Consider the following 141,314-nt stretch of genomic DNA (forward strand, 5'->3'; position numbering starts at 1 on the left):
ACTGTAGCTTACTTTTCTCCCAAATGTATCTAGGGCAATTAGCCTGATCATAAAACCATGCAATACAATTGAACCATTTCAAACTGCTTAAGGAACTGCTTACTGCTTAAGGAACATACTGTACGTCCAACACTGGATCACGACAAAACTTATCATAGGCTCTCTACAAATAAGGGACTATCTTAAGGCTGCAGCTGTGAACGCAAAAAAAAGGGAGAGAGAGAAAGAAGCAGCAACAAGCGCTTTGCTTGGGTACATTTCCCCTTTCTTTTCTTTTTTTTTTTGAAACTCAAAATCTGCTCGAGCAGGAAGCTGATCTTCCGCCAGCCAAGGTTGTAACGTTGGGACGATATGCTTCAGAAGCAGGTGCACCGGCGCGGACAAAATAGAATTGCTTCCTCGACGTCATAGTTAGTAATATATATAATTTAACGGTGTACAGCGGGGCTTGCAGACGCCGCTTCCTCGCCCTGGTGCAAAGGCTCGTGCCGCTGGGCAAAAGGGCGCAAAAGGCGGAGATCCACTAAAGTCCCCGCGACACCGAGACGTGTAGCGAGGGGAGAAATTCGCTTTCGCTTTCGCTCCTCCGGCTCTGAGGGAGAAGAAGAGGCAGGGGCTGCGGCGGCGGCGGAGGCCTCTTCACGCTCCCTTCCTCCGAATAGGTACGGGGGCCGCGCCAGCGTGCGGGAGCCGGGAGAGTAGGTACCGCTCGCGGGATAAGGGAAGGGAGCGCAGGGGAGGCGGAGGCCTCTCCGCCGAAGGGGCCTAGCTTTGGCGCGCACCTCTTTTCGCAGTAGGAGCAAGAACGCTCCACTGCGCATGCTCACCCTCAGCAGGCCGCCGCCTCGCCCCCTTTTTTGAGGCGCAGCGCAGGAGGCCCAGGCCGGGTTTGGGGGCAAGGTGTCGGAGGGGCCTGGCCGCGTGCGTCGCCCCTACCCCACCCCTGTACCTTTCACCGTCATAGTCAGTCTAGAGATTCGCCCGCAGTCCGCCACACACGTTTTCTCCCCCACGGAATCATGGGAATTGTATTTTTTTTTTTTATTTTTTTTTTTTATAATAATTTTTATTGATTTTACAACATAAAGAAAAAACAAAACAAACATAATGCGACTTCCCCAAACCTCCCCTTCACTGCATCCAAATTTCAAAATTTTTAGCAATTCTTCATCCCATTTTTATATTTAATTCTCTTTAAAAAGAGTTTCTGCTTTATAAATTTCGATTTATAGCTGTAATTCTTAGTGTCCAATCCCCTGACATCTTAACATTCCGAAATTTTACAACAATTTTTAAGATAGATTTTAAATTTTTTCCAGTCCTCCTCCACTGTCTCTTTCTTCTGGTCACGGATTCTGCCGGTCATCTCTGCCAGTCCCATAAATTCAGTCACCTTGGTCTGCCATTCTTCCAGAGTAGGTAATTCTTTAGTCTTCCAATACTTCGCCAAAAGGATTCTTGCTGCTGTTGTTGCGTACATAAAAAAGGTCCTATCTTTCTTTGGTACCAATTGGCCGACCATGCCCAAGAGAAAAGCCTCCGGTTTCTTTACAAATGTCCACTTAAGGATTTTCTTAATTTCATTATAGATCATTTCCCAGTAGGCCTTAATCTTTGGGCAGGTCCACCAAAGGTGATAAAAAGTTCCTTCACATTCATTACACTTCCAGCAATTGTTATTGGGCAAATGATATATCTTTGCAAGCTTGACTGGGGTCATGTACCACCTATAGATCATTTTCATTATGTTCTCTTTCAGGGCACTACATGCCGTAAATTTAATACCTGTGGTCCATAACTGCTCCCAGTCAGCAAACATAATATCATGACCAATATCTTGTGCCCACTTAATCATGGCTGATTTAACCGTTTCATCTTGTGTGTTCCATTTTAGCAGCAGATTATACATTCTAGACAAATTCTTAGTATTGGGTTCTAGCAATTCTGTTTCTAACTTTGACCTCTCCTTCTGAAATCCTAGTTTTCTGTCCTGCTTAAAAGTTTCATTAATCTGGTAATAATGTAACCAATCTCGGACTTTAGGTTTCAATTTCTCAAAACTCTGTAGTTTCAACTTTTCACCATCATATTCTATAATTTCACAGTATTTTGGCCAGTCTGTATCCATGTTCAATCTTTTTACCGCCTTAGCTTCCATTGGTGACAGCCACCTGGGGGTTTTACTTTCAAACAAATCTTTATATCGATTCCATACATTATACAATGCTTTCCTAATAATATGATTTTTAAAATTTCTGTGTACCTTTACCTTGTCATACCATAAATATGCATGCCAACCAAAACTATTATCATAACCTTCCAAGTCCAGAATATCTGTATTCTCAAGAAGTAGCCATGGTTTCAGCCAGCAAAAAGCTGCTGCTTCATAGTAAAGTTTTAAGTCCGGCAGGGCAAAGCCCCCTCTATCCTTTGCATCAGTCAAAATCTTGAATTTAATTCTGGGTTTTTTGCCCTGCCAGACAAATTTAGATATATCTTTCTGCCACTTCTTGAAACAGTCCATCTTATCTAAAATTTGCAATGTCTGGAACAAAAACAACAATCTCGGCAATACATTCATCTTAATTACAGCAATTCGGCCTAACAAGGAAAGTCTCAATCTTGACCATATATCGAAATCTTTCTTCACTTCAGCCCAGCATTTCTCATAATTATCTTTAAATAGATTCACATTCTTAGATGTTAAGTTCACCCCCAGATATTTTACCTTTTTAGTAATTTCCAAACCCGTTTCTCTTTGAAAACTATCTTTTTCCCCCACCGTGAGATTTTTTTCCAACACCTTTGTCTTGTGTTTATTCAATTTAAAACCTGCTACCTGACCAAATATTTCAATAAGTTCCAAAACTCTTTTTGTGCTAGTTTCTGGCTGTTGTAGTGTCAAAACTAGGTCATCTGCAAATGCTCTTAGCTTATAATGTTTAGTTCCGACCTGTATACCTTTAACCAGCTGGTCTCTTCTAATCATGTTAAGGAAAACCTCCAGTACCGATATAAACAATAGAGGGGAAATTGGGCATCCCTGTCGTGTCCCTTTCTCTATTGGAATTTCATCCATAACCATACCATTTACAATAAGTTTGGCCTTTTGCTCAGAATAAATTGCACTTATACCATTTTCAAAGTTCTTGCCTACCCCCATTCCTTGGAGATTCCTCTTCATAAAACTCCAACAAATATTGTCAAAGGCTTTCTCTGCATCCACAAAAATCAAAACAGCTTTTCTATTTATGTCAGTTTCCAAAAGTTCTAGAATATCTATAATATTCCTCACATTGTCTGACAAATGCCTGCCTGGTAGAAAGCCTGTTTGGTCCCTGTGAATCTCCTCTAACAGCACTTTTTTGAATCTTTTTGCTAGAATGTCTGCAAAAATTTTATAATCCACGTTCAAAAGTGATATAGGGCGGTAATTCTTGACTTGATGTTTCTCAGTTTCTGTCTTTGGTATAAGTGAGATGAATGCTTCCTTCCACGATTCGGGAGCCTTTTTCCCCTCCAAAATTTGGTTGCAGACTTCTTTCAATGGTTGTATTAACCAATCCTTCAATACTTTATAATATCTCGCAGTTAATCCATCTGGCCCTGGTGATTTTCCCAGCTTCATATCCTGGATGGCACTCTCTATTTCTTGGTCTGTAATTTTCTCGTTTAAACTCCTTCTATTGTTTTCAGAGATTTTTGATAGTCCGTATTTTCCAATAAATTCTTCTATCTCCTGTTCATTTTTTGGCCCTTGTTTGTATAATTTCTTAAAGAAACTTTGAAAACAATTACTTATCTCATTTGGTTTATTAATAGACTTCCCATCTACTTCGAGTGATGTCACTGTGTTCAATTTTTGTCTCTTTTTCAGTTGCCAAGACAGTAGCTTCCCACATTTATCTGCAGATTCAAAAGTCTTTTGTCTCATTTGTTTAATTTTCCATTCTATTTCCTGGTTCGTCAATTCCATATATTGTGTTTGATAAAATTTTATTTCTCTTAATATCTCCTGGGATTTAGGCTTAGATCTCAATTTCTTCTCCCCTTCTTTTATTAGATTCCAAATTTTCTCTTTCTTCTCATTCTGCTTTTTCCTCTTTATTGAATTCTGTTGTATTAGGAAGCCACGCATCACGGCTTTACTTGCGTCCCAAATGATTCTTTTTTCTGTATCTGATCTCAAATTGATCTCGAAGTAGTCTTTAAGTGTTTCTTGGGCCTTTTTACAAATTTCCCCATCTCCAAAGAGAGTGTCATTCATTCTCCATCTGAAGGTTCCAGCTGTTGTCAGCTTCATTTCCATCTTGACAGCATTATGGTCAGAGCAGGTCTTTGGGCAGATTTCTGTTTTTTTAACCTTTGATGCCAGATTACTAGAAATCCATATTTGATCAATTCTAGTCCATGTCATTTTTGCTTCAGAGAAGAAAGTCCCCTCCCTTTCCAGAGGGTTCCTAGTTCTCCAAATATCGATCAGATCCATAGTGTCAGTCAGGTCAAAAAAAGTCTTTGGTAGTCTTCCGTCATTAGATATTGTTTGTCTTTGGGCCTTATCCATGTTTGTAGAGACGACTCCATTCATGTCACCCATCATTATAATTTTAAAGTCCAAAAAGTCCATTAAAGTCTCATGCAACTTCTTAAAGAGTTCAGCCTTCCCCTCATTTGGTGCATAAACTCCGACAATCAATATTTTTTCTCCATAAATTTGGATTTCCACTGCCAGGTATCTTCCTTGGTCATCCTTAAAGATCAATTTTGGTTCAAATTTTTCCTTGACATAAATCACAACTCCTCTTTTCTTGACTCTATCTGATGATATAAATTCTTGTCCTAATCTCTTGTTTGTTAAAAGTTTTCTATGTATCCTGGCAATGTGAGTTTCTTGTAAACAGATTACATCTAGTTGTTCCTTCTTTAATAAATGAAATACTTGGCCCCTTTTTCGAGGGTGGTTCAAACCATTGCAGTTCCAGCTGAAGAGTTGCAGAGACATTTTGGTTACTGGGTAGACCTTCCACCGACTGCACCAAGTTGTTGTTCCTCCTCGGTCGGTGCTCGGTTCAGTCCAAATGATAGATTTGAGATGTCCGGTACTTCCTCCTCGCTGACAGTTCCTTTCTGAAGATCCTCTTGATTTCTTTCCAAAAAGATCTCTTTATCCTGGTTTGTTTTTATTTTAATTTTCTTCCCTTTGTAGCTAAAGGACAGCCCTTGTGGAAATTCCCACCTAAATGGGATGTTATTCTTCTTAAGTAGATCAACTAGTTCTTTAAATTGAGATCTAACCTCCAAAAAGTATTTAGGAATATCCTTGAAGATTTGAATCTGAGAATTTTTAATGACCAAGGCCTTCTGGAAATGTAGGTTCAATATTTTGTCTCTTTGTTCCTTTGATCCTAAGGTAATTAAACAATCTCTTGGCTTCTTCCCTTGCTTCCTGCCAATCCGAAAGGCTGAGGTTATCATAAATTCATCTTCCTCTCCATCTAGCTCATCATTCCAGAAGTCTTGAAATTTGTCTGTAAGGAATTCCCCGAGCTTGTCCTCTTCCTCTTCTGGAACCAGTCTTAATTTCAGATTCTTACTTTTCCTTTCCAGTTCTAGTAGGGCTAATGCTGAATCATGTTCATGTACTTTTTTTACAATAGGCGCAAACTTTCCTTTGGTTTCTTCAGCAGTGGACCTAGCACTCTCAGCTATTTTCCTTGTTTCCGTAGATTCTTGAACCAAACGGTTTATGGAATCTGTATTAGATGAAATTGTTGTTGTATTCAGGTCTAGTCTTGTTGTCAACTCCGTCAATTTCTTTGAGTTCTCTGTAGACTGTTTAGTGAGTTCTGCAGATTGCTTAGTAAGTACTTCTAGTGACTGATTTATTTTAAGCAGGGCCTGTGTCATTGACTCCATTGATGCTGCTGTTATTTTTTCTTGTGCAGCTGCTGCTCCTGATAAGGAGCCTCTTTTTTGAGCTTGTTTTTGAGCCTGCTTTGTTTTACTTCTTGTTGAAATCTCTTCTGGCGGGTTGCTCATAACTCAAGGTCATTCACACAGGAAAGTTGCAAGTGGAAAATCCCACTGGATACTCCGTAATGTAGCTAAAGCCCTCTAGAGGAGGAAATTGTAACCATCCAAAGGCACCCAGAACAAAGAAACAGAAAGTCCAAAGGCAAAAGTCCCATTAAAAGTCTTTAGTTTGTAGCACTTTACTGTTAAAATTGTAATCCACCAAAGTCCCGAGTATGTTTCAAAATAAGTCTTATTTTGTAGCCGCTGTCCTTTGACAGCTCACTTGACAGTTCCTTTTTTCAGGCGATCGCTGCTCCGGCAGCCTGACCAGAAGTGTCAGCAGCAGAGGTTTTTTATTCCTTATCCCTTTCTTTTGCAGGTTAAATTAATTCTGTTTCCTCCCCCCCTTCTCCTGCACTACAGGGGGGAGATCCTTTCGATGTCTGGTTTAATAAGAATTAAGAGGAAAGTCCGTTTAATCACAGCTCAGTCTTTCATTGCTCCGTTAATCATGCAGATCCGGGAGGCTGACTTCCTTAATTTTTGCCTTCCCGTTTTCAGCCAAATCTTCTAAATTTTTAAGTCCCGTTTTTAATTTTGCGTTCTTACTCACGGGTATTGTTGTTGCCAATCTTTAGTTTCAGAAAGGAATCGGCGCTCTCCGTTAATGGCGACGCGGCTTCACTCCGTAAGCTGGGTAGCGATCCTCAGCACCGCGCTCACCCCGATGCCGCTCCGGAGCCTTTAAAAAGGCTCTTTCACGATGCCGGGGGGGCGCAAAGGTGCCCACCGAATCTCCTTGCTCACAGGCTTCAGCGCCTGTGATTTTAGGGGTCCCCCGCTTGCCGTAGCGGGTAAGACCCGAACTTACGGAGCAGTCCTGCCTCGGAGCTCGAGGCTAGGACCGCCATCAAACGCTGGCGCCGACCGGAAGTCGGAATCATGGGAATTGTAGTTTACCCCTTCACAAGGAGCCATGTTTTCCCAGCACATTGAAACTACAGTTCCCAGGAATCTTGAGGGGTTGGTGAGGGGGAAGCTCAGGTGCTTGAGCTGTGGAATAAGTAGGCAGCCGCAACGACAAAAATGGCCGAACATTAAAACTCTACCTGGAGTTGAGGAAAAGTTGCTTCTCCTCCACCCCACCCCCCATCGTGCTAAAAGTCCAGCTCGCTTTGGTGGAATTAGTTGGCAGTAAAATGAGGACAGACCAAGAACAACTGGCTTCTAGCCTGCCCCAAGGGGTGCCATGTGTATCCCTGGGACTGAGTGCTTGGCATATGGGGCTGTAGAAACAAGCCTTAGACTTGTGCACCTACCTGCTGTGCATATTTTATTTATTTTGAAAGTTTTACAGATTATCACAACGTTTTGTGTGGTCTATGTGAAAATCTGTAAAAACTTTTTTTTAACGAACATAAGATGACTTAGGCTGTGCACACACCAGACTTTGAAAGCAAATTCATAGCCCATGTCTTCCCCCAAAGAATCTTGGGAATTGTTTACCCCTCAAAGCTGCAGTTCCCAGCAGTTTAGCAAACTACAATTCTTAGAATTTGGGGTGCAGTGGTGCTTTCCATTATTGTTTCTTAAATGTACAGTATGGGGTATACACAGTGCTAGTTACATACAGTATCTGGGTAGGCTTGCTAAAATAAAAAGTTTTCCGTAGACATCTGAAATAATGTAGCAAAGGCACCTGCCTCTACTATCAATAGGCAGGGAGTATCAAAGTATAGGTGCCACCACACTAGAAGTTCAGTTCCTTGCACATGCAGAACAGACATCATCATGGCATTTGTAGAAGGGCAAGTTCTGCAGATCAGAGCAGTTGAATAAGACATGTATGATGCAATGGAAGTGCTCCTTCAGTCTCCACTTTATAAATCCAAAGTGCATGGAATTCTGCACTGTTGATGTTTTTCTGACACAAAAGATTGCATTGATAGCTAGACTGGTGACTGGGGGCGGCCACCGAGACCATATAACACCGGTCTTGAAAGACCTACATTGGCTCCCAGTACGTTTCCAAGCACAATTCAAAGTGTTGGTGCTGACCTTTAAAGCCCTAAACGGCCTTGGTCCAGTATACCTGAAGGAGCGTCTCCACCCCCATCATTCTGCCCGGACGCTGAGCTCCAGCGCCAAGGGCCTTCTGGCGGTTCCCTCATTGCAAGAAGCAAAGCTACAGGGAACCAGGCAGAGGGCCTTCTCGGTAGTGGCGCCCGCCCTGTGGAACGCCCTTCCAGCAGATGTCAAAGCGATAAACAATTACCTGACATTCAGAAGACATCTTCAGGCAGCCCTGTTCAGGGAAGTTTTTAACGTGTGATATTTTACTGTATTTTTGGTTTCTATGGAAGCCGCCCAGAGTGGCTGGGGAGGCCCAGCCAGATGGGTGGGGTATAAATAATACATTATTATTATTATTATTATTATTATTATTATTATTATGATGATGATAGGGAAAGCCATAGGTGGTAGTCAAAGAGGTTTTTAAAGGTTTTTCTATTAATTTAATAATGTTTCTTTATTAGATTTGTCACTGGATACAATAACAACCTGACACTGAGATTGCTGCTTCCAGATTATACAGTTGCCTTGAAGAAGCTGAAAATGTTTCTATTGCTAGTCATTTTAAGTCTTGTTCCATTCTTGAGCTGTAATCTCAATAGCCAAACAACAGATTCAAGCACTGGAGGTGGAAGTAATCAGTTTCCTTGGAATAAAAGTAGGCTTCCCAAGCATGTCGTCCCAGTTCATTATGATCTTCTTATTCATCCAAATCTCACCACTTTAACTTTTACTGGACTGGCCAAAATAGAGATTATGGTAATTGAACAAACTAGCTCGGTCATCCTGCACAGCAAATATCTCCAGATCACCAAAGCTACAATCCAAGGAGCAACAGGATCCCCTGATGCTGATAAAGAAGTGACTGTTTTAGAATACCCACCATATGAACAGATTGCACTCGTTGCTACTGAACCACTGCAAACTGAGCACAAGTACATTATTAGCATTGAGTATTCTGCTAATCTCTCAGACAGTTTTCATGGATTCTATAAAAGCTCATATAGAACTCCAGAAGGAGAAGTAAGGTAAGTCTATTTTCATTTAGATTTGTATGTATCTTTTTGACCTTCCTGTTTCCTATGATTCATTGCTTCTGTGTTTATAAAGTTCGTGTCATATAGAATTGCAAAACACACGCAAAAAACTTGCATATGTGAGGAGCTCCAATCCCACATTAAATACCTGTCTGAAAGCACCTTTAGGTTGCAGTCATATGCATATTTATATCAAAGTAAATTTCATTAGCATAATGGAATCTGCTTCTTAATACACTGTTAAAAGTTTTTTAAATATCTCTTTCTTCAATGAAGAAATGCAAGCTGATTTCTATTCATTAGGTGAAATGTTCATCTTTGAATATTTTTACTGTACTACTATGTACTGTACTACTAACAAAGCATATATGTCATGTATTCTTTTTCTTAATTCCAGGGTGCTTGCAGCAACACAGTTTGAACCAACAGCTGCACGTATGGCTTTCCCTTGCTTTGATGAGCCTGCATTCAAAGCTAAATTTTCTATTAAGATCATAAGAGAACCGAAACATCTTGCACTATCCAATATGCCCATTGTAGGTGTATACTTTGTATTCTTTGATCTGCCTAGTTGAGCAAGATAAAGCAAAGTAACGTAGAAAACATTACCGTTGTACACTATAAACCACATCTCATAGGAGTTTATGCTCATGTTGTGTTCACTTTTGGTGCTCACATAAGAAAGCAAAGCAGAATTTAAAAATGAATATATTCATGTGCTGGAAAAGTGTAAATCTGTTGAGTAGGGCTAGAAATAGGGGGCAATTCCCTCCTGCTAGGTTGCCCTTCTTAACGATCTGTTTCTAGCTTCTTCTTAGATGTAGGTTTGCAACTGTGAAATGGAGAAAGCATTTAAAAGAGCTATGAGGGAGATAATATATAGTGTATGTGTGTGTGCGCGCGCAAGACCAGAAGTAATGAATGTACTTCAGAGCTAGAGCTGAAATGTAATAGTTTTTACATTTTTTAGGTGGAATCCGTAAACATCGGAGGGCAGCTCATTGAAGACCGTTTTGATGTCAGTGTAAAGATGAGCACTTACCTAGTGGCCTTCATTGTTTCAGATTTCAAATCCGTTTCCAAGATGACTTCCCGTGGAATTAAGGTAAACTTTTCATATCAACTGAAGTGTTGCATATTGATATTTTAAAATTGTAGCAGTTTCAATTTTTAAAGTAATTAGAGCCTAGAAAGGTTTTAAAGAAATTATTATGGGTTAGAGCTAGACTTAGTCATACTTAGAGTAGATCCATTGAAATCAATGGTGCTTAAATTGGTTGTGACTAACTCTGGATCCAACCCTATAGAATTTGAAATATTTTTTTCAGTAGTTCTCAAAACATCAATTACAATGCTATAAGAAGCAAAAGTTTAGACTTGCAGTGGTCGTGCTCCATTTGTTAAGCATCAGTTATATGGATAGCAGCCATTGCACAGCTGTTTACATTTGTTGGTAGAAATGTGTACCAGTAATGCTTAATTTTCTAAACTGCTGGGATAAAAATTAAAAAGCTTGAGTACATGCAATTGCAAAAAAGACTGAGCATCTGGATAATGAGATAATGTGCCTTTAAATTAAAAAATAATAATAAAGGCAGTTCACAGGGCACTTTATCTTTCCTAGTTAGACTTTCAGTTTATCTGCGCTAAAACACCATGAGGTAGCTTAGTATGAGATACATACAGCCACTGCCCCAGGGTAATCCTGTGTACTTCATTTCTAAGCAAACATTTGAACTTGGTCCCTGTCCAAATTCAACTCTCTACCCACCACAGTGGCTCTTCCCTATAGAATCATGGAATTGTTAATTTGGAAAGTGCCCTGAGGGCATGGGCATAGACAAGAATTTTGTTAGGGAGTGGTACGACTTTGTTAGGGGGGCAGGACTTGAGGGGCAGGTTAGAACCAATATAATTGGTCAGTATTTCTATTGTTTTACTTGATCTAGGGGAGCCAACTGCTCCTCTGCCCCCACCTGGCCACGGCCATGCCTGAGAGTCATCTAGCTCAACTTTCTGCAGTTGATAGCCACCCAACCTATGCTTAAAAACCTCTAAGGAAGGAGAGAGCATCACCTCCCAAGGGAGACCATTCCACTGTTGAACAGCTCTTACCGTCAGAAAGTTCTGCCTGATCCTTAGTCAGAATCTCCACAAGCACCCTCCACAAAATAAAATTTTCTTGATTCCAGGGTTTGACAAGGTTAAAAAGGTTATATAAGATATAGATACTTTCACTGCCATTGTTAGTGTATTTTTTGCTAAATTAAGATCCACCTTCGGAGTCCTTTAATTTGAATGGATCAGGACTATGTCTTCCTAAGAAACATATCCTCTGCCATTGGTTTTTACAGGAGTTTACCTATGCACAGAAGGTAGGAAAAGCTAAATCAAATGTTGGATACCTTTCAACTTTACTCTCATTTTAAGGTGTTAACCAATTAATTAACTTTTATATTTTCTTAAGTTGGAGTTCAGAATTCATCAATGTTTGTGTTTTGTTGTTGGTGATGATTTTAGGTTTCAGTATATGCTGTACCACATGTGATCAACCAACTGGATTATGCCTTGGATGCAGCAGTAAAACTGTTAGACTTCTATGAGGGATATTTTAGCATTCCATATCCTCTGCCTAAGCAAGGTAAATTCGCTACTTTACTTTTGATAGAAATGTTGGTCTAAGTTACACATACATACAAATGAAACCTACCTATGTATATGTTTACTTTCAAAGTTGACTTGTGAATTTATAAATGGAGTGAGCAGGTATGAGGGACAACTTTTTCAAAATGTATTTGCAGACCTTGCAGCTATTCCCGATTTTCAGTCTGGTGCAATGGAAAATTGGGGATTGATTACATACAGGGAATCTGCTTTGTTATACGATCCTGAAAAATCCTCAGCGTCAAGTAGACTTGGAATTACCTTGGTTATAGCCCATGAACTTGCTCACCAGGTAAGTTATCACTAATTTTATACATGAAATTGATAGCTGCGCTAGTCAGTGGATTCTTCAGTGTAATGAAGGCACCAGAGGATTAATTTAAAACAGTTGAAAATCTCTGCTATCAGATGTTTTCTCTTGCAGTGGTTTGGAAATCTAGTCACCATGGAATGGTGGAATGATCTCTGGCTCAATGAAGGATTTGCAAATTTTATGGAATTTGTGTCTGTAAATGTTACCCACCCAGAACTGAAAGTTGTGAGTATTAACATTCCAGTTTTTATAATACTAAAATGTTTCTTAAAATCAATGTTGATTGCTCGCTGAAGATTATAGAACTATTATTATTATTGGAAATAAGTCAAACCAGCAACAATCACCTGAAAAGATTCTTGTCCATAACTCCAGACACCCTGGACCACAAGTCATATACTGCTATTCATGTATATGGGGTGGGGCATGGGGGCAGCATGAGTTTCAGGGCTGGGAGACTGATAAAGGACATGTCCCTCTTGGGCAAATAAGCATCCTGGCATTGGCAAGCTAATTTGAGATAAAAGCTGCTACCTTGTTTCAGGTGACAGGTGAAATAACATTCTTAATAGGGTAGCACTTCAGTCACCAGAATTGAGATAACATGTAATTATCCCACTACAAGTGACAATTAGCTTGCCAATGTCAGGATGTGTGTGCTGTCATCAACGCTGATGTGTGAACGGCCTATAATTGTTTAACAAAAATACATCACTGTAATGGTTTTACATCCACTTTAACATAATTGTCACTGTCAATATTTTCCACATTTCATTTCCCCCTGACTTCACTGCTTACATTTTTCCTCTCTCTCTCTATATATATTACACGTGTATGTGTATATTCCTGCCAATTTAGGATAACACTTCATGCACTTATAAAGCAGGGGTCCTCAAACTATGGTTCGCGGGCCAGATCTGGCTGCCAGGGTCCTGAACCCGGCCCAACCCGGCAGTTACAGAATCCACCGCTGTCTTAACGGGTCTATGGCCTCGGAGGGCAGCAGCAGCACCACCACCCCTAGCACAGAGGAGGCGGGGGAAAGGGTGTGAGGGTCTCCTCGGCCCTCCTCCCTGTTCAGCGCTCCCTTACTCGCTCTAGGCCAGGAGCTGACAAGGCTTACCTTGCCTGGGCTGGTTCACTGCCTCAGAGCCCCCTCCGTGGGTTGGATCATTTTCTGCGTCTGAGCAGACTCAATTTTCTGCATCTGTGTCGATGTGATATCCGGCGCTGCGCATTCCCTTATTTAGATATCCATCTAACAACCATCTCATTAGCCAAAAGCAGGCCCATACTCCCCATTGAAATACTTATAAGTTTATGTTTATTAAAATCATTCTTCATTTTAAATATTGTATTGTTTTTCCTGTTTTTTGTGCACCACAAATAAAATATGTGCATTGTGCATAGGAATTCATTCATATTTTTTTCAAACTATAGCCCTCCCCCCAACAGTGTCTGAGGGACCGTGAACTGGCCCCCTGTTTAAAAAGTTTGAGGACCCCGTTATAAAGGGAACTCTAGCACAAAAAAGCCTATGGTATAATAAGTATTAATCTTTAAGGTGCCACAAAACTCCTTCTTTTTTGTGAAACAGACTAACAAGTTTACCCCCTCTGAAAATCAGTCAGGTAATTTGGGGGGGGGGTTCAAAATTTATTTTTCTTTTAATTCACAAACTTGCATGCTTAGGTACATTGTATGTTTCAAAATCAAAAAGCAGTCGCCAAATGATGGAAAGGCAGGATATCAATCTGCTAATTAATTAATAAAGAGTACAAATATTTTTGTCATAGAAATTAAGTAAAAACACTGATAGCTTTTCAGCTATACTTTTAAATGACACACTAAAACAGCTAACACACAAGTTAAGACTTGCAAGAACAGTAAAACACAAGGACACTTGCTAGAGAGTGGTGGAACTTAATTGCCTTTACAAATTCACCAGAAAACAGAAGACCAGTTCCTAAGTCTTTCATGATACCCATTCTCCCTCTACCCCAAATTTATACAAATGACTACCATTATAATGTGTGAATTGTTATTATTGCAAAGGTGATTGTATCGCCTGAGTTGATAATTGTAGTTCTTTGGTTTTGTTAACTTTATGTAAAACCTCTGAAAAATGACAATAAGTAATTTTTAAAAGTGACCTTCAAACCCTATTAAACAAGTACTTTGTTTTTCTTTTATTAGGAAGATTATTTTTTAGACAATTATTTCTCTGCTATGGAGGTAGACGCCTTAAATTCTTCACATCCTATATCGACCCCTGTTGAAGATCCATCTCAGATTCTAGAAATGTTTGATAGTGTTTCCTATGAGAAGGTAAAATTTTTAAAATTTTCTGATTTATGTATTCTTTCCTTAGTTCTGATGAGATTCTTATAAGCTCTCAGGGGCTCCATGTGTCCTAATATTTTGAGGATATCGACCCACCTTTTTGCCCTTATGCACAGTTCATTACACTATTTATTTTATTCTGTGTAAATGCACTCCTTCCCTCAACCATCAAACACATAATGAATACGTTCTGTAGCATTTGTTTTAATTTATATAGACAAAAAACTAATGTAAAAGCCGGAACCCAAAGATGAGAACTTTATGAAAGATTAGGGCTTAGGAGTGTCCTAATCAGAGCACCTGAACATCTTTTTGCTCCAGACATAGATAAGCAGACATTGAAAAAGCAAGTGTAGAATTTATCGTTTCACTCCCCTCTTTTCAGGGTGCTTGTCTTCTAAATATGCTACTGCATTATATCAGCCCAGAAGTGTTTAGAGCTGGAATTACAAAATATCTGTCACAATTCAGCTATCAGAACACAGAAAACGAAGATTTGTGGAAAAGCTTGTCAGGTGTAAGTATTTCTTGCACGTTTTCTACCAGCATACCTAGTGAGCAATGTCATAATTATCAAAGCATTGCTAGCCAGAATTGCTCTTTGAGCGGTATTGTTGCATGTGTTTTGAAGCCTTAGGTACCTAATTTCTGAGTTTTGTTGCTAGGTTTGCCCTGCAGAAGCAGCAGGTCGAGGACAAAATGATGGGGTTTGTGGCAGAAGCCAGGAGACAGTCTCAACTTCCGTGAGTTTGTGTTTTATTGCGTGCTGTATTTCTGTTTAGAAATTTATAAATTTCTTACTAAAGAGGGAGTAGCCACCCTTTCCACGAGTGAGGGTGCATAACACTTAACTGATATTCAGAGACCAAGGCATCTGTTACTTAGGAGAAAGCATCAGCACCTCATGCTCTACATTAATGGTTTCCTTCTACATGAACAAGTTATGATGAGCCTCTGGTTCCCTTTCATGCCTATGAGGAAGAGATTTGAATCTCTTTCTGCTGATTTTAAGCAATCTGCAATTCTCAGTTAAATCCAGAGACAGTGAGCTGTAGTTTATTTAAACTATGGTTAGGAAGAAGTCATGGTTGAACACTGGTTTGAGATAGGTTGTTCTAAAACTATACTTTAAACCAGTGGTGGCCAAACTTGAACCTTGCAATCTTTCTGAATTGTTAGAAACCTGTACTTCAGTGGAAATCAGATCCCACCTCCAACCAGCTTTATTCTTTGTGTGGTTAGCATTGATGCAAAAATGGAACTGGTTTTTGTCACCATTTTAATGTTACAGGAAACCATATACTTTCATTCTTAAATGTTTCTCTGCCATACGTCAAAAATGTCACCCCGCACTATTGTTAACTATGGAAAGTCATACAGATAAGACAGATTTGTAATTTTTATCTCTTTGCTGCTACTGCCCAATGAGCAGCATCTCAGTTCATATTTTTGTCCCTGATTTATAGCACTGGACCCAAAATGGGCTTCATGATGTGAAGACCATGATGGACACTTGGACACTGCAGAAAGGATTCCCAGTGGTAACTGTGACGTTAGAAGGGAAGAAAGTACATGTAGACCAAGAGCACTATGTGAAGGCTTCTAGTTCTTCTGCACCAACCGGGTAATGGGAAAGGAGCAAGTGAAGCTCCACCACTGGCTAACATTTAATTATAAAAATAAATAAATAATGCAGATTGCACTGTGATTTCTTAACTAGTTAGTATTTAGGGAAGTTTTTAATGTCTGACATTTTAATGTATTTTTAAATCTTTGTTGGAAACCACCCTGAGTGGCTGGGGAAACCCAGCCAGATGGGCAGGGTATAAATTATTATTATTATTATTATTATTATTATTATTATTATTAGAAAAATCATATTGAATATTCTTTTACATCATACAAATAAATCAGCTGAGGGCATGCTAGACTTTCTAAATGAGAAAAAGTTACAATCTCTAAACTGGAGACTGGTTGAATTCTGTCCTGTAGGGAATTTCACTTGTTACATTTCTTTGAGAGCACATGTGACTGATGGCAAAGCCTTAAGGAAACAAAAGCATTTTCTTAAAGATAGGTACTCATAGTAGAGAGTTAATATGGCAGGAATCATTAACCATCTCTGGAAATGCAGGTTTGCCTTTAAGTGTGTGAAAACAGACCTTGCAGCCGTATAACTCTCAACAAGAAACCCCTCTTTACATACCCCCAGTCATGCAGCTCAGTGGTCAGCTTAGATATGTGTTCATACAGGCTGTTGAAACAATCAGCTAATCATCATTGATTTTACTGTAGGAATCTGTGGCATGTTCCATTAACGTATATTACCAGTAAATGTGCTGAAATTCAGAAGTTTTTGCTGACATCTAAAACAGGTATGTTTGACTGAATTCAAATGGGTAAGAAGTACAAATGGGTAAGAAGTACAGCCGAGATAGCCGAGATGACTGGCAGAATCCGAGACCTGGGAGAGGAGAGGGTTGAAGAAGATTGGAAGAAATTTAAGATTTATTTAAAAAAAACATTGTAATTTGGTTGAATGTTAAGAAAGGATGCTAGATCATAAATAATTGAGCACCACTAAATTAGATGGAATCAAGATGACAAGTAAGTTGAGGAAAAATTATATACCCTTTGGAGAATTAATAGACTATATTTAAATGAATGGGACACAAGAATGTAAACAAGATGATAAATTGCGGGCAAGAATTGACAATGATGCAAGTGGGAGTGGGAGATGTGAGGGAGTCCAAAGAAGTTAAGAAAATATGTTATGATATATGTTATATTGTTCTTTATCTTTGCACTTATGTTTAAAAATCTCAATAAATATATATTAAAAAAAACAAATGGGTAAGAAGTACAATTATGTTTTCAAGCTTAAATAATTTTATTATGGAAGATTATAAGAATTAAGAAGATACAGATGTTCGAAGCTATCCATTTCTTTAGTCCCTGTAAGACACACAGAAGTTTTTATCCACAAAGCAGCTGTGTAGTAGACATTAAGGCTAGGTTTTTAAGTAATTTTAACTATCACTAATCAGTTATTTATCTTCCAGTAACACCTTAAAGACCAACTAAGTTAGTTCTAGGTATGAGCTTTCGTGTGCATGCACACTTCTTCAGATACACGAAGTGTATCAGAAGTGTGCATGCACACGAAAGCTCATACCTAGAACTAACTTAGTTGGTCTTTAAGGTGCTACTGGAAGGAATTTTTTTATTTTGTTTTGACTATGGCAGACCAACACGGCTACCTATCTGTAACAGTTATTTATCTGTGGTTGATAACTGTAAATGAAATGAGTCATCCTGCTGGACAGAAAAATACAAGGTTGTGATATATTTTGTGTGTAGATGACATCATTCTCCCAGAAGAAGTGGAGTGGATAAAATTTAATGTTGGAATGAATGGTTATTATATTGTGCACTATGGAGATGATGGATGGGATGCCCTAATTCGTCTTTTGAAAGAAAACCATAAAGCAATTAGCAGCAATGATAGAGCAAGTCTCATCAATAGTGTATTCCAGATGGCGAGGTAAAGTATGATAGTATACACTAAATGTCTCTTTGGTAAGCAGTGTGCCATTTTTGTTCTATACAACAGTAATACAGATAACACTACTTCATCACATAATAAAATGAGAGAGACACTCCTGTATCATTTGCAAAATTAGAAATCCAGAACTTCCCCAGTGACGTTGCTTAGGCCATTCCTGCGTGAATAACGGGAGAATTGTGACACTACTAAAACAGTAAGAGTTAGAAAAGATAAGAGCTTGAGATCTCAGAACTAAATACTGCTTGCTGTTCCTATAAAATATAATAGCTCTCCTAGTTCTTGCCCATTGATACAAGGTCATCTTGAACCAATCCTTTGCAGACGTCACTACACTTTTGCTAGCATAAGGATTGAACACATATGTGTTTTATAGCCTTGTTAGACACAGGCTTTCCCCCTAGAAATTGGCCTCATGATACAGTGGTGCCTCGCAAGACGAAATTAATCCGTTCCGCGAGTCTCTTCATCTTGCGGTTTTTTCGTCTTGCGAAGCACCCCTATTAGCGGCTTAGCGGATTAGCGCTATTAGCGGCTTAGCGGCTTAGTAAAAGGGGGGGAAAAGGGGGGGAAACTTGCAAGAACTCGCAAGACGTTTTCATCTTGCGAAGCAAGCCCATAGGGAAATTCGTCTTGCGAAGCACCTCAAAAGACGGAAAACTCTTTCGTCTAGCGAGTTTTTCGTCTTGCGAGGCATTCGTCTTGCGGGGCACCACTGTATTTGGCACAGCCATTACAAGAGGTTTATAGAACGCTCCCATCCTACTTTATAACAAAAATATTTCTTCCGAGTAGAAACAATACCTGCAGCAAAGTATCTGTTTATACTTTCCCTTGATCCACATGGGGGGGGGGAGTATATTGCAGAAATACAGCAAGCCCACAACTTTTGTGGTTACATTCCTAAAGCCAAAATTGTGTATAGTCAAAATGCATTGGGTTCAATGGCAGGTGGCATTTCCAGAGTCATTTTCCCTGGAGCACCACCCCTTTTCTGCCCCCTTTCTATTTCTTTGCCTTGTGCGTAAAGCTTGAATGCACACAAGTTCAATGTGCACAAGTTGTGTATATATCTTGTAATGAATATGTTGTGTCAGCTAATGTACACAGCTGATGTACATTTCTGAGACAGCACATGATAATGAACGGCAGCAAGGACGGTGCCTATTTAGCAAAGTAATTTGGTCCCTATTCCGGCGGCAGCCCTTGGTTGAGGTCCCAGAGCTGAGGATATCTGATATAGCCAACTTGCTTTGCTAAGCAGGGCTGCGTCTAGTCAGTGTCTGGATGGGAGACTTTACTGAGAGCCTTATGTATACCAACTTCAGTTCCATGAAGGAAGAAAAGTGGGGTATAAATGTACTAAAAAAATACATAGCCAGAGACAGGAACTATTGTTGGTTAAGAAGGGGGCTGGCCTTCATGAGAGAGAGAGAGGGAGCGCGCATGCATGCAGATCAGTACTGTTCTGATGACCTGTGGGCAGGATTGCAAAGCTGTGTTAATTCAGGAAGACCACTAAACCTGGTAAAAAGCACGAATAAATATAGGACGTATAGGATAGAGTAGGAAGTATGCAAGACAGAGAAGCCTGGCAAGACAGATAATAAGCAACGTTGCTGCTGAAATCTCTTCATGATACACATAACAGTGGATCAGCTGCTGGCAGTTTTAATGTATTATCATATTGCTACACTTTCCTGAACTCAGTGTATATAACACAACATGCGGACAGCTGCAGAAGTTCAACACTCCAAACCATGTTTTGCTTTTGCACAATTTGCCATTGCGGGGTGCAAAAATTCAGGAAGGTTTCATTCATAACATTAGCTGTTAAAAAGGAAAACACTAAGATTAGTGTTGCTAATATGTATTAAAAATGAAAAAAACTCTATACTCTGAATGGTTCAGCCCCTTTAACAAATATTTTAATGTGTTATTACTGACACTTTGTTTCCCACAGTGCTGAAAAGCTGTCGATTACTAAAGCTCTTGATTTAACAATATACCTACAACATGAAACTGAAATTACTCCTGTGCTTGAAGGATTGGATGAGCTGATACCTTTGTACAAACTTACGGAGAAGAGGGACATGAGAGACATAGATAATCAATTAAAGGTAAGAAGGGGAAGACTGAAAAATAGCCGTCAACACTTGCAGGCTGTCAGCTCACATACTGAGGTTATTGGCAATAATTTTATGAATGTATATGTGTTGTACTGTAGAATAAAAGCAAGCTGCTTTATTGTTTTGATTCTCACGGGATGCGAGAGTCAGTAGGGGCAGCATCCATCACAATATAGAGTGTACGATAAGCATGTCATTAATGGAAAGAAGCCAAACAATAACTGTTAGTATTTAAAGAAACAGCAAACACTACCTGCTTAAAGCAATTGGAAATTAGATAAGGTTAATATGTTATGAGGGACGCGGGTGGTGCTGTGGGTAAAAGCCTAGGGCTTGCCGATCGAAAGGTCGGCGGTTCAAATCCCCGCGGCGGGGTGCGCTCCCGCTGCTCGGTCCCAGCGCCTGCCAACCTAGCAGTTCGAAAGCACCCCCCGGGTGCAAGTAGATAAATAGGGACCGCTTACTGGCGGGAAGGTAAACGGTGTTTCCGTGTGCTGCGCTGGCTCGCCAGATGCAGCTTTGTCACGCTGGCCACGTGACCCGGAAGTGTCTCCGGACAGCGCTGGCCCCCGGCCTCTTGAGTGAGATGGGCGCACCAACCCCAGAGTCTGTCAAGACTGGCCCGTACGGGCAGGGGTACCTTTACCTTTACCTTTAATATGTTATGATTTTATTTTAATATGATGCATGCTTCTTTTTTAAAAGAAAAAGTTCATCATGATGCATGGGAGCAGGGTTCCCATTTATGTAGGTTGTTGTTTTTCTGGAACATAGATATGAAGCTGCCTTGAAACCATTAGCTCCTGTGTGCATGTGTTTTATAATCAGAATTTCAGGTGGTTAATTATGATACCTACTTAAATCATTTATTGTTCCATTGTGTTTCAGTTTGGTTATTAAACAACTGCTTCCTTCAGCCATGGAAGTACATTTTGTGTGTGTGTGTGTGTAATTGTGTTTTGTGTGTAAAGTGTGTTTTGTGTGTATGTGTGTGTGTAATTGCCTTTCCCATTCTGCTTATATATACAGTTTTTAACAGATTTGGTTAAAAAAATGATTTCACGTGTATGTTTTTTTGTATGTTTGTGAAATCACTCTAGGGATACATAGTCAATCTAATGAAAAACATGATTGACAAACAGTCTTGGGACGATGCTGGGACAGTGTCTGAGCGAGTACTTCGGAGCAGTCTTCTGCGGTTTGCTTGCGTACGAAAGTACCAACCGTGTGTGGACAAAGCCAAAGAGTTGTATACAAAGTGGAAGGACTCCGATGGAAATTTCCAGTACGTGTTTCTCTTCTGTAAGCAGCATAGCATCTTCAGGCTTCACAGGGCAAAAACATGCATCGTGGCAACTTAAATGCTGTAACGCCACCCCAATTTAGCATACAAAACCAGGGAAATAAAAAAAAAATCCTTCCAGTAATTTTTTAAATTTTATTTTGACTACGGCAGACCAACACAGCTACCTACCTGTAAATAAAACCAGGGAAGTCGCTGTGTTGTGGCTGCTCAGTCCAGCTGGGTGGGAGAGCATGAAATCACTGGATAGAGGAAATTTGCTATTACCTGTGAATTTGCCTTTTCAATGATTCTTGAGATGAGGCAGTCTGACTTGAGTAGTAATTTGCAATTGAATCCAGACATGGAATAATAGAATCACAGAGTTGGAAGGGATCGCAAGGGTCTGTGGCAATCACAGGGTTCCCGGACGTTTCACCGTCTATTGATCCCTGTGCCACCACTTTATTTCTCACTGCCACCACCCAGGCCCTACCTGGTAAAATACTGAGTCCAGTCAGGGTTAAATTGGAACATAAACTTCTGTTTATTTATTGCAGTTTAACAAGCATGTGGTTTCATAAACGATCTCAGTCAATTACAATCATGGGGTGCCTAGCCAGACCTATATCTTCCGCTACTTGCTCTCACTCACTAAACCACCTCTCAGATATTTACTTGTCTTCCCAGGTCCTAACTGTTCCTGACTCAGCTTATTTCGCTACACTAACTCAACCTACCCACAGACTCTATCCTAATTCACTCCCACTCCAACCAACTCCCAACGAACTCCCCCTTTGCCCCTCCCAGAGCTGGTTTTATAGTCCCTCTGACTCCACCCCCCTGGGTTCTGATTGGTTAACCTGTTTAACTATTTCACCTCCAGCACTCTCATATGTTAATGTCACAGCGTCATCTAGTCCAACCCCGTGCAATGCAGGAATCTCAGCTAAAGCACCCAAAAGAGATGGTCCTCCAAGCTCTGCTTATAAGCCTCCATTGAAAGAGAGTCCACAACCTCCTGAGAGAGTCCATTCCACATAACAAACCAACACCAAGAAATGCATGTCAGAACTAACCTGAAGCCTCCATTTGTTGCAGTTTGCCCAATGACATCAAGTTTGCGGTATATGCTGTTGGAGCACAGACGGACGAAGGCTGGGACTTCCTTTTCAGCAAACACAAGCTGCCCAAATTTAATACTGAGAAAAGGATAATTGAATCTGTTCTTAGCCTAAGCCCAAATAAGGAGAAGCTTGAATGGTGAGTACAGTGGAACCTTGAGTTGCGGACATAATCTGTCCCGGAGGCACATCAAAGTGTTCGCATCCAGAAGTGCCGCGTCTGCGCGCAGCACAGTTTAGCGCTTCTGTGCCTGTGCGAGTGGCGAAACCCGGAAGTAACCATTTTGGTACTTCCGGGTTGCTGCGGGACGCAACTTAAAAAGACGTAACCTGAAGCAGACGCAACATGAGGTATGACTGTATTCTCTGGAAACATCAACGGCTTTAAATTAAAAGAGAGATGTTGTAAATGCAAGGCCACAGCCACCCGTATTTTCATCATCTCTCAACCATTGCAATGCAACAAGAAACAACAACACTGTAACATTGGATTGGAACGAAGTGTCTCACAGTTAAAAGGTCAGTGCACACACCAATTGCACATTTTGTTCATGTGCACTGGCTTGAAGCATATAAATGCTGTTTCACTTTGTGGCAGTTCCTATGGAATTAGAAGCTGGAACGGGGTAAGGCAGGGCAGATCAGATTTTTAGGTGAGGTGCAGGAGACAAAGGTGAACAAGTGGTGTCTGATCTTCAGCTGCAGGCCAGCTTTTTCATTCTTTTAGGTCTGGGTGCATTCTGTCTCCCACTGCTCGTCTTCGCCAAGGATTTCAAAGAGAAGGAACCCTTCCCCACAGCACAGATGAGATTAATCTGAATAGTTAATTTCCCCCTTTGATACAGATTTTCCCCATTTCAGCTTTTCAATCAAACTTCTCTATGGCCCATAGGCTCTTCCACATTTTGTAACTAGGGAAGAAACAGCCTCAGCCCAGTATACCCCCATCTTTCAGCCCGAAATCTAGCTTCAAAGGCCTTCTGGTGGTTCCCTCATTGCGAGAAGTGAGGTTACAGGGAACCAGGCAGAGAGCCTTCTCAGTAATCGTGCCTGCCTTGTCAGATGTCAAGGTAATAAACATCTGAAGCCCTGCATCTGGAGGTTTTTGATGTTTGATGTTTTATTGTGGTTTTGTAATTTGTTGGAAGCCACCCAGAGTGGCCGAGGCAACCCAGTAAGATCAGCGACATATATAATTTATTATTATTATTATTCCTGCGCGTGGCACAGTACCCCCTTTCAGCACCTTTTCTTCTTTCCATGCTGACTATATGAGAGGATGCTTGGGGGAAATGAAGAATAATCTCTCTGCAGCGAAAGCTAAGGGTATGAAATCAAATAGCCATTACACTGTGTACCATTTATTCGTACTCGAGTTTTCCTGTTCCTATTAAGGTAATAATATTATTTCCTCACACTGAGGTTTCTTTTCTTTGTTTAGGTTAATGGAGCAAGGTTTACAGGATAACTTAATAAAAATGCAGGATCTTCCGTATATTGTTCTCTCTGTTGGAAGGAACCCTGAGGGTTATCAGTTAGCCTGGAAGTTTCTAAAGCAGAATTGGCAGACATTTGTAAAAAAGTAAGTTTTAAATATTATCGCTCCTTGTACTCCTGTTTATTTTCTTTCTAATATAAAAATATTTACTTCATGCACTTCTTCTGTTTGCATAGGTTTGAACTTGGTTCGAATACCATTGCACACCTGGTTACTGGATTGACAAATAAATATTCCACAAAGGAACAACTTGAAGAAGTAAGCATATCTTGCAACCTGCATTATATGTCCGTGAGACTCCATGATTTCATTTTTTTTTAATTAATTGCTTTTCACACATGCATCTCAAGGCAAAGTGCAACAGCAGCAGTTGTTTAAAGCAAAATGGACATCCATGGGAAACTGACAAGTTGTATTATTATAGGTTCTTGGAACCCAACATATAAATGCATGAGACATTTATGATACTTAACTGCTCATATGCTGTTCTGCTTCCATTTATATTATCTCTTTGTAAATCTGAAGCAAAAGGCCTTTGAAAACACTTGTAATTCATGTACAATTTGGACGACAGGCACATTTCTTTTCTTTATGCCTCCATGACTGAGAATCTCTTATGACTAAATCCAGGCTGTACAGTTAGTGGCATTGGTACAGGAAGAATAGGATGCAGTCTCCTACAATGTTTTTTCTTTTTTCAAATCCCATTGAAGATAATGGGAATAGTACAAGAATTTATTGTGGTATTTATTTATTTTTACTCAACAGGTAAAAAGTTTCTTCAACTCCCAAGGCAAAAAAGTTTCAGAGCTCCGTGCTGTCTACCAAGCAATAGAAACCATTGAAGAAAATATTCAGTGGATGGATAAGAACCTTGAAAAAATCAAGGAATGGTTACACACCAATAGCAGAACATGAATCTAAGCATGAAGCACGATTTCAGAATGAAGACTGGTAAGTTCTTGAAAAGATATGAAAAATGCTACTTTCGTAAACGCAAGTTTTTATAAAATTCTAAAAACTGGAACGCTGATTAGTACATATATTTGAGCTTATTCTAATGACAGAGGTTGGAAAATATGAAATATACTTCCAAAGTGGAGCAAATAGCATTAAGGCCTTGCATGCATGTCAAGTTATGCATTTACAACAGGAGTGGTGAAAATTGGACCTCTCTTAGAGCAGGTCTTTATGCCTCTCTAACTAGAGTCTGGGACTCCTCCTAGGCCATTCCCTTCTCAAATGCTTGTGTGTGACTGAAACATGTCCTAGAACTGATTATGCCTCTTGCTTGCGTGGATGGAGGAAGGAGAGATATCTGTGTGTTGGGATGTAGAAAATCTGACTTTTCCATAGCTGGAATGTTGCCAACTATACTGTAGCAAGTAACATCCATTACTTCACCTACAGAGGATCAGGACCTTTTGATTCCATAGGTCCACTTTTGCATTACTTCTGAAGTCAGATAAGGTATGGTTAACTCTTAACTGCAGTTTATGCAGCTGTCCGTTTCAGACCACAGTCTCAGATAATACTGCACAGTATTTAACTGAAACAAGTACTTCTGATCTGATGACTGCCCCCAGAGGAGACAGTGGGTGGGAGTGGGAGTGGGAGCATGCAAGCCTAAGGCTTGCCCCCTTAATGAGAAGCCATTCTTCCAGCGCAGCCGTAAACTACAAGATCCAGTAAAATAAATTGCACTATGTTCGAGAGCCCATTCCCAGCTCTGCTGAACATACGTGAAATTTTAAAGCACCCAATAGTTCAGCGATCGAGAAAAGAGCATAAGACTCTTAATTCCAGTGTTGTGGGTTTGAGGCCCTGTTGGGTGCAGGAGGTTGAACCAGATGCCCCTTGTAGCCCCTTCCAACTCTACAATTCTGTATCGAGGGTCTGATCCAATAACTGAGTGTGCAGCACTGCTGCATTGGGATAGAAAAGGTCTTTTGGTTTGGTGGAAACCTGTAAAAGGTACCTTCTTCTAGCCACAGCCAGTGTTCTTGTCTCACAATGGCAATAATAAGGACACAGTTCACAAATACAATTTACAAGGTAATACATTCTAAAACTTTATTAGTGTGACAGGCAATCTTAATACAGACTTTCAAAAACAGTCCGGTATTAACATTAGATTGTCAAGGACAGTCAAAATTCTGATGTCCCCAGAGGAACATCTCCTGCGCTTGCTCCTTTTGAAGTAAGTAAGAGTGATGGCAGAAAGTGGCCACGCTCCTGTGTAACTCCCATGCAGTTCAAAGGGGCTTGCACAGTTGATATTCCTCGCAGGCTGCGGCTTATATATTTGACCATGGTAGTCTAGAGAACTAGCTACCTGGAAGCAGACTTGACCAAACCAGGAGTAGCACCTTACTCCAAAAGTCAATAAAAAAATTGCTACTCATAATGCAAAGCATATCAGAACCTGCTGTTGGAGCCATAGCTTTTCTCACTGCAAGGAATACCAAAAAGGGGGGTGGGGAATAAAACATGGAAGTTGAGCAAGCATTGCATCCAAATTAGTTCACAAAGCACCTCTGTATTCAGCTGTGATGTGAATTTATACATCAGAAACAAGCTGTGTAATCTGGATTCTGTGGGTGGGGTGGGGGGAGCTATACCAGTGTAACTTATAGGAACATATTGGAGTCCTATGTGCATCCTTTCTGGAGTACCCCTATGCAATAGCAATTCAGATGCAATATTATGCCCTTTCTGCAAGCCACTGACAGGCGGTCACAATCAGAACTCAAGGTTTCAAATGAAAATACTAGCGGCACTGTTCATATTGAATACTATGTTATTAGAAGCCAAAGACTGAGAAACAATCGCTTCTACTCTTCTCCCACGTTTAAATCTTAGCAACTGATTACCCACTTCTCACTAACTATTCTTCAAAAGGAATACCCGCAGGCAGATGATAGCCAAAACGCATTATATTCCAGAATATTTAGAGCATTCATTATACTAAAAAACCAAAAACCAAACCACAGCTTTTCTGAACGCTGCTGAGATTTGCAGGCACTATGTGTAGATTATGTGCAAAATTTGCAGACTTTTTTTTCTTTTTGCATTGCTATTAAATCCGTAGAAATACTTTTCTTACAAATATAAAGCGTCCGTTCCCTCTCATAACTGAAGAAAATTACAAAATAAGAGACAGTAAAATAAATGGAAAAAGGTCATCCTTGAAAATAGTAAGATTCATGCCTCCCATGCCATTATATCCAAATACCATGATACAAAAACCACCCGGGAGACTATCTTGCTTCTGCAAAATAGCTTCTTTTTTTTTTTTTTTGTTCAAGTGCAGCTATCCACCAGCAAAACGAAGACTTTTTTGCATTAGCGATGAAAAGCCTAGACAGAGAGGAAAAGAGAGCACATTATTTAGCCAGTAAGGGGAGGAAACGTTATCTCATAAAACAGAATTCAGCAGGTTCCCAACAAAAAATAAATATGCAAGTTGAAACCACCAGCATGGTCTATCTGTGGACTCATGCAAACTTCCTTGCAATTTGTTCTGATTCAGTGGTAATCGGCAGATTTTCCTGGGAAAGCAGGAGGACAAAAAAAAAAACCCCACTCAGGCGCAGACTTAGAAAGTGCAGACTTGTGCCTGGAAAGCACATTGCAAAAGGAAGTTTGGATGACCCCTGTGTGTTGGTATTTATGAGGCTGTACAAGTATCGGATCCCCTTGCCTGCCCTATGCAATGTAATTTGCTCACTCTGATGGTGGTTGCTTGCCTCAAGCGGAAAACAGGTGCTGCCAAAGCAAGAAACTTCTCTCTCTCTCAAAAAAGGAGAGGCACTAGAGGCTGCAACTGAAGCATACAGCAGCAATTCTGTATACAAGCATGAAATAGGTAAAGGATCTTCCAAGGACACATAGGATGTTCTCTGAGAGAGGTCTCAAAGCCCCTCAGAGCTGCCATGAAAGCCTCTGCAGCAGTAAGAGGAAAAGAGATGGATGTGCAGGATCCAAAGCCAACTTTGATCCAGATTCAACTCTCTTGACATGACCGTGAAATGCAAGAAAACTTAAATTTTTAGACCCTTGTTTTTTAGAGCAGGTATTTTAATTTTCAGAGCTCTTGGGAAAATTAATACCAATTGATAGAATTCCTGCTACTTAACAGTATGTGAAATCTCATGCATTTATTTTTCAAAAAGTATTTCAATAATAAATGCTGGTGTCCTTTTTCTGGAGCCATTCCAGCATTTTAAAGGTACTTTACAAACATGCTTTACCCATATATAATGCATATTTCACATTAAAGATGCATGTTTCTCACGTTTTGCTAAATGCAAAAGTAATTTTGAATATACTGTTTGAAGGACAATTTAGCATGCCAGGTGCAGTGTAAAACACAAGCATACTCAGAGCTTTTACGAATCTAAAGTGCAACCAACCAATAATCAGTCGGTTTCTTGGTTGAACTGCACTTAGAATATTCTATGTAGAAAACAGCTCTGCACATGCAGTATATAAATACTGTGAGTCAGTCCACACATTAGGAGTTTGGTAGATGTGAAGCCTCATAAACAAGCTATCTCGGCCTATACTGACTGCAGGAATAAGGGATGGGGTACCTTAGAGCTAAACAGGCAACTGTAACCTGAAACAGCTTCTAACCCTCTTACAGGGCAGTGTTGCCAGTGGGTCTGGGGGAGAACCCAAAGGTGGAGGAACCAAAATGCACAAATCTCTGCTGGGTGCACAATGGAAGGGAGTGGAAACACGTATTTTCAGAAAAATCAATTCATTCTTCATGCATAAACTGTGCACACAAATTTGCATGATTAAGTCTAACAGTTCTTACCTGGTAACATTTAACTCTTTTTCTGTTTCTCAGATTTTGCGCTGGAAGACTGCTCCTTTGCCTTAACGGGAAAAAGCAACAACATGTTATTGGCTGGAATGCTGAGGTCACGTAACAAACACTGTGAATAAACATTTGAAATAAAACACAGCCATTTAAGTAAAACAAAGCTTGAAATCAAAGTGTTTGTCATGAATAAGGAAGTGGAGAGACACACATTTGAGAGGGCTAAAAACTACACATGAATGGCTTTTCTGAAGTTTTGTTTTTATTTTCATGCATCCCTGGAGAGAGCCAGCATTTGATCATAACAGTGGCACAGGGGAGCTGGATGCTCCCTTCCTTCAATTGTTTCTGATTAAAGCACTACCTCCCTGTGAAAGATGCTGTCAGTTTGAGAGAGAGAGGGGAATACAGGTATAAGTTTTCTACACACAAATGCACGCCAACCACCACCAGGAGGCCCACAATTCTAGATTGGGGGAAATGCAGGGAGGGAGAAAGAGTTGCGCATCCCAATCTTCCTCTGTGCCACAAATGTTGGACACCCTATATAACACATAGTTTGACATTTAAAATGAATGGCTACATTCATGATCACTGTGCAGTGATTATAGTCATAAAATGACTTACATGATCTTTGATGGTTATTTGTGGCATATATCGTTCAATGTAGCCTCGAGTACAACTGCATGTGTAACTGGCCTTCAAATTGGGTGTTTATTTCCACTATTCAATCACAAATTTTTTTACACTTGAACACAGCTCTGATCATTAATCAGTTAGGATTAACAAAGGTGAAACAGGGTGCATAATCATGTTGTACATCACTGTACAAGAGCCTAACACAGGAACAGCAGGCAGTTTACATTTACAGTGAAATAACAGTGGATCTAAGGTCCTGCAAAACAGATGCTTTGTGGCTAAAATGCCACAGATTAGGGGGAAGTCATAGAAATCTTGGTCCTCAGTTTGGCACTCGCACAACATACAGTGAGAGAGTTGGAATATACCATGAGGATATGTGGTCTATACCTCTTAGGACAGAACATGCCTACCCAGAATTCTCCTACCGATGTTCCCACCTCTCTTCATTCCCTCCCCTGTTCTCAAATCCTTCCAAGAGTGCACAACAACAGCTTTGTGAAGATTTCTATTCCAGTGATGGTGGAAAAGGAGGACAAGCCTCCTGGCTTGCAGTAGATGCAGAAGACAAGTGTTGAGGAATTGTGCAGAGTGTCTCAGAAATGCCTGAAGTTTATAAAATGGGCCGTGGCTGGTCTAACTACACTCTGCAAAAATTATCTTTCTAATCAACAATTTCTTACCTTTCTGGATTTGGATTTCTTTTCATCTTTTCTAGCTGGTTTTGATGTGGCAGCATCTTTTGTTTTTTCATCCTATACCAGAGAGAAAAACCTCATGAATATTTGGATTAAAACACACCTGAGTCTGAAAGAGTTTGGTAAAAGATTTTTCGAGCAAAGTGTTACTTCTGCGAGAACCACACAAAGTGGATCAATTGGGATGACATGAATAATCTGGAAAAGCTGCACACCCAGGCAGCAGTAAGCATGGTGGGGTAACCACCCTAAAACTAGCCACTCTTTAAGGGCAAAACAAGGGATGCGGGTGGCGCTGTGGGTTAAACCACAGAGCCTAGGACTTGCTGATCAGAAGGTCGGCGGTTTGAATCCCCACGACGGGGTGAGCTCCCGTTGCTCGGTCCCTGCTCCTGCCAACCTAGCAGTTCGAAAGCATGTCAAAGTGCAAGTAGATAAATAGGTACCGCTCAGGCGGGAAGGTAAACGGTGTTTCCGTGCGCTGCTCTGGTTCGCCAGAAGTGGCTTAGTCATACTGGCCACATGACCCGGAAGCTGTACGCCGGCTCCCTCGGCCAATAAAGCAAGATGAGCGCCGCAACCCCAGAGTCGGTCACGACTGGACCTAATGGTCAGGGGTCCCTTTACCTTTACTTTTAAGGGCAAAACTGTGTGTTCCATATAGTTCCATGGTTCTTTTAAGGAGACACTATCTTTTATACAGCTACTGAGACTGTAATCACAACTGGAAAACAGTCTTAGGAGAAAGTAACTTATTCTCCACCCCCTTGTACCCTACACACTGTTTCCCAATTAAAATTGCCCATCACACCAAAGCTGGTTTTATTCCTGCCAAAAAAGATAATGAGACTTTCTGCCAGTTCAACATATAGAGTAGGTAGATGATACCATTTCATATATACTGTTCATGGGATAAACTCATCTTACACTCTGGAATAAGGTCTAGTCGTTTCAATGGATGGGCACAGAAAAAGACACCTGGAGGAATTATGCATATTCACCATTGTGTTGGAGACAAACAGGCTGCCTTTTACAAAAAAAACAACAACTGGGCCTTTGAGTGGTAAGAGGGGCAGCTCCATAAATATGTCCATGCTTGAGACAGCTTTATTGTGAGAAAAGGTCTTTAAATGTCACAAGAGTTTACAGTTTTAGCAAGCATAAGATATGTGCCAGAAAGGGTAGAGGGAAATGTGAAATAGAGCCAACCATTATTTTTTGGGGTCCAATGGAGAGATGGAAACTTCAACAGGAGGAGTTCTAGGATTCACATTCAAGTGGTTGATGAGTGCCAATAAAACTCAGGTTTAAACCCAAGACATAAAATAATTATCTGCATGGATAGGTCTAAACCCAAGACATAAAATAATTATCTGCATGGATGTAATTAAGGGGCATTTAACACTTTCATTATACTGGCCTTTAAGAAACTCTGGCTAATGCTCCAAGGAGGGTAACCTCCATGAAATGAATAAGCTGATTATTTCTGAAATCTTTGGATAAAAGCAGCATAAAGTCTCCCTTTTCTAGAGAAACTCTTTACATTACATTCAAAGCCTTATAAACCCAAGTGGAATCAACCTCAGAACAACCTCTTTGTGGCAGTCCTGTTAAGAGCAAGGGCAAGGCTGCCAACAGAAGTAGCAATGCTGAATGAGTCAAAAGAGTTTCTGCCTGTAGAAACACAGACCAGTTTTAAGATGTAATAAAGTCTTACTTCCTAAAGGAGGCCAAAGCCCAAACTCCTGAAACAACAAGGCAGTGGGAAAGTAAAATTCTGCAAGACAGAAAAGAAAATGCAAGAGCATCTACAGGTAGATGTCACTCTTGAGCAAAGTGATATGCAGAAAGTGGAAACGAGAAGGGGTGACTATATTTTTTAAAACAATGTATTAACCAGGCTAATCAATACTGTGCATCTTCAGAGCAGTGCCAGAACTATTTTGCTCAGAGCAATTGAACTGCAAATAAAAAAGCAGGAATCTCATTTGTCAGTTGCCTATTTACAACCAGTTGGGGTTTTAGTAGCATGCATAAAAGCCTGTTGGTTGTTGTTGCAATCTTTGCCTTCACTTATGCTTACTTGGTGATTTAAGGAGCATCTTAAAAATGAGAAACACTAGTTTTAGCAAAATGGGCCTCCTCACCTTTGTTGAAGGCTGAGAAACAGGAGGTTTCCCACAATGATCAAAGTCCCCTGAAAGGGCATCAATAGCTGCCGAGTCATCAGCTGGCTTCTGCAATAAAAAATAATAGTTTAAAAATGTGAGTATTTAGTGATATGGAAAATAAGTGCCTTACTTAAACATAGCCTTAGTTTTCATTCAAGTTGCCATTATAAGAAATTTGTAACTAAAAATTAGGGCTCAAGTTTTCTTTCCTCTCCTCTCCCAGTCTTCTTTCCTTTTGTGTTTTGCCTTTTAGTTGGTAATCCTGCTCGTGGGGATTATCTTGTTTGATACTCATTTTATGTAAGCCACTCTGGGAGCCTTTATAGCAGAGCAGCCCTCTTCCAAATAGCTACGTAAATGCAACCCACAGGCAAGTAATAGCATTTAGCTAAGAGCAGGTCCTTCTTACCTTTTGTTCTTTGGGTTTCTCAGCATCCTTGCCTGTTGGCTTCCCCTTCAACGACAAAAAGCAGCATTCATTTATTTATTTATTTATTTATTTATTTATTTATTTAAGGATTTGCATCCTACAAAATTTAAAATTACCTATAAAATGAGATAAACATCTTACGTTAAACCAGATAGCCTAAACCTTTTCAAAATAAAGCCAGTTTTTAAAATGTGCATTATAAAATGTATCATAGTTGATTTTACTGACTTTATTTTATAAGGCACATTAAAAGAACATGGGGACTTGACTACATAAGATCCATTGGTTCCTCACTTCTGTTATGGTAAAATGTGGCCCTCAACATATATTTTATATTGTAAACCACCCTGGGTTCTTTGAATGAAGAGCATAGATGAACTATCATATGATATATGACATGACATGATAAATATATATGTGCAAAATCTATCAATATAGATTAGGGGTGGGGAACCGCTGACTCTCCAGATGTTGTTGGACTCCATCTCCCATCACCCCGAACAAGAATGGCCAAAGGCCAGGGCTGGTGGGAGATAAGACTCAAAACCGTCAGGAGGACCACAGGTCCCCCACCCTGGTATAGATGAATTTGGATTCAGAAAGGATTAGCTTACCTTCTCATCCGAGTCAAGAAGATGCCTATAATCAGGAGGGATTGTTTCATCTTTCTCTCCAAGTTTGTCTCTATGCTCAGATTTAGCCTTTTCCTGTAAAAGCAACAACAGGAGGTCATGTTCTTAATTTTTCTGGAAAGCTCAACCCAAAGAAGACACTATCTAAACTTGTCCTCAAATTGTAGAAAATACAAAAAAAAGTTGCCATAAATTTTGAAAAAACAACAACCATGAAACAAACCCCCAAATGAACGCAATTATCACACCAAATATTGTAAAAAGTAACATAGTCCATTAGAGCTTCCCTATGAGAACTAAACACAAAATAGCAATTTGTGTAGTAACAACTTATTTTTAACATTTTATCATTGCAATGTTTGCTGCCCTGGGCTACCTCAGAAGGAAGGGCTGATATAAATTGAATACATAATAATGATTCCCCCGCCTCCCTGCTTATTTGTGAACAGGCTGCACTTTATGAAAAACAATCCAAAGACAGAAAGAACGCTGCAAAAATAGAGGTTTATTATATTTACACACGTCCTTTGGCAATTAAAAAAATACTTGTCACACTAACAGAAAGCAAATTCAGTTCAACTGAAGCCACGAAACACTTTCCATGAAAGGGGACCTCCTGAAATGCAAAAAATACCCTGCATAGACCCCTGCTTTCATAGCTAAATATACCTTGTACAATATGCAGAAATCAGAAGACCCTCACTCTGCCCTCAAGTGTTGCAAAAGACAAAGGAGGTAGTATGGTGGGCTAGCAATGGTGAGGGGGTGACCTTGAAAGCCATAGACTGAACCCCCAGCCCCCAAAGCAAACAAACCAAAACCACCACCACCACCACCCGGCTCAGTTCTTTCAGCTTCCTATGCAGATTTGGGAGATGAATATGGTACCCACAACCATGTCAAGGCAGCTGTACTGCGGGCGGGGGGGGGGGGGGGACAAACACTTTTCTCACCTTTATTTTATCAACAAGTGGTTTGTTTTCATCTGGGTCAGGTTCTCTTTGCCCCAATGAATCTGCGAGAAGATCTGCAGCATCATCGAGTTCTTTCCTACCCTAACAGATTTGAGAAGAGCAAAAACAAAATATGCCACACGCAATCTCAGAAATAAAAAACACCGAAGGTATCAGAGTTGCTTTAGTCAGCATGATAGAAAGTTAACTTCAGAGCACTCAAAAAACTTTGGAAAGTTACAAAATATGCATAGCCAGGCAAAAAAACGAAACCATTCAGCTGCAAGCAAGCAACTTTGGCTTCCAGTGTACCTCAACCCATAACTGTTTTATAACTCTCTGTAAAACAAATTTGATTAGCCTCAAACTATGATTCAACATTACTAAAAGCAGTTAAGAGGCTAGCCACTCTACCTTAAAATGGAAAAATAGCATCCCATATAAAAATGACAATTTTTGTTCCAAAGATGGTTATATGCACAGATCTTTCCAAAGACATTTTGAACTCCAAAATACAATTGAGGGACATGGCTGCACCTTTACATGCACAAGGTCTCAGATTCAATCCTTGAAATCTCCAGGTAGGGTTGGAAAGACTGTCTGAATCCCTGGAGAGTTTTTGTCTGTCACTGAAGACTAGTCTCCATCAACCTGGTGCTTTCCAGCGACTTTGGACCACAACTCCCATGACTGTAGTCCACAAACATCTTAAAGGTACCAAGTTGGTTAAGGCTGCTGTAGACCACACTGAACTTGCTGGACCAATGATCTGACTTGGAATAAGGCAGCTCCTACGTTCCTATAATCAACAAGCCCCTTTAAGCGATAAGGAGGCTAAACATTTTTAAAGGGAAAATAAACTGTGGCTTTGGTCACAGAAACTAATGCAGGTAGGAAATATTATTCTGCTTACTGGGGTAGCTGCTGGTGGCGGAGGAGCCGATGAATGGACTGCAGAAGCAGAAGCAGAAGAGATCACTTCTTCAGTAGGTGCAACAGCAGGTTTGCCAGCACCTGTAGGTTTCTACAATAAAAACAATGGGTTCATAAATGCGTGCCAGAAGACAGTGAAGGATAATCAGATGGCAGGAACCAGGTATCTGTTTCACACTGTGTCCACATCATTTTGGGCTACAGTCAGCTCACTGCCATGTGCCCTGCATCCCATACAGTTTGCTCAGATCAGTATTCTGAAACCACTCTGTACTGCGTCTACAGCACACCTTCATAGAAGCATGCCATGTGTCAGGTGTGTTTCTTCTCCTTACAGGCATCACCAACCTCCTAAGTATTGGGTGCAAAGAGAAGAGACCTTCCAGGATAGTCAAAGTCATTTTGTGAGAATATCTACCACTGGTGGTTTTGACACGCGTAATTAAATAACAGCAAAGCAAGAATGTGTGTGCATTGCTTACAATGAGTGTATCAGGAAGAACTTTCTGACAGTAAACCCTGTTTGGATGGCACTCAGAAGGTGGTGGAGGTTTTTAAACATAGGGTGGATCGCCATCTGTCATGGATGGTTTAGTTCAGATTCCTGTATTGCAGGGGGCTGGACTAGATGTCTCAACAATTCTATGATTCTTTGTATGTAACTGTCTCTCACTATGTCTAAAAGTTAAATAAAGTCTTTTTTACACAGAGACACATGACTTACCTGAGGTGCAGCAGTTGGGGCAGCCTTTGACGTTGGTGCTGAAGAACTAGAAAACCCTTCTGACAGAGCATCAATAAGTTCGCTTTCACTCAAGGGCTAGAAATAAGTATATATATTAGAACAAATGTTTCATTTTATTCTTGAAAACTAACTGGAAACCAAACACTTTATTACTTTTTCTCAGTTTTTTGTTGGAAACGTAGAAGGAATATGCCAACTATTTGTCCAGTCGCTGGTTGTAATAAATTTTGTGCTTTGTAAACTTTATTTTTAAAAAATGTAAAATAGCCTGTTAGAAGCATTTTTTTTACCAACCTGAGGTTTTTCTTGAGGTTTTGGTAAAAGTGGCTTCCCATCTTTATCCTGCAGAGAAAATATGACACTGGTTAACTACTACAAATGAGCTATGACAGGTGACTGAATTTGACGCAGTACCATTATGTATAAAATGCAACACTAACCAATCGGAACAGTAGAAATCCTGAAAGTGTTTTTGGACTCTTATGTTTTTTGATAAGTATGTTCCTGCACTTTTAACCAACTGCCTGTCCTAGATAGGACCCACTCATCATGACTAGAGGGGTTCTTGCTACACTGCTCCATTCTTTTGTAACCTCCAAGCAGCTTTGTAACGCTCATATGGTGTGTGATTTACGCAGTGCTGCTTCTGAAGTTGATGGCGGAGCTTCAGTTACAGTAAAATGCAGCTGTCTGCCTACTTATGAATATTAGATGGATCAACTGCACTGCCCCCAATCATGGGTGTGCCCTCCATGGCCTAGGGCTGTATATTTAATTCCTGCTTCATCCAAGCATGACAATCTCTGTTGCTAAGAGAATAGACTAGAGTAGGGCTGGGACTTTGCTGATTATTCTATGAACAATTTCCTGAAAAACTGAACACCACGCTTGCCCCCCCCTCACTCATTGACACAAAATGCTTTGTATCTTGTACCTAAGGTGTACAATTACATGCAATTATTGGGATGCTGCTCATCCAATTAATTTGACTTAAAAGATCATGCAACAAGTGAAAAATCAATCACCTTTGCTTCAGTTAATCTATAATCAGGAGGAATGGTTTCTTCATCTTCTCCAAGTTTCTCACGTTCCTCTTGTTTTGCTTTCTCCTGGATGAGCAGGGGGAAATGAAAGCTCTCAACATGTATAAAGAGAGACTGTCCCCAGTCATTTGGTTTCATAATAGTACATGTAGCATAGAAGCATATGAAAGTGTATACGCCAGTTTATTTATTTATGTATAATTAAAGTTTCAATCAACTAAAACACAGTTTATTGGAACTGCCCACTTACTGGTATTCCAAAAAATTAGTTGTAAGTCCAGTTTGCATTCTGTGGACTTCCTATTTCCTGCCATGAGAAATGACTGCCTCTTATGAGATCAGACCCCCAGGAGTGCCAGAAATTCAGGGTTCTTTAACAATTTGGTACCCTCCCCCAAGAGAAAGTAAGAGAGACCCAATAGTTACACACAGATAGACAGATGTTTGATACGCCCCTGGACTCTGATCATTTTATTACCTTCACTTTATCCACGGCAGGCTTCTTTTCTTCTGGTTGAGGCTCCACTTTTCCTAGACTGCCAGATAAGGCTTCCAGGGCTTCATCAGGTACCTGTGAAGTCTAGAAATAATATTATTTTAAATCAGCTTAGTGCTTTGGAAAACAATGTTTGAAGCAATATTCTTAAGAGTGCAAATGATGGAGTGGCTGACAAATACATTTATTAAAACTTAACCACCCAAGTATTAGTTTCAGGGAAGTTTTTAACGTGTGATTTTACTGTATTTTTGGTTTCTATGGAAGCCGCCCAGAGTGGGGTATGGAAGCCGCCCAGATGGGCGGGGTATAAATAATAAATTATTATTATTATTATTATTATTATTATTATTATTATTATTATTATTATTATTTTATAGGAGGTGATTCACTTATTTGTTTGTTTGTTGTTGTTTTGTATACCATCCTATGCCCATAGATCTCAGGACAGTTCACAACATAAAATTACAATATAAAAACCACAAAATACATAATACAAACAAGAACAAACCAATAATCCCCCCCTTGCACAACACATTTTAAGGGGCATTGGATATCAATCAGCCAAAGGTCTGGTTAAAGAGGAATGTCTTCACCTGACAGAGCTCTACCCTTGTCATCATATTCCCCCTGTCCCAGCACCATCCAAGTCAACAGGGTGGCTTTGCCTGACAGCACGGACTGCTATTGAGTACCTGTCTGCTTAGGATAGCCTAAGTACCTTAGTGCAGAACTTTTTCATATTTATAAATTAGTTTTCTGTTATGTGCACTGGCAAAATCCACATGGAATCTTTGCTAGCTTGGCCCACTTAAAATGAAGATCTACTTTCACACAAGGTTCTTTTAAGTTCAATGGGACTTTAAGAGTTCCCACTAGCAGGCTGCAATGTGCAGTGCATATGTGTTAAGAAATCCCTGCAAAATCAGCCATTCTAATTTTTATGTAAGTGGCACTTGAACCTTTGTTGACCTTCACAAATGGTTACTCACTGGAGAAGTTACTGAGGGAGCGGAAGATGCCACAGAAGGAGCAGCAGCAGCGGACACCACTTCTTCTGTAGAAATCTTTTTGGATTCAGCTGCTGAGGGCTTCTGAAATAAGATAGCAGGAACAAGATGAGTCTAAAAAGCCCAGGACACATTTTTGCACAGCCCTGTAGCGGCTATGGTAGCTCATTTACCAGAAGTGATGTATTTAGCGTTAACCAAACTAAGCCTCCTAGAGCAAAATATACATCAGAATCAAGTACTGTATACAGTGGTACCTCGGGTTAAGAATTCATTCTGCAGGTCTGCTCTTAACCTGAAACTGTTCTTAACCTGAGGTACCACTTTAGCTAATGGGGCCTCCTGCCGCTGCCGCACGATTTATGTTCTCATCCTGAAGCCAAGTTCTTAACCTGAGGTACTATTTTTGGGTTAGTGGAGTCTGTAACCTGAAGCATCTGTAACCTGAGGTACCACTGTATACTGGTCATATTGGTCAGAATCAAGTATATACTGCCAGAGTTAATGCTAAATACGTTACATCTGGTACATGAGCCACCATAGCTGCTAGAGGGCCGCACAAATTTGATAAACATCCCCTCAATTCCTTCATCCAAGTTGTTTATAAAGATGTTGAACAACAGGGCCAGGACAGAACCCTGTGCCATCCCACTAGTCACATTTTTCCAGGATGATGAGGAACCCCATTAATGAGTATGCTATGGGTTCGGACAGTCAACCAGCTACAAATCCACCGAACAGTTACTTCGTTCAACCCACATTTTACCAGCTACCTCACTAAGTATCCCTAGATCAGGGTTTCCCAAAATTGGGTCACTAGCTGGTTTTGGACTACAATTCCCATCATCCCTGACTATTGGGTCCTGCTAGCTAGGGATGAGGGGAGTTGTAGTCCAAAAACAGCTAGTGACCCAAGTTTGGGAAACCCTGCCCTAGACTATGAACTTCCTCCTTCAAAGGAAGTGTGACTTCAGAACAGGCAAGTGGTCAGTTTCCTGGACCTGAAAGCCACCCATCCACAGGGCATCTGTCTTGGTAGGATTCAGTTCCAGTTTAGTGGCCCCCGGCTAGTCCAAAACTGCATCCAGATGATAGCTCAGGACTTGCACATCCATGCCTGTTACATGGAAATCAAGCCAGGCGTCATCAATATACTGTAGATCTCATGCTTCAAATCTCCCAACAGATTCATTTAGCTGTTAAAAAGCATTGGGGACCAAACAGTGCTCTGTAGCACCTCAAAACATAACTTCCACAAGGCAGACACAGAGTCATTCAGTGCTACAGAGTGACATATGCAGGCATGGTTGGTGCCCCCAAAATATGGGCTTGGCTTTGGATCCAGAAGAAGCTACTCACTGTAGAAACTCCTGATGGAGCTGAAGGTTGCACTGAAGGAACTGCAGGGGGTGTGGCCACATTTTCTTTGGGAGTTTTGGGGGGCTCAGCAGCTTCTGGCTTCTGAAAGAAAACAGCAACTAATGCATTTTGAAAACTGGTATCTATTATTAGCTTGAGAACAGCGGAAATTGTAGCACCTAAACCTCCGTTCCCAATGAGTAGGTGGGCTTCACAGGAGACCACAGCATGGATGGCCCACCCACCTGCCATCTTTGTGCAAACCTCTCATGGCCTTATATTAAGCAGCTGATATAACTCTCAACCCCTTGTGTGGCTTTGCACACCACCAGCCCTGGCCCCTGGTATGTTCCCAACCCACAGCTTCACCTTGCCCTCACGCTAAGTACACAAGTGACACATGGGGAGGAATATAAGGGAGGAAAGGAAGAACGGAAATGCTATACCTGAATTAAGCTTACTTCACCTTTAATTCTCTGCATCCAATGCAATGAAAGATTCTGAATTTTAAGGCAGGTTTCCTAGGCAAAGTAAACTCACCTTAGGCACATCAGCAGGTGTAGATGGTTTGGGTATTTCTGCGGGAGGAGTGGGACAGGCAAAATCTTTTGAAAATTCATCAACTAGGTCAGAATCGCTAAGAGGCTGTAAAAACAAAAACAAAAAATGAGAGGAAGACCGGAACTGTGCTGCTGATAAAATAAAGAACAGACATAAGAAGTGGCATTTATCAGAGTGCCTTCTTGGTAGTGGCACCCACTCTGTGAAATGCCCTCCCATCAGATGTCAAGGAAATAAACAACTATCTGACTTTTAGAAGACATATGGAGACAGCCCTGTTTAGGGAAGTTTTTAATGTTTGATGTTTTATCGTGTTTTTACTATTCTGTTGGGAGCCACCCAGGGTGGCTTGGAAACCCAATCAGATGGGCAGGGTATAAATAATAAATTATTTGTTGTTGTTAGAATGCAATAGAGGAAACTTGAGGAAACTTGAAAACGGTGGTTGAGCAGCTGGAACTCAGCTTCCGGGGGCTCTATGGCATGCTTGCCCTTCATTTACAATGGATTTAAATCTGCATACACAGCAGAAATAGCAGGAGGTCAGTGTGGTACTGACCACCTGTAACTGTAGGGAGAAAGAGGGAATCTTGGCTCCCCTCCATCTGGGGATTCAGTCCACCCCCTAAACAGGTTAGCTAACACTGCACAAGCTGGCAGAAAAGATCACCTGATAAAGTTAGGAGCATAAAGGCTGCAGCAGCATGTGTGCATGTATATAATGTTTGCAGAAAAGGCACCCAACCTTTGATTTGACTCATCTGTATTAGAACTATTTTATATCTATGAAACACAAAACAGGAGTATGCCTGCATAATTATACCACAAAACAGGAGTCACCAACATGGCACCCTTCAGATGTTGTTGGGACTCAAATTCCGATCAGCTGCAGCCAACATAGCCAATGGCAAAGGATGATGGGAGTTGTAGTCTAACAACATCTTAAGGACACTGCATTGGATACTCTCACCATAAAGCAAAGTACAGTGGTGCCCCACAAGACGAATGCCTCGCAAGACAGAAAACTTTTGCTAGACGAAAGAGTTTTCCGTTTTGGAGGTGCTTTGCAAAACGAATTTCCTATGGGCTTGCTTCGCAAGACGAAAATGTCTTGCGAGTTCCTGCGGGTTTTTTCCCCTTTCCCCCCCTTTTTCTAAGCCGCTAAGCCGCTTATCCGCTTAGCCGATAAGCCGCTAAAAGCCACTAAAAGCCGCTAAACCGCTAATAGCGCTAATCCACTAAGCCGTCAATGGGCTTGCTTCGCAAGACGAAAAAACCGCTAGACGAAGAGACTCGTGGAACGGATTCTTTTCATCTTGCGAGGCACCACTGTAAGTGTTTAAACACTGAGACAAAGATAAATGGCTGAATTGTCTTCAGTAATTGAGCAATAGGCATTTGTGCCACAATGCTAAAATAGCAAAAGAGGAATCAATTTAAACCAACACAAAATGTGCCTCTGAATTCAAATACTCATTTTGCACTGATCCCAAATATTAAGTAAACCATCTGTGTTAGAAACTGCCTTTTGAAGTTTACTATGCTTCCTTCTAAAACATCTCAGGCATTACGAAATCACAGAAAAATAGTATGTAAAAGTTCAGCTTCATCATTTGTTTACAATACAGATGAAGGAAAGTAAAACTAATAGAAACACTTAAGAACCTTTGGTTTTTCTTCAGGCTTTGGCAACAAGGGCTTCCCATCTTTATCCTAAAAATAAACAGGCAGAATTATCGTTAACTTTGCCATTTACACTGCACCAAATTTAAGATACTCTACATTGTTGTTGTTGTTTTATTTAAATTCTCAATATATAGATTTACTCCAGAGGGATCCAAATAATCCCCGCAATGGGGGGGAAATATCCACAGAGTTTCTCCACTGAACATATTTCATTTTGGAATTCCACTTATAAGACTAGCTAAGAATGCTGAGCCAAAAGAATAATTCAGGCTGAAGGAAGAGAAGAAACTACGTACACTAGTGATTATTTCTGGTTTCACATTTCCTTGGCTACCTTTTGAAAATAACTGTAAGGAGTAGCTAAGAAATTATCACTCTTCTGATGTGAAAATGATCACATGCTTCTATCCTCACCTCCCCCAGACACACACAATTGCAGGGTCCAGGTAGGTTCATATGGGGGAACGCACTCTCTAAGGCAGTGGTTTTCAACCAGTGTCCCATGGCATCCTTGGATGATGGTCATGGAGGCCCACTGGCAACCGTGGCCTCTGTCCTTCTTTCCTTCCCTCCCTCCTCTGATGCCCTCTCGCATCTCTACCTCCCAAAGTCTCGCACAGCTGTTTGTTGCAGCAGCCGTGGCTACAAGCTACCCAGGCAAAATGGTGCCTCTGGGGCTGGTCAAGGGGTGCTGGTTGCCAGGAGCTGAGGCAACCTCGGAGTAAACAACCAAGTGGGTAAGCCCTTGCTGTTGGAAATAGACTGATAGTACCAGGCTCTTATGGGGCAGTGTGAGGAGGCACTTCTCTTTGGGGCAGAGGGGCAGCTCAGAGACCAGGGGTAGCAGCAATGGCTGCCCAGAGGGCTCCCAAGGAGAGGGGAGAGGAGGCGGTGGCTGAGGGAACACTCCACAAGGGAGGGTGTTTGAAAAAGGGTGAGAGGCTGCCAGCTCTGCAGGCAAGGGGTGACGTAACTGGGCTCCTGAGCCCCACAGGGGTGCTGCAGAAAGAATATAGTTTGTCAAGGGAGCTGTGGACTTAAAAAGGTTGAAAATCTCTGCCCTAAGGTATTAGGGTCCTAAGCTGTAGAAGGCTGTAGAAATCATAACTGTGAATTGATAGCAGAAACTGATAGCTGAATTAGCTAGGATAGAATCAGTTTTATGCATTCAGACTATCTAGTCCCAGTCAACCATCTGCACATGGGATTCTGCATTAGTTGCAGTTTCTAAACTGCCTTCAAAAGCATTTGCTTGCAATACTCTGATCTGCAGGTGGACAACAGAATATACATTTAAATAATTGGAGGAGGGGGCTTTCTAGCTCTAGCTTGCTGCTGTTGGATCATAGCCAGCAGGGAGTTCAGAGTACTGAAAGAGCTGTTGTTTTTCTATTTTTCTTAACATGGGTTCAGTATGGTAAAATCTGGGATTTTATAGCACATGCAATGAAAAGTAGAGAAGAGAACTTTACCAATTCTGGTTTTAATCTGTACTCAGGAGGGATTGTGTCGTCGCGTTCACCAGGTTTCTTCTCCTTCCTTTCTTTGGCCTTTGGCTGAATAGAAAGAATCACAACATGTCAACACTTGAATTGCATTGCTGGATCTTTTGCAGGCAAGTTGGAAGTCAGGGAGATTGTGCCATAGAAACGTGTTAAATTTTAAACATATTTCTATGCATACACACACCTCCACCTCATATTTGGCATATTTCTGCTTCCTCCAATCTCCATTTCTCCTGCAGGGAACTCATAATTTTTGAATTTTCCTTTTTCCTAAACTAAATAAAATAGCATGCATACATATTACAGATGCAAAAGAACTGTTATAGGTACTGTATTTGTAACATTTATTCGGGGGCAGAGGTGGAGGATCCTGAAAGTACTATTAAAAAACACATTTTATCTGAAGTGGCCCAATACATTTCTAGCCTTGTCAGCTCTGTTTCTCAAGATTAACTAAGAAAGAACTCTTATTTCTTTTATAGGAACTATAAAAGCTTGAAGAAATAACTAGACAAAACTTAAAATGCATTGGGTAATTTCTGTGAATTAAAGTATTTCTTTATAGCACTTTTTGCATATTTCCTGTTGCTTTTGCTACACATCTGAAAAGCGTAATCCAGCCAAAATTAAGCATTTTTCAGCTGAATTACTATCACCAGCAACATTTTCATCATGCATTTAACACATTGAAGTCAATGGGGCACAGAATCCTACAATTGTAGCGTTGGAAGGGACCCCAAGGGTCATCCACAATTTATGCATGTCTACATAGTTTCAAGGGACGCGGGTGGTGCTGTGGGTAAAACCTCAGCGCCTAGGACTTGCTGATCGTATGGTTGGTGGTTCGAATCCCCGTGGCGGGGTGCACTCCCGTCTTTCGGTCCCAGCTCCTGCCCACCTAGCAGTTCGAAAGCACCCCTAAGTGCAAGTAGATAAATAGGTACCGCTTTATAGTGGGAAGGTAAACGGCGTTTCCATGTGCTGCGGTGGTGCTGGCTCGCCAGAGCAGCTTCGTCATGCTGGCCACGTGACCCAGAAGTGTCTCCGGACAGCGCTGGCCCCCGGCCTCTTAAGTGAGATGGGCGCACAACCCTAGAGTCGGACACGACTGGCCCGTACGGGCAGGGGTACCTTTACCTTTTACCTTACATAGTTTCAAGACTTTAAGTGGTATCAATCATGTACTAATTATTTATACAGCAATTGATTCACTTGCAACTCAATCCTATTATATTTACTCAGGAGCAAGTCTTGCCTTGCCCAGCTGGGCTCATTCCCAATTAGATGTGTGCAAGATTGCAGTCTTGGGAGTGTTTTGTTTTTTTAAAAGGTCATACAGTACTGCAAAACTGCTTCTTAACAGAAGTCTTCCCAGTCATTCTCACACATTCCCACATTGATGAAGCTACATTGTAGTTCAGCAGAGAAGCAGGCCACTAGCTACTACTACCATAGAATTCAAAGCGCTTTCAAACGTTTCTGCTAGCAGCAGACAAAGCAGCATTTTTTTCTGGCTTGTTTTGCAAGATTTTGCAGTGTAAACAATACCTCTTCCACTTCCACAATGGAGCTAAGGTCTACTTCCGGTTCCGGTTCTGGCATGCCAAGCGTATCCACAAGAGCATCCAAGGCACTGTCACTAAGGGCTACCTGCATCGCAAAGTGATAAAAATGACCATGGGCTATAAAAACAGCATATGTCTCACAATAGATGCAATATATACTGAGATTATTAGGACTCCAGTTACGGCAGTACACTGATGAATCTGGCATCCTTAAACAGCAGGATACTGTAATCTAGACACTTTGTCTAAAACATTGCAGTGTAGGAGGGTAAACTGTGTATTCTTCAGCTATTGGGCAACATGTCAGGCCACTTCAAGCACGATATCTGTAGGAATCTAGCTTTTCTGTAGCAGAAGCTAAATTGTAAGTGAACCAGAATGGCTGAGACTTGTGCATTTTGCCACTACTAAATCCATCTCTGGGTCCTGAAACTTGATCCAAGTATTTTATTTGTGGTCCAAGAACAGTGAACTCAGACAAAGAAAATGACACTATATGGAGAAAGCCCACTAATATAAATTCCCATTTACCTAAATCACTTATAGGTTGTTGGACTGCTGTCTAACTTCAGGTAAATAAAATGACTGGGTGTTATTTCCAGCTACTTAATGCTTAATATTCTCCAATATCTGGAGGCAGCAGGTGAATGTGGCTTTTTAAAATGCATATATGAGAAATAAAATGTATTTTGTTTGTTTGGCTTCTGCAAACCACCTCAAGGAAGTTTTACAATTTGAAGGCAGGATAACAGTATTTCAAAAAAATAATATAGTGTTAAGCTCATCCAATATCCTTAATATTAGAAGGCAATGGAAAGGCTATATACAGTGATACCTTACTCAAGCAGAAAGTAAAAACAGAAGCCAAGCCAGCACCCAGGAGAAGCAAGGGAGCATTCATTTGTCAGAAAGGAAAAACCACCTCTTAGAGCAGGCATCCCCAACCTGCAGCCCTGTTTTGGCCTACAACTCCCATGATCCCTAGCTAACAGGACCAGTGGTCAGGGATGATGGGAATTGTAGTCCAAAACATCTGGAGGGCGAAAGTTGTGGATGCCTGTCTTAGAGCAACAAAGGAAGTTAAATCACATCCTGACTCAAACAGCCAATACAGTATAGGTAACATTTTGAATCCCTAGCTATCACATCAGTTCAAAAGGCTACTTATGGCCACAATGAGGGTTATATTTCGTGTTTGCAGTATATTTTAGTTTGAAACCTTTTTACTACAGATTCAGGCTGCGTACCCAAAGGTTCAAAAGCTTCTAACCTGCACTGTTCCAAGTGATTTCACAATAGCAGCCAAACAGAAGTTATTTCAGAATGAGTAATTGATTCGTAAAAAGGTGAAATTTTTAAATCCACAACTGTTTGCAATCTACAAGTGTGTGCACACCTGGAATCTTATGCACAAACGCACCATCATCATCCCCCAGATTTTAAAGGCATCTTGGCCATTGGACAAAGGGGGATGCTGAAGTAAAGAAGGGGGATGCATGCAGGCAGGTAGTTTCTTAATAGAAATGTACCTTCCTCCAATAGGTTGCAGCCTAGTCTTCAAAAGCTTAAATACCTTTTGACTAAACAACAAGATTTAGCACTGACTCTTATATTACAGTTTGAGCATATATAATTTATGTGGAGCCCAGGGAGTCTTTCTCTCTCTATAACTTTGTAAAACTATTTTAGGATATCAGGTTCTCTGTGGTTATTTCAGTGGGGTAGGGGACCAGAGTACTTAATTTATACCTCTTCCATTTTGGCTTTCTTTTCTTTCGGAGGAGCTGAACTGCTGATCAAACTTGCAGACTCTGCTTGTAGGACTTCACCTTCTTCTGCAGGCTTCTTTTAAAACATGAAACAATTTAAATGTGTTGAGTTTTTCACAGGATTCAGATTGTAAGTCTAATAAAGAGGCCCTTTCAAAAAGATAGCAAAAGCAGTACCTCTTTTGGCGTGTCTTTCTTCTCTCCAGCAGATGTTACAGCACTGCAAGTAAAATCAGATGACAGAGCATCTGCAAGGTCATCATCTGTCATTGTTGGCTAAATGAAAACACAAACTGGGTTACGCTTTTCACCAGTTGCCCAACAGCAGCTTACAGTTTGCGGGCACTTGCACATTTATGGATGCAGAGCTGTGCTGTAGGGTTGTCAAATCCTGAGCTAAAGACACCATCTCTTACTCTAGCAACTCTGTCGAAGTTACAGTGGCTTATTTTCCCAGTCCTGAAGTAGCAGCAGAAAGGGAAATGGGGCAGAAGAACAGACACTGGAGTGAGAATCACTCTACTCACATATATATTTATGCCCTGGAGTTTTTAGAAAAACAGGTTGTCATCTCAGGTCAAGAGCTGACAATCTACCTCTTGACGGGGAGACTGCTTATAGAAATAGAAGGATTTTGCAGATGATTTGTGTCTGCAACCCACAATCTGCTAAGGGAACTACAGAATTACAAACTATTCTGAGTTACTCCTTCTGTCAGTTGTTTGCAATTCTGCCCTGTGGCACTCTGCATCAGCAATGGACAAATAGCAGATTATGGTCTGGATCCAGATATTGATCCCTTGATTAAGGGACCACTACATGTTGTGGTGAATCAACTAGCATAAATATCTGTTGCACGCAACATCTATCAATTTCTAGGGTCTAGTTACTGACTTCAACATAAATCAAATGAAGAGATTTTAGCATTGGCCATACATGAACCACAGCTGTATACTAGAAGCTGGCACAGTTGTAGTTTAACCATTTAAACCTTTTTATATCAACAATACCAAGACTACTCAAGTGCAACAGCACAGCACACAATGTGTTGGAGAAATTACTAACTGATTTCAATGGGACTAAAGCATAAGAAATTTAGGGTGATATTCAGCGAGGTTTTTCTCAGAATTGACGCAATGAAATTAATTAACATGGCTAAGTTTAGTCTGTTAACAGGTCTACTCTGAGTAAAACCACCATCCATCCCATTGATTACAATGCAAAGTTTATAAAGAACTAGGCATATCTTCAAAAACCAGTAATATATTTTCCATTTTCACACTTTGTGCCAAATAAATAAACCATACCTGAGATTCTCCAACCGCCACTGGCGGGGGAACTACTTTGCCATCTCCTTTACCCTGAAAAACAAAGTTTTGTGAATGAGTACTGCAACTAATGTGCAGTAGAGAAAGCATCCAAGGCATAGTTTTGGTTTTACTACTTACCTCTAGGAGTTTTCTGTACTCTGGAGGAATTGTGCTCTCCCGTTTACCCAGCTCTTCTATATATAAGGAAGACATTGGGTCCTGCATCATGTAAAAATTATTGTTGACTCATTAAATCAATGACTAATACATAAATATATACAAATCATTCATATAAGATTATGATTTACTATGAAAAGAGAGCAATAACATTCAAATATTTGTTAACCACCTAAACTTACTAGTTGCTGTGAAAAACAAAAACAATTCATTCAAAAACATGGTTAAAAATGTAAATCATGCAGGTTCACAAGCAGTGAACCATAGTTTAGATCAGCTTTCCCCAAGCTGGTGCCCTCTAGAAGTTTTGGATTACCACTCCCAGTCATGCCATGCTGGTTGAGGATGATGGCAATTATAATCCAAAACATCTGGAAAGCACAAGGATGGGGATGACTGGTTTAGATTACCACGAACAAGACTGCAGGTGTCTTAAGCTCACACATTCCCTCTTCCATGGGAATACCCAATCTGGAAAATTATCAGGTCCCAAGCCAGCTATTGCTAGATGTATTTTAAAAAAACAACAACTGCATGTTAAATCCAAATACGTATTTTCAAGTTTGGCCCTAACTGGGTTCCCTCGATTCAGATGCTTTTTAAAAAATTGCTGAAAGGACTTCTACAAAGTCTTGCTGCTTTTGCAAACACATTACGTATTTTCCTAAATTTAGAAGTTGGGAAATGGAGAGATCCGGTGACAATCTAGGCTTCGAGCCCAGTTTATGGTGAGGATGAAGATAACATAATTCTCAACAACAGGAAAAGAAAGGGAGAGGTCCAGTCCAGGCAACCATCCATCCATCCATCCATCCATTCTAAACTGCGTTTTAGATGTTTTCGAATAAGACGGCATGAGACTCAGGCTTGTATGCGCCTCCTTCACCACTTTTCCATGTGTGTGAGAAGGAGAGGAAGGGAGCTTCTGCTTTCACTTTAGAACAAACTGCAGTTCCCTGCTAAGGATAAGCTCAGAGCTGTTGTTCATTCATAGGCATCCCCTGCCTTTCAACAGTGGAGGTTGAACATAAGACATCATGGCTAGCAGCGGGGCTTCTTTTCTAGCCAGAGCTCATCGTAGCTCAATTCCAGCACCTCTCAGGTGGGTGCCATTACCATTCTAAGAGAAGTTTATGGTGAGCTCCAGCACCTCTTTTTCTACAAAAATAGCAGCGGCTAATAGCCACTTGTAGCCTTGTCCTCCGTGAATCTGTCTAATCCTATAATGTGCAATTCAGATCAAGTTCACTAATGATTTGAAGTACAAATTCATATACAAAAAAGGCTACTGCTACCAAAACAAATAAGCTCACAAACACAGGCCTAATAAATAAGACTGTTTAAATACAGGAGATCTTATACCGAAACTGTTGGTCCAGTATATTCAGGAGTAGGTGGCTCGTTTTCTTCAGGACCTCCAAGGGTATCAATTAGATCATCTAAGGCAGCATCTATGTCAGACTAGAAAAAAAGATTTTTATGAAGTACATGGCACTTCAGATAACTTATAGATTTCCCTCACAAATTCAGCAAAAAATATTCCTGCATTGCAAGGGTTACAGGACACTCATGGTCCCTCCCAACTCTATGATTCTGTGAAATGATCTAACTCAGTGAAGGCCAAACTTGGCCCTCCAGCTGTTTTGGGACTACAACTCCCATCACCCTACCTAACAGGACCAGTGGTCAGGGATGATGGGAATTGTAGTCCCAAAACAGCTGGAGGACCAAGTTTGGCCATCACTGATCTAACTAGACAGCCAATGAACTGTGGCTTACCTTTTCAGCTGGTTTACTTTCTGCAGCAGCTGGGGCTGGGGCTGGCAATTTGCCTTCTTTAGTCTGCAGATAAGAATGCATTTCTGAGAACTAAGCATAGGATTACATTTGCATCTGATTAATGCCAAACACTAAACTTACCTCTGCAGCTGCAATAGTCAAGCCTGCAGCTGCTACTGCTCCAGCTGTGCCAGCAGATGCAACAGCTGCCTTGGTGGGCAATGACTTGTCATCAGGTTTAGCCTTAAGTGGAGAAAAGTCAGAGAGGTCCAGGTGAAACTTTGCCATTAATATTTTAAGGCAGCCCAACTATAACCTACACAAAACTGTGTTGCAGCATGGACATAATGTTTTCCCTTCCTGGAGTTTTAATTGCATGACAGCTGGGAAGCTGAACATGGGAAAGCACACATATAGCCAGACATTACGAAGTCAGCCTTGAAGAAAAAAATTATCTATAAGAAATCACATTTTATTCAACACTTACAGGGAACTATATTAATGTTCTGTAATTATTTTACTGCAAAGAAAAACAAAAACATCCAGGTGTATTTACAGTATATTAATTTATAACTAGAAAAAAGCAGGAAAAATGCAAATAATTTATTCAACTTATTTATGTTGATAAAATGGTATTAAGCCTTGCATTGGTCCAGTTAAAGTTGGGTTTTAGTCAATTTTGTCCCATCCTTTGGGGCAAACACTTTAGATACCTAACCTTGGGAGTGCCACTCAAAAGCTTTCTGAAGAAGGTTTTTCTGCTTATATTTTACCTTCGGTTCTTCTTTGGATGTCAGCTGTGTTGATGTCTTGTCAATCTGACCAGAGGGTACTTTTCCAGTACTTGGTTGCTTAGGTTCCACTACAGGTTTGCTTTGGCTTTTTGCCTACATGTACACACATAAAAAGATGAATGCCCTTACATAAATTTGCATTGTAAAGAATTATATTTCCTAGTAAGTAAAATAAAAATTACCCCTCCAGGTTCTTTTTGCTTCTCTTCTGATGATCGTTTAGACTGAGAATCATCTGGCTGTGTGAAGAGAGATAGCAATATAATTGATCAAATTTAAATGTAAACAAACAGTTACAGATAAAATGTAAACAAACTAGTCTGCACAACGAAGAAAGTAATAGTCAAAAGTATTTTCGCTGTGACGGAACAATACAAGCCTGAACGTTGTCCAAAAATCGTATTTGTATCACATGTCTATGAGCACAACTGCATGAAAATTAGGGGTCCTTGGTGAAGTAAACACCCCATCTGAATGTCAGAATCTGAATGAATCTGGGATGGGCACAGCCCCTGCAAGCAAGCCTTCAGCTGAATCTGCACTGACTTGCAGTCCACCTCTCCTTCATCTGACAAGTCTTCCTGAAGGATCAAAATACACTCACGGGAATCATAGGATGGGCTGCCTCTGTCTCATTATTTCTAGGCAGAAGTGATATGTGCAGGTTTCATCAAGGTTTTAAGTGCAACTCATTTTATGCCCAGTAACTATGAAATTTGTATTCTAACTCTTCATTCCCCGAGTGCGGGGAGGGTCTTTGCATCATTTGCTCTCCTGGTGCTGCTGTCTTCCCGACATCTTTGTGAACATGCATTTACACAGGCAATGTTCCTAAAAACTAACAGCAACTGTGCTAATGCAAGCTCATTTACTGATACATAGTTTACAAACCATATTTGTTTATACCAGATTAAGTGCATAATGGAAGCTATTTATTCCTCTTGTTTTGCATCCTGCTTTTCCCTAAGAGCTCATTTACTCTTATTAAAATGCATCTAGGAACTAAGTGTAATCGCCACTGATTTCAGTGCAACTTAATTTCAGGCTGCTTTCCTTTGACACTGTGCGGAAATGGGAAATGGGAAATGGGAAATGGGAAATGGGAAATGGGAAATGGGCAGGGATAGTCAACTGTGCAAGCTGCTACTGTCAGAAAGCCACTATTCTCTTTTTCAGAGTTATTGCAGAATAGACATTACAACACCCCATTGGAAGAAACCTAATAGACTGATAAAACATTCAGAAGGCCCTGAATTAAACCTTATAGATTATGAAACCCAGAACTTTTGTTTAAAACAAATAATGATTAGTCAAACAAGCGAGCTTCATCACATATGTAAATGCTTATGAAATATTAGTTCAGGGCAGAGCAATTCAAAACATAAATGTATGTTACCTTACCTTAGCTAACTGTGCTGCTTTTTCAGCTTCTGCTTTGGCTTTTTGGGCTGCCTACAATATGAACAATGTCAAACGAAAAAGCCAATTATTACATTAAAAATAAATTGATATTCCTTAGAATGCAACAATATTTACAAGCAGAAATAGCATGAACAGAAGTTGATGAAATGGACTTTCCTCCTCTGGAACATTCATTGGCTACAGCAGTACAAACCCCTGAGAGCTGTTACTGATAGGGATTGAAATATTTTGAACCGATAGCTAAGGAGTAAAAAACAAACCAACCTATGACTCCCATGAGGCTTTTTTGAAAGCCATATTTTAATTGACCAATGAATTCTTAACTCTTGTGTGGCACAAGATTGCTTATTAACCGTGAAGCTAGCAGAATGAAATGAAGTAGAGCATAAAGACAGGCAGACAGTTAAGGAATTATAAAATCCAAGTGTTGAGGAATTATGTGGGGAGAGCAATTTAAGTGGTGGATTAGAATGGAAAGAGAGGGGAGAGAATTCCCAGTCAGGAGAGAGAATTTATAGCAAGTGATACCTCGGGAGCAGCTTTACTATCATTGAACCAACAAGCGCTTTTTAAGCTCTCAAAGAACACAAGCAACACAGCTGTAAATTGCTCACTTCAACTCAAGTGTTACATGTTGTACTCTGGACTAGCCATCATTCTAAAATTTGACTTGAAGCATTTCTCTAGTGCCTATATATATATATATATACACACAAGCCACACAGGCACACATTTTATAAGTACGAAAGTCCATTATAAACACATAGAGCAGGAAATCCTAGGTTTTCTGTTTGTCTTGTAGCCCAAACAAGTCTGCTATAGCTGTATCCATATAGTTCTCCAATAGTGAAGTTTGACCACTACATAGATATTAGCCACCACGCGTCTCTAGCTAGTAGTTGGCATACTGTCATGCCACAAGAACAAGGACACAAATGAAATCACATTTGGTGGTTTATTTCCATGGCGGACTGTATGCTTTGGAAAAGATTGCAGCGTGACTATATGCAACTAAAGACAGACACAAAATGAAGTTTATTAGTTCAAGACTGATGAATGTGCACATGCTGCTGGTATAGCTGGTGTTATTTTCAAACACACACACAAAAACCAATCTCTTTTCACCTGCTTCTTGTTTCGTTTTCTTTTGTGGGATTCCACTCCACTGGCCTTTTGCTGGCTTGAAGAAGCCTAATATTGAGAGCACAAACTCAGGATGCTTACAGAAATTGTGTAAGGCATGCCAAGGAAATGTGTTTCAAAAACAGGGGGAGGCCGTTTTAGAGCATAAAGCACTGAAAAGAAATTTCCCTTTCCTTTTTAAAGGCTTTCTGAGGAAGCGTTTTATTTTACGAAAGGTTGAATTTTTAAACACGACATTTTCAGTAATAAGAGCTTCCGTGCCAACATGTGTTCCACCCTCGTTTCCAGCACAGGTGCACGTTACAGGAATTAGCAGGTGCATGTCTGAACACCATATGTACCCATGCATTCCTTGTAATGGTGAAAACTTTCCCCTTTGGTGAAAGGCTTATTGGTAGGACACAGCCTTGCCATACAAAAATTCCCAGGTTCAGTTCCTGGCATCTGCAGAGAGGGTTGGGAGAGACTCCTGCCTAAAATCCTGGAGAGCTACTGCCAATCTGTGTTGACAATACTGAGCTAGATGGACTAATTGTCTGAGTCAGCTTCCTACGCAGCTTTAGTCATATTCTTTAAAAGTCACACTGACCTAGAGAGACTTGTCTTGGAAAGGTATGAAAACACATGGCAGGGCTATGCCTCTGTTCACCTCTCCCCAACTCTCTTTCCCCCCAGAACATACAGGTAACCAGCATCCAAAAAATTAACTACTGCCAACAGTTGTGAAGGTCAAGTAAGTGTTGCGCTTGCGTTAAAAGTAACACTGAACTTAGGTACCAATCAGAACAATGTCTTTTCTAGCTTCCTGTTCTGCACAGGTTTACAGCCATAAAACACATCAAAGAAAGAGAGGAAAACAATGGAACTGAATTGAGCATAGCCTTTACTGCAGCATTTATGCTGCATCACTGGCTTGAGTTATTAGGTTGCAATGCTCTGCACACTTACTAGAAAGAGACTATGTTCCAGGAAACTAAACAGGACTTCTGGGTAAACAGGATAATACTGTTAGAGAACAGGGCATATGCTGACTGATTGTTTTATGCAATATTATGCATTGCAAGAGCTGAGCTGTGAAAAGATAATAATAATAATAATAATAATAATAATAATAATAATAATAATAATAATTTATTTATACCCTGACCATCTGGCTGAGTTTCCCCAGCCACTCTGGGCAGCTCCCAATCAAGTGTTAAAAACAATACAGCATTAAATATTTAAAACTTCCCTAAACAGGGCTGCCTTCAGATGTCTTTTAAAGATAGGATAGCTGCTTATTTCCTTCAAATCTGAAGGGAGGGTGTTCCACAGGGTGGGCGCCACTACTGAGAAGGCCTTCTGTCTGGTTCCCTGTAACCTCACTGCTCACAATGAGAGAACTGCCAGAAGCCCCTCGGCGCTCGTTCTCGGTGTCTGGGCTGAATCATGGGGGGTGGAGACGCTCCTTCAGGTATACAGGACTGAAGCCAAGATATTCAACAGATTATCCTTCAGCTGGATTTGCAGCTTCTTTTTGTCGCTTCCCATCCTCATTCTCTTTTCTATTCTATTCAGCTGCCTCTTTCTGAACTCAGTTGCACTAATGCCCTTCACTTCTTAGCCAACCAAATCCCACCTTAAAGCTACAGGAGCAGAGGGAGTGGGGTAAAGTGGGGGTACCCTTTTTTCACTGCCAGAGGCCGTGTGGCCATTGCTCCAAAGTGCGGCACCCATCTGAAGAGGATGGGAGAGATTCCCTTGCTTTATCCAATGTAGCTGTCCTGGAAACCCTGTCTATTCTTTTTCCAGCCCTTGTTGTGTTGTGTAAGTAATGCTAAGAGATTGTCAATATAATTGTGAATGGAAGCCAAGTTTAAAAGGATCCACCTCATGGAGAAAAGAAATGGGTTGAGTGGGAAAGACAGAAGAAGAATAGGACTGGGAATAGGCCAGTGGTACTTGCAGTCTGAGGACAGAAAGGGTCCCATTTTAACACAAAATCTGCTCACAATTTTATGTGCTTCTGTACCTGAGCCATGAGGATAAAAATGGAAAATATACCTGAAAATTATATATATATATAGTGGCTCAGATTAAGAGATCTCTTTTAAGTACACCCAAGGGGCTAGAAGATTTCCAGTGGGATCAATGACTTTTTTTTCCTTTTGAAAAGGAGACCACTGTGCCATATCAATAAGTTTCCCTTCAGTTTTCAAAGTGGTTTTATGGCATGGGAAGCTGCTGTTTGATAATAGCAAATGGCAGCTTCCTATACATTTTCTTCATGCCATTCATGTACCACTTCACTGTAAAAGAGATCCACTTCTGGGTTAGGCAGAAAAGCAATTCCTGAAACATATAGCAGCAGGGAAGCAAAAGGATTAATGCTCTCTCTTCCTGCAATCAAGGAAGCTAGAGCAGTTAAGAATGATTTTCAACCACTTCTTCTCCAACAAGCATTGATAACCTCCTAATCTAAAGTCCTGCTCTTTAGTAAGGCAACTCCCCTTCAGGTAGATCAAGGCAAAAGGAATATGAGGAAAAGGCACACCCCTTTTTTGTTTCAACAAGTTTCGGAGGTATGAAAGACAGAGATCTAAGTAGTAAGCAGATATCCCTCATTCCAAATTGCAACATTACCCTAAGCAGAATGTAGAGAACTTTAGTTTACCATGTAATTTCAAAGGTGACTGGGTGATTTAAATTTTGCAGAAATTATTATTAATAGGCGCTTTGAAGGCCTGACTCAACCACCTCAATATTCCTCTGTGACTCCTCTTCTTGCTACATTAAGCAACTTCTACAAATCAAAGGTATCACACAGGTACAATTCACACATAGGAAACAGGAAGAGTGATCCTTTATTTTGTTCACAAGAGAAGAGCAGAACATTTCTAGTCTGATCTAAATTGTGTGCAAAAACAGGCTCTGCATTTCTAGAGCTGGGTTTTTGGCGCCCTCTCTAACAAGGTAAGGAACGTGCCAAGTGCTTCTAGTAGTCATTTGAATCTATAAATAGGATGCCCACTTTGCCTATTTATATGAGCACTTGAGTGCCAGTCCCATGAAGGTGAACACCAGAGCGCAAGAACAGATCTCTCAGAGTTTGGCTTACACTGACAAGTCATGACACACCTGCCTTAACAGAAACATGATTTACAACTGCCAAGTAAGCAAGTTAATAGAAGCTAAATACTCTAGACCAGGAGTAGGGGACCTTTTTCAGCTGGAGGGCTGCATCCCCTTGTACAGAAGCTTTTAGGAGCCACATGCTGGTGGAGGGTGCAATCAAAGGCAAAACCAGATAGATCAAGTAAGCTCTCCGTCTTGCTGTGCTGGCTTCAGCGATAGCTGCGCAGCCTGCATTCGCTCCATAAGACACACACACATTCCCCTTACTTTTTAGGAGGAAAAAAGTGTGTCTTATGGAGCGAAAAATACGGTAGTTTACTGCACCAACAATGGGACTGATTACATAACAGGCAGAATGAGATAGACTTGTTTTTATGAGGTTAGCCTGCTGTAGGATTTGATGAAGTCAGAAAATGAGAAATTTAGGAATCAAGGTTCTGGGGATGAGGAAATAAAATAGAACATGCAATTTTACATGGTCAATAACTGACCTACCTGGGAAAGTTTTTCCCCTCTTAAGCAATGACAATTTCAGCTCACTACTATCCTCTCTCAAAAGAAGGAATGTTGTCTAGGGAGTTGCATATATGACTAAACACTATTAGTTGCAAAGGAATAAAGATTGCCTATCAGTTATGCACATATGAGCAAATTGAAACATATAATTTCACCTGACACATAAAACAAAGATTAGCATCACCTATATGCTGCTGTTGTTTTAGAGAAACTGATTGTGGACATTCCATTCAAATCCTAGCACTGAAACCATATCAGTAGGAATTGGTTGAATAAGTGGTACAATTTCCATACAATTTCCATGTGATCACAACAGAATTGCTCTCCACAACAGTTCTTAAGCACTGTTAACATTTATTACTTGCTCATATAAACCATTTTGATGGAGATTAACACTGATAGTACACCAGTAGTGTTAAACTCTTGTGTTAAACCCTACTTCTTGGGTCAGTCAGCAACTTGCACTCACTTATAAGTGCTCAGAGATGGAAAAAGATCACATAGCAATTTCTTATAATAGCTGCTGTAAAAGTAGCACAGAATCAGACTGGTATAAATGGACACTTGCTTATCCTTTTTCAGAAGACATACCTTTGTTTCAGAAGGCTTCATAGTGGGTGCCTTTGAGGAAACAGTGGAAGAAGACTGAGCCTACAATGTGCAAAAAAAAAAAAAAGATGTGAATTAATTGCCCACCAATGGGAGTTAACTATTTTTATATATTTTAGAATTCCATCCCAATACAGCAAGTTGCAAATCTGTATGCCAAAGCTCTCATTGATCTTGGATGTTCACTGACATCTTGGATGTTGCACTGACCCTTTCCCCCACAAATTGCACAGAGCATATAATGAATGGGGAGTTGCATTTAAATACACAAATAACCAAAATTCCATAGACTCGTTACAAGATTAAACAAGATATAACATACTCATTCATTAGTGGTAGGACTGAACTAAAGTGCAAAGGTGGTTTTTTTTGGGGGGGGGGGAATGTGCTATAAACAAGTAGAAGCTTGAATAGTCAGAATAACCTGGAGTGCTTATATCAGGCACAGATTTTTTTTATTAGCCATGTTTGGTTTCCTTCTGGAATGCAAAGTGGGTTACAGATAACCAATAGAATGAAATGAAATTGATAATACTAAGCGAGTTGTTCAAGGGTGGATTACGTTTTGATAATCTCTTAATAGGGGCAAACTAACATTGCTAGACTTAAGAAAAATGAAAGGACACAGGAGAAATGAAAGGGCACAGAACAGCAATTATTACAGGCTGCTTACAAAACCAATTAATGTTAAGATATTAACCTTCCCTCCCACCTTCCTTCAATATGAAGGTTAATGATGTACTGAAACCAAAGATGTCATTATACTGTCAAAATTATTTATTGAAAAAAACCAGGCTAACAATCCCATCTTAATCCAAGCTTTCCAGAGCTGGCCCGAAGAAAACATTAAAACTCAGAATTACAGAACTGTAGAGTTGGAAGGAACCACGAGGATCATCTAGTCCAAACCCCGGCAGTGCCAGAATCTTTTACCTAACATGGGGCTCATGCTCTACCAACTGAGCTATCATTTGAAATACAGTAAGTGGTTGTAGGCTCTGGCAAGTCCAACCTAAGAGTTTTACATTTACATAGGAGCCACATGGAACAGGTCCCTTATTTAAATTTTCTGTTTAAATTCAAAAAACCATTTTCTTTTGCACCCTCATTGCATAAAATGTGGCAAGCAGATATTCTATTGTTAAGTACATGTCTTCAAGTGACAGACTCAACTTCAATAGATTCTGAATGGCATGCCAAAAGGCTTTCACTATGTAATTTGACTATATTATCCACCTATATTTTTCCAACAAGTAAATGCTAGGCAATGAAGTCATACTTTCATTCTACAGTAAGCCACCTTCACATAATCAAGTTACTTGTACAAAGTCTTCCTCCTCCTGGATACAGGACAAGTATCTGTTCCAAGCCTCTTTAAAATGAGTCACATTCATTATTGTCATTGAGTAAACATGCATCTGGAAGAGGCTGCCACCACCCTTGCCTTATAAGCAAGTCCCATACCTACCCTACTCAAACTGCCAGATTTGAGGCAATTGGATTCCAGGACTTGGGGAAGCAAACTGTCAGTCCCCAAGTGGGTGTAAAACAGCCCTGTGGGGTTCCAGAGCAGCAAATAAACATCAGAGGGACCATAGGGAAGTGTGAAATAAAAATTTAAGAGCCAGTGAGGTGTTGAGATCAAAGCAGTAATCATGGAAAGAGAACAGCAGCTCATGGTAAACTCTTTAGACTGGAGATGAGATACTCAGGGAGAACAATATATTAGGCTAAGGCTTCTTAAGCATGGAGGAGGACAATTTTAATCCCAGTCATAACTGGGGGAGAAAAGATAAACCTTCCCCTCTACGTGTGTGACAGTCTACATAACAATCTCTCTTACAGATAGGTAGCCGTGTTGGTCTGCCATAGTCAAAACAAAAAAAATTCCTTCTGAAGAAGTGTGCATGCACACGAAAGCTCATACCAAGAACTGACTTAGTTGGTCTTTAAGGTGCTACTGGAAGGAATTTTTTTTGTTTTAATCTCTCTTACGTTTGCACACACCTGTTAAAGACTCACAGGAGGATGGTTTGATGGGATCAGCAGATATATTGATTATGTATCGGTTCTTCAACTGGACTATAAACAAAGCAGGTTTGAAACTGAACATGAAACTAGAGGGAGCTTTTTATTTAAACTGAGAACGATCACAATTTAGTTTTTCAGCACCACGTGTAATAAAACCCTTAGGAAGAAATGGCAAGAGTGTGGCCAAGGGAAATTTAATCTGTCACAAAGACTGCAAGGAGACAATAATAACATTTACATTGTACACATCTAATGCTACAGTGATGTCTTTCTTCATCGCAACTCTACAGAATGTTATTTGTTTCCTCTACTGTTTTCCTTTCAAATATTTATCAAGCAGCCATTAAAAAATAAAAAGCTTTTTACCACTATCTGAGTTCATAAACAAGTTTTGCCATTGATGAACCATGTGAATACATATGTTGGGCTTGGAAACAAATATGAAAAGAGTTGCCTGGTAACCGGTAATAACTGTATGATTCATAGCTAAACAGAACTTGGGAGAGATTGTAGCGTGTTTGACCAGAGGCACACCCAGTTTATAATACAAGAATTGTGAACTGCCTGGTGCACTGAATAAATCTGGCTCTACTGAAAAAGGAAGAGAGAGAAATTTCAGATTTCAAAAACACAGCAGGAACAAAACCAGAGTGTGGATATTTTCATGATAAAATCAGAGCACCGCTATAGAATATTAAAATAGCTGTAGTAAAGAATAAAAAATGCTTCACGGTGAATCTTCAAAGTATAGTTAGGGCAGGCATAAGTCACACCTGAATCTAGACCCGGAGGGTTTCTCTCTACCTTAGCTTCCTAGAGACAGTATTATATACTTAGATATATAAGCTAGGTGCCAAATGGTTCCTTACACCAAGGTTGAAGGCACCAAAATGGAATGTCTATGTAATGGTTGTGAGGGGGTTACTTGTGCGTAAATTGCCTTCAGTTTAGTCAGTTTGTTTGCTCAACCATGTTTAGGGTTAGAGCTCGCCCTCCGTGACCTGTTAGTCACTTGCAGAATCCGTCAGTGGGCATTTCTTGAACCTCTTCCAGCATAAAAGCTGTTTGACCCCAAGTCTCCTCCTATGTTCCCTGCGCGGAACACGTCTGCGCAAGTGAGGGGAAGGCAGGGGCGTGCCAGCGCTCTCTCCACTAGATTCGGGTGAAGGGTCTTGGAGCCCTGTCACCAATTCCTCCATCTCCCTCTCTTCTCTATTGGTGTTACGCTGAATTCCTTCCCCCCTGCTGGTCCCCTCTCCGGCATCGCTCTGGAGCCCTGCCTCCGCCACTCGCTCTGATGTCAGTTCCCTGACATCCTAGTTGCATTTTTGGGCAAGATGGCTCTAAAGTCTTATTTTTCAAATGGGGGACTGAACGTGATTGATTCTCAGTTAAACATCTGGTGAGTTCAGATGGCAACCTTGAGCTAGCTTAAGAGCTTTGAGAAATTAAAGAAGAGTCACTTGATCCAGGGACAATGGCCTATTCTGACCTCTTTTTCTTAATGGTGACTGCTCCTGCTCGGGCTGCACAGAAAAACCATTTTGGTTCCAGAAATTCATTCTCACTGTGCAGATAAAATATAACTTATAGAATTCTACAGGATGGTGTACTGGTGTGTGAAAACAGTCCAGATCCAATGAGCCCCAGATGGTGAAGATGTTGGGTGCCACCCTGGCACCCAGGCATCTTCACTTGGTCAGAAGCAGTTGAAAAGCAAGTGCAAAATGTGTGTGGCACGTGGCTAATTTTGAACACTACCTAGAGATCAGAGTCTTGAGCTGGAAGTAGGAGTCTAAAGAGTAACAAGCAAAATGTATTACTTTGTTGATCAAGAGGCAGGAGAAGATCAGGCTCCTACTATTTATACCAAACTGAACAATCCAGAGGATTACTGCCTGTCGGTCTTTGAGGCAATGCCCCAGATTGAATATGCCTACTATGTCTGAAGAGGGGCCCAAGAGCGTGGTACACAGACCATGGACTATGGCCCAGCATAAAAGTAGTGTGATTCCCAGTTCAGGCCATCAACTCCCTAACAAGTCCTATTTGCTAAACACCCAAAGCGCATAATCAACATGCACTCAAAGATTCAGGCAAATGACAGCTACCATGTGGTGTCAAGGTCATCACCACAAAGATAACTGGAGGAAATAGCCAAATTGTCACAGAAGAACTTTGGGTTTGCCCATGCTCTGGAGCTAGTTATCCAAAAAGCACATATCCAAAACTTCCAAGTTTCATGAAGCTATTTGGCTCGCAGAAAAATGGGCATTTCCCATAACTTGGTGTGGGGAGATGAGGGAAAAATAAAAACGAGTCATTTTTGAAGGAGGGCAGGGCCATAACATGTATAAGAGAGATATGATAGCCATATTCAAATATCCAAAGGGATGCCACATGGAAGATGGAGCAAGCTTGTTTTCTCCTGCTCCAGATGGTATGACCTGAACCAATGGATTCAAGTTACAAGAAGGGAGATTCTGACTAAACATCAGGAAGTACTTTCTGACGGTGGGAGGTGTTTGACAGTAGAACGGACTCCCTCAGGAGGTTGTGGGCTTTCTTTCATGGGAGGTTTTTAAACAGAAGTTGGGTGGTCATCGGTCATGGATTTAGTTCAGACTCCTGCATCATCATAATCAGCAACATAGTAATAATAATAATTTATTACTTATACCCACCCATCTGGAAGGGCCTTCCCAGCCAATCTGGGCAGCTCCCAACAAAACATTAAAAACACGTTATAGCATCCAACATTAACTACTTCCCTAACCAGGGCTGCCTTCAGGTGTCTTTTAAAAGTCAGATACAGTGGTACCTCGGGTTAAGTACTTAATTTGTTCCGGAGGTCCATTCTTAACCTGAAACTGTTCTTAACCTGAAGCACCACTTTAGCTAATGGGGCCTCCTGCTGCTGCCGGAGCATGATTTCTGTTCTTATCATGAAGCAAAGTTTTAAACCTGAAGCACTATTTCTGGGTTAGCGGGGTCTGTAACCTAAAGCATATGTAACCTGAGGTACCACTGTAGTTGTTTATTTCCTTGGTATCTGATGGGAGGCCACTACCGAGAAGGCCCTCTGCCTGTAACCTCACTTCTCGCAGTGAGGAACCCTGTAACCCTGTAACCTCACTTCTCGCAGTGAGGAAATCCTCAGAAGGTGCTCAGAGCTGGACCTCAGCATCCGGGCTGAACATGGGGGGGGGGGAGATTCCTTCAGGTATACTGCATTACAGAAGGTTGGAGTAGATGACACTTGGCATCCCTTCCATCTCTACAGTTCTATGATTATAAGAGGTAGCAGCAGAGGGTTTTCTTCCCTGCTGCCTTTCCGTAAATAAGAGAGCTTTTCCACTGCTAAAATGGTGGTGGAACTGTGAAGAGAGCACAGAAAATGATGCCATTTCAATGGATGTCTTGCCCCCCCCCCCTTGTTGCCACACACATTGCCAGGTGTGATTTGAGTGAAAGAGCAGTGGTAGTGATGATTAGTAGAGTACATGATAAGCTAGATCCCAGCTTGGACGGGGTTGGTTCATAATACATAAATGGGCATACTCAAGCCTGCCATTACAAGCCTCCCAATTTCAACCTTCAACGTCATGGAAGAAATCACTTCCTGGAGCAGAGACATCATATAGAAAGTTTCAGCTTCAACATTCTACTGAGTTGAGCGGGACCTATTCCCAGGTAAGAATGCTTAGGATTGAAGTTTAACTCAGCCAATTAACTCCAAACCCCAAAACTGAAAATAATTGTTTTCTAAAACATTAAAGGGGGGGATTGTTTATAATTTCAGGGGTTGGGCAGAAATATTTTCCTACTATTGTTAGCTTAGCAACAGCTTTAGTCATTCAGCTTCATTGTTATGGAATAATATACATATAATACAAAGTAAACACCACCTTTGGGTTGGTAGAGACAATAGTTACCTGGACATGCCTGAACAGAGAGAGATATCCTGTACAGATCACCACACCCTGAATTACACAGGTTCCAAATATACACTGAATAGACAGTCAGCAATGACACACCAAATTTGTAAGACACCATTGTGAGCTTATGACAGTGAATTCAGGGGTTTTTTAATTAAAAAAAAAAAAAGATTATGAATCATTAGATCTATAGCCATAAAGATCTTACTCTCGAGATTTTGCTAAGATCTTACAAGTCACTGCTTTCACAACAACCTTTCTGATAAAAACACGCCAGATAGTCAGCAGCCCCTTGCAGAAAAGCCTGTTCTTCTCAGGGCTAGAAAGCAAGAGTAAGAGATGTAAAACTCTGCGACTCCAGAAATAAAATGCTCCAGCCCACTTACTAAGCACAACACTAACTAATTCAGCAGTTCATGTTCTGCAGTAAAGAGCACTGCAGGGTTGGAGAAGTAGAAGAAAGCAGGAAGTACGCAACGCAGTTAGACCGCAGTACTGACAGTAGCAAAAAAAAAAAACATCCCGGAAAAAGAGTACTCACTCCAGGCAGCTGGTATGTTCCTTCCCAAGCTCTAAGTAAACAGACCACACCGGATCCTTATCGCAAGCTTGCTTTCATTTCAGTTTGTATCAGTTCTAGACATGGTTTCAGTTTTAACGCAGCCCCTGGAACAAACCCATGCCAGTGAAGATGGGACGACCAATCCGAACAGCACAAGCAGACACTCTCAGTCTGCAGGCTCAGTTGCTCCACCTCCTATGAATATTCAAATAAACTTGAGAGATCCTCACAAGGAAGGTGGGGACAGGCAGCAGCTAGGCTTTGCCAAAATGGAACAGGAATTGCTGCCAAAGTCAAATGCGGGTGTTTTACTTATGTGGCTTGTAGTTAAGAGAAGACAGTAGACAAAATTGAATCACCAAGTTTTATTGAGGTTTCTCAAACTCAGCCCTCCAGATATTTAGGACTACAACTCCCATCATCCCTGACCACTGGTCCTGTTAGCTAGGGATGATGGGAGTTGTAGTCTCAAAAAAACATCTGGAGGGCTGAGTTTGGGGGTGCCTGGCATATAGCCTGAAGACCGCTCTATAACATATAAATGCATTACAAAAACCAGTTAAGGCAGCCCTTTCACTGCTCTCGTTTATTCACCAGGAAGAATCTGTGGGCACAAAAATATTTGAAACTCTTCATAATATGACTCTAGCTTGATTTCTAAATAAATATTCAGCATGTTAACACTGTTATATGAAAACATCAACAACAATGTACCACATATCTTTTGAAACTATTCTGAATATTTTTAAAAAACAAATTATTTGCATATTGAAATTTGTTTGGCAATTTCTCTTAATCCAGAATGCAGAGAGGAAGAGAACTATATTTTCAAAATGTTGTTTTTGAATTCTATATAGCAATAAAGCCATTTTAGTGTGCACTGTATAGCACATGTAACATTCTCTTTATCAGACAATATTTTATTGCTGCACATAAAACTGTTAGAGCCAGGGAACAAATTAAAAGCTTACACAAGAACAATAGTTTATAGGAGCTGTAGTGCTTCAGGTTTTCTTTACTATATGCATAATATATAGATGGGGACAAACCATAGCACACTTGCAGAGTGCATACTTCATGTGCAGAAGCTTCCATAGTCCACCCCAGACATTCCATTTAATCTTAGCTAGAAGAGCAGGCAAAAACCGCAGTCTGGAGAGCTGCTAGCAGTCAGGGTGGAAAATAAGAGAAAAGGTAGATCCAGTATGATAGTTTCCTACGGGTATTTCACCACCACTCTAAAAATAAATATTTCCTCTTATAACACAATATCTGTGAAATAGATAAACACTGAACAAGCTGCATTAATGGCTCAGCTAAACATCTGGAAATCTCATCCATTAGGAAAGTGTCTATCTGGTGTTGACACCAATTTGTCCGCATAACCCCAGCCTTGCCACCACCCTGCCCTGACACAATCCAGGTAAGTGGTAGCCTGCTTCACCAACCCCTCCCAACCAAGTCAACTCACAATAATTAAAATCAGGTGAGCATAACTCAGAGACAACAAAAACTCCAAACAGAACACAGCCTTCAGTAAAATCACTTCAGTCTGGCAAATTAAAAAAGTCTTCATGAATTACAAGAAAACACTCAGAAGGAGGCCATTTGAACCTCATTGGGCAAAACCATTCTACAATGTTGGTGTAGCCACTGAGAAAGCCACCTTCCTTGGCCCACCCAACAGCGCTTCCACTATGACCTTCCTCCTTGAGTTTAGTGAACAGGTAAGCAGACATGGGAGGAGGCTTACTACCAAGACTTTGAACTGTGCCTGGAAACCAATAGGTAAAACATAGTTGCACATGCATGAATGTTTTATGATTATCTCAATGCAGGACATTTTAAGGGATTAACAGGATGCTAGCTTCCTCACAGTGCTGTGAAATACCCAGAACCCATCATAGCACCTCAAAATTTAACACAAAAGTCTGCAGTTTTCATTCAGATATTTTATACATGTATGCAATTCGTGTACGTCAACCACATGATTTCATTTGGACCCTGATTTGGAGCTTTCGTCAAAGCACTTTCTAGGTGCCTGATTCATCTCAGGGTCTGCCCAAGTCCACGCTGTCTTCCAACCTGCTGCCCACATTGCTATTGGGAAATTCACAGCAATGGTTATAACCATTTTTTTCTTCTGACATGCATGTATTAAATCTGCAGGCATATTTTCCTCTCCAGAGTCAATAAAGCCTACCAAATTACGGACAGATAGATCAAGGCACTTTTGTGTTAGATACCTTTGATTTATTTTATTTTTTAAGGAAATGTCGAAAAACCCTTTTTATTTTGGGGTGAATTTTGATGAAATTTGCAGGTAAGGTCACACCTTCCAGAAGCATAAATCCTCATGGCAGACATCATTCTATAATTTGTCATTTTCCCACAGGGACAGCCATTACAGTTTTGGAAGGGGGGAAAAAGAAAAGAAAAAGAAAAAAAGAGACTTGTTTAATCTTCACTAGTGTTTCATGGGCAATATGACAGAAAATCTCCACTCTGGTGTTTGCTCGCCCTTCTCCCATTGCTTCACCATCATTATGGCAAATTTAAGAGACATTACTTTCGGTTTCAGCAGAAGCTTGTCTGCAGCCTTTTGTGGGGAGTGGGGAAGGGGTGACATCTGCATTGTCAAGGCATCACAACTCACTTCAGGGGCCACTGTTTTAGCTTCTGTGCTCCTTCCAGAGATTCTGCTTTGCCTCTGATATGCCAAATATCCGCAAGGCCCTCCTACGCATTCTGTTGAATAGGGCACTGATTTTAGTAACTTGACTACAGCATTTTTAAATCATTGTTGGATTGACTTGTACAGATCCTGATTCACCTCAGGGAGGCAGAAGATCCTTCTGAGGCATTTCATTACACTTCAGGATTCATATGAATCCAATGCACATAGCCTTAAAACGCACACTTAAAGTGGCTGAATCACTGACAACATTGAAGTTTCAGTTGACTGATATACCACTCATCTATATTATTAATTTAAAATATATATGAGCCACATTTTAGTTTCAAACCCTCCAAAGTCAGCTTCCAACAATCTGTCAACAATATAAGAACCCACAGTCAATTTAACCCACAGACAGATGACACCAGCATAAACATTCAAGATTAGATAATTAGTAAAGCATTTGCCGGTCATGCTTCCAGGAATATGACGAACAGTTCTCTAACCACTCAAGTTACCTTACTGATGGAAGATGTCCCACTTGTTTGTGTTTTAGGAGATTCAGTAAGGCTAGCACTTTCAGGTTTCTTCTACAAGACAAAATAATAATAATGAAATATTAATTTAAAAGTAAAACACTAATGCTGTAGGGAAAATCTTCAGTAAAGATAGATGTGGCATCCTATTTTCAAAGTTTTTTTTCTTGCCATGTTGATGATATACTGATTTGCAGTCAGCAGTTTACTAAAGTGCAATTACTTTAATTCACTCACTAGCAATCTTTGGGTACTATGTGAAAGTATGAATATGAATAGGAACATAGAAAACTGCCTTAAACTGAATCAGACCATTGGTCCTTCTAATTAAGTATCACTACACCAACTGACAGTGACTCTCCAGGCGGGGAACATTCCCAGTCCTACCAGGAGATACTAGGGATTGAACATGGGACCTTCTACAGGCAAAGCAGATGTCCTACCACTGAGCTATGTCCCTTCCTGAGCTATGTCCCTCTGTTGTTATCCTGGATAAAGACTTTCCCTGGGAAGGGATGCAAAGATTTGTGCTCTGCTCACCATATAGTCAGCTTAAACAGGTGATGCACAGACTCAATTCAAGACTGTGAATGAGCTGTGTCCTCCCCTTTCAATTTCCTTTCAGTATTAACCAAGGGTTTGTCATAATTGAAAAAAGGGAAAACAATTCTGGTTGGAACATTTCTATTCCAGGGCCCTTGCTGAAAGGCCAGCATGAGTGTTCCCATTTAAAAAGAAGTTTGAGCCCAGTTCTTCTAGGAAGGTGTGCATTCATAATATTATTTCTGTGCAATTTGCAAACATAGGTGCCAGCTCCCTGGGGCCCTGGGTGCCTGAACATCCACAAAATTCCCCATGAAGAGGCTGGGCACCCAGAAATTTCAGTGCCAGGGCCATGCACACTGCATGGCACCCATGGTCTCAGGGCCAAGCTGGCACTCCTGTCTGTAAATGCTAGCTTAGGATGCTAGTCCTTCAGGTATAGGGCGGTATAGAAATTAAATAAATAAATAAATAAATAATAATAATAATAATAATAGTCATTGATTCAAAGTTTGACATTTTAAGAGAATAGCAAATTGCACAGAAATAATATTATGAATGCACACCTTCCTAGAAGAACTGGGCTCAAACTTCTTTTTAAATGGGAACACTCATGCTGGCCTTTCAGCAAGGGCCCTGGAATAGAAATGTTCCAACCAGAATTGTTTTGCCCTTTTACTCCCACCACCATTACCACAAATTGTGCAGTTTCCAAATCAAGGAGTAAAAATTGGCATGAAGCAGGGAAGATTGGTTCAGGAGGCAAAAACATAGCACTGCCAACGTTATTCAGAGAAGTAGATAGTGCCAAACTCCTCCTTGAAAGTATGCAATGTACAAGGCAAAGCATTCAAAACTTGACACAGAAAAGGAAGTACTGTACCCATAGTGCATATATATTACTGCTACTCTGTGCACATACCACCTACCAGTGGATTATCCACTTTGACAGTGCAGAATGAGGAGATAGAAAAGGTAGACAGAAATGGCTAAATTAGAAAGATGCTGAATGTGCCCATTCCTTAACCGAGAACACTAATCTCAACTTAGAGCAGGGAGTGGAAGGTCTCCAGTGGCTGTGTAGCCTCTTACTGTTATCTCTCCTCCCTGGACTGGGGCCAGTAATGATTCCTAGTAATGTTTGATAGCTTTCTTATACTTATGTATGTTCAATACAATGGAAATGCAAGTGTGTCAAGTTGTTTTCATAATTAAGCTCTCAGGATTTTCTTCTTTGAAAGTACAATACAATGGCTGATCCATGATATGCCAACATAATAGTCATATCCACCTAAGTCATACACTGGGTAGATCCAGTGAAATCAGTGGACTTGCAAATCAGTGGACTTGACTTAGCTGGAAACATAGAACTTATTTACGCCAGACTCAGCTAATGAGTACTGCCAACAAAAGTCCACACAAGGACTTCCAATAGTGCAATGGGATTTCTGCTCGGCAAGTTAAAATGCTTACACTGAAGGAAATATTGCCATAGCCCTACATTCAATTCCACCCACTGTCTATAAACAGTTATTCATGCATTTCCAGTTTCTGTGTCTTCAGGAACTCGGAAATCAACACAGCACAACACCCTGCTTTATGCAGGTAGGCTGAAAAAAAAAACTTAGACGATGAAAGGATTGAGTTGACAAAGTCAGAGGAGATGTATTACAGCAGCCCTTGTTCTTCAGGCAATACAATATCTACTCATCTGTCTAATGAAAGGCAGAAGAGATCACGTTACAAGCAAATTGCCATTTAGTCAGGAAGTCTCAGAGATTTAGGTGACATGATGGCTGGTGTGGCTGAAATGTCAGATTGCTGCTCTTCTGAATCGAGAGAATCCTGTTACAGCGCTCTAGGTAGGAATCATTAAACAAAGCAGTTTGCTCTGTTGTACCTCTCAGCTTCCTCGCTCTCCCCCACACTATGTTTCCTTCCCACACTATTGAAATTACAACTGGGTTCAGTTACAGATATTGGGCTGCAAATATTTATGTAGTGCTTCATCACTCCTTTCATCCTCTAAATTATGGCAAACAAAGCAATATTACTTTTTGCTATTTTCAAATCATGAAATCTAAGCAAACAGTGCACTGTGAGAGCCTTCACCAGTAAACGTTTTTTAAAATAGCAATTTCACACAGGAAAATAGGAATTATTTATGCATTTTGAGTTTGTTAGCTGCCTTGACTAGCACAATAATTTTGGTCAAAATTCATTACTGTAACATAATCCTAGTAATAAAAACATAATGCTTTATAGTTACCTCCACTGCTTCTGCTCCTTTTTTATCTCCCGATGATCCACTTGCATTTTTAGGCCCACGCTGTAGGAAACATAAAGACAAACTGTAAATTAAAGCAAACAAATGATACAGCCAAGATATTGGCCATGACCCATGAAGTACAAACCTATTTCTCTCCACACCCACTAAAACTTTGGACTTCTATTTCTTGCAGAGAAATATCCCTTTCTATACCATGTGAATCCAAAGCCTATGATCACTATGTTTTGAACAAGTCAGGATCTGAAAATACAGTTTTTAATTTGTTTAAGATCCAAATTCACTCAAAATCCTGGTACCCCTAGTCTCCTAGGTGGGAAATAACAGGAAACTGTAGTTAGTTTAAAATTATTCAATCATGGTGTGCCAAAAAGGGAGGAGTGCAGGGATGGTGTGAAGGCACTGCACAAACCACTGGTCATGACCCCTAGAGGCTTACATCACTGATGATGGGGAATTGTAGTTCTGCATGGCCAGAGGTCAGGAATTATGACAGTTGTGTGTCTCCAAAAGTTGTTGAGCCACAATTCCCCATCATCCCTGATCACCGTCCATGCAGGTTGAGGCTGATACAAGTTGAAGGCCCAACAACTTCTGGAGAACCTCAGGCTCCCTATTCGTGACTTATATGGCATGGGACCAGGATACTTGAAAGGTCCTCTTAACCTGTATGAGGCAGCTCACACATTAAGATAATCAACAGGCACATAGCTTGCCAAGAAATGTACATCCTAACTAAGCAGGCACATCCACTGTGTGACCCAGAGGTGATGCACAGGGGAGGCACCGTGTGGCACTGCTGCTTGCTCACCTGGAGAGGGATGGGACAGGTGCAGTGGCAGCAAGATTAAAGAAGAGTTAAGTTGGTAGCAGCCCAGTGGTGTGTGCACACCAGCACGGCCTCTGCTGCCAACCTTGGATCTTCCCCCCCAATTTTACCTCTTCTTCATCTCATCCCTTAGTGATGTAGCTTCATGTGAATGAAGAGGCTACCTGACAGCAAAAACAATCATACTAATCTACCATAATAAATCTACTATATCAGCTCAACAAACGGCAGTTCTACAAAAAATTGTACTGTACACTTTACACGTGTACCATTTGCAACCTTGCAAATAAATTGCACTGTGTTTGCCTGTAACTGTTCTGGTGCTGAGAATGATATAGGATACAGACAAAACAAAATAAAAAAATTCCTTCCAGTAGCACCTTAAAGACCAACTAAGTTAGTTCTTGGTATGAGTTTTCGTGCAGATAGCTGTGATGAGCCTGTTGATGACTCTTAACGACTGCAATAGGTCTTACAGGAAAAAGCAAGGTACCAGTAGGAGAACACTTCAATCTCCCAGGACATTCTATACAAGATCTCAAAGTAGCTGTTCTATTACAAAGGAATTTCAGAAATAGACTGGAAAGAGAAGCTGCTGAATTGCAACTTATTACCAAACTTAAAACCATGGAGAGACCTGGTCTGAACAAAGACATTGGATTCTTATCTCATTATACATGACAAAGCCATTTTTCACCTTCTCACCCCTTGCTTTTTCCTGTAAGACCTATTGCAGTCGTTAAGAGTCGTCAACAGGCTCATCACAGCTATCTGCCAATCACCCATTCCCACCACCCTTCTGAGTAATACCCCTCCCCACCTTCTCACTATATAGAAGGGTCTGGTGACTTCTGTTTCAGTGTATCTGAAGAAGTGTGCATGCACACGAAAGCTCATACCAAGAACTAACTTAGTTGGTCTTTAAGGTGCTACTGGAAGGAATTTTTTTATTTTGTTTTGACTATGGCAGACCAACACGGCTACCTATCTGTAACTGGAACTATAGGATACAGAGTATAAGATGCAGCATTTCTATAATACAAAACGTATAACCACAGAGGGCTTTATATTGTATCACTTCAACAGTCCTGTGCATATAATGGAGACTTCATCCCACAGGAGATAGTATCTCCCCTTGCATGAATGCTTTTCCTGCGAAGCACACATTTCAGGAATTATGTGCTTAACTCTCTAATCAGCTAAACCAGCACCTAATGCTCTAATTAAAAGGAGGAAATAGCTTGCAGCATGTGTACGCCTCTATAAAGCACACTATTTTAGGTATTAATATTTCACAAGGTGTTTGCATTTGCTTTTGAACTAGCACTTTTAAAACTTTGTGAAATCATGCCATAAACATACTTGATCTTCTGCACGCACACAAACCCATCCAACCACCAATAATTCCAGTTGGTATATCCAAGACCTATGCCATCCATTGATGCTGCTTCTATATACCCCTACATCTTGTTTTATTGCATATATACCCAACAAGCACAATACGGTGTATATGATCCCTACAGCTTTATCCTCACTACATCAGTGGAATATATTGCCTGACTTTGGGCAAGCTGCTCCAGTAAGTTTCATGGTTGATCCAGAATTTGAACCTTGGTCTTCCTTGTACTGGTCTTACGGTATAATCACAATGCTACATTGGCTCTTACGTGAGAAACATATTCACTTCCTCTTCCAGTGCACCATGCTTCCCTAGAGAGCTTTTCATTTAAGGAACTATTTTCTGAGGCTTGTTCACATATACACCACTTAATATGTTATCATTTGATGCCTCTAAATGAGACAACTGAATTATCTCCATTGGACAGTAATAAACTTAGAGTGAACCTTAGGTGATGGGTCTATTATTGGTGATGAGTCTGTGGTGGCTCATTCATAAATCCAAGTCATTGCATGACGCTACAGTCAATAACTGCTGGAGATGCATGTGTAAACTAGCCCTAAGTCAGTCATTCTACATCACTATGATCCAGCTATAAAAATTCTAAAGAGTCATAAATTGCCACAGATGTAACACAGCTTTCCCACCAATGTAAGTAAGATTTCTATCTAAAGAGCAGCATACAGCTATAGGAATGTGCTGCATTCAGTCACAGAATTTTGAAACTTGAACCTGTATTTTCTTTGGGTGGGGAATCAATGCAAAGGCAGCGGCACAAATCCAAAGTCCAACATTTATCTGGCTATTGATGTTATTACTGTACGTACCAAAAGTAGTACCTGGTGTTTAACTAGAACCACACTTTCTTAACATACCCAAATAAATGGAGAGCTATTAACAACAGTCTAAGGAGTACAAGTAATTTCTTAGCTTGTAAAACCACAGCAAATCAAAAGAAAACTTTGAGAGGCTAAAGTTGGATAGCTATTGAACATGACATTCCAGTGAACAGCGTTTTCAAGTTTCTTCACAAGCATGAACAATAGCGTTCAATGAAGCAGACTGAAATGCCATAAAAGCATGTTCTTTCATGGCCACACCTGTCAGCTCTGACTCCTTGATCAGTCAAGGTAAGCCTCATAAACTGGAAGGCACAGACCTCCGTAAAGACAGAAGCTAAAATGTATTTGGAACACGTTCAAGATTTCTCTCATTGACTTCTATTATCTTTGGAGCAGACACATGAAGACTTCCCTGGTGATGGGATGTTAACAACAACAACAACAACAGATTTATAAATCACTTCCTATGAGGCATCGGGGGGGGGGGGGAATCACACATAAAACATTGACAATATAAAGCAACAAAAACAATAACTGCATATAAAAAATAACTTTCCAATCCAATACAGATGCCAAATGGGAAAACAAACTCAACTTTGAAGGTGTGTTGAAAGAGAAGTGTCCCACAGCAAGAGATGAAGGAAAGTTCAAATGTCAATAGACACTGTACATAAAGTATTACCTCATCCACATAGCTGAACATCTTTATCAGAACTCGGGTCCATGGACAGCCTTCCCATTCCACAAAATCTGCATTTGCTTCTGATGACAGGAGCATCCCAAGTAGAGTTTCACTTACACGATGCTCCTGCCAGTGGAAGCAGGGGGGCTTCCTTCGGGCACTTGTACCCCCTAAAAATCTGCTCCAGAGAGTTGGGGGACCCTCTGGAGCAGAACAAGCAGTGCTACTGGAGGGAATCAATGTCTCTCCCATACACTGCTATAGATGAATTTGTTTCCTGTTCATAGAAGCCTAATTACAGAACATTGGCTTGGATCCTCACAAAATATTTTATTCTCTGTATTTCGAGCCTCAGTAAATATATATAAAAAAATTGTGGTTAGATTGGAAAATTTGGAGGGAGGAATCAAAAGGGAGCTATTAAATAAATAAATAAATAAAAGCAGTATTGTTAAATGTGCGTATGTACATTTAAATGTAATATTGTTACAAAGTTGCTTGCAAACTAATAGAAGGCACAAAAATGCAATTTTGTATCATTTAGTGGACTACAAAGAAACATTGCTATTAGTATGGTGCATACCACAGCTGTTCATGCCAGTCCTTCACTTTTTTCATGACTGAGTTCATGCTTTGTTGACTTGTCTGTAGCAATAATTTTCAGATACTGAGGCATTTGGTATAGCACACATTTGCCATTATGTAGCCATGCAATGTTTCTATTTGGCCAGGATATAACACACAGCAATTTATAGATACAAGATACAGTAGTATGTTCTTAGCTCACAAGATACATACATACGATTGCAACTTGCCCTTTGCACAAGAGGATGCCGGAAATGTTGCAACCACAAGAGAAAATCCCAACAGGTCACTGAAGGCACCTAGGCAGCCTTCCCTCTTTAAAACATGCAGGAAGACACACCTGCTATTTCAATGAGATTTGCATCCAGTTTCTGGAAGCAAATAAATAATTGTTATGCCGTGCTTCATCCGCTGTGCATGAGCACATATGTGCAATATCACATACTCCAGATTCTGAAAATTATCGCTGTGTATTAGCCCACAAATGGTATCAGTTTGAAGCTTTGCTGATAAAAGCACACAACTGGTTGGCTATCTGACTGCCCTGTTTATAAGAGAGATGAAGAATCTGTGGCCTTTCCAATATTGCTGACTTCCAGTTTCCATCATCCCCTACCATTGACTATGCTGGCTGTGACTGATGAGAGCTGAAGCCCAACAACTTCTGGAGAACCACAGATTCCTTAATATGCAACATGAGAGTTCGGGTCTTCTGCCCTGGAAAAAAGGGTATCTTATCTTGTTCATTTTATCACTTTTGCATTTAATAAGTCACTTAAAACCAATCAAAATGGCCTACGTGTATATCTGTCACAACCCTTTTAGTATGTGTAGAAGAAGAAGAGTTTGGATTTGATATCCCACTTTATCACTACCCTAAGGAGTCTCAAAGCGGCTAACATTCTCCTTTCCCTTCCTCCCCCACAACAAACAGTGAGGTGAGTGGGGCTGAGAGACTTCAAAGAAGTGGGACTGGCCCAAGGTCACCTAGCAGCTGCATGTGGAGGAGCGGGGACGCAAACCTGGTTCCCCAGATTACGAGACTACTGCTCTTAACCACTACATCACACTGGCTAGTATGTGTGGTTGTTTAACACACAAACCATATGTGCAGCAGGGCCATCCCAAGACTATGATGCTAGTATGTGTGGTTGTTTAACACACAAACCATATGTGCAGCAGGGCCATCCCAAGACTATGATGCTGCCCAATGAAAACAACATTGGTGTGTCTTCATTCAGTATAGAGGTGCCAACTGCACTTGCATGTGAGTGGCAATGGGATACCATACTCCACCATGCTAGAGGGCAACAGGTTGGTTGGGGAAAGGTGCAGGACAGCCATGTGACACATACAAACACAGCATCAGCCACATGAGAGAGCCACCCTACCCTACCTAACAGCAGGAATGGCCCTGTATTGGCCTACATTTAGTCCCTGCAATTAACATTATGCTGCCGAAGTAGATTTAGGCACAAGATCTTAATACAATCTTGAGCACCCATGATTACCTGACTTTGATGGCCTTGCCAGACACTTTAGTGTTCATTTACCTGTGGATTGCTGGCACAATGTTTGGTTTTCAGTAGTATCACTGGTAGTCAGTTAGGACTCAAGAGATCTTTGTTTTACATACTAGGCTGCTAAACTTGCAAGTTATGTCATTTCTCATAACTGAGGCACAAGTGAGATAAAGAGGTTGACTGGAGGTCTATGGCAAAGTTGCAGGCCAGCCACATTTTGCCAAGCCTTGGAGATTTGTCTGTACACAAACACATAGTGTGTGATTTTGAACAGGACTGTGTATTCTTACTGTTTCATTTAAAGACATACTGATTGCAAAACTAGAAGCTCAAAGTTTATACCGCGTTCCTGGAAAAATTAATACTCCAGAACATGCAAGAAAAATGATTGTTTACTTCAGGCGTCTGCCTGGAGAATTTAGAGCTAACAAGAGACGTTGAGTTCAACTCATTTTATGCACAAAGACTCCCTGGGTGGTTCTTACCATCAACGTGCCCATAAGCACAATCTGCATATGACAATCCACAGCTGCTTCATTATGCTTCTACTTGAATTCCCAAGTCTAATTAAGAATACCAACTACCTTTCATCTACACCTGCTAATAGAAGCTAATTGATTCAGATGTAAAGATAAAACAGGAACTGAGAAAGAAAATTAATATTAATTGAATTAAAAGTATGCATATCCTAATCAATTCCCTCTAGCAATGGGGGATCCTTTTTTCTATCCTCTTAGTACATTCTGAACTGAATGTGTGGGTCAATCCTGCTATAAGCCATCAGTATTGCCAAGGAGGGGGGCAGCTGCCCCCACTAAATAAAAATCAATAAAAATACTTAACTGAGGTTTTCCTCCCCCTAACAAAAGCCTGCCCTCCCCAACAAAAATCCTGGCTACGCCCATGCTATAAGCCAGAGATTTCTTTCAAAGCTCCCTTCAGGTGGGAGGCTGTCCAATGCTGAGTTGCCGCCTGGTTTATGTTTCAAAGCATCAACTGGGCCAGATGTTAGCCAATCTGGTCTCTGCTTTCAAATGCATCCTTTCTCAGGAGGGAGGCTGGCCAACCTACCACCTGAGGAGAGATTTGAAAGTACAAACTGGGCTAGCAGATAGCTGGCCAATTCTGCATTTCCAAAGATGGAAACCGAAGTCCAGATAAAATTAAGCAATGGGCCAGATATAGCTTGTGGGTCATGGGAACCCTCCCAAAAACACTCTGTGGAAGTCAGTATTTGAATATTTTGCACGAATCAGATAAAGTTACTAAATCTGCAGTCCTATCCCAAATTATCTTAATCAGCAGGACTTGTAATCAAATCCTAAACATGTCTTCTCACAAGTAAGTCCTACAGAATTCATTGGGGCTTGCTCCCAGGTAAAGGAGGTTAGGGCTGCAGTCTTGATCCAGAAATGGGATTAAGCCCCAACTGAATTGAATAGGTCTTACTTCTGAGGGAGAACTGTGCTACAAATGCATCTGTGTTGAGTAATGCAGTCAATTGCTTTTATTTCTCAATTATGGCACCAATGCTGGGCGCATATTTTGTTCTCCAACCTAAGCAACCCCCACTGTAGCCTCTTACATGTGGCTGCAAGTCACCTGCAGCAGTGCACAGCCAGTTACATGCAATACCTGTTTGTTTAGAATATTTATACCACCACATTTCCTTATATTGAGTTTAGTGGCCCTAGTGCATTTCTATCAAGACATTGACATACTGTCAGTCAATTGGGATCCAGATAACTATCACTGTATGAATGTAGCTACCTGCTTCTGCCCACAGACCTCTCAGGGTGTATTATTCCACCACCACCCCTTTTCTGCAATTTTACAACTATCCACTAGAATTTTCAAGGTCAGCAAATTGAAGGGATGACTGTTTTGGTTTCTTTTCTTTTTTAGTAATTGCAGGTTTACTTGAGATGATCTTGTGTGATGGGAACTGTCAAACTTCAAACAGTTGTGATTTATTTTAGGAGGTGCCCTCAAGCCAGAAATACCATTAAAAAGTAAAGCTCTTAAAGCCAGGAGCTTTTTTTTTTTAAGTGAAATGCTAAACTCTTTTCCAATAATGCAGTAAAGCCTACTACTGTCATTTTAGCATCAGAAAAACGAACCTTTCCCAATTAAATTCCTTTTCCAATTAAAAACATTACTGAGGGTGGGGGAAGAAAACTGATTTTTTAAGCAATCTATAAAACATTGCAATAATACAGCCCAAAAGTTCCACTACAATTCTAACCATGTCTACTCAGAAGAACATCCAACTGAATTCAGTGGCATTTACACTCAGGTAAGTGGGCTTAGGACAGCATGCTTAGAAGACCTGTCATTAATTTTAATTAGCTGTGGGTTGTATGTCTGGTCTCCATAATAAGAAGGAATATTAAAGCCTGACTTGTCACAATATCAGCACACATCAAAAACCCCAAAACTACCAATAATTTCCTAAAAGATTCACATGCCATTCTCTCAAACCATCCAATGTCATGAGTGCCAACCGATCGTTCTTGACAAGCATGAGGAAGTATTGGACTAAACAAATTGTCCATGGTCTACTTTATTACATTCCAGGCAAAAAAACCAAAACCAAAAACCATGCACAAAAGATTTATTCCCCAGGTCTTCCGAACCACTTCCACTTTCCCTCTGTTGTGACGCCCCAAAAGCTCCCCACGTTTTAAAGTGAAAAATGCTGCAATGGAATCCTGCGAGCTACTCTCCTCCGCATACCATAAGTGGGTGAAGCTTCCTGTTCTGTGGGAAAGCGCATACCTGGCGTAACCTGCGCATAGGTGTGCACTTAAGCTCTCCAGCTGAGCTTTCCCCTCCATTCACCCTTTATCTACACAATTGCCCATGATGACTGACACTCCCTGACAAGATCTATACACAGTCAGCAGCGTGAAGACCAAAAAGAAACAGCACAAAACCCACAGCAAACAATCAGAGTACATCCCTCTTATTTACCGTCGCATACCACCAGCTTGCAAAAGCCATCCTGGGTTCCTGCTTCCTCCTCTCCGATCGATCCCTCCAAACTTCAGCTTCAGTAGCACCAACTGCGCGCTCACAAACTCAGCTACGAGTGGCTGGATTGCATTGCTTCCTCTACTAGGGCGGGGCAGGTTGGCGGAGGGGGAAAGGGGGCGTGGCCTGGTCCTTGTTGCCATCGGCCTCGCCCCTCCACAGGCGGTGAAGCCAGAAAGGGCGAGGCGGGGGTGGGGTGGGGGTGCTTGCGCCTGTTGCGGCTGCTCCTTTGGGTTTGGCGGCAGTGGCACAAAGTTAACCCACAGCGGGTTTGGAGCGCATAAGTTCCGGGGGGAGAGGGAAGATCTGCGGCTAGTGACGAGCAAGGGCGTGCTCTGTTCGCCTTCAGGGTACAGAACCTGTAGTGGGACCTCCCTGGTGCTGGCTGTTCTGGCTGAGCCCTGGGCTAAGTACAAACCATACATCTCTCCCCCCCCCTCCCCGCAATAATAGATTTTACTCATATTTAAACACGAGAAAATAAAGCAACAGATGCCAAATAAAACGAAGCAGAAGTACTGTACAGAGAGCCAAACAGACCAAATCACACCACACATTTGAAGCACACATCCCCAAATCACAGGAATTGTAGTTCGTCAAACTGTAGTTTGTAGTTGTAAGCTACAGATCCCGAAGTTTTGGGAGTGGACACTTTCAATATATGGTGTGAACTGTAAATGTTGAGTGTGGCTTGAGGTAGGATTTCATGCCCCCCCCCGGCCTAATTCATAGTGGGCAGGCAGGTCCCAAAGTTTTCTGTTCCTCTCCCCAAACCGATTTCTTTCAGGAGGAAGGAAATGGCTCTGTCCTTTTCTCCTACAACTACCAGGGAGAGCTTCCCCTATTCTGCTTCCCAGTTGGATGGGATGATGTTGGCAGCCCACAACTAAGGAAAGGCACTCTGCACATGGCCAGACGCATGAGTGTAGCCAGGGGAGTGGGGGGCATCTCCCCTCCCCCAAATCAATAATCAAATAAAAAATCAATAATAAAAATACTTAAAGAAAGATCGGTTCTGTCCCCTCTAACATAAATCCTGCCACCCCCACCCACCCCCCAATAAATCCTGGCTAAGTCCATGATCAGAGGTAAATGAAACGCTTTTTGTGTATGTGGAGGGAGCGTTTTTATATCATTCAGGTCCTCTTTGAGGGAGAAGGGACAGGTCACTTACTCTAGAGTAGGTTGGGTTTAACCTCACTGTAACATTGTCCCCAAGTGCTTTATTCCACCCACCCACACGGGGTGAGGGGGGAATTGCAGCTAATAATATGGACAAAATGAAGGAGGGGGCATTATGAGAAAGAGAAGGGTTGTTCACACCAGCTGGCAACTGCAGAACTCAGTAGCGGACTTGGTCACGGGGAAAGTTGGCAGAGACGGGGAATGCTGAGGATTGGCTTTATTGCAGACAGGGAAGGGCTGGGACTGAGCTGTGGCTTTAGACACTGGTCTCAAATTAAACACTGAACGGAGCTACGCCAGGCTGCCATCTGCTGTTCTACAGAAACACAAGCAGCTGCCTTGCTTATTTTTCTAAAAAAAAAGTTATTTAACAGAATTTACGTACGACTTGATTGCAATAAAGCCACTAGGTGGTTTACAAGAAATAATAAAATTATAAATAAACACAGTTAAAGACCATTAGAACAGTTTTAAAATAATTAAAAATAAGGGTAAAAAAAAGATCGAAGAACATCAGCTTGTCTGAATAGGCTTGCCTTAACAATAATGTTCTAAGCAGGCTCTGACTCAGACTATTGGTCCATGCAGCTCAGCACTGTTGGCAGAACCTCTTCAGGGTCTTAACCAGTGCTACCGAGGGATTGAACCTGGAACCTTCTACATCAGGCATAGGCAAACTCGGCCCTCCAGATGTTTTGGGACTACAATTCCCATCATCCCTGACCACTGGTCCTGTTAGCTAGGGATCATGGGAGTTGTAGTCCCAAAACATCTGGAGGGTCGAGTTGGCCTATGCCTGTTCTACATGCAAAGCCAGATGTTCTACCCCTGAGCTACAGGCCTTCCTTGGTTATAGGAGGAGCAGCTCTAAACTTTAAGGTCTCCCTGGTTGTTTTGAAAGTGAAGAGTTATTGCCCAAGACATATCATTTCCCCTTATTTCTTGGAGAAAATGCCCTGGACAATCTCTTGCCCCAACTCCTTAGGCCTCGAGTGGATTGCTGTCTCTCCCACTTTAGGGACTCCTCCAGATCACTTATTTATTGAACGTTCACCCTGATCTGCTTTCACAAAACTTTTGCGGCACTTGGACTATACCAGGTTTTTTTTACTGAGCATTCATTCTGATTTGTTTGTGCAGAGGTTTCATGACAATGAACATCCATCCTGATTTGCTTGTGGAGGATTTCTTCCTGTTAATCATTCCACGCATTTCAGTTCAGTTCATTGTACCCTATCAGTTTCCTAACCTCAGAAACTTCTTGTTTAATAGTACTTTTGTTGCACTAGGACGGGGACATTCAATCTACTTTAATTGCCACAACTTAAATTTCACATTATGATGTCTGAATCTCTTGAATGTGCTTGAATGCAAAATACATACGGTCTGGAGGGATCCTAGAAAGCTTCTTACATCACCCATCATAGATTTGTAGAGTTGGGACCACAAGGATCATCTAGTCCAACTCCCTGCAATACAGGAATCTTTCACCTAACGTGGGATTCGAACCCACAACCCTGAGATTAAAGAGTCTCATGCTCAACCTACTGAGCTTGCTTACAGCCAGCAACACATTTTCAGGGCCCATGGTTGCTCCTGGAATGCATGATGTGTTGATGACAAATGCCTCTGAGCACATACAGAGTGCCTCCCAACAGAGGAGCCAGAGGGAGCCTACTTGCGCCTGGGATTAGTAGGCAAAACTTCCAATTCCAAAAGCAGGGCCTCCGGGCAAGCCTGACCCCTTCAGTTTACCAACTGCAGAGAAGAACCAGCACATCTTGTGCCATTTTAAAGACTAACATTTTGGTGTGGCATAAACTTTCAGGGACTGGAACCGAATTGTTCCTTTTTATTTATTTATTTTTAAAAAATGGCACAATACAGCCATTGTCACCGCCTCAACCCCCTCTGGAATTCGTCCAGAAATGGTTAGTCACCGAGCGAGCCTCACACACCCAGAGCCTAAGGGAGGCGCCCTCAGCTTTAATCTCCACCCGCCATGATACGACAGGGGAGGAAGACCGCTCACTCGCTCCCCACAATCCCTCGCGGGGGACAACTCTGCCGAGCTCTGCCCGGACCTCTAGTCCCGAGTCGAGACGCGCAGATAAGACACGCGTTGCGTCTCTTCCTGGGGCCGGAGCGAGAATGTTAGCCGTCTGTTGGTGGGCGGCCCTCTCCGAAATACGCCCCACTAGGAAGGAGGGGAACTGTCACCTTCTCTCAGGACTGCCATGTTCCTGGGGGCGAGTGTGGGGCAGACTCCCTGGCCTACCCTCTCCCTCAGGGGCTGCGTCTGAAGGGGTAACGGGCCAGTTGCTCCAACCTTGCGCGCGCGTACAAAGCTCCCTCACTTGCGCCGCTGCCCTCGCCCCACCCAGCCCCACCCACTGCTCTCGCTTGTCTCCTTTCCTTCTGCCTCAGCCCCACAGGGCGCCGGGGGGGCACATTCCTCAGCCCGCCCCCCAGCCCGCTTCTCTCCCTCAGCCTCTTGCCCCGCGGCAAAAAAAAACCAAACACACCAATAAAAACAACCACTGGGAACTTCGTCTGACAGACTCGCTCCCAGGCCGTCCGCTCGCGCGCCTTCCGCGCCGCTACTTACGGATCTGCCTTCTTTGGCGGGAGTTTTCTTGCCTTTCTGCGGCTGGGACATGTTGACAGGCGGGTGTGTTGGTTTCCCCCCTCACGTCCTCTGTGGCGCGAGGACGAGGCAATAACAACTCCCGCCAGAGGGAAGGCGAGCGAAGCGGGCAGGGTCCGGGCGGCTATGAAGCAGCTTTTCCGACGGCCACCCCCCCCGGTGGTGCCAAAAGCCAGGCACCGCTAGGTCCCTCCTCTTCCTGCAGCCGCCGCTTTAGCAACAAGCAACCGAAAGAAAGCTCTCGGCTTCGGTTGTTTGTGGAGAAGGGAGGGGAGCGAGGCTCGGCAAAAGAGACTCGGTGGCGAGTTTGTTTTGTTTCGTTCGCTGGCTAAGACGTTCAGCTGAGACTCCTGACCCGGCTGGGCGAGGCTACATTTTTATCTTGTTTGAACTGAGCGCAGTTCTCTCAGGCAGACGGGGCGATCCCACTTTCTTGCTACTTTGGAGAGACTTTGTTTCTGGCAGGCAAAGACGAAGCCTCAGCCTCAAAACAGGAAAGTTCGAAGGTTGTCGAGGGCCTAGTTGCTACTGGATTGTTTAAGAGGGCATGTAAAATGGTGGTGTATTAGCCAGAGCATTTGGGTGCTCCCTAGTTTGGCCATTCTCCCCCCTTTTCCTCCTAACTGAACACTGTATGTAACGCTAATGTCTCGCAACAAACGAAACTGATCTGTAGAAAAGGCAACTTGAAAAAAGAGACAATCCACTTATTTTTGTAAACTAAGAAATCTTTAATAAAAACTTTTGTAAGAAAAGAAAAAAAAGAACAGGAAAGTTCCCCAGCCACTTCTTGAAAGGGGCAATGGTAACAAACTGCAAAGCAACTTTCAAAGAGCCCAGAAGATGGAAATCATAGGCCAAAACATCTGGGGGTTGAACTTCTAGCCCAGCCAGTACTCCTCCTACATGATAAGACTTGGCTCAGTTCAAACAAGATAAAAATGTGCCTCACCCACCAGAAGCTTAATATTTTTCAGCAGAATAAAACCTACCAGATATGTTTGCACAAATAAAGGAAACCACAGCTTCCTGAAGGCACACAAGTCTGGACCAGATTGGTGCCTGGATGGGGGAGTGCATACCCTCCAACATTTCTCGGATAAAAATAGGGATGTCCTATTTCATCAACATCATAATTTTATTATTTATACCCCACCAATCTGACTGGGATAATTAATAATAATAATAATACCCCACCCATCTGGCTGGGTTACCCCAGCCACTCTGGGCAGCTTCCAACCGAATATTAAAACACAATACAGCATCAAACATTAAAAACTTCCCTAAACAGGGCTGTCTTCAGATGTCTTTTAAAAGTAAGTTAGTTGCTTATTGCCTTGACATCTGCTGGGAAAGCATTCCACAGGGCAGGTGCCACTACCAAGAAGGCCCTCTGCCTGGTTCCCTGTAATCTCACTTCTCACAGTGAGGGAACCGCCAGAAGGCCCTCAGAGCTGGATCTCAGTGTCTGGGCTGAGCGATGGGGATGGAGATACTCCTTTATGTATACAGGACCGAGGCCATTTAGGGCTTTAAAGGTCAGCACCAACACTTTGAATTGTGCTCAGAAACGTACTGGGAGCCAATGCAGATCTCTGAGGACCGGTGTTATATTGTCTCGGCGGCCGCTCCCAGTTACCAGTCTAGCTGCTGCATTCTGGATTAATTGCAGTTTCCGGGTCACCTTCAAAGGTAGCCCCATGTAGAGTGCATTGCAGTAGTCCAAGCAGGAGATAACTAGAGCATGCACCACTCTGGCAAAGCAGTCTGTGGGCAGGTAGGGTCTCAGCCTGCGTACCAGATGGAGCATACCCTGGGTGGCTTCCAACATATATAACAACATAATTAAACATTTATAAAACCTACTTATGCAGGGCTGCACCTTCTGAAGGTTGTATAGTTACTTTTCTCATTGGCTCGGGGGTTCACATAACTCCATACCCTCCAACATTTCTCTGATGCAAATAGGGACGTCCTAAGGAAAAGCGGGACATTCTGGGGTCAAATCAGAAACCGGGATGGCTTCTGTAAATCTGGGGCTATCCCTGGAAAATAGGGGCACTTGCAGGATCTGGGAGTGAAGTCCTGTGTATGCCACCACAGTAAAGGAAGAATATAAGAAGAAAGGGCCAAAATCTTAGTGTACACACCTGGAAATAAGCCCGGTTGAACTCAGTGGGACTTGCTCCTGAGTAGACATGCCTAGGATTGTGCTTTAAGTGCAATTTCAACCCAAAGGTATGCTTGTTTAGAACATTTCAGTACTGTTGTCAAAATAGGTTCGACTTGGGCATAAATAAATAAATAAGCTAATAAGCTGCTAGTAAAAGAAAGTGAAATGTACAAATCTGTCCAGATATAAACCTAATAAACCATGGAAATGTGAGCCCACAGCATTAAATCATCTGTGAGATTAAAATATCGTACTCACTAATGGATCCACCTATGAAACTGGTGGTAGGATTCTGATCTTTTTACTCCCTCACAACATGGTGTGGCATTAAAATGTTAGCTGCCGAGAGCTAGAATTGCTTGATTACACATTTATTTGCTTTTGAGTGTTTAAATTGCCCTTGTGCCTTAACTATGCCATCTGTGCCTTAACTAAGTACTTAGCCCAGAATTTCACCACTAATATGGAAAGTGAGCCCAAGCAATCACCACTTCAGGCATGGTTAAACACAAGGTCCCTCCAGATATCCTTTCATTTCTTTTTGCACCTGCAAAAGTTTTGCGGCAGACCTGCAGCTTCATTTCTTTTACCTTCTTTTTTTTAAAAAAAATACAGGTGTTTCGGTTTATTTATTTTATTGCCTTGGTTGTGCTATAGTGCACGAGTGGCAATAATGCAGTAGCACCAAAGAGGCATTGCAGAACAACTGAACAACTAATAAAGCATAATGATGTATGAATGGTCCCGTATAAATCCCCCCTAATGCAATATTATTCTTCCAATGACATGCTGAAGAATACATTTGGGAAGGGGTGTGTGTGTCAGTCTCAAGGGGCTCACAATAATGATGATGATTACACCAACTATGACACACACTAATATGGTTCCAGGGCTGACACAAATCCTACTTGGCCACTGCAGAATTCAGAGAGAAGGCGCCTGGAAAAAGGATGAAGAGCACTGAACATAATGCCTGCATAACAACAGTCATGCTATCACAAACCACAAGATAGCTGGTTTAGATGCCAGGGCTGTAGCTGCCCTTTGCACACATTGTTCAATTGCAAGAGTCAGGGAGTTTTGTCTAGCATGAAACAGGATGGGGACCGGCTTGCGCAGCCCCTGCACTGACGAGAAAGTCCACACATATGAGTCCCAAACTGTGAAATGCAGCAAGCTATCCTTTCCCTGCTAACTCCCATAAAGAGGCTCTCTATATTGTATGTTGCCTTTATTTTATTTTTACAAACCCATCTCCACCAAATGTGTCCCAATGTGTCTCTCGAGTGCAGAGGGTGCCTGTCCCATTTGTAGCAGCTTCCAATGTGTGTCACATGTATCATATCCACCTTGTAAGGTAAACAATTATTATTATTCTAACCAGATTACACCTATTATTATACCTAATTTGCAGCCTTTTCAGTGGTGAAGCCCTGCTGTTGAAATACTCTCCCTGGAGAAGTTTGACATATTTTGGTGTCAAGCGATAGCATTCATATTTTCCAAAGTATTTTAGATTTGATTTAAAAAAACCAAAAACCCTCTGGTTGCTTCCAGATGGATCTGTTTATTGAGCATTCAACCTGATTTTTATTTTTATTTTTTTGCTGGACAGTTAGGCAACATTTCTTATTTATGGAGTGGTTTGCAGGAAGGTTACATAGCATTGTATCAAGCATTTGATACAATCAAGCATTGTATCAAAAAGTTCCTGTCTTTTTTCTTATTGCAAAAGATCAGTTTTAGAGGAAAGTGGGTTTGTTGCGCAAGAGCACTAAATCATCTTTAAGTCTGCAACCTGAATTTACCAGTATGTGGTTAAAAAGCTGTTTAATTCATGGGTTTTAATTGTTGTAAGCCTCTCTGAAAATCCTCTGGATTGAAAAGCAGAGCAGAAAATGAAAGAAAGAAAGAAAGAAAGAAAGAAAGAAAGAAAGAAAGAAAGAAAGAAAGAAAGAGAGAAAAAGGTGGAACCTGCTACTCTGAGTTTGTGGTTCTGATCTGAAGTGGGGACTTTCAGCTCATAGCTCATGCACTTAACATGTGTTCAGAAAGTAAGTAAAGAGAATGCAACAAAAGAAAGGGTGTGTCTTATTCGAAACATAAATGATCTTTATGTAATTCTCCGAATAGGTATGCCTTTTAATTGTAAGCAACAGCTGAGCATCAGCAGCCAACAGGTCTAACAGACTGCACTGCATTCCTGAGGGTTCAACATGAAGGATCCTACTCCCTGTTATAAATGCTGCAATAGAATCAAGCATTCTTTTCATTGCGCTTTTCTGGAAGAACCAAGGAATTAAGCACACACACACTTAATAACAGATCTCAGACAAAGGATCCCAAATTCTTCATTTTAGGTCATTTTAGTTGAACACTGCATTTTTCTAATCACAGTTCACTGAAACAAATTTAAACATTTTCCAGAATGTTAGCCATACCCTCCAAAACAGGGACGACCCGTTCCCTAATGATAATTTTACTATTTATACTCCATGCATCATACTGGGTTGCCCCAGCCACTCTGGGCAGATTCCAACATATATAAAAACATATACAAAACATTAAACTTAAAAAAAAAAACAAAAAAAAAACTTTCCTATACAGGATTGCCTTTAGACGGCTCGGGGGTCAGATAACTCCATACCCTCCAACATTTCTCCAAGGAAATAGGGACATCCTAAGGAAAAGTGGGACATTCTAGGATCAATCCTGCACCTACTTACCTGGGAATAAACCCCTCTAAAATTAATGGCTTCTGAGTAGACATAGATGGGATTGTACTGTTATAATGGTATAAGGTTTTTGCACCAAATTCTGCCCAATCTCACATAGCCAACTAGCAATGAAATGCAAAAAGTATTTAAGTATATAGCTAATTAGGCTCTTAAGCAATCTCAGGCAATCTTTATCATGTTTACATTACAGCATGAGCTTCGGTGTGGTTTTGATGGAGCACAAGCAGGACCAAAACTGGGGCAGGGACACTTTGCTCTGGGTGCCAAAATCATGATTAACATTATGCACATTATTTACAAAAATAATATTAATTTTAATCATGTGGATACTGGTTAGAAAGAATTAAGTCTACAGTGTAAAAGGAAGTTAAATATGACAAGCTGGGTGTTGCCTGTTTGAATTCCAGGCATTACAACCTGGAGGGAGTGTCTGACCACTTTGTAAGGGCTCCCCAGCCACTTCCATATCAAGCTAATTGCTTTGAGATAAATTAATGAGCCTTCAGGCAACCTGTGTGATCCACCACCTTAAAATAGGCTATGGACTGAAGCAGAATCACTGATTAATACCAGGTGTCCACTGCGAATGTGAAAAATAGAAAGAAGAAATAAATGGAACCTGCAACAAAACTGCTGCCTTTACAGAGCCCTATTTTCCAGGGACAGCCCCGGATTTACAGAAGCCATCCCAGTGCAATGTCCCACTTTTCTTTAAAGATAAAGGGACCCCTGACCATTAGGTCCAGTCGTGGCCGACTCTGGGGTTGCAGTGCTCATCTCACTTTTTTGGCCGAGGGAGCCGGCATACAGCTTCCGGGTCATGTGGCCAGCATGACTAAGCCGCTTCTAGTGGACCAGAGCAGTGCACGGAAACACTGTTTACCTTCCCGCCGGAGCGGTACCTATTTATCTACTTGTACGTTGATGTGCTTTCAAACTGCTAGGTTGGCAGGAGCTGGGACAGAGAAATGGGAGCTCACCCCGTCGTGGGGATTTGAACCGCTGACCTTCTGATCAGCAAGTCCTAGGCTCTGTGGTTTAACCCACAGCGCCACCCGCATATTTTCATCGGAGAAATTTTGGAGGGTATGGGGTTATGTGACTCCTGAGCCAAGGAGATACAGTGGTACCTCAGGTTACATACGTTTCAGGTTACACACTTCACTAAGCCAGAAATAGTGCTTCAGGTTAAGAATTTTGCTTCAGGATAAGAACAGAAATTGGGCTCCGGTGGCACGGCAGCAGCAGGAGGCCCCATTAGCTAAAGTGGTGCTTCAGGTTAAGAACAGTTTCAGGTTAAGTACGGACCTCCGGAACGAATTAAGTACTTAACCCGAAGTACCAGTGTAATTAACTATACAATCTCTAGAAGACATCTGAAGGCAGCCCTGTATAGGGTATTTTAAAAAATGTTTAATCTTTTCTAATGTTTTTATATTTGTTGGAAACCGCCCAGAGTGGCTGGGGAAACCCAGTCAGATGGGTGGGGTACAAATATAACAATAATAATAATTTAGGATGACCCTATTTCCACCACTTAAATGTTGGAGGGTATACCTTTACATTACAGAACAATCGCCTTTTCATAAACAGCATTCGGTTCCTGCAAACGATGAGTCAGCAAGCATGTGGCAAATTGACAATGTTTGTGACATCCCAGCCCCCTTTGAAGAATTAGTAGAAGAAAGTTTGCTGGCTCTTCTTTTTTCTTTTAATCTTCAAGTAGCTGAGCCTCAAATCTAGCTTCTGTAGTATTCTTCAACGGTATTCTTCTACTCCTCCTTTTCCCAGGCCTTTAATCTCATAGAGTGAATTGGCTGTTTTGTTTTGTTTTCTAAAATACGGAAAATCATCTGGTGGCAGAGATTCCAGTTGCGAGTATCCTGACTTAGCTCACTTACTTTATTCAATTCAATGCTTGGTTTTCCTGTCAGCAAAAGCAGGAATTGTTGCTTCTCCATGGGGTGATTTTAAAAGCCAGTTGCTCCCCCTCCCTTAGGCTGTGATTTCAGAAGCGATGAGTCATGCCATAGCTCTCCTCTGAATCATCAACAAACAGTCTGGTGAAATATGCTTGGCTTGCCTCTCGAAAAGCCAGAGGCTGATTAAAAAGGGGTTTAAAAAAAAATATGAACAATAATCAGAAAATGATAACGCTTTTATAAGACATCTAGCAGGCTTTAGCACCCCCTTGTGAAAAAAGTCATAAAAGCAGACTTTAGAAAACATACAGTGGTACCTCAGGTTACATACGCTTCAGGTTACATACGCTTCAGGTTACACACGCTTCAGGTTACACACTCCGCTAACCCAGAAATAGTGCTTCAGGTTAAGAACTTTGCTTCAGGATAAGAACAGGGCGGCAGTAGGAGGTCCCATTAGCTAAAGTGGTGCTTCAGGTTAAGAACAGCTTCAGGTTAAGAAAGAATTAAGTACTTAACCTGAGGTACCACTGTATTCCCATTTAAAACTGCAATTCAATTTTCAATTTTTGCCTGATTGTGGTTTTCTTTCATGACACTGACTTGCTCTGTCCTCAAGAATAAAAATATGGAAGCTTTTCATCAAACTGACAGGGTTGGGTTATTGTAACCAAATAATTGCTTTATTTCTTCCAACTTTCTCTTTGTAAACCATGCCTTGTTTTCTCTATGTAGTTGCATTTGCCAGGAATTCTTAAAAATAAATTTAAAAAGTTACAGTACTATCAAGGAACAGTTGCCAGGAGTGCCTTTTGTCAGCTGGTTTGCTGATAGCATTCATGTCAACAGAAAATAGACCTTGCAACAGTCACTCAAGCCCTAACTACATCCAGATGAGACTCCTTGTACCACACTCTATGTGGGACTCCCCTTCAAGACTGCTTGAAAGCTTCAGCTGGTGTAGCAAGCGGCTCTTTGGTTGCTTGCAAACATATAGCACCAATTCTGTTGCTGGTGCATTTCAGGTACCATTTTAAAACGTCACTAATTACATGTAAGGCCCTAAATGGCACCTGTATGAATCTGCCTGGGGCCAGGGCTTTTTTTCCAGCTAGAAAAATAGCTCTGATGGAGACAATTTTCAAGGACCTGTAAGTAAGGTTCATGAGGCTGGTGGGCACAAGGCACAGGGCCTTTTCAGTGATGCACATTCTTATGGACTTTTCTTTTAAGGCTTTAAATGCTTGGATGCTTCAGTTCACTCTTAACTGAGCAATGATGCTGATCTAGAAGACATAATTTTAATGGGTGTAGATTTGGGGGGCTGCTTCTGGTCTATGATCATAATAAACTGATTGGTTGACTGATATTTTTGGTTTATATTTGAAATTGAATGTTGATGCTTGTGCTTCTGTTATTTTATTATTATTTATCTGTACATTGCCTTGAAAGTGTGTGTGTGTGTGTGTGTGTGTGTGTGTGTGTGTGTGTGTGTGTGTTCTATTCTCTTTGGTTTTCTGCTGTTATGTATCTTGTTTCAGTTGCCAAGGCAGGAAGAAGTGGGAAGGACGATTTGCTTCCTTCTAGTATTTCAAGCGCTGCTACATTTCATCTACTTGGCACAGGTGGGTGACAGATGGAACACACATAGGAATTCTCTAGCAGTGGGAAGACAGTCGGTTTGAGAAAGTAGCTGCAACCCTGCAATGCAGCACATTGGTAAATATTGCAGAGAGGTAGGACTCATGAGACCAATGTTTTTGTTGGAAGCCTTCTCCACATGCTGCAGACCCAATTCTGTGGCCCCCTCCCAATCAACAGCAAGTATTTAAAGGGTGGTGTGCAATTATATATATATTTTTATTTGATTTTACAAATATAAATTTAAAACCATACCAAATGTACATCATTATAAAGAGATTACTCTGAATCTTGAGACTTTCCCCCATCCCCTCCATGGGTCCTATTGTCAACATTTTCAACTGCATATTATTTCATAATCTATATTTTATATCTATCCATATTGTCCATAGTGTTTGTTATCTTACAAGTGAGGTTAAAATCCTGCTAATGTTTTCACCTGCTTACAGTCGTCTCCTAGATAAATTATAAACTTTTCCCATTCTTTCTTGAATTTCTTGTATTCTTGGTCCCTGAGCTTTCTAGTTGGTAGCTGCTTATGTGCAATTAATGCTGTATCTTGGTTTGTTTATTTATTTAGCACATTTATATACCACTTTTCCCTCCAAGGAGCTCTGGGTGGTGTACGTGGCTCTCCCCCCTCCCCCATTTTGTCCTCAAAACAGCCCTGTGAGGTAGGTCAGGCTGAGGGACTGTGACTGGTCCAAAGTCACTCAGTGAGATTTGTGGCTGAGTGGGGATTCGGACCCTAGTCTCCCAATTCTAAACACTGCACCAGACTTGCTCTTTTTAGGGGACAAATCAAAGTGCCCCATCTTCATCGGTTCATGAATTGCAGCTGGGGGTTTGGCTGTGTATCTTCCAGACGCCTCCATTCATGTCAAATGTATGATTAACAGCACAATCCTACTTGTGTCTAAACAGAAGGAAGTCCTATCCAGTTCATAAGCTTTACTCTCAGTCTCTTTGCGTATAAGACTGCAGCCTAAGAACCTTACTGAGGGAAGAACCCAAAAGTATTCGATTGGGTTTTAAAAAAAAGATGTCACATGAACGGTATTCCTTTTGGCTTAATCCTGTCAAGTCTCATGTTTCACCAGTTTCCAGCATGCAGAAAGGGAAGGGCAATTATTTGCTATTTTGGGCCTGGCAAACTTCCCAACATGGTATGTGCAAGTTCACTTAACAAGGGCCTGATGGTGATGTCTTTTGGCTGATATTTTTTCCTGTTTTATTCACTGCCATTCTCCATATAATTGTATTCCAAGGCTATGGTTTCTCTTGACAGATGAATTGCTTTCATGCTCATCAGTAAGGCATTTTCCTGCAAACTGAGATGGACAGGTAATATTGTGACTTATGGATGCTGCCTATAACATGTCAATTGCTTTGATGGGTATTCTAATTGTCCCTTCTCAGAAACATCCAGTATACAATAATATTAAAAAGACCAGACTTATCTGTTGAGAAGGATTTCCCCCACCTTCACACAACCTTTCCGTTTAAATGACACTTTTAAGTAGCTTGATATGGAAGATCCTTTCGAAGAAGAAGAAGAAGAAGAAGAAGAAGAAGAAGAAGAAAAAGAAGAAAAAGCAGAAAAAGCAGCCTGTTGGACTTGACCAGTACTTTTGAGTTTCTTTGGGCAGAGAAGGCTTTCCAAAATAATGTCTCTCTAGTGAGGAACACCTGAGCATCTGTAGTGGAACCAAGGGAATCAGCTTTCTGATGCTGGAATGTTTTGAACTTTAAGGAACTGGGAACTAGAAGTCAGCTTCAGCATAGTCTCCAGGGATCCAGTCACTTCTAGGATAAAGAAGCAATCAAACAGTGGCGGATCCTCAACATGTTATACCAGCAAAAACGGCATTTCAGAATGTGCTGATAGTATGTGCTGATCACTAAGCAACTGTCCTGGAACCTTATCTGTGCATTACAGGATAGCATTAGAGGCAGCTGTGTTGAAATGTGATTCCCTTTGTCCCCTGAATCTGTGAGTCATTTATTTACCGTCAGCTCTGCCGCTAGCCATTTCTTTCAGTTTTCTTCTGTGTACTACTAGGAAAGATTACCTACCATAAAGGCAGCCTCTTTTTGTTAGTAACCCTGACTACTGGGTTCTCCAGCCAATTCAGAAGCTGGAATAGTACTAAGGGCTGTGCCGTTAGAAGTCAGCCTTCTACTCAACGGTAGTAGGATGGACATGGATGCATAAATTCACGGGGCATTAAAGATTATGCTAATAGTGTGGCACCACTGTTAATCAGAAGCGCCAAAAGGGAAGTGAAATACAAATAACCTTCAGTAACAGAATGCATATCTTCCCCGCCAGACAAAACTGGGAAGTTGCTAATTAAAGCGAAATAATGGATTCTGGTGCCATCTGCTGGCTGTTTGCATGCTGCTTAGAGAAGTTCCAAAATAAAATTTCCTTTATTATGTACACTCTAACGCTATTTGTTAAATATGCTTCCCTGTCAAAAGATACCACAAAACCAACAAAACAGCCTTTAGAATAGCAACAATATGTAATATGGTTATTTTTTTCACTCTACTATTATTCTGCTTATTGTTATGCTACGCCTTTTTTATTTGCTGTGTTTGATGAATATTGTTTTATTATGCTGTGATCCACCTTGCAATTTCTTTGATGTGGAAGGTAGTACAGTGGTACCTCTGGTTACATATGCTTCAAGTTACAGACTCCGCTAACCCAGACATAGTACCTCGGGTTAAGAACTTTGCTTCAGGATGGGAACAGAAATCTTGCTCCGGCGGCGCAGCAGGAGGCCCCATTAGCTAAAGTGGTGCTTCAGGTTAAGAAACAGTTTCAGGTTAAGAACGGACCTCCAGAACGAATTAAATACGTAACCAGAGGTACCACTGTACACAAATATTTTTAATAAATGAATGAACAAAATCCTCCAATTCCGGGTAGGAGATTCACCCAGACATTTTAAACCACGGTCTCCAAACTTTAGAATTCAGCTGCAGTCACACAGCGCCATTTATCTTGTCACTTAGGATTCAAACTGTTTACTTCCACTTTTTATTTACTTTTTTATTTTAAAAGCCCAATTAATTCATGCAAGATGGTTTCATTCCAGCTTCACCTGATATACTTTTAATCCTTCAGCAAAAAGCAAGTGCCTTGCTGCCCCCTGTTGTCACTTAATATATGGTTATGGCCTCTGATCATTTTGGATCAGGGGTCAGCAACCTTTTTCAGCTGTGGGCCGGCCCACCATCCCTCAGACCATGTGGTAGGCCAGACTAAATTTTTTTTTGGGGGGGGGGAGAATGAACGAATTCCTATGCCCCACAAATAACCCAGAGATGCATTTTAAATAAAAGCACACATTCTACTCCTGTAAAAACACACTGATTCCTAGACCATCCGCAGGCCGGATTGAGAAGGCAATTGGGCCGCATCCGGCCCCCAGGCCTTAGGTTGCCTACCCCTGTTTTCGATGGACATATTTTAAAAGTATTTTCTACCTAAATCCAGAGTACAGCCCCAATTTCTCTTGTGAAACAGAGAAACTGTTCAGTCACCAGGGTGAAAGGCAAAGCCAGCAGGCTGCATTAGCTTGATATGTTCTACAGAGAAAGTAGCAATACAGTGGTACCTTGGGTTACATACGCTTCAGGTTACAGACTCCGCTAACCTAGAAATAGTAACTCAGGTTAAGAACTTTGCTTCAGTATGAGAACAGAAATCGTGCTCCGGCGGTGTGACAGCAGCAGGAGGCCCTATTAGCTAATGTGGTATCTCAGGTTAAGAACAGCTTCAGGTTAAGAACGGACCTCCGGAACAAATTAAGTACTTAACCAGAGGTACCACTGTAATTTCCAGGAATCATAGAATCATAGAATCATAGAGTTGGAAGAGACCACAAGGGCCATCGAGTCCAACCCCCTGCCAAGCAGGAAACGCCATCAGAGTACTCCTGACATATGGTTGTCAAGCCTCTGCTTAAAGACCTCCAAAGAAGGAGACTCCACCACACTCCTTGGCAGCAAATTCCACTGTCGAACAGCTCTTACTGTCAGGAAGTTCTTCCTAATGTTTAGGTGGAATCTTTTTTCTTGTAGTTTGGAACCATTGCTCCGTGTCCGCTTCTCTGGAGCAGCAGAAAACAACCTTTCTCCCTCCTCTATGTGACATTCTTTTATATATTTGAACATGGCTATCATATCACCCCTTAACCCTATTGTATCAATCAGGGTGCTGTAATATTCAGCAGAAGATGGTACAATTCACGATAGCATTCTTATCCTTCTCCATCCTGAAATATTTTGACCCTGAATGGAAATTGACAAATATGAATATGAAGCCAGTTCACCATTCACTGTCAGAAAATGTTTCCTGATATTTAGTTGGAATTCGCCTTTCTTGGCTTCAAGTTACAAGAAAGGAGATTCTGACTAAACATCAGGGGAAACTTTCTGACAGTAAGACCTGTTGAATAGTGGAATGGTCTCCTCTAGGAGGTTGTGGGCTCTTCTTCCTTGGAGGGTTTTAAGCAGAGGCTAGATGGCCATCTATCACAGATGTTTTAGCTGAGATTCCTGCACTGCAAGAGTTTGGACTAGATGACCCCTAGTGTCCCTTCCAGCTCCATAATTCTATGATTCTATTATTCTACTGTCAACAAGCGAAGATGCATCTAGGACACAGGCAGCCGATATTGGTGTTGGACTCCAACAACCTTCCATCACAGCCAAGATGGCTGAGGTTCCAGGCTCGTAGCATTTGGAGTCCACAACGCCACAATGGCTACCCCTGGTCTAGGGAGTTTCATCTGGGTCCAATGTTATAGAATAAAACGGGTATTGAAGGAAAGGGTTTCTAGTAAATTGAAGGTTTTTTAGCCAGGAATGATGCTGACCAACAGCAGAGAATGATTGGATGCCGAACTCGAGCAACCTTGATCCAAAATATCTGCTGGAGTTTGAACGCTTCGTGACCCAAGTTCGCTTGTGGTTTCTACACTGAAGTCAGACAAGTTGCACAAATTCTGATGTTTAGCAAGACAGGAAAATGTTATTCCTCCTTTAGGAGGAAGCAGCTATTCTGTTAAAGACGCAATGTGGCTTGCAAAACAATAAATCATTCATTCGGAGAGAGGTCACCACAGCATCTCATGCCTATGCAAAGCGTAGTACAGACTGCAACAATTTCACAAGTTCTCAAACTGTGTTCACTTACAGTTTATTGCAGAAAAGGTTATGACTTGTTAGAGCAGCCATCTTTGACCTTGAGTCCTCAGTTGTTGGACTCAACAACCTCTGCCAGCTTAGGCAAGGGGCATAGATGATTAGGAACTGTAGTTCAACAGTATATGGAGCCCAAAGACTGAAAAAGGCTGCGTTAGTGGAAATTGACTGAATATGACATGCTGGCAATTTTCTGCATCAAGGAATCCTTTTTACGTGAGAATTTTCAGAGGGGCAGCCATGTTAGGCTATTTCACAGAAGACCAACAAAGGCTACATACCAGAGGCACCACATTCGGAAGAACATTGAGGGAGCCAAACACAATGTCCTGATGTTGTACGATGTCCTGACATCACTCTACACTCAGCTCTGCACCCGGCCTGAACAATGGGGGGATCCCGACCCCCTCAAAAAAAAGTTGAGGGGCCCCAAAGAGCATTGGCCCCTTGGAGCCAGTGCCTATGCTACATAAGCAACATATATTTAAGGCAAATGGCTCCCCTCCCCAAGAATCCTGGGAACTGTAGTTTATCCCTCAGAGCCACGATTCCCAGAGCCGTTAACAAACTAAAGTTCCCATGATTCTTTGAGAGCAATGATGTGCTTTAAACATATGGTGTGTATGCCGCCGCTGAAACTTGTGTCAACTTAAAGCATAACTAATATATTATGGCATAAACTTTCATGGACTGGAGAGTCTACTTCATCTCAGATGTCAAATGTGGCATCCTGAGTTACAGTAATATATATACATGATTTGGCTGGGGTCTGCAAACAGTGACAGGGGGGTCTTCACATGGGGCAACATGCAGTTGTGTGAGAGCTCACCTGCAGTCTGAGGTGACACTGCCCAGGCAAATATTTCCTGCCTCAGTGAGAACTAGGCCACAGCTAACATGGTGATGATACGAGTAAGAAGTTGCCATAGCTACCAGCTGAGTCATTTATGAAAAATGAAACGCTGATCTATGGCTAGGCTGACATTCTCTGACATTCTCTTATTTTAGTTTAATTCATAACGGTATCTTTTGTGGATCTGATTGAAAAGGAAGCTATGATCCATTTGTTAAAATATGCAGCCTATTTGACAGTTTCCAACTCAAAACTTATCAAATTTGAATTATTACATGAAAGTTATTAGGCTTTGAGGGGAATAGCTATCAGTTTCGCAATTTATATTATTTTAAAATAAGCCACTGTTGTCATGTTCTGTAGCTTACATTCTTTGGGATGAACAAGAAAAGTGATCTAGATATTTCACTGCAGCCATGTTTTTCGGGTAAGAGTTTGCAAGCTTTCAAGTCTGCAGCCTACAGCAAAATCTGCTTTGATTTTTTTCTTTAAGCACATTACTTAGCCTGCTTTATGGTAAACGTAGTTTCGTCTTACATGGTTACTGCTGAAAACTTCAATGCTGACAGCATTGAATTATTTACCCCCCCCCATATACTTTTTAAAAAATATTCTGCTTAAGGAGCATCAGGGCACTTGGCGTGTACAAGTTATGTGAGCATGCCACGTGAAATGCTTGCATCATGCACATCATGCACATACGTCACAGCTGAATATTGAGGTGGCCCTCCTTGAAAAAATTGGGGGGCCCTTGGCCCCTCAGCCCCACCACCAAGATGGTGCCCCTGACTGAGACTGAATTGAGAAGGAAATTTGCTTGACATGGGAAGAGCTATTAAGCAGCAAATGTCTGATCTGCTATGCCTTCCAGACAAAAGATAAGCCATTTTGTGTTATTCGAGAGTAAGAAAGCCTCAGCTTCTGTAGCAGAAGAATGATATGGTCAGCCACATTGCCTCAAAGACCATTGCATTGATCCAAGTTGCAGCACCAGAATTCCAAAGCATTTTATCACTTACAGCAGTTACAGCTTTCTTTTTGCCAATCACCCAAGAATTGATGTTTGCCACAGCAAACATCCCCCAATCTTGTGCCCTCCAGATGTTCTGTATACTGTTTTGTAAACAAAACCTCTAAGCAATTTATAAAGAATATAAAACATACATTGAAAATGTCAACAAAGGTTTTTAAAAAATTAGAATGGAGATAAAATGACCCAATATCCCTGAAGGAGTGTCTCCACCCCCATCGTTCTGCCTGGACACTGAGGTCCAGCTCTGAGGACCTTCTGGTGGTTCCCTCACTGCAAGAAGTAAGGTTACAGGGAACCAGGCAGAGGACCTTCTCGGTAGTGGTGTCTGCCCTGTGGAACACCCTCCCATCAGATGTCAAGGAAATTAACAACTACGGTATTTGACTTTTAGAAGACATCTGAAGGCAGCCCTCTTTAGTGAAGTTTTTAATGTTTGGTGTTTTTAGTATTCTGTTGGGAGCTGGCCAGAGTGTCTGGGGAAAAACCCAACCAGATGGACAGAGTATAAGTATATTATTATTATTATTATTATTATTATTATTATTATTATTATTATTTCAATTGTTACTAGAAATTAAATCAATTATAATTGCAGATTATAATATATGTCAGCTTTATGGGAGTTCCAAAGTGCAGGAGCTGCCGTTCTTACAAATGTGGAATGAACATTATGTTGCTCTTGTTAAAGTGCCCATTCCATAGATTGAAGAGTGGAGGCCACTAATGATATGGAATGTAAGTGCATTTACTTAAGCATGATTTATTTTAACAATGTAATTTGTCTAATTGTAGAAGCTGAGAGTCCTCCATATGTGGAACCAGACAGCCCTAACCTCACCATTGCCCCACTCCATCCTCTTATTGGTAAGCAGCAGAGACACTGGTGTCAAGGGGGAGGGGCAGCTCCATGGCTCTGTCCCACCACACACACACATGACTGGGGAAAAGTTACCTCATGATGCCTTTAACTGAAGTATGGGCACCCAAGGAGCCTGCAGGGTGGAGACTGCAGATGAGATTATTTGTACAATGCAAAAAAGGACACTCGCAAACACCCCTCAGTCACCTCAAAAGGAAGGTAAATAGGACAAAATTCCTGTGCCCTACATCCATTTAACAGTTTTTGAATGCAAATTCTTTTCTCACCTACAATGTTGGTGGTTGTTTTGTTTTTTAAAAATCCCCTCACTTTTACGACTTCTGTAAAACAGAGATGTAGCTACCAATATTGTCATCCCTTGGATTTTGAAATGCCCTGTGGTGCTTCACAATTTCCAAGGCCTTAGACTATTGATCCTACCCATTTTTGAGGTAGGTCTTCTGAAGAAGTCACAAACTGGGTACCTCACTGTGGAGATTTTGCAGGGATGCTAATTGCGTTACCCAATCTGACCTGAAGGTGATGTGATTAGCTCCAAAAGTGTATGTAAATCACAGAAGCCAATTATTTCAGAATTAATGCACCACCCTTGAATTTGAGTCTGATGATGAGCAAATTGCTTGTTTGTTGGAAAAGAGGCAGCTGTGTTTGTCTCTCTCTCATTATGTGCCTAACCAACTGTCTGTAAATAAATCAGACAGACCCAAAGGACTTTACAGACCAGCAATTGCAATGAGCAGTATTACTACATCCACAATTTTACTGTGCTCATCAAGGCCAAATGTAAGCAGGCAATACGCCACTCAACCACAGCTTCAGTTTCATAAATACAAATCAAGGAAACGTGAGTTCACATGGAGTTTTCCCTATATGGGTGCAACACAGATACAGCGCAGAAAAGTGTATTTCACTAGATCCTATGGCCTTCTGTGTTCACAAGTCTGTGCCATTAGCCAAGCCACTGTCCAAATGATCACCATTCTTTCCAATGTTTGCTGTTCTTACGCTTATTTCCCCAGGTGCTTGGAGTTTTTGAATCAGGCAGCTTCCCAGAGTCCATGCAGGGGTAGCCAACATGAAGCACCCAATATGGTACCCACGAGAGTTGTTGAACTCCAGCTCGCATCAGCCCCATGGCCAATGGTCAGGGATGACGAGCGTTGTAGCCCAAAATATCTGTAAGGTACCCCTGCCCGTACGGGCCAGTCTTGCCAGACTCTAGGGTTGTGAGCTCATCTCACTCTAGAGGCCGGGAGCCAGCGCTGTCCGCAAGCACCTCCGGGTCACGTGGCCAGCGTGACAAGCTGCATCTGGCGAGCCAGTGCAGCACACAGAACGCTGTTTACCTTCCCGCTAGTAAGCGGTCCCTATTTATCTACTTGCACCCGAGGGTGCTTTTGAACTGCTAGGTTGGCAGGCGCTGGGACCGAACGACGGGAGCGCACCCCGCCACGGGGATTCGAACTGCTGACCTTTCGATCGGCAAGTCCTAGGCACTGAGGCTTTAACCCACAGCGCCACCCGCGTCAAATATCTGTAGTGATGTGCAAATATTGCTATACTTGAATTTTAGTTTACTGAGATGATCTTCTGTCCTATGCACTTATGTGTAATTTCTCTGATGACATTTACGGTATTTTCCTGCTGATGCCAAATGATTTCCTTCCCTTTCCGAAGCTTTTCAGTTTACATGCACAATGAATCTCCCATTATCCCCCTTATTCCATTTTCGTTAAGCGATGCTGTGCTCTTTCTCTCCGAGCTGCAGGGACCTAATGTACTTTCAGACGTCGCTTCCCCCCACTGCCAGAGTGGACTCAACCACCTGCCCACACCTGATTGTGCAGCTGCTTCCTGTTGATGATGGGGCAACTGTTGACACAGACGTCATGAAGTGATTCAGAGCACCCTTACGCTGGGATGCAGATGGGTACTATTCCAGTATGCCCATAAGTACTTCTAATAATAAGGAAGGCTTACATAAATCTAGATGGGAAATGGAAAAATATCAGAGCACCAAAGGCAGGCAGCTCAGTTCTATGAAGGAATAGTATTTTAGCATTAAAGAAGGAATCAGGACTATCTCAAAAATGTGAACTGAGGAAAAATATGTTCAAGTGAACATTTAATTGAAAAAGGAAGCGGAGTTTATTGCATCTGTGATTTCTGTGGACCTTAGGTCCAAGTAACAGCACTTGGGTTGTGGTTGTAAGAGGATAAGCTACAAACGACCTGGTCCACAGGATCAACTGATGAATGGCATCTCAGTGAATCGCCATGAGTCTATGGTCACAAGCAGAGGTATACTTAGGGTCCTTTGCATCCTTGGCAGGGAGCTGTATGACACCACCCCTGAAAAATCACTTTTCCATAATAGCTGAATTAGAAATTACTACATTCTGCACACCCCAAGTACTCAGAAGTGTCTGGAATGAGGGCGAGACAAGGAGGAAGGGTGAAAAAATCCGCAAGTCTTTGTGCTGCAGTGTGAGAAGGCCAGAAAGCTTCTCCCACATTTGACCTTGCCACAATAGTGGCTGTGTGCCACCACACACAAAATATGCCATAGTCTGATAGGTGTTATTTGTGCCTTCCCCCAGGCCTGCACCTCAGATTGGGGGGGGGGGTTCTGCCAACCTTTAGGGATAATGTTTTGTAAACTCAGGCTTTTTGAAAACTTAGGTAGAAGCAAGGTAGGGTGATTTCTGATCCCAGCTGAGATTCTATACCTGACCCATACTTTAGGGCCATTACCAAGAAGCTTACCTAGCTATTTCAACCATAGAATCTCCCAAACTCACAACAATACATTAAGAATAATATTGGAAGGGGGAGGGAGGACGAGAGTGAGAGTGCATTAATTCTAGGATTTTTCATGGCCATCAGGTGGTGCAGTGAGCTACCATAAGACTTATTAGAAATGCACAGCAATTCTAATCTATGGGTTTAGATGTATTTGTCCCAGTCTGAGTGTCCCCATCCCTGGCGCATCACTCTGAGCACTGAGACAGATGAACTGAAGGGGGCTTCCAAGTGTATGCAGTGTTTCAATGTCTCCAAACACCTGGGAACTAACAGCACAGGGTTCACCTGAATGCAATAGAAGCTGCCTTAGACCTCCATGCTCAGCACGCAAAGGTCTCCTGTGATGATAGGGTCGTTGGAAGGACAGCCTGTGTGCATTACCCGGCTAAAGCTCTTTATGCATTCAGTTTGAACACCTGAGAAGAGCTTTGCTGCAATGCATATGTCAAATGCAACAAGTTGCTTCCCTTAAGCATCCAGGAATTCTGCACTGTCAGTTCACGAGACAATAAAAACAACCACAACCATTTCTCAAGTCTAAATGTCAGTGGTGGCAATGATCATCCCTATCTTACATTATCACATCAAGAGGAAAAATAAACCCGTTACTGAAAAGCATTCAAAACTGTCAAGCCAAAGAGCCTGAAATAGCAAAAAGAGTCCTGATACTCTCTTCTAAAGCTCTCGGAATAGAAGTTGCCATGATTTTGCATTTGCGATTACTATAAAACTCTTGTGGAAAGGGAAAGATCATCAGTTGCTCTGACTCATTGTTCATTAGCAGCATATTGAGACACAACTTGGGTTTTCCAGAAGGCAAATTTACGTCAGCAAGTGAGAAGATAATCACTGCTATAAATCTTAGATCACGTCCTCGACTGCTGGTTTGTTTTATGAAAAAAGTAAAAAAACCAAATCTGTTAAGGCAATATTTCATAGCTTAACCAAATGCAGAAACAAGATGTCACAGGGTGCAAGTGATGACTTAGTTCCAGTGTCATAGATCTTTACAGGCAGTCCATCAAGAAGCCAGGTCATCGCACAACTACCACCTCAATACTTGACCATTATGTTCTGAGAGACTGGAACACACACAATAGTTTACTAGTTTCTTCCACAACTGCCCCCTTCCTTTCAGAGATCCATTCCGTGAACATCAGAAATACTGTGGCAGATCACTTAACAGTTCTATTGAAAAATCGCAGATGCTGTAAACCCCACAGAGCTGTGTGCTGAAAAAAGGCTGTATCTTACACAGCAGTCCTTTTGCATGTCTCCTCAGAAGCAAGCACCACAGAGCTCAGCAAGACTTGGTCCAATTAAGTGTGTGCAGAATTGCATCCAAAGAAGTAAATATATATAATATTTTTTTACACAGAGCAGGCGGCCAGAACCACAGCAGAACAAAGTACTACAGTGGTACCTTGGGTTAAGAACCCAATTCGTTCCGGAGGTCCGTTCTTAACCTGAAACTGTTCTTAACCTGAAGCACCACTTTAGCTAATGGGGCCTCCTGCTGCTGCCGCGCCACCGGAGTATGATTTCTGTTCTCATCCTGAAGCAGAGTTCTTAACACGAGGTACTATTTCTGGGTTAGCGGAGTCTGTAACCTGAAGCGTCTGTAAACTGAAGCGTCTGTAACCCGAGGTATCACTGTATACAGTTGAACCTAGGATTGCCTAAACCTGGCAAGTCTCTAAATGAACCAAGGAATTCAGGGTACAATGAGATCACATGGATCTTTCATTTCCTGCTTTCAGGAAGGAGGTGAAGATAATTTTACTTAAGTGGGCTTTCTTCAGGATTCTGATCTTCTGTTTGCTGCTATATATACATTCACCCTTTCTTAGAACTGATGATATCTCCTCAAACAGTGACTCACAATTGAACTGGGGGAATTGTGTCCTTTGAAAAATACTGTTCTTGGCATGACATGAGGCAATTTTAAAACTCCATTTGGTGATATTTGATATGTGGCAGCTGTTAGACCCATGTAGGTAACATCACAGTCCTATGTATGTGTTTGTGTGAATGTCTGCGGGCTTAAAGTGCAAATCGTGCTGAGAGTGAAAGTATGCAGGGATGATCTAACTGTGTTCAGAGCTAAATGCTTCCACCTATGGAAACTCTGTGCTTTCAGGATTTTCTGATGCATGCATTCATATTAATGCACTTAGAATCCTTCTTCAGATTTTTGCACCACAGCTTGCTGAGATACTGGAGGCAGAGCTTTTGTATGTACCTCCACCCTCTCCCCACTGTAAGCCCACCTGGGTTCACTCTGAATGAATGAATGAATGAATGAATGAATGAATAGGACTGTTGCAATCTGCAAGTTAAAAACATGCACAGGCGAATTCACCCATAGATGGATTGCAACACACCAGCTCAATGAACCTTCTGAAACCTGTAATACTACATGACAGTGATAGCACTATTGTAAGCATCTTAACTTTGAAATAAATCCCACAGGGGTCAGCAGTAGTTTCTTCCTTTCTGGTACATGGAATCATAGAATTATGGAGCTGGAAGGGACACTAGGGGTCATCTAGTCCAAACTCTTGCAGTGCAAGAATCTCTGTCCAACCTCTCCTTATAAATGTCCAAGGAAGGAGAGTCCACAACCTCCAGAGGGACACCATTCCACTGAGAACAGCTCTTACTGTCATAAAGTATTTCCGCATGTTTAGGCGGAATCTCCTTTCTTGTAACTTGATTCCACTGGTTTGGGTCCTACCCTCTGGAGCAGGAGGAACAAGCTTCCTCCCTCTCCCATCTGACAGCTATTTAGATATTTGAAGATGGCCATAATATCTCCTCTCAATCTCTTTTCCATGCCAAACATATATACAGTGGTACCTCAGGTTACATACTCTTCAATTTACAGAAGCTTCAGGTTACAGACTCCGCTAATCAGGAAGTAGTACCTTGGGTTAAGAACTTTGCTTCAGGATGAGAACAGAAATTGTGCAGCGGCAGCGGGAGGCCCCATTAGCTAAAGTGGTCTTCAGGTTAAGAACAGTTTCAGGTTAAGAACGGACCTCCGGAATGAATTAAGTACTTAACCTGAGGTACCACTGTACTTAGGACTGCAGCCTTCATAAAAACTGCCATGAGAGGAAAAGTCTGTTTTATGTTTTACGTAAAACTTACGGTATATACAATTAGTGACAGTTATCTGATTGATTGATTCTCAGCAGCAATAGACAACATTGAAATGAGTGGTGGAGATTTTATCAACACACCATTAAAACAACTGATTCTCGTAGCAAAATGTAAAAAACAACAACATTGCTTTCAAGCCTGTATGAAAGCAGAATCACATCCCTGTTAAGATAAGCACAGACAAAATTATGTGAATGCTCCTATGGAGTCATGAGAGGAAAGTATGTCACAAAGCTTGTTTTACTCCCTCCAGGATACTCACTCAAAAAAGCTTTTTTTACTCCCTCCAGGATACTCACTAGAAGCTGTCAATTCCCTTTCTGCTATGTCTTCCATTTTCCTTTTTGTTCCCCACACCAAACTGTTCTCTAAGATTGCATGTCCCAACAGCCCCCAGCCATAGACTTAAGTGATAAGAGTCACACCTTCCCTCTCCAGCTGTGATCCCAGTGAAAATCCCCCTCCCCATTTACAGTGGTACTTCGTGTTACAGACGCTTCAGGTTACAGATGCTTCAGGTTACAGACTCCTCTAACCCAGAAATAATACCTCAGGTTAAGAACTTTGCTTCAGGATGAGAACAGAAATTGCACGGCGGTGGCATAGCAGCAGTGGGAGGCCCCATTAGCTAAAATGGTGCTTCAGGTTAAGAACAGTTTCAGGTTAAGAACGGACCTCCAGAACGAATTAAGTTCTTAACCTGAAGTACCACTGTATAGCAATCTGCATTAGAAACCAAGCTCCCATTGGTGCCCCTCATATTGAAGCAATTTTTCATTGATATTTTTGCCAGCAATTTGTTAAAATTCCCCACATGTGAAGTCCCAAGGAAAATCACTAACCACATCTGATAATACCCAAGACATGGCTGCTATCAAGGCAAGAACATCTAGTTAGATCCCTCGTAAAGAATGTGGAGATGGAGATCTTCCGCTCCCTCCCCTTTCTACATGTACTTGCTGCAATCATTGCATGTGACGTGTTAAACTTTTAATAAAATATCTATTTTTGCAATCATAACCGTTTGCTAACGACTGAGACTTCCCTTAACCAGACCCTATCACTTTCCTTTGAGTCACGTCTTACAACACATCGGTAGAAAAGAAATGATTTCTGTGTCATTTATTGGGTATGATCCATGAAGCAAATTGCCTCATTAAATTTACAGTGGGTGGCTTGCTTATTATTTTATGCCCAACCTCATAAAGGAACAAGTCAGGCAACTTCCATTCACTCATTCGCACCATGGTGCATTCAGATTACATGCTGAAATGGACGGGAAGGGAAAATGGAAGAAGCCCAAGAGATTATGCATGCTGTTCTGTATGTTACTTTTAGTATTTCTCTTGATCGAGCTACAACCTTTTGCAAATGCCCGGCCTGGTTGTCCCAAACTTCACACATTCAGCCAGCCCAACCAGACTTTTTGTAAATGCACCTTAAAATGGCTTGCAAAAAAGCTTCAGTAATTACATATTTAAGACGTCCAAAAGGAAAATAGAATACAGTTAATAAAACCAGCACTAAAATACATAATTTCAAGCCAATCAATTTATATTTATTGTCATGGGGTTTGGGGTAAGTCTGAATGATGCCTGTGGATCACTTCCAGGGCTGTGATTCTGTATCCAGTGAGGTTTAGAATCCAGTAGAAAAGGCTACTGAACCAGTCAGACAATTTTCTTTGTTAAGGTAATGGCTTTTGGCCAGTTAAGTGCTCTCATCAGCATCTCAAAAAAGGGAGCTATGTAGCCATAATGACAACTAAGTGATGGCACTTTCCAAGAAGGCAGCCAGCATTTTCCCCAATCACAACCCCTCACCTGGCTGGATGTCACATCATCCTAAATAGGGAACAATAAGTCAAGGAGAGAGAGAGAGAGAGAGAGAGAGAGAGAGAGAGAGAGAGAGAGAGATGAAAGCAGAAGCTGGAGAAACAGAGGCATGTCTGCTCTGTGATGGACTCAAGGGTATGAAGTGGGGCTTCCTTGGAAACACTAATGGATGAGCAAGATCTTTTGTGGTGGTAAGGCTATGAGCCCCTCCCACCACCCCTCAAATCCTATGCTTGAGTGGTATATATGTGTAAATAAAACCACATATCCTAAAGACACCACAGTTTCCATTGACCTTCATTCCAAGGAAACCAAACCCTGGGTAAGCACAGGCTTCTTATTGCTCGGAGACTGGGAGTGTGCAATACCTTGTCTGCTGTTTGGTAACCCTGTAGCTCAGCAGAAACCCCATAGCTGAGTGATAAGAGCATTTGCACTGCTGAAAGAGACCTCTGCCTGAAACCGTGGAGAGCCACTGCCAGTTAGCACAAGACAATACTGCGCTAGAGGCAGAAATGGTCTGACTGGGTGGAATGGACTTCCTATGTTAGGCAAGAGCTGTAGCTCAGTGGTAGCACATCTACTTCACATGCAGGCTCACTATTTTTTTGCTGTGTATTAAACCTCTTGCTGGCACCTTGTACATGCTCGCATCATGTCTGCATATTTTATCTTACAAGCTCCTCGGTTCAAGAAGCCAGCTTCACATCTTTCATGACAAATGAATGCACCCGTCACAAAAGACAGGTAACACCCTGACATAACTGGAATAGCTCCATGTGTCAATCTCTGTGCGCAACATAATGAAATCACAGTGTGTTTTGCCACTGCCAAAGCCCTTAGCTCGTAATTTGCATCTATGTGTCACTAATAATAACAGTAACGGACTTTAAAAAACCCACATCTGGGTCACTCTGTTCCAGCAATATCGGGCCTACAAAGACTCCATGAGTGGAAAATCCACAGAGCTATGATTTGGTTCGTGTCAAACCTAATGGAACAATTTTCCATAATTTTCAGTGCCAAATATAGTGCATTCATCGGAAGAGTTCAGAACATATTAGTTACATTAAAAAAGGTAACGGACCCCTGACAGTTAAGTCCAATTGCATTACTGTACATTATTTGTTACACTACAACAGAATGTTGTGGTGTAGAGTGCTCCTGTTCAGGATTCCTGCTATTCCATCCAATTCTCCCACTCCGGTTTTCTATTCCTACTCCCACAACAGGTCCGTGATCATTCACCTTTAGTTCAACCGCTGATTATAGGAACTACTTTCATGTGTAGTTCGGAGATTTTTGAACTAGTTTGGTCAACTATGTTCAACTGAACTAGTTCGTTCCAAGCACAGGGGAGCAATGCAGGAGGAATTCAAGGCTCACTGTAGCTGACACATGCAACATTGAAACACACTGGCCTTCTTCATAGAATCATCCCTTTTCCTGCACACTCTCTATTTTTTTAAAAAAAAAACACCAATTTTTTATTGGTTTTTAAACAAACAAATACAATAACCAATAACCAACAACCAATTATCCAGCAGTACATCTAGCGGTGTTTGTTTTATCCATTGTCTCTAGACATATACTTACACATTCAACATTGAAACATATTCCTATATATAACCTCTCCACTGAAAATATTGGATGGTTGGTATAAGAAGATCTTGATTTTGGTTATATTGTGGTTAGGTGATGCACTGCTTGACAACCCCTTGCCTTTCCCCATCTATTTCTTTCTTAGAAGAGCATGTTAATAAAGATGCTTTAATTGATGTTTTCCCTAGGTGATACCTGTGTGTTTGCAAGACGAAGCAATCTTTTTTTGTACCTTAGTGTATGCACTAGACACAGGAAGGCTAGTGTGAGTTTACTTTCATTCAAATGGTCCAATAACTTGCTATATATGAAATAAATAAATAAAAACAAAAAAATTGTCCAGTAGCACCTTAGAGACCAACTAAATTTGTTCTGGGTATAAGCTTTGATGTGCATGCACACTTCTTCTGCATGCACACAAAAGCTTACTGTATAGCCAGAACAAACTTAGTTGGTCTCTAAGGTGCTACTGGACTATTTTATTTATTTATTTCGACTGCGTCAGACCAACACAGCTACCTACCTGTTGCTATATATGGGATGCTACATTTGAAATCATTCTTACAATTTAACAACAACATCAAACCATAAAATACTAGAACAAATTTTTCAAACTGCAGCATTTATGTTAAAAAAGAAAAGGCAACATTTCCCATTGTTGACATTTACAAACATTATGTTTAAAAAGACAGGTAAAACTGTGTCCTGGTTGGGTGCATATATTATTTTTTATCACTGGAATGAGGCAATTGCTGAAACTGGCATACTTTCTCTCTGTCTGCAGAACATCAGAAGAGCTGAAATTAAATCAGTATGAAACCCACACACTGGTATCTGATGAAAACAGGAAATACGATCTGAGCAACGGCCAGAATTCCTAGACCTGTCTTTGTTGCTAAACATGAAGCTCATCTCCCAGGGACCATAGTTAGTTTTTTAAAAAAATAAATCTATGTGCTTCCTACAAGCCATGATCAAAGTCTCTGAAAAAGTTGTCATCCATCCATATAGGTGCCAGTACTCACCATGAAGTTGTTATAGTAAGTGCCAGACTTTTAACATTTGGGGGGAATGGTGCCGGTACTGCGTATGCTTGAGTACCCTCAGGGGGGGAAACTGGTCCTTTGAGTTAGTAGAGCATAAGACTCTTAAAGCTTAGGGTTGTGGGTTTGAGTCCCACCTTGGACTAAAGATTCCTGCATTGCAAGGAATTGGGCTAGATGACACTTTTGGTCCCTTCCAACTCTACAGTTCTGTGACTCTATGAATCCCACAGCAGCCACTAACAACAATCCTTATGAAAGAATCAGTGACCTTGATTAATGGCAGACATTGAGATTCCACACATGACCCGTGTGACAAGGACTCGTAATACAGTACAATACAATCTCATACCATTATCTTGATAGGTTGTGCGTGTTTCAACCACAGGCAAGTGAATCAGGAAGCATAACATTACAATAGTGGGCAAAACCTCTATGGCACAACATACTTGCTGTTAGCAAAATATTGAGGAAAGGCAATGCAGACTACTTCATGGTACTTGATCTCCAAGCAGTGGCGTAGCGTGGGGGGTGCAAGGGGTGCCAGCCGCACCGGGCGCAACATTTTTGGGGGCGCACTCGGAGCTCTCTGCCCCTACCTGGTCCTGGCTCACTCTCTCTCTCACAGTGCTGGCTGTGCGAATCTGATCCGAGCTGCCGGGTCGCCGCCCACTGTGGAGGGGGAGGGTGCCAGGCGTGCATTGCGGAGCGGAGAGAGAGCGAGGGAGGGACTATCTGGGGGAGGGAAAATGCAGCGGCCGCCCAGCGCAGAGCTGAGCGCAGGAGAGAACTACATCCGACCAGCCCAGTTTTGGAGGGAAGGTGTTAGTTGCGGCGGAGCCCTGGCGCCCCGGGAGGCTGGCCGGGCCGGTAATGGGGCTGGCTGGTGGCGCCGCTGCCATCCTGCGGACAAAAGGGCTGCCGCCCCCGGCCGAGCCCCCCCCCCCCCCGCGAAACCAGGAGCAGCTCTCTGGTGCTCGAGGGCTTCGCAGGCCCTTCATCTCCCCTCCATTGGCGCCTCAGCCCCCAGCCCTGCCTGCGCGGCTCCTGCGTCTGGGGGCGCGCTCGCGCGGATGGGGTGCCGCTCCCCGCTTGCAAATGGTGCCCGTAAAGTCACATCAGAGACGCCCCCGGGACCCAGTTGCTGCCTTCTTCCCCGCCATGTGATTAAGCCTCGCACTACTTTGTGGCAGTGGTGTAGCGTGGGGGGTGCAGGGGGGGCCGGCCGCACCGGCCGCAACATCTGGGGGTTAGGGTTAGGGGGCGCAAATCCACGGGTTAGGGGGCGCAAATTACTTGCCTTGCCCCGGGTGCTGACAACCCACGCTACGCCACTGGCTGGCCGCACCGGCCGCAACATCTGGGGGTTAGGGTTAGGGGGCGCAAATCCACGGGTTAGGGGGCGCAAATTACTTGCCTTGCCCCGGGTGCTGACAACCCACGCTACGCCACTGCTGGGATATACCGCTGTTGTTACTGGGTTCAATAAATTTGTCTCTTAGACTTAAGCACTGACAATCTATAGTCTGGCTTAATGTGAACAGTCAGATTCTGGGTTGAGAGCCTGGTTTGCAGGAGAAGCCCACAAGCTGAATTTGAGGGAATATGTTTGGTGTCGTGTATTGTCTTATTCAGGTATAGTTTGGTCCAACATGGTGGCTATTTAGGTGTGTTTTGTGTTGTGTGTCACTGCACTGGGACCCAAACTTGATAGTGTGCTTTTAATAATTTTATTATAATTTTATTATTTATACCCTAACGATCTGGCTGGGTTTCCCCAGCCACTCCGGGCGGCTTTTCGGTTCTAGGCTTTGAATAGGTACGGAATACGCATATTCTGGGTGTTAGGGTCATTAAGAGTCAAGATGCTCTCCTGCACAATTTTAGACGTGTGGTTTATGTACTTGTGCATTTGTGTTCACCTTGTGCACTTCATTCGTTTTATTTATGACACCTTGGAATTCTTGGGCTGCTTTCTTCTGAGACAGCACCAGAGCAACCTTTAGGAATAGCCAACTTGGCAGGACCAGTTTTTAAGATCAGCAGTGCTTGGTTATTTGTAACTTATCCCTTTGCCGCAATATGTTTTGTAGTACAGTAGTGGCAGTGCTGATGAAACCAACTATGTCACCTATACACTTTTGAATCTCTTTTTGCTTTCCTAGACTCTGCAGTTAAAACTCTGCGAGATTTGCAGAGAGACTTTGGCCACAAAATAGGCAATAAGATTAAAACTGGCACCCATCCTATTATCATTAAAATAACCCACAGGGGGAGACTTCAGTACTACGGAAAGCCCAGTCTGGCTGTTGATAAGCCGTACCAGGTAGGCTATCTACAGATCTTAACATGCTTACGTCTTGTTGTGCGTCCATTTAAATCTGCTATGCTGATTAAAACCTTAATTCTTATTTCTGAATCCTTCCTCTAAATAACAGCCATAATGAAATACAATTGTAAATGGTAATATAATTATATTTTGTTATGGCAGTTATTTAGAGTTCAGGCTTTGTTTTTGGTTTTTTAAAGTCAAAATGAACTGAGTTAAATGTATCTCCTTGTTTATTTCATTGTCTGTATCTTGAGAGTATCTTGTTGCTTTGATACAGGTAGAAATGGAAACAGTTCTATTGATGAATATACCACTGTGCTAATACATATTGTACTAATTTACAATTTACCTGTGAAATAACGGCTTGATTTTTGTGGAGCCTTACTCTGATTAGACTTTCTTCAATATCCTGAGCACACAAAAACGGCTTTCAAAGGCTTTTCAAAATTTCATAATGCTGAATCATGATGCCACTGCTAATGGAAATTTTTAAAAGTGTTCTTAATTCTGTTGAAACAACATGCAGACTGCAGAACACACTGCCCTACATGGCTCCCCATGAATCACTTACGTTATTTATTTTTAACCCCTTTTAATGATGGTTTTTCCCAAGGACAAAAGATTCCTGCATTGCAGGGGGTTGGACTAGATGACCCTTGTGATCCCTTCCAACTCCTCAGTTCTATGATTCTGTGATTTTACATTACTCTTGTCTATAGCACACAAACTCAACTTTCACAAGCCCTTTTTCATTCCCCCCCCCCTTGCTGTTTCTAGTGGCTGGAAGAAAACCTCACTTCCTGTTGTGTTGCCTTTCTTTTCACCTTTCGATTGCTAAACAGCAAGGTTTTTAATTTTTAATTTTTAATTTTTAATTTTTAATTTTTAATTTTTAATTTTTAATTTTTAATTTTTAATTTTTAATTTTTAATTTTTAATTTTTAATTTTTAATTTTTAATTTTTAATTTTTAATTTTTAATTTTTAATTTTTAATTTTTAATTTTTAATTTTTAATTTTTAATTTTTAATTTTTTTTCTTTATTTTTTCTTTATTTTTTCTTTATTTATTATTATTATTTTATTATTACCAAGCCATATGTTAAGCTTTCTGCTACCAGTTTTACACATCACTTTCTTTACTACAACTTTATTTTCACTTGTTAGCCTTAGTTTATATGCCATTCCTGCATTGGAATAGGTGACCCTTTGGTTCTCTTCCCACTCTACAATTCTATGGTGGTTTTTTAAAAAATGTTTTTATTAAATATTTTCTTGGGTTACAGAAGTACATACAGCGTCTCTGCTTTCAGTTCAAAGAGTTCTTTCACACAGTTTGTTCATATTCAATGTGAGACACTGATGTTATATAGACAGTATAAATTTGGGCGGGAGAGGGAGGGAAGAAGAGGGGGTAGTAAACTTTCATTCTTCTACATAGTGTATGTATAAGGTTTTTGTTTCATTATTTGGGTAGGTTCTATTTCTATTCATTTATTGGTTTTTGTTGGCAGTGAAAGAGATTTATCTATAGATAAGTTTCAATGTGAGTTCCCTTCTTTTTGCTGAGATGAATTTAAAGGGTGGTTTAGACCACAGTTTAGTCCATTGGGTAGGTTTATTTTGTAACCTATGTCATGCTCCCATTGTTTTTTTGATTGAGATGGGGGGGGGGGTTGTAGGGTTATGGAGCAGTATTTTATATATTGTGGGTACCATGCCCTTGCCATGTACCTCTGCTGTTAGGAGAAGGTTTTCAGAAGTGGTCAAAGGCCTAATAACTGCTGCCCAGTGGCATAGCGTGGGGGGTGCAGGGGGGGCCGGCTGCACCGGGCGCAACATCTGGGGGTTAGGGTTAGGGGGCGCAAATCCACGGGTTAGGGGGCGCAAATTACTTGCCTTGCCCCGGGTGCTGACAACCCACGCTACACCACTGTCTCCAAGGACACAAAGACACAGTTTGGCCAGAGGCTGCAAAGGAGGACCTCAGGGAGTTTAGCTGTGTCCCTTTGTTTTGGACAGATGGGGAAGTTCATAGTTCAGGGGCAGGGAATATTTCCATATTTCCAGGGAGTGAGTTAGAAACATCTGCTCTGCCACTCACTGTGGCCCCAAACCCTGTTCTGCATGTCTGCTTGTTCCCTGAACACCTCTTGCTCCTGAGAAACAGAGAAAGAGAGAGATATTGGCTAAGATGAGATTGCAGCAGAGAGAGTTGCTAGGGGTTCCGTTGAGCATCTCAAATGCAGCCCCTCCAGTGAAATAGGTATGTGTCCTGCCAAAGGATAATGAGGCACCTAAATTCTTCTCCAGGGTCTGCTCTTCTACCTAGAAGCAGCCAGTTGTTGGCTACTATGGGAAGAATGCTGGACTCAGTGTATACCCTCCAACATCTTCTCACCCAAATCCAGGACACACCCACCCTGTGCACCATGCCACCCCTTCCCCTGACTGCCACTGCTGCCCCCTGCTGCTACGCCCCCCACCTGCCACTGCCTTACCTTTGCCATGTCTCTCTCCTCCTTCTCCACTGCCACTCCCTTGGCCTCCTTGCGGCCTCCTCGATCTTGCTGCGGCCGCCGGAAGTGGTGTGTCCGCTTCTGGAAGTGTGCTTCCAGATGTGCTCTGCCCACTTCCTTCCAGGAGTATGGCAGGGCTGGCAAAGACCATGTGGTGGAGGCCATGGTGGAGGAGGCTTCCAAGGAGAAGGGAGAGGAGGAGGAACCGGGACATCTGGAATTTCAAACAGAAGCCGGGGGGCATCTGTAACTGCAGGATGTCCCGCTCAAAGTGGGACAGTTGGGTGGTATGTCAGTGGCCTGATCTGGTAGGTCTTTTCTCATGTCCCTTTGGATGATGATGATGATTGAAATATACTCGGAGTTGAGAGTGGATTTCATGTTCTTTATTCAGCTCATAGTGGTGATGAAGAATGGAAGCTCCCCCAGAATGTCTGCTTAAATACATTATTTACACAATAGGCCCCACGTGATTGGCTAATTCTGGGTTTCACCTGTAGGCCAATCAGGTTGTGGATTCACTTCCACCTGGAGCTGGATTGGGTGGCTCCTGTGGACCAAACAGACTGCCGCATTCTGGACCCTATTGTTCTAGGACCAATCAGACTGCTGCATTCTGAATCCTATTGTTCTAGGACCAATCAGACTGCTGCCTTTTGGATCGTATTCAACTCAGTACATAACAATGATGATGACGATCCCACCTTCCCTCCAAGGAACTCAAGATGCTGTACCTATTTCTCCCTCTCTCTTCCTTTTATCCTCCCAACAACCCTGTGAAGTATGTTAGTCTAGACCAGTGATCGCCAAACTTGGCCCTCCAGCTCTTTTGGGACTACAACTCCCATCATCCCTAGCTAACAGGACCAGTGGTCAGGGATGATTGGAACTGTAGTCCCAAAACAGCTGGAGGGCCAAGACTGGTCTAGACAGTGACTGGTGCCAAGTCTTCCAGTGAGATTTGTGGCTGAGTAGGGATTTGAACTCTGGTCTCCCAGTTCTGAGTTCCAACACTCTAACCACTACACCATCCTGGTTATATTCCCCCTACTCCATAATGCACTGGTGCGTTGAGCATCTCTTTCCTCTTGTAACTGAGTGCCTGAAGATAGGCTGACAATACAGAGCAGCGTGTTTTGCCATGTGTTTACAGTTCCTTGGCAAGTTGGAGGCAAGTCTCCTTTTTTCATCCTGGATCTGTTTCATCAGCTGATATAAAAATATTATACAGAGGGTAAGTACAGAGGATGGTGCCTCTCAGTACAAAGGCAACAAAAGTAAACACACAAACGGATATACTACATTAACTTAACTGAGTCTAAAGGAGCAACAGCTATTATTTGTCACCACTGGCCTAGCTCTAGCTGTTGGCACAGCTCCAGAGAGCAACTATTATGCAAGTATATATTGTTTGTGATATAAGGTGCCATCTTCAGGGAATTTAATATATATTAAAAATCCACTTACCCTTGCAATGATTACAAACTGAGCAAGTTGAGATGAAAATATCAAAAAAATATTGCAGCCATTAAACAACCATGCATCACACAGCTGTGAGCATAGACCACCTCTATAAAAGCACTTTGCCTTTTAGCTAGTGCTGTCAAACTTATTTGAGACAGGGCAGATGGCATTTCACCTGAGACCCCCATGTCATCTGCCTCTTTCAGAGACATGTAATTTCCTTTTATTTACAAATACTGCTTTGAGCAGTTGTTCTTTCTAACTGAAAAGAAGAAGGCAAATTTTCATAATCCCATTTGGCCAGGATGATCAATGTCGGTTACACTTTGAGCCACAGTGACATTTCGCAATGCCAACCTTTTAAAGAACTCTGTATGTACCATTTCCCTTTGCATACAAGGGAGGAGACTTCAAACTGAAGTGCCAGACTGTCATTGAAAGAAGATTGCAGAGGCTGCTTTTGTTTAGTGTGGGAGACTGGGGGTCAAGCAGGGCTGTGGTTGTTGTTTTTAACAAACCTCCTAACTTTGGGCCTCCACATATTTTGCCAAAGAAAGGTTATCTGTGCCAAAAAAAACCCCAAATGCACTAATAACCATTAATGCTCAATAATTAATATGTTCAGAGTTAGTAAAGGTAAAGGTACCCCTACCCGTACGGGCCAGTCATGTCCGACTCTAGGGTTGTGCGCCCATCTCACTTAAGAGGCCGGGGGCCAGCGCTGTCCAGAGACACTTCCGGGTCATGTGGCCAGCGTGACGAAGCTTCTCTGGCGAGCCGGCACCAGAGCAGCACACAGAAACGCCGTTTACCTTCCCGCTAGAAAGCGGTACCTATTTATCTACTTGCACTTTTAGGGGTGCTTTCGAACTGCTAGGTGGGCGGGAGCTGGGACCGAACAACGGGAGCTCACCCCGCCGCGGGGATTTGAACCGCCAACCATGCGATCGGCAAGCCCTAGGCGCTGAGGATTTACCCACAGCGTCACCCGCGCTGTTCAGAGTTAGGCCCCACCTAAATTTAAAGCAGAATCATGCCACTCTGAATAGTCTTGGCTTCTCCAGCAAAATTCTAGGAACTATAGTTTGTTAAGGGTGCTGAGAGTCATTAGGAGACCCCTATTTCTCCCTGAGAACTACATTTCCCAGAAATCATTGGGAAGATGGATGGATTGTTAAATCACTGTAGCGCTCTGTGTAGAATAGGGGTTGTCTAACAACTCTCAGCACCGTTAACAGATATCAGATTGTGACCTAGTACTGGGTTCCAATGCATGTGCTGAAGACCAATGGTTTAACACTCTGCCCCTCTGCGAAACAGTAGAGAGCAGTGTCCCCCCCAAAAGAATATCATCTACTTCCTGCACATATTTGGCTGGTGCCACTATTCCTAGACAGTTGTTGGCAAAGCACATCATGCACTCTTGCCATCTCATCCCCTTCAATTTAACCTTCCCAGTTCCAGGTAATTTATGTTTTCAACAATGCCTCAGAAGTTGGGCTGACATCTGGAATACTATGTGGGAGCAGGAATCTAACATGCTTCAAAGGCATAGTGTGTTTGGGGAAATGACCACTACTACAAAAAAAAACCCCAGCAACCAGGTGCATTGCCCCACTAACCTCATCCTACCCTCAGCCAGTCCCCATCTATCTGCCTTCTTCATTACAACCAGCCCATGGTCGTCAACTTCCTTCTCCTTAGTCAGAATTCAGCAGAGGGGAGATTGGAGACAAAATAAGGAGGAGCTGGCTTGGCCTGCCATTAATTTTGCCTCCATCGATTGTTTGGGTCCCTTTCCTTCCACCCTACCAGCCTCAATGGGTACTAAACACCACTAGGTGGCTGCCATGTTTTTCCTTTTCCCATACAATGCTCCAGAGGTTGACTCAAAATCTTGGGCAGAGTGGAGGGAAAACATGGTCTCTTGGGGTTCTGCCATCTGAGGTGACTGCTCACCTCATGGATAGGCCAGCCCTGCTTCAATGTAAGATGTGAAACTTGCCAAATGCTGGTTGAACCCTGCCCTGGTTGGCTGTCACATAAAGCTTATGAACTGCATTTTGATGCAAACCATCTGGAGATAAAATAGATAAAAGTCCTTAAAGGCCAAGGATATGAGACAGAAATGATGTGAGTAACACATAAATAAATACTTGGCTCCCACACCTCACCCCGATGATTATATGAAGGCTGGCTCTCTTCTCCCTCCTCCAATTGGGCTGCAGCAATAACTATTTGCCCATCGATCTTCCCTTTCCTCCTGAGCATCAGTTTGCTGTTTTCTGTCATGCTTGAAAGTGCTGTAGGCACCCAAGATCACACTGATATTTTTAGCAAAATGGAAAATAAGATCTCGAGAAAGGTCACTCCTTTCGCAGTGCTAATTATATTGCTCTAGAAGGAGATTACAGCACATTGGTGACCAGGAATAATAGCTGGAATAGCTTATAAATCTTCAGCAGGTAGTTCTCATTAAAGCAGACCTTTTTTTCTGCCACTGAGTCACTCAACAGCCAAGGTTTATTTTCTTTTATCTTCATGCTTCAGTGGAGCACCAAAACTCTTTTGAAAATAACTAATTTCTATGCATTTCTGTTTTCTTAAGAAATAAACTCAACGTTGAATACTGAATTATTTAGAAATAAAATTCAGACTCGAAAGAGGATTGTGTTAAATGGGTCATTTAATAATGGTCACTATTGTGGCTTTCCATATTTCATCATAAAAAGGAGCCTTCACAGTGGTTTTCATCTAGCTGTTTACGGTTCCCTCACACCAGTTTTCTCCACCTCCTTCATACGTGTCCCTTTGGTTCTGCACAGGGTCCACAAAACTCTTACCTATCTAGTCAAAGTTTGCCTGAGCTAGTTTGGTTCAGCTATAGCATATGCTACTTGTAGTGGGAGATTAGCAGCCAAATCTAACTGCATATTCTTGCTAGCTAGCATGACAAATACTCAGACCATAGAGTGGTAGAGTGGGCTCTGTGCAATGTCATTTCCCCTCTTCTCCTGAAGAGGAAGGAGCATAGAGTATTTAATGTTCCTCTTTCCCTTTGACAAGCGAAGGAAGGAGAAATGTCTCCACTTGCACCAGCTCAGACAAATGCCTGAGGCTTGTAAATATAAGTATTTTGCCTGAATAGTTTTTACTGCTACTGTTGCTGTGAGACAATGAATGATTATGAGGCATCTGATCAAGGCCTGTATTTTAAAATGAGCTTAAAGATTTGCAAATGTTTCATGCCAGGCAGCAAAGCAGCTGGCTACGTACTTTGGCAGTTGTTTATCCTCCTGGACAAGGGCCCCCCTGATTTATAGCAGAAGCAGGAGACAAGTTTCTCAAAGTTGTAAAAAGGGAAATACAGGCTGGAAGCAAAGGTTACACTGACCCTACATATTACAGAATACAATCAAGCTGCAAAAACACTAATTAAGAGTTGGTAAATAGTAAGATCTCTGTTTAGATAGAACTTAATACCACGAGCCATTTGTTTTGGAATGCAGGGGCAACAGGGGCAAAAGGTGATCTGGTAATTAAGGTGCCTTGTCGAGGCAAATGTAAGATATATGGCTACTTGTCTGCCATTTATGGATAGAAGGAAATATAGCTCTTTGTCTCCCATAAAAGGTAATAGGAAATGGGTGTATCTTTTATGATTGGTTCTAGCAAACAGCCAATAGGAATTTCAACCAGGCTGATTGGACAGAGGCAGCCAAAGGAGGAGCAAGGGGGCTGGGTTGAGGAAATATAAATGCTGGCCATCAGGGCTGGAGGGCAGGCAGAGCTTTGGTAACCATATACCACTGTGCCTATCATTTATTTGTCTGACAAATAAATTATTATTTTAATTTCTCTATTGCTGTGTTGAATATTTAATTCCAGCTAAGCGTTAACCACAAGCAGGGTGCTACAATTATAAAGCAGGTAAATATTATTTTTAAAGTTACTTTACAAATTGTTTCCTGATTCTTTGTTAAGCGGGGTAAGAATGGGGGGCAGCTTATTTCATTATAAAACAAGCTTTCATAGCCTAATTCCTATGCTTTTAATTTTGCTGCCATGGGTGGGATTTTGAAACTGTTCACCTCACAAATGTGGGTGCCTGGAGGAATAAATTGCAATTAATATGTCATCTCATACCCATTAAAACCCACCCCACAGCTGTCACCAAAATAATCTGAAAAGATTCCCTAAATTGGCTCACCTCTTGATTGGTACTGGAGTTGTCTTCCACCTTTCTTGTTGCCTGTTAGTGTTCTGGTTTGCAAACATTTTTTTGGAAGCCAAATGTCCAACATGGCTTCCGCGGCTTTCGAGTGAGTGCAGGAAGCTCCTGCAGCCAATCGGAAGCAGTGCCTTGGTTTTCAAATGTTTTCGGAAGTCAAACGGACTTCCGGAAGGGACTCCATTCGAGAACCAACGTACAACTGTATTTATATGTACTGCATTTAAAAAATAAATACAGCTCATGATCAGTTAATCTGGAACATCTTTTTAAGTCAATTCAAAAATTTTAATTGATTCATCTAACTTATTCATCAGCTAAACATTTCAGTCCTGCATGTAATCACTTAAAAATGGGCGTCCAAAAGAATGCAACCCTCAACCATAAATTCCCTCCTGAATTTAATTCTTGTTGTTAAAAAAACATAATTCTTGACAGGGATTACTCATTCGTATTCCAGAAGTATGCTAAAGACGTCTTTCCACACTGGTTTTTGCAAACAACTCCAAGTCAGACAACAGGAGATACAAAGAAGTTGATGTATTCAGACAACACGTTCTGAATACTAAGTTCAGTGAAAATGACAATTCCTTTTCAATACTTTTTGCTTGGCAATTAGAGCTATATGTAAATTGGCTGCTTCTATGTACATTTCATGCAAATTGTTCTGTCTTTAGAGATTTCATCAGATTATGTAATGAGACAGCTGGCCTGGCCTTGGTACTGCAGAGTAAATAAAATATTGCTGTGGAGATCATGGCTATTAAATATTACTGTGATGAGTATTGAGTCTCATTTATAAAAGGACGGAGGTGGCGGTAGCTGGATTAAGTCCACCTAATAAGAAGCATAGAGTGGATGAAATGACACTATGAACCAAGCCCTGCAAAATGGCTTCATAGAAGCAAGCTTTCTGATGCCATTCCTCAGCAGCATAGCAACCCCCAGTGGGAGAACCGAAGTTGTTGAGCCCAACAACCACCGTAACACCACCATGACACCCTACAGACCCCGCTGCCGCCCTACACCCCGCTGCCGCTACCCCTGCCTAGCTATGCTACTGCCATTGAATCAGCTCTCCATCCCCTAAAAAACACCAATTGGAATTCCATATGCCTGTGAATGTGGGAATAATAGGTGTCACTACACAGAGAAAGAAGGGGGCATATTCTGAGTTCAGTATTTCTACTCCTCCAGATGTTTGCTCAGTATTCATCCTGATTTTCATGCACAAATCTTAGGGAGTAGTTAGATTATAACTGGTCTTTATTGAACATTCATTCTGATTTGTTTATGCAACAATGAGATTCATCCTGATTTGCTTGAGGGAAACTGACAGTCTTGCCAACAGTCCACAGGTGGAAAACCTATGCCCCCGTGGTCCAATTTTGGCTCACCAGGGGGTCCAAGTTGGCCCACAGGGCAATGTCCCCAAACCACACCCACCTGTCCATCACCTGACATCAGTGAATGGTATCAGCTGATGATGGGCTTGGTGGCAGGGTTCAATCCTGTTTCACTGGCATGTTCCTGTATAGGGAACATACCAGCAAAGCAGACCACTGCAGCCAGCATGATTGCATTTTGTACTCATCAGCTGATGAGCAGAAGGTTCAGTCCTGCTGGGTTCTGCTCCACCAGTGTGTTCTCTGTGGGTAACATGCTGGAGAAGCAGATCCTTATCCCCATCCCACAGGTCAACTTTGGACAGGTGTGCCCAACTAACAGTCATCTGACACCATCAATACATCAGACCATGATGTCAAAGCTGCTAGTGGTGGGAAGATACCTTCCCAGGTGGGTGAGCCCCATTTGCCCCTCGCTTCCCTTTACGTCATGTGCATAAACTACCATCTTGACCCACTATTGGTGTTATCCACTCAATCTGTTTGAGCCTGTCTTCACTGAGAGTTGGAGTCCCATTGGCTACCCTCACCTAGCTTATCCTACACTTTTCAGTGCATTTCCCATCATTTTTCAAACTGCAAAAATAAATCTGGGTTTTTAAAAAGTGTATTTGTTGCATACTGGTGATACTGGATTATAGTGTTCTGTCGCCATAGTACAACAAATCCACTAGTGCAAGCAGAAAGTTCCAAAATACTGATAGCTTGGAGGCACTCATAAATTGTAAGGTTTATGGATAAGCCTGGAAATTTCTCTGCTTTAGTGGGCGGGTGGCCTCCCCACCCCCGCCAATCTAAACAAGTCTCTGTTTGACATCCCCTGTTTTTCACTGAGTGCCAAGTTCAGAAAGCAAAAGGTCAAGGGCATTCAAGGTGAAATCTTAAATATGAGATGAAGAATGGACGGTTCTTTTTAAATTAGAAAAGCAGAATACAAACTGTCACATGCATCTTGTGCCTTGTTTTTAAAAGGATGCTAGCAAGTTCAGAAGGGAGTCTTCACTCGAAATGTCAAAAAGAGCTCTGAGCTCTGAAGGTTGTTTGGTAGGGCAACAACTTGAAAAGGACAAGGAGCTACCTGGTAAGGTCACAGAATGAAGAACGTACACTGTGTTTTTAAGGCTGTCGTCTTGCTACCCTAAAAAGAAAATACTTCTAAGGGGGGCGGGGGGAGTCACTCCAATTTATTTAACTTGCAAGTTGTGCCTTCTGTTCCATAATAGTAAGTATACTCCCATTTGAACCCTGCCCTTCTCACAAAGAGTTCATCCCCCTCATTTCACAACAAACCATGGAAGAATGCAGGGGCACCAATGCCTGGGGGCCCAACTCTCCCCCCCCCCCAATATTTTGAGGAGCAGGCCCCCAATGCTCAAAAAAGTCAGGGGCAAGCATGGAGCCAAGCATGGTGTGACTTCAGTGGCCGGCTGCTTCTTCTCTTCCTGCCATGGGGGGGGAAGGAGGGGGGAAGCAGCCATTGGCCTCTGAAACTGCACTGCCACCATATTTGGCTCTGCCCCCTAGCTTCTCTGAGGTCCTGACAGAACACCAGCACTTCACACACACAATGTTGGCACCCTCAGTTTCCCTCACAAGTTGGAAAGCCACCTTCTTGCATATACACCTGTCCAGATTTTGAGGTCATTGGGTGATTCCCCTCTTACATAGCATAGCATGTGGTGATTTGTGAGGGGGCATTCTCAATAGCAGCATCCTAGCTCTGAAATGTTCTCCCCTCTCAGGTGCAACCAGCACCCACACTAATGACGTTTTGATGCCTGCCGAAAATGTGGCTATTCAGCCCAGGCTTTGATGAAGGTATACTCACTTGACTGATGTAGTTATGTTGATTGTATATTGTTTGATTTTATATGAAGCTGCATTTAAGTAAGATGTCGCTCCATTGCATAATGACGTTCTTCATTTTGGAATTGAGTGAACAGTGATGAGTGGGTTATAGATAATCTGAAGAAATAAGTAGCCAAGGTTCATGCAACAAATTTTGTACCTGGGTCTGAACCCATGCAATGCCACTACACAGGGCAGCATATTACCAATGTCCGTCCCTGAGTGAAGAAATACCCCATTAGCTTCAGATGTGCTATTTTCCCCAGGTTCACTGCTAGAAAAGTCCCCTATCAAGCTTTCCCATGATAACTACAACTTTCTTTGCCATCTTGAACATGACACTTTGCCTCTTTACTTGTGATTCAATAGGTGCCAAGCACATTCTCTGATAGGGCAAGCATTTCTTCCCATGGGGGTGATTGTAGTCATTGCAATCTGCTTTGTGCGGGTGAGTGCAAATAGGAATTTGCAGCCATTGAATGCTCAGCCTGCTTCTGAAATAACTTTCATCCATAAGGCTTTATGAATTAATCATCGGCTTAATCCATAGAAAAGCCGTACTTTGATATCTTTGCTCCATCACCTGCTACTACTCTTGGGAGATTAAGGTTTCTATTGAGGAAACGAGGATATTATTTCCATATAGGTGGGGGGTTTGGAGGGGAGCATTGCAGAATAACAAGTATGCTGTAGTAAATTTGGAAGCGAGAAGTGTTTGTTAAGGATAATCCACCTTAGCTAGTTGTGTGAGAAATTTGTGCAACACACACACACACACACACACACACACGCTTGGTTCCAATCTATGCATAGGCACTAGTTTCATACATATATACTAAAGTAAAGGTAGCCCTGCTATCCCATAAGAAGAAAAAAAATCCAAAGCCTTTACTAGGCCATCCAAAGCATCACAAAATAGTGTGCAGACTTCTGAGTTCGTCAGACCTCTTCATCAGGCTAGACAGTAAACCGAATGCAGGTTCCATGACATCATCATCAACCACCTTTTCCCTCGCCCCCTCAATCCTTCCTCGCTCTCTCTGTTGGGCAAAGACTGTAGCTTAATGTTAGAGCATCTCCTTGGCATAGAGAAAAGGTAGTACCTCTGGTGGTGGACATGCTGTGCTCCTTCTGGGGTAGTTGGTCCACCTTTGGTCTCCACCCAGCACTCAGTTCTCACCTGTGGCTCCTAGAAGCTGTCAGCATGCAGCAGCAGTCATAACCCAGAAACGGCCTTGACTGGCTGGCTAAACCAGGTGAGGGTAGCCGACGGGCCACAAACCCACAGTGAGTTAGGGACTTCTCCATGTGAAGATGAGTGGATGAGACCAATAGTGGGTCCAATGGTCAAGAAGGTGGTTTCTGCATGTTCTGTAGAGGGAAGTGAGGGCCAAATGGGGCTCATCAACCTGGGAAGGTAGTCCATCTAGGAGAAGGAAAACTCTGGTCCAAACCTGCTCTGCCTTGTGGGATATCTCTGGGAGAAGAAAAGGCTAAGGAGTAAGCCCTACACAAATCTGGAGTGGAGTCCCTAAGACAGTTGGATGGCACCTTGTCCTTGTAGCCTCCTTTTGGCAGCTCCTGCAGCCAAGTTGGTTCCAAATATATTGCTCTGCTTTCCTTTGGACCACATCAGCTAGGCTGAGAAGGAGGTCCTGTTGTCTGAGAGGGAGGTCTTGCTGTTGTTGACCTCCATACAAACTGCCCAGGTTTGCACCCTGCTAACTCAGCAGTTTGACTTCACTCCCAGAGATGCACTCCATTGCCTCTCAAGACAGATGGATGCCAGCAATGACAATATATAGAGATTCATTGACTTAAAGAAAATTACATACCACTTGACTGTAAAAGTGGTTTACAAAAATCTGAACTAAACCATTAAAATTATTGATTGAAAGAGGAGGTTTTCTAAAATATACAAAGGATGATCAAAATGAACAGTAGCTAAAAATAAATAAAACAGATGTGACATCTACATATCGGGATTTTCATATATATTGGATCAAACTAGAAATGAAATAGGATTTATGAATGTACACATGCAAAACTGACACAGGCATTAAATTGACTAATCTATGCATCCCTCCTTGTGGAATAATCTTTTGAGGTCTGCCCTATTAGAAAATGCACATAGAAAATGGCACATGTCAATATTTCCCATATCAAAAGCCAATCTGTCAGAGAAAAGGGCAGACAGGATGCACTCACCTTGCCACACACACTTTCCCTGTGCAGGGAGTTGTATTGTCTGACGGCATTTAAATATGTGATGGACTAGCTACATGCTGAAGTCATACAGTACCATGAAGACTGCTTTTTCTGAATAGCTGGATAGGTTCTCAGTGGATGAGGATTATGTAAATGCTTTTATTAATTTATTATTACAGCACACACACACAACACTTAGAAAACAAACTACAAAAGAAAACACAAAATAAATGATAAACATATATCCATAAATCCACAAGTATCTGCACACGGACTTATGTTATCCAGTCTTTAGTTCTTATTCTATTCTATTAGACTTCCTCCTCAATGTGGGTCTGATTTTAAACTTGATAAGCTGTTTCTTTCTCATTTCATCTTTTCTACCCTTCTCCATATGCTGTATTTGTAAACCATGTTTTGTTTTGCGAAAATTATTTGAAGCAACTCCAGGTTTTAATTTGAGGGCACTGTTTTTTTAAAAAATAATCTCTGCACTATCCCCACTCTTTCTGAAATTTTTGTTTAGACTGTCCCCTAATTGCATCCATCATTTTTGCCAACTCAAAGTAATCAAATAATCTCTCTTTCCACTCTTTTTTTTTTGTTGTTGGTTGTGTTTCACTTTTCCAGGTTTGTTTGTTTTTTGCAATTAGTATTCTTGCTGTGGATGTTGCATAAAGGAATATTCTCTTATTTTCATTTGCGGTATCTGAATCTATTATGCCCAATAGAAATGCTTCTGGTATTTTTTACAAAAGTTTGTTTAAATAATTTTTTCAACTCCTCATATACCATGTCCCAGAAGCTCTTAATTTTGTTACAGGTCCACCGCATATGAAGTAGTGTCCCCTCTGAATTATGAGGATTATGAACATATTTTTTTATATCTTACAGTAACCATGTTATGAACATAGAGACCACCTAATTTTTTGGAGTTCACTTTATAAAAAGAAAAGAGCACTTTCACAAAGACAGAATCAGGAAAGCAATAGAAAATGTATCCACTGAAACTCAAGGTGCCCTTTCTTTATTATTACTTTTTCCAATAAAAAAATAATTTACAACTTAAAATGACAAAAAGCATCAGAAGCCAACTGGACTTTTCTTGGTCAAAAAGCAAATAACCCGAGCTAGCCATAAAGCATGATGAATTTTGTAATTCAATTCATCTTGAAGATGTATCTTAGACTATTTGAACAGTAAACATTGAAACAGGATTCTTCCCAGAAGCCTGAATCAGGGCTCATCCTTTTAATTGAACGGAACAGATCAGTTAATGGAGTTCTGTTCAAACATGCCACAGACAGCAAACAAAAGACAAAAGAATTAGCATGTGGAAAAGAGCCTAGAAAAACACACTGAACATAATAGCTCTTTTCAAAGATGAGAGAGGCAATTAACTAGCTCATAGGTATTTCCAGGCTAAAGAGGATTATTCATTTGTATGATTTTAGGCACTGGTCTGGAATTGAATTTCCAATAGTAAACAGCAGCTGCATTTTTGTTTTATTTTATATAGGTTGATGGTTAATGTGGATTGCGGGGAGGAAGGGTTCCTAAACAATTATTTGATTTTTTAAAATACATGTTCTGTGCATTTTCAACCCCCTTTTCTGTTAAATATTCAAATGTTCTCTAGCAGTTGTAAACCTACCATAAGATAAAAACCTATTTCTCTGAAGGGTAGCAAATTGCTGCACATTCCTATGCATGTCTGCTGTGAAGTAGGAAAGGGGCTCACTGCTTGTCTCTGCTCAGGTAGTGCTTGTGGTTCTCATCACATCACTTTGGTCCATGCTCATACTTTGTCTCCTTTAGCATTGTAAGCTTGGCATATTGATCATGAACTTGGCTCTGCTGCCGTGCTTCAGTCTGGTGAGCTGAAAATGTTGAGCTCTAGCTCAAAAGTGTTTGTGACTCTTTAATGCGATTCATCTGCTTGCTGGGCACAGACATCTAAAACAGACACCATTGGTTGTTCTACTACATAGTTTTTCTTCTTTGATGAGATTACCTGATGGGACTATCTAAAGTACCTACCCCATCCACCCTGCTCAGAGATGGATTTTAGCTTTCATTTTATTTGCCTAATGACAATAGAGTCCCTTTGTATTTATTCATTATTTCTGGCATTTGCTTAACAACTAATGAAAACTGAACTTTCATATCAGTTTTTCATTTGTTACAAAATGAACACATACATACCCCTAACGGAACTGACTTCCACTGAAACTTAGAAATCCCAGAAAGAACCAGATTCACTTTTGGGTAGATTTGATTGCTAGAATGACCAGCTTACCCTGCCTTGAGGCCTCCGGTCATTTGTGACATTGCCACGACACTCAATAAGTGTGAGAAGTCTTGTCCTCACAACTGCAACACAATCCTATACTTGTACTCAGAGGCTATGTTAACTGAGTCTTACTGCCTAAAAAAATGTATTTAGTTGTTGTTTAGTCGTTCAGTCGTGTCCTACTCTTTGTGACCCCATGGACCAGAGCATGCCAGGCACTCCTGTCTTCCACTGCCTCCCGCAGTTTGGTCAAACTCATGCTGGTAGCTTCGAGAACACTGTCCAGCTATCTCGTCCTCTGTCGTCCCTTTCTCCTTGTGGCCTCAATCTTTCCCAGCATCAGGGTCTTTTCCAGGGAGTCTTCTCTTCTCATGAGGTAGCCAAAGTATTGGAGCCTCAGCTTCAGGATCTGTCCTTCCAGTGAGCACTCGGGGCTGATTTCCTTCAGAATGGATAGGTTTGATCTTTTTGCAGTCCATGGGACTCTCAAGAGTCTCCTCCAGCACCATAATTCAAAAGCATCAATTATTCGGCGACCAGCCTTCTTTATGGCCCAGCTCTCACTTCCATACATCACTACTGGGAAAACCATAGCTTTAACACACACACACACGTACACGTGTGTGTGTGTGTGTGTGTGTGTGTGTGTGTGTGTGTGTGTTTAGTACTTAGTGCTATCTGTTATCAGTGGCTTAGAGACCAACACCAGCACACAACAGGAAGAGACAATATCAGGTTTATTGTTTTCCGGAACTGCTGGCTGCTAACTGCTATGAGTGTCCCCAAGCCACTCCACTGTGATGCATGAATCAGCTCCAGGTTAAGTAAATGCTCATGAAGTTTTGTCCATTATAAACATCTGTCATTAGCATGGCTGTAAAGTAGATTGAACTGTATTTAAAGGGGGGGGGAGCAAGGAAAACATTGTGCAGAACAGCTGCCTTTCAGTTTGCTGTTCTTTACCCTAAAGATGTGTGTGTGTGTGTGTGTGTGTGTGTGTGTGTGTGTGTGTGTGTTTCATGTAGTCCTGCCTGCGCACTGTCCCTGCCTTTTGGTTGAATTAACCTGAGAGTTTTGGTAAACAGCTGCAGACAGGTTGTGAAGAATGGAAAAATGAGAGTCGCTCACCAACTGTTTCCTGCCAACTCGCAGTGGACAGAGGAGGTAATATATTCTGTCATTATACTTCCATTCATTTGCATGGCTGGCTTGGAGGACACGTTTGTGTTTCATTTATTCACATACTCTTAGCCATGTTTGCTGTTTGCCTGCAGTAAAACTGAAAGCGTGTCATGCGCTATTATGCAAGCTAATGTAACGTCTCCAAATAAACGCTCACTATTAGTCCTGCAGACAGTCATTGGAAGTAAAAACAGGTGTTTCCTATATTCTTTGTGATTGCCTACACATACAAACTCTCTTTTATTAGCTTTCAATTACTTGGGAATGTGAGTGCTAGAAGGGGAGAAAAAGGAAAAGTGCTCAGGTTTCTAAAGAGTTCTTCAGCGTGCAGATGAATTAAATTTAGCCTGAATAGCCCTTTTAGGTATTTAAATAGTTATAGGAAATGAGCAACTGCAAAAAACTGTTCAGTCACCAGTTATGTTTTTTATCTACTGTACTTCTTCGTTGGGTTTAGTAAATTAAAGTCAAATGCTGCATCATAGGGTTTTTTTTAAAAAATGAAAAAATAAAAATGAAATGAAACACACACATTAGTAAGTGGTGTTCAGCATAGAAAACATACTATATAATTCTGACACCACTCTGATATATTAGGGCTTTTCCAGATAGAGCAAGGTAGGGTGGGATATGTCTATGATTAAGATGGGGAGTGGGTCAAAGAAGACTGCCTTGAGGACAGCGTAGATGACCTGGAGAAGCTGAGAGAAGCAGAGAGGTCTATGGACAAGGACATGACAGAGATGTCTCATTCCCAAGGTGTCACCTTCAATACTTGCATGGAGCAGAAGTGCATCACTCCAAGGAATGCCCATTTTCGAGGGGGATGAATGCAAGGAATATGCCAATGAGGAGCAGAGGGGCTCCTGGTAGTGGATGATTCAATAATTAGAAATAGATACAGCCACCCACATCACCCAGCCTAAAAGAAAACCAAGCTTACTGGGGAAACATCCCAAGCTCAAGAGGGAATGGATGGATCGGGGGGGGGGGCTTTCATTTTGATGGACAGGCCAAACTTTAAAGGTGTTCTGTATGAAACCCACTGGATGTACCCACCAACAATTTAGCAACCTTAAGTCACTCTGGAAAGGCTGTAAATTTCATCCACTTTGGCCACATAGGGAAAAAACCTATATAATGAGGTGAAATACCTAGATACAGTGGTACCTCAGGTTACATACGCTTCAGGTTACAGACTCTGCTAACCCAGAAATAGTGCTTCAGGTTAAGAACTTTGCTTCAGGATAAGAACAGAAATTGTGCTCTGGTGGCACGGCAGCAGCAGGAAGCCCCATTAGCTAAAGTGGTGCTTCAGGTTAAGAACAGTTTCAGGTTAAGTACGGACCTCTGGAACGAATTAAGTACTTAACCCGAGATACCACTGTACCTTGAATTCAGTAGTGGACAGAGTGATGAAGCACTTGCAGGTGAGTTTCTGCTGCTTGCTGTGAAGAGGTGAGGCAAAACAATGGGGATGTTGGCATGGTGCATTTGCAGTGGCAGAAACACAGAATTTGCTCTGCTGGTGCATTTGCACCATGCTGACTTCACTGCTGCCTTGCCCCTCCCAGTAAGCAGCAGTAGCAGCTCACCTATTGGGAGGTCAGGTGAGCACCTCTGTCTTGCCAAGCCATCTGCACCTGCCCAAATTTCTGCGCTCTAGAACAAGTTGTTGGTGGAATCAAGTTTGTGGTGGAAAGTCGAGAGAGTCAAATCTCTCCAAAATATTTGAAGGTTTTTTAAACTAACAAAGGTCTAGCTAGACTGTATACTGCAGACTGGATCCATATTGCAGGATTAACTCCCTAGAGAAAATATGTTTGATTCACAGTTCTTAGTTCAGGGAACTATAGTCCTGTTTCTTCCATTTTAACCTCACAAACATCTCCTTTGTGAATCTAATTTTACTCTACTATTGAACTGGGATTCTAATCACTTTAGGCTGCAGTCCTATATCTACTTACCTGGGAATATGCTCAAACTGAACTAAGTGTGACGAGTCTGACTATATATAGGATTGTGCTGTGATTATTCCTTCCCCTCCCACCCACGACATCAGTTACTCTACAGTAGAATATGCTTAGTGACAATACCACTGGGTATTCCACAGCATAAACAAACCTATTGCTCAGAACAGCGCAGCAACATTTATGGAACAGGAATGCATCTCTTGATGCTGCTATGTGGGTTATGTTTATACATTCAGTCATAAAGAAGGCAGCAGGAAAGGAGTCTGGGGATATTATTTATGAACCAAAAAAAAAAAAAAATGCTAGCTTAGGTGCTTAGTACTAGTAAACGAAGGGATGCGGGTGGCGCTGTGGTCTAAACCACAGAGCCTAGGGCTTGCTGATCAGAAGGTTGGTGGTTTGAATCCCCACGACGGGGTGAGCTCCTGTTGCTCAGTCCCTGCTCCTGCCAACCTAGCAGTTCAAAAGCACATCAAAGTGCAAGTAGATAAATAGGTACCGCTCCAGCAGGAAGATAAACGGTGTTTCCGTGTGCTGCTCTGGTTCACCAGAAGCGGTATAGTCATGCTGGCCATGACCCATAAGCTGCCTGCGGACAAACACCAGCTCCCTCGGCCAGTAAAGCAAGATGAGCGCCGCAACCCCAGAGTTGTCCGTGACTGAACTTAACGGTCGGGGTCCCTTTACCTTTAGTGGTACACAATGCATAAGGGCTTCTTTCCATGTTTGTGGTAGGGAAATTCAATTTGGTTTAAATTTAAAGGCAAGCCTACCAAAATTGTATTTTTAGAATATGTGAAACCAAACACAGACCTCCTTTGAGATTCACACTTCTCCAAATTTTGCAATGCAGTAATGCATACAAAAATGCATATACTAGGGTAATTGTATGCACACAAATGCATATATTAGTAAAAACATCATACAAAAATGCGTTATATTAAGGGAAATTGCTTTGCAAAAAATGTGTATATTAGGCAAGATTGCCTTACGAAGTATATATAATATGGGCAATTCACACTAAAATGCTGATAAATTTCCATAAGGCCTATTTTTCATTAAAAAGAGAAAAGAGAAATGATGTGAACTGAAGATTAGAAAAAAGAGAAACCAAAATGGACTGCTGAACAAAACCTTAGCTCAATGGGCTAAGTCAATATCAAAGCCCATGTTTTGGGAGGGGGCACCAAACCAGGTGCCAGTAGCCACACCAATATCCTCACTGTGCAGATGACCTTGCCCCCACCATGTGGCAAGCCTCCCCACCTCCTCCCATCCTGGAGGGAGACAATGGGAGCAGAGGTTTTTGGTAGCACTAAATATGCAGCAAAGCAGGGAAGAACAGAGGGCAGCGGTTCCCAACCTTTTTTTTTGGCCATCTCTAAAATCCTGACCCCCCCCACCCTGTGACATATAATTTTTATTATTCCAAAAGTGAACTCCTATTCATGTGGAGGAAGCCTAAAAGGTCTTTAACTGTTAATAACTCATTCTCGAATTGCTCCCCCTTAAAAATTTAATTGTCCCCCTGTTGGGAACCACAGATGTAGGGGGAAGGGAAGAGACCCCCACCATTAAAGCGATGACCCTCCCACAGCAAAAAGGAAAGTCGGTAAGGAAGAGGAAACCCTGCTGCCACCATCGCCCTCAAGAGGAGGGGTGGCAGAGACCAATGCGGATTTAGGGCAGAGCAACCAGTTCTGCTGCAATGGGTGCTGGCTCTGGGGGGGTGCTGCAGGGTGCCACAATTATGAGATAGTAAATTAAGCAGAACAGAAGCCAAGAGGCAGGGCGTGCCAAATTTTGGGCTCGCACAGTGCACCACTGAAATTTGAAAGACCAAAACCCATCCATCCAGAGATAAGGGGGAGGTGAAAGCAATGAGGATCACACAGTGTGATTTGTTCCAGGCCCTGTACCTGCTTAGGCATGGACCTGCCAGCAGATGTTTAAAAATAATGCTACTTGGAGCAAAGCCTAAGCACAGCAAAAGGCTCACATATTAACAGGGGGAGATAACTTGGATTCAAGCCTTTTACAACTTTAAAGGTCAAAAACGTTGGGAGCTAATAGCCAATGTCGCTATTCATCACATTTATGATGTACTTTCTTTGGCCAGCTCCCACCTACAGGCATCTGATTATATACATAATCCAGTGATCTGGGCACTGAATTGGATCCAGGCTTCTGCGACTGAAGCCCCGTTCTCTCAGGCCTTGGCTCTCCCGTCTTCTCCCTGCAACCTTCTTCTCCTTGCCTCGTTGCTCAGGAGAACCCTCTGAGAATGTGTGGAAGGTAATGTGAGAGGCTACAGGGGAAAGTTGGAATGAGGGGTTTCCTTCCTCCTCTCCATTCCTAGAACGCTTCACCCAAACCAAGCTCCTCCCTTCCATGTGTGACATGGCAACTTTGGAGCTAATCCACTACAGTGTTAAAGGTAAAGGTAAAGGGACCCCTGACAGTTAAGTCCAATTGCAGACGACTCTGGGGTTGCGGCGCTCATCTTGCTTTATTGGCCAAGGGAGCCGGCGTACAGCTTCCGGGTCATGTGGCCAGCATGACTAAGCCGCTTCTGGCGAACCACAGCAGCACACAGAAATGCCATTTACCTTCCCACCAGAGAGGTACCTATTTATCTACTTGCACTTTGACGTGCTTTCGAACTGCTAGGTTGGCAGGAGCAGGGACCGAGCAACGGGAGCTCACACCATCCTGGGGATTCGAACCACCGACCTTCTGATCAGCAAGCCCTAGGTTCTGTGGTTTAGACCACAGCACCACCCGCATCCCTACAGTGTCAACTACACTGCGTCAACTACAGAGTTAGTTGAAGTGAATAATGTTTCTGTCCCTTTACAGAATGTGCACAGTGTGCACATTTAACCATCTGCAGCAAAACTGAGTAGATTTTCTCATCACAGAATGTTGCATGTCCAAAAGGGTGGGTACTGTTACTAGATAAACATTTGAAAAACTTCTCTTTGATTCGGCTATCCATGCCTTTTCTTCCCTGTGCAGCTGAATGAAGTAGTTTTTGAGAACTGTGATCTTGGTATACACAATGTCATTAAATAGGTATGGATATATACACCTGTTACTGTTCCCATACTTTTTCAATGGGACACACTAGGAAATAATGCAAGATGTATCTGCTTTGCGCTTTTCATATTTTGAATGGAACTCAGTTTATGAAAGAGGACTTTTCAAGGACATAAGATATGTAATACAGTAGTCTCAGGGACTAAGTAGAAACTATAATTCAGGGTGCGTTGAATGCAGAATATCATGTCATGTGTAAGCACTCTAAGAGTCCTCCAATTCTCTGCAGGCTCTTCCTACATTAACTTAAGGCATGTCTCATGCTGCAACGTTCTGTTTGTATTCAGAAAACAAATGTTTCCCCATTTTTTTTAGCATGGAGCTGAGGTGCATCTGTGTCTTTTTTAAAAAACAGAAGTGTAAGTTCCTCTAGAGGAGGTGACACCAGGAATCCACCAGCACGTCTCAATTTAGCTGTGTGTGAGAGAGTGGGGAGAGAAGTGATAGCTGTATCTATCTGTGGGCATAAATAAAACAAATCGCTGTCAGCGTAGCCAAAAATATATAATCCAATAAGGGTGCCGCTCACAGTGACACAGGAAATATGTGATCAGGAATTCCATAGGTGTTTGGTTTTTTTTAGCTTAATAGCAGAGGGGATTGTATTATGGCCAGTGTGCTTGAGGAAGGAGAATTAACTAACTAGTTGCCAGTTCATTATTGTGTCTAATTTAAGATGCTCACACTAGTGGTTAAATTCCTAAATGACTAAGGCCCCAAATATCTGAGAACCTGCCTCTTTCCCTTTCTTGGATGTTACCATCAGCAGAGGGGGCTTTCTTGGTAGTTCTACTACCCTCAGAAGTTGAGGGGGTAGACTAGGACAGGACATTCTTTGTGGTAGCCCCAAGGTGTGAAAGGCTCTCTCCACAGAGCAGCGTCTGATACCATCATTATGATGACTCATATATTCTGAAGACTCACTTTTTTACTCTGGCCTTTAACATCTGGGAGATACATTTTCAAGACCCAGACTTTCTTGTGACTGTAATTGGTTTTACACTGTTTTTATTTTATTTTTAATTACAGTAACCTGCCCTGGATGAATGGCAGATAAGAAATTGAAACAGCAAGAGGAAGTGGTCCCTTTCCCTTGTGCTGTTTTCCCCAATGAAAATCACTACCAAGACCTGCCCAAATTTGCTATTTGCCCCATGGGAGAGAACAAAAGGTACTACCTCTGCTCAAAATTGCTGCTTGCTATCCGTCATTGTAATAATAATAATAATAATAATAATAATAATTTTTTATTTATACTCCACCCTCCCCAGCCAAGGCCAGGCTCATGGCAGCTTACAAGCAATAATAAAAACAAGTTGAATGATTACAACTTAAAAACAAAATTAAAATACAACATTAAAATATTGAAACATTAAAATATTAAAATATAGCCTCATCGCAGCAGGAGAAGGAAAAGAAAAAAGAAAGAGAGGGAGGGAATCAAATTGGCTCCAAGCCAAAGGCCAGGTGGAACAACTCTGTCTTACAAGCCCTGCGGAAAGAAATCAGATCCTGCAGGGCCCTGGTCTCATGAGGCAGAGCGTTCCACCAGAGTTGAAAAGGCCCTGGCTCTGGTTGAAGCTAATCTAACTTCCTTAGGGCCCGGGACCACTAGGGTGTTGCTATTTATGGACCTTGAGGCTCTCTGTGGGGCATACCGGGTGAGGCGGTCCCGTAGGTACGAGGGTCCTAGGCCATGAAGGGCTTTAAAGGTCAAAAGCAGCACCTTAAATCTGACCCTGTACTCCACCGGGAGCCAGTGCAGCTTGAAAAGCACTGGGTGAATATGCTTCCATGGCAGAGACCCTGTGAGGAGCCTCGCTGCAGCATTCTGCACCCGCTGGAGTTTCTGGGACAGCTTCAAGGGCAGCCCTGCGTAGAGCGAATTACAGTAGTCAAGCCTGGAGGTGAACGTTGCATGGATCACTGTGGCCAGGTCAGGGCGGGAAAGGTAAGGTAATACTGAAACAAGTACCAGAGGCCCTCTTGGCTTTTAAGAAAAGCAGCAGGAGCAGGGAATGTTCAGTTTCTGGCCACAGATTAAACTTCCATTGCAAGACCAAGAACATTGCCTGTGTGTTGGCTAGACACTCACTGGAAGCAAATAATCTACCCTCCCAGGAAACTGAGCATTGCATTTCTAGCATGAGTGAGAGACAAGGAGTTGGAATCAATAATGTTGGAAAGGGAACTTTGACAAAGAACCTTTGATGGATTTGCTACCCATCAGAGAATACAGCTGCTGAGCAGAGAGCGTTTACCAGCCATTGAGGGAAACTGATTCCAAGGTGGACATGATTACCTTAATTACTTGACATGTGTTAACCCTGGCATGTCGAATATTTGTTTTCCTTTGCTTCATTCAAACACCAAGGTCCTAGACTAGGACCTATGTTGTATGTTTAAGATAATATTTTGTTCTCTGGCTAATGATGCTGTTTTAAATGTGTATTCTATATTTGACCTCCTTTTGTAATGTTTTATTTTGAAATCTTTCAGGTAATTTAAGTTTCCTGTTATTTATATATTTATATATGATTATATTTCATTTTTTGTAAGGTTTTATTCTGGAATGTTTTATTTGCTCTTTTAAAGTAGGTTACAAACCACTTGGATATCTTTTTCTTAAAAAATATAAAGCAGTATAGAAATGAAATGAATAGTACTAATAGTAACAATAGTTCTGGACCACTGATGTCCAAGAATTGAAATCTTCCATGGAAGTTTTGGATGAGTAAGGCAATCTTCTTTCCTCTATAGTGTGCCAAAATAAAAAAGACCCTTAAATCCCTTGTATGCTGCATGGAATATTCCACGCTAATGAAAAAGGCCATCATTACATATTTCTTAATTTTTTTAGGTTTAAAATTATTATAATGGATTTGTGCAGTGACTAACGCTGTAATCTTATTTATGCTTCTCCATTAAATATACTGGAGACTTACTTCTAAGTAAGCATGCATAGGATTGTGTTGTAAATGAAGAAAAATAATACTCAGTGCCCCTAACTTCATCTGCAAATATATATTCCCTATTACTAGCTGTTTTCTGATATGCCCAGAAACTAGTGCCTGTCTTGTCCATGCTTGAGCCCCCCCCCCTCTCTAACAAGACTAACAAGACTAACAGAATAACCACTACCCTGACTAACAATCCTAAATGGTGGTTTGAATCCCTTTAACACACACACCACATTTTAATCATTTAACCACCACAACTGCAAATACTAAATGGTACAAAACTAAGCTTTTCTGAGAAATCCAATAGCTAAGTATCCACAGGCCCAGAACTCCATCCCAAGTCCAAACCATTCCCACTACCATTGGGGGAACCATCAGAAAAGTTTGGTGGGTGCTGCGATCTTCTTCCAACCTTTTCCCCTCCCATCAGAGTCAATGGGTGGGAAATTACTTTCTCCAGGTCCTGTCCTGGCATGATTTCTGTTGTGTTCACAGGCAAGTTCATGGGATGGAGAGACTAGGATGTGGTATAGTTGGGTTCCTCCATTCATGCCGCCCACTCTCAGCCCAGGATTCAGGGAAATAATTTCCCCAATGGAGGGGCTCCGTGGACTTTTTGTACAGCATACAGGGGCATTTCTGCAGGCTTTCAACTGGAATTGGCAGCCTCAATTTCACTTCAACTCCCCTTGACCCATGAACCAGTGAGGATAGGATTGCACCCTTTAGGATGAACTAATTTGCATTAAGTGGTGCCATGTCTCATCCTACTCCTAGGCCAAAAGGGTGACAGTTCATCACTACCGCTGCCACCACGGTTAAACCTAAAATTAAAGTTTAGGTTTATTTGTTTTATTGATCTTCAGAATCGTGGAGGACAACTGAAAGACCCATCTAGAAATCTGTGCAGGCCAATGTAAAACAATAGCACAGCAAAACAAAGAAAAGAATTCTCAGTTGTCCCACTACTTAAGGCAAACCTCGAGTCATCCTGATAAGCAAACACCCAAAGCGGGTAATGAGGATGGAACAAACTCTGATTTTAACCACCATCTCTTCTTGAAATTTAAGGAAGGGATATAGAAGTTGAAGGTAAACTGGGGCTGTGATAACTGAAACAAACAAGATAAAAAGAATTCCTTCCAGTAGCACCTTAGAGACCAACTAAGTTTGTTGTTGGTATGAGCTTTCATGTGCATGCACACTTCTTCAGATACACTTGCATGCATACGAAAGCTCATACCAACAACAAACTTAGTTGGTCTCTAAGGTGCTACTGGAAGGAATTTTTTTCATCTTGTTTCAACTACTGCAGACCAACACTGCTACCTACCTGTAACTGAAACAAACAAGGTCAAGGAAAGAAGCAATTTTCACAAGATAGATAAAGGAAAGTGATTGCAAGAGAAGAGGGGGTTCAGAGGGGGGATAAAGACAAGCAACTAACCAGCGCTTACGAAAAGTGAAGTCGGTGTTTGAGAAAGAATCAGGAAGGAAGGTCATTGGGGACTTATGAGAAAGAGCGACAGTGAAAAGGAACATGATAATGGTAACTGTGGGAGCCATGGAGAAGATAGAAGAAATGGTGAAACCAAAGGGACTGCACAATAAATTTTGTGCATTAAACAAAATGCAGACTGCAGTTCTATACACCAGGGATGGGGAACTGTGGTCTACCTAGGGTTGTTGGACATCATCCATGGTTGTTGGCCATGGTGGTTGGGACTGGTAGGAGTTTGAGTACAACAACATTTGGAAGGTCAAAAGTGACCAATTCATGCTAGACACAGTTATAAGGAAGTGTGAGTAAGCTCCATTGAGTAGGACTTTAAAAAGTAAAAAAGAAAAAAAAGGTAAAGGACCCCTGGACAGTTAAGTCCAGTCAAAGGCGACTATGGGGTTACAGCACTCATCTTGCGTCAAGCTGAGGAAGCCAGTGTTTGTCCACAGACAGCTTTCCAGGTCATGTGGCCAGCAGGACTAAACCGCTTCTGGTGCAACGAGACATCGTGACAGAAACCAGAACACACGGAAACGCCATTTACCTTCCTGTTGCAGCGGTACCTATTTATCTACTTGCACTGGCATGCTTTCGAACTTCTAGGTTGGCAAGAGCTGGGAGCAATGGGAGCTCACTCTGTTGCGGGGATTCAAGCCGCGACCTTCTGATCGGCAAGCTGAAGAGACTCAGTGGTTTGGACCACATCGCCACCCGCTCCTCCTGAATAGGACTTACCTTGGAGCAGACATGCAGAGGATTGCACTGACAGTGCGTTTGCAGGAGATGCTGCTGTCCACTTCCTCTCTCCAATGACTTGTAGCCATCTTTGTAGATGTTGATGACTTGTAGACACCTTTGCACCCACCACCATCTCACACAATTGGCCAGCATCAGGGCTGCCATGGAACCATTGTTGGAGGCCACATGTCTCTAAATGCCAATTGCTAGGAATCACAAGTTGGAAGACTGCTGTGGACTCTGATCCTGCTTGTGGCTTCCCACAGACATCTGGTTGGCCATTCTAGGATCAGGATGTTAGACTAGATGGGCAAGTGGGCCTGATCGAGCAAGACTCTTCTTATATTCTTAAAGGGATTATAAGGTCCATATGACACATAGGAAAGGCATATGCTATGGGGAATTGGAAACATTAAAATCATCATCCTGACTTGCAAGCTCTAAGCTCTTAAGAGGCATATGTTGGTGTTGACTCATGCTGGAGTTTGGTTGGAGAAACAGGTAGGGAACATGGGGTTGCTAGAAATGGCTTGATAATGCCATGATAATAATGTTGTCAAAGCCAAGTGAATCCCAGGAGTCTAAGGCTTATCTGGTAAGAAGAGCAACATGGATAATGCCATTTTGGTCTTGGAATTAAAGACTGTCAGTATATAAGGTTCCTAATGGCTTTGTGAATTTTTTTCTTCCTGTTTCAAACAGCAGGGTATCAGTTTCTAAATAAAGTTTTGAATACCCACCTTCCTCTACATTGGAGAGGAATGCCAGCTTTTTCAAACATTTCATGCCTGGGAAAAACCTCTGTGATTCAAAATATGTGCCATATTGGGGTAGCAGTGGTGGAGAATCTGCAGATGTGGACAGATGCATGTTTGTTCTACCACATTCTCTTCCTTCTTCCCACTGCATGCAATGTGCCTGAATGTATAACCTCCATTCTCACTTTGTGGAGAACGCCTTTCACCCTGTATAGAACTGGAAACCCCCTTCCCTGACAAACCTTGCAGTTTCGAAATGCTGGGCTTGTGATTTTGTGCATTTTGTACATTGCCTCTAGGCTTTGGCGTAGGCGAGGCATGAAACTCTAATAAATCATCCTCCCAACAGGAGCTGTGAAGTTGCCCCAAAAGACCTGCATGTGGGGTCACAATAACTCTTAGGTTTACAGGGCAGACCCCCTCCTCCCAACTTTAGATAGGGAAATGATCCCCAACTGCACACACACACACACACACACACACACGTAGGTTCCTTACGGCCACCTCTTTGAAATCTGTTTACAAGCAAGCAGCCCATTAGCTAAAACCTCTCTCCCACCTACCCCCCCCAAGATCTTTATCGATTCTTTTGGCAGTGTGAACCACAGAGCTTCAGAAAGACAGCGACAGGAGGCACCGCATCAGGAAAGCAACAGGAACAA

General features: G+C 41.8%; 3 protein-coding genes across 11 annotated transcripts; 2 read left to right on the top strand and 1 right to left on the bottom strand.

The window, feature by feature from the left end:
• The first annotated feature begins 231 nt into the window (after window positions 1-231).
• Window positions 232-29,037, top strand: ERAP1 (endoplasmic reticulum aminopeptidase 1). 3 transcript variants are annotated; one of them, XM_081880400.1, is made up of 20 exons: window positions 232-366; window positions 8,553-9,116; window positions 9,523-9,661; window positions 10,096-10,230; window positions 11,646-11,766; window positions 11,927-12,081; window positions 12,214-12,327; window positions 14,299-14,430; window positions 14,831-14,962; window positions 15,111-15,188; window positions 15,912-16,069; window positions 16,741-16,820; window positions 17,806-17,989; window positions 19,974-20,130; window positions 21,240-21,424; window positions 22,523-22,684; window positions 23,987-24,127; window positions 24,220-24,301; window positions 24,812-24,997; window positions 28,902-29,037. In XM_081880400.1, the coding sequence occupies exons 2-19, from the start codon at window positions 8,632-8,634 to the stop codon at window positions 24,959-24,961; spliced, it is 2,790 nt and encodes a 929-aa protein (XP_081736526.1). In that variant the 5' UTR covers window positions 232-366; window positions 8,553-8,631; the 3' UTR covers window positions 24,962-24,997; window positions 28,902-29,037. The 3 variants fall into 3 exon arrangements, with proteins under 3 accessions (XP_081736526.1, XP_081736525.1, XP_081736527.1); XM_081880399.1 differs by lacking the exon at window positions 232-366 and adding an exon at window positions 401-662; XM_081880401.1 differs by lacking the exon at window positions 232-366 and adding an exon at window positions 684-702.
• On the bottom strand, window positions 26,103-83,411 carry CAST (calpastatin). Of its 7 annotated transcripts, none has more exons than XM_081880414.1 (33): window positions 83,194-83,411; window positions 70,490-70,549; window positions 67,660-67,731; window positions 57,916-57,975; window positions 53,677-53,742; window positions 52,531-52,581; window positions 51,312-51,368; window positions 51,109-51,222; window positions 50,477-50,578; window positions 50,336-50,398; window positions 49,919-50,017; window positions 48,518-48,598; window positions 48,377-48,430; window positions 47,247-47,345; window positions 47,050-47,145; window positions 45,284-45,385; window positions 43,703-43,786; window positions 42,210-42,257; window positions 40,524-40,628; window positions 39,984-40,082; window positions 38,607-38,708; window positions 37,597-37,698; window positions 37,101-37,184; window positions 36,370-36,417; window positions 36,055-36,150; window positions 35,311-35,421; window positions 34,398-34,499; window positions 33,427-33,519; window positions 32,792-32,836; window positions 32,359-32,448; window positions 30,197-30,268; window positions 28,869-28,929; window positions 26,103-27,403 (listed from the first exon to the last, which is right to left on the bottom strand). In XM_081880414.1, the coding sequence occupies exons 1-32, from the start codon at window positions 83,242-83,244 to the stop codon at window positions 28,879-28,881; spliced, it is 2,559 nt and encodes an 852-aa protein (XP_081736540.1). In that variant the 5' UTR covers window positions 83,245-83,411; the 3' UTR covers window positions 26,103-27,403; window positions 28,869-28,878. The 7 variants fall into 7 exon arrangements, with proteins under 7 accessions (XP_081736540.1, XP_081736539.1, XP_081736538.1 ...); XM_081880413.1 differs by having other exon boundaries at window positions 39,984-40,085; window positions 47,050-47,142; window positions 83,194-83,408; XM_081880412.1 differs by having other exon boundaries at window positions 39,984-40,085; window positions 83,194-83,408.
• Window positions 83,412-90,904: 7,493 nt separating this feature from the next.
• Window positions 90,905-100,824, top strand: LOC309352313 (uncharacterized protein; the record flags this gene model as incomplete). The annotated part of the gene is made up of 5 exons (XM_081880672.1): window positions 90,905-91,090; window positions 91,607-91,690; window positions 98,143-98,212; window positions 99,608-99,676; window positions 100,712-100,824. 5 exons carry the CDS (start codon window positions 90,905-90,907, stop codon window positions 100,726-100,728), a joined length of 426 nt encoding a protein of 141 aa, XP_081736798.1. The 3' UTR covers window positions 100,729-100,824.
• Window positions 100,825-141,314: the final 40,490 nt, after the last annotated feature.

This window comes from Podarcis erhardii, assembly GCF_964252035.2.
Source record: "Podarcis erhardii genome assembly, chromosome: 11".
Taxonomy (NCBI): Eukaryota; Metazoa; Chordata; class Lepidosauria; order Squamata; family Lacertidae; genus Podarcis; species Podarcis erhardii.

What these genes read in the sequence shown, in the direction of transcription:
- CAST (XM_081880412.1), bottom strand. Translation starts at nt 83,244, where the DNA reads ATGTCCCAGCCGCAGAAAGGCAAGAAAACTCCCGCCAAAGAAGGCAGA. An exon ending in GGACATCTTCCATCAGTAAG is followed by an intron (nt 57,976 to 67,659) that starts GTAACTTGAGTG and finishes TGCACATTGTAG; the next exon opens with GCTCAGTCTTCTTCCACTGT. An exon ending in CTGCCGTGGATAAAGTGAAG is followed by an intron (nt 37,185 to 37,596) that starts GTAATAAAATGA and finishes CTGCTCATCCAG; the next exon opens with GAGAAAGCAAAACAAGAGGA.
- ERAP1 (XM_081880400.1), top strand. Translation starts at nt 8,632, where the DNA reads ATGTTTCTATTGCTAGTCATTTTAAGTCTTGTTCCATTCTTGAGCTGT. An exon ending in ACTCCAGAAGGAGAAGTAAG is followed by an intron (nt 9,117 to 9,522) that starts GTAAGTCTATTT and finishes TCTTAATTCCAG; the next exon opens with GGTGCTTGCAGCAACACAGT. An exon ending in TGGCAGACATTTGTAAAAAA is followed by an intron (nt 24,128 to 24,219) that starts GTAAGTTTTAAA and finishes CTGTTTGCATAG; the next exon opens with GTTTGAACTTGGTTCGAATA.